This window comes from Lepisma saccharinum, chromosome 1 (assembly GCF_977018435.1).
Source record: "Lepisma saccharinum chromosome 1, izLepSacc3.1, whole genome shotgun sequence".
NCBI classification, from domain to species: Eukaryota; Metazoa; Arthropoda; class Insecta; order Zygentoma; family Lepismatidae; genus Lepisma; species Lepisma saccharinum.
In genome coordinates, this window is record NC_139229.1 from 63,639,547 (window position 1) to 63,754,906 (window position 115,360).

At 37.3% G+C, this 115,360-nt stretch overlaps 1 protein-coding gene across 4 annotated transcripts; it reads right to left on the minus strand.

Moving 5' to 3' along the window:
- Positions 1-1,393: 1,393 nt before the first annotated feature.
- Positions 1,394-98,085, minus strand: gpp (DOT1 like histone lysine methyltransferase grappa). 4 transcript variants are annotated; one of them, XM_083132028.1, is made up of 17 exons: positions 97,847-98,085; positions 84,304-84,344; positions 72,938-73,012; positions 72,677-72,740; positions 65,723-65,863; positions 58,433-58,618; positions 55,775-56,042; positions 54,651-54,757; positions 48,451-48,492; positions 47,813-48,035; positions 38,857-39,072; positions 38,021-38,244; positions 35,444-35,650; positions 32,845-32,937; positions 29,492-31,880; positions 20,292-21,380; positions 1,394-3,656 (listed from the first exon to the last, which is right to left on the minus strand). In XM_083132028.1, exons 1-17 carry the CDS (start codon positions 97,931-97,933, stop codon positions 3,634-3,636), a joined length of 5,475 nt encoding a protein of 1,824 aa, XP_082988154.1. In that variant the 5' UTR covers positions 97,934-98,085; the 3' UTR covers positions 1,394-3,633. The 4 variants fall into 4 exon arrangements, with proteins under 4 accessions (XP_082988154.1, XP_082988152.1, XP_082988153.1 ...); XM_083132026.1 differs by having other exon boundaries at positions 19,848-21,380; XM_083132029.1 differs by lacking the exon at positions 1,394-3,656 and adding an exon at positions 25,626-25,706 and having other exon boundaries at positions 21,246-21,380.
- Positions 98,086-115,360: the final 17,275 nt, after the last annotated feature.

Sequence of the window (115,360 nt, forward strand, 5' to 3'; positions counted from 1 at the left end):
ACACACGTAATCCTCTAACAGGGTTTTCTTCGAAATAAGATTCACGAGGCTAAATAGGATTATCAATCACTACAAAACATGGGATAAACCTGAAATGAGGGGCTAGTATTCACCATAAGAGAAGTGCAGCAGGTAAAACGAAATACATATGTAAGGAAGAGGTGTGTAAGTGTACAGGGTGGGAAATAACCTTTTGCTAGGGGTCTGCAGGAAAAAGTAACAACAATTAAGAAATTATGGTAATACCAAATGTTTACTACGACAATTGTGGTTACAAAAACAAAATTAAAAGTTAGTTCATGACAAACCACCTTGCTTCAAGGCAAATGCTAAAACCAAGACCTTCTTCGGCGAAGTAGCATTGACTACTTCAGCAGTTCTGAATGGCCGGGTGCATCACCGGACCTGAATGCAGTGGAGCACTTTGGGGCTATTCTGAAAGATGCAGTTGAGTCCTTGATGATAGTGGAATGTGGACCGGACCGCTAGTCCCGGCCAACACTCCTTGCACATCTGGAACAAGTCCTCCGTGACATGGAACGGAGTACGGACTGTTTGCGAATCTTCGGAGCTCCTACCCTGATCGTCTTCGTGCTGTGAGAAGCAAACTGTGGACATACTAACTTTTAATTTTGTTTTTGTAACCACAATTGTCGTAGTAAACATTTGGTATTACCATAATTTCTTAATTGTTGTTACTTTTTACTGTGGACCCCTAGCAAAAGGTTATTTCCCACCCTGTAAGTTTCTATACGTGCAAATTGACCTAGACGATTTTACGTCAGGGATCCCAGGTTTGAATACCAGCCTGGTCATTGGTGATATTTTTGAATGATGTTCTGTTTATCATACGTATGTTCACTCATCTTCATTGTCGCGATTGCCCAAAAGTGGCAGAAAAGCGATGCAAAAAACCAGAAAACAAGAACATATCCACTTATCATACCCAGCAAATCCACACACAAACCGCTTTGTTTTGCAGAATGGCCTTTAGGATTAAAGATCGCCCACTTCCTGGTTCACCTAGAGACAATTCAGGTGCCTTATCAAAGCTGTCCTGAAGCACGCAGGATTTCTAACCCACTTTGCCGTGGGGTCTACTATTACCTTTGCCGTTGTTTGTACAAGTGGAAGTCGGTACAGTAGCATTTTACAGGTGTTTCAATACATTAAATTACATACATGTACAGTCACACACACTTATACATTGTAGCAATTCCACTGAAAGTCAATAGGATTGTTAGAACTCGGAAGCGTGTGACTTTATTAGCTTCAGACATATGTTGCATTTAGGTATTGTTATGTAGTTCTATTAGTCCACCATAACTTCCCTATAGCTTTACATATGATATGCAATAAGGCACTTAAAAATAATAATAATAAAAAAGAATAGTTACTTAAGCAATTTACATATTTATTACACTTTACACATGGATACATATGTGTGGCTAGGAATAGTGAAACTTCACAAAAAACTACAAAACATGCAGTACAAAGTCGAACTAAGTACCATATCTTTACTTTTTTCTTTGTTTGTACTGTATTAGTCAAGAATCTATCTCACTTTTGGTATTCGATTAAAACGTTCATCACAATTTGAATCTATAACAATTTTTGGATGTTAGTGTTCTAATTATCTTGTCTTTTCAATGTAAATTGTTAAAAAATCCTGTAGTATCAGCCAATTCAAGCAAGTATTAAGCCATAAAAAATACTGTACTGAGATCGTAACACACACTGCTTCAAATGTATGCAAATGAATGAGGTATATACCCCAGAAGGAAGATGCTGTGGAACACATTATGTGGAACAACAAACTTGTTCCAAACTATAATGGCAACTTATAGCAAGTTTGGCCATACTACAAGAACAAAAATAAAACAAAACAAAGACCAAAAATATATTTACAAAAGTCGCTTCCTCACACACACACATGCACACTTGCATTCAATCATTACAAGTTCAGAACACATCTTGACGACATACGCACACAAAAAAAGAAAAAAAGTTTACCTAACAAATGGCTCAATGCAGTTAAAAATCCAATGTTACATCCCTGAAACTGGTTTCAAAAACTGCTGAACACAAAGCTTGTGGCAGTGGTGCTTTTACTAGGTAAGGGAAGTTTTTACAAAAAAAAAATGGCAGTGAGTAAACAATAGAATTCTTCACAAGACCAGATCTAGACTGAGCATCCAATAACCCAATAAATACATACTACAAGAGTGAAAATATATATATATATGTATATGGCAAAAACTGGATATTTGGTTTTGTGGTACACCAACTACATTTTCTGCTCCACAAGCACAACGTTAACTCCCAGCCCCCCTATTTTCCCAGATTTCTCTGTGAACAAACTAAAAATCCCTTTCTTATCACAGTTTATGAATCAGCTAGTGCACATGGAATAAATCACTGTCATCATATCTTAACACACTAAAAACTATAAATCCACAAAAGGGTCAAGACAAAAAACACAAAGAATATACATCACTAAAAGTTACAAAGAGGTAAAATCAACAAATCTAGCCATCAATCTTGTTACATAACAAAATGAACTTGCAGTTCATTAACTGCATTTTAATATTTTTTTTCCATTTTTTAATATATATATAAACACTACATGTTAGGGAAAATAGCCACTTTGCAGGCATATATTACAGCCCAACACTTGATAATTTTACATGCTACATTTCTTCTAACTTGCTTCATAAATATACACACTCTTGAATTTAATTTAATTGATTTCCTATCACATCTGGTGCCAAATAATACTTTCCATACAAAGTATATTTAAAAATTTATTTTAAAAGAAACTTCACTACACATGCCAATGTATCCTAGCTTACTTTTACACAATTGCCAAACACATTGCTTCCTTTTATATGTATATATATAAACAATTGTTATCTAGAAGCATTTTAGAATTTGACACAAAAATAGATCACATATTTCAATAACACATTCACAGTACCTGAAAGTTCAATAAAAATCAAAAACAGTATTTTTTCTCTTTCTTTACATGAAACTTCTCATTTTACAAGCCCTGTCCTTTTCACCGGCTATTTTACACATTAAAAAAAGAAGTTCCTATACATTTGAATTATGGGGAGAAAAGGTAAACTCTCTTAATTTCTCTGTAGGCGACAGAGTAACAAAAAGTTAACAAAGATCAGCACAAGATTTCAAACATGTTGCATAGCATCTCAACATACACTGAGCAATCTCCAACTTTCACACAGTCTAATTTATAAAATAAATAATCAATATGGCAGTAATGACCAAGATACCAAATATGATTTGTACATCCCAGTCTAATACAACATTGTATAATAATTATATAAAAAGAGGGGAACAACATCTTATATGCAAGTGCAGAGCAACACCACACAACTGCCTTCAGTTTTTTTTTGTTTCATATTTCTGAATCTTCTCACCACTAATGGTTGCATGTTGCCCGGGCAGGCATTTAAAGGACAACATACACACACACACATGCACACGCACACACACACTCATGCATCAGATGTATAAGGATCCTGTTTCTGGCAGTATTTCTCAGAATCCCTGCTATTGGCAGTGATGATAATGATGGGAAGTTCTGGAGCTCTGTTTATTTCCGTTCCCGTCTCAGGCTTGGTGCTGAGGTGGTACTGAAAGGACATTAATAATCATTTGACATTAACAATTACACTACACTTAAAATCCACTCACATTTGTGTACGTTGCAAAAGAACAAGCAAGTAAAACTCTTAGCATTTATATGTGTAACGAACAGGTTTGCCAAAATTTAGTTCAAGTGTCAATAGGAAAGAGCTAAAATAAACAATATTTTTTACCATGAAATTGTACATACTACTTTTATTTGTATTTCCCAGATACAATACTATACCTGCCGCAAAATTAGTTTGGTATTGAGAGCTGAAGGAACACGCGTCACGGTGTTGCCATATCATGCGGTACAGTACGCACTGCAGCCGTCTGACGCTGTGTCGAGGAAAACGTGTTATGAAAAGGAACAACAATGGGCCCGTTCCGAAAGTCGCACGAGTTTAACGCGTTAAACGAGTTATGGTAACTGACCGTTCCATAAGTGCTTCCGTGCGTTTCGTGAGTTTCATTATGCTGTCCCAAAAGTCGCATTCCGTGCGTTTCGTGCAAGAACGAGATTCACCAAACGCACGGGCCAGGATGCTGGTTTGTTCCGTGAAAATCGTCTGCTCCTTGCAGACAAAGCGCGTGCTGATGGATTCAAACTGCACTAGTTCGGAAAATGTATTATAATTTTAACAGATAGCGATATGAAGCAACATGCACAAGATAAGTATGCCTTGACCGTTCTTAGAATGTGATTAAAATGAGTAACAGTGGCCATAATAGAGTTTATTTTTGCCATAAGGACATTCCTTCCGCTGACGCCATGCGGAAACTTTCTCTAAACAAAACGCTGCGCCTGCGCTTTCGCCTAGAGTGTCCCATAAGTCCGTAAAATAACTGGTTTCACCAGATTCACGAGCCCAGTTATTTTCGTTGAATGCGTTCGTTTCGTTAAGACTTTCGGAACGCACCCACTGATGAAAAGTGTTATTGTTTTTCGAGGAAAATGGAATAACAATGATGACAACAATGATGAATGTGTTATTGTTTTTTCTATTCATTTCCATCTCCCTTACAACATGAACGAATTAATGAAACGAGCATTGTTTACAGGTTACCTTTTCAATCCATTCTGTATATACACTTTCAATAATCATTTCTTTCCGAAGTCGCCGTTAGAGTCTGCCCGTCTTTCAATTATACCGCAACTGAAGTGCACAAAGTCCAGTTGGTGGGGCGTCTGACTTTCACGCGTGAGACCCGCGGTGGTTTGTGGAACTTTTTCAAATATCCCGAGCGGTTCCGGGGTCGACTCAGCCCAAGTGAGTACCTGGGGCAAACCTGTGGTAAAGGCGGTTGGTGAACCACATCACCGCATCACCTCCATAAGATGGCCTAGGTCGAGGTCAAGAATGTGTGGGGCTCTACCTCCACGTCTCCATATGCCTCCATACTTTATTTTGGATCCATTATTTTTTTTTTGTATGAGAATCCCAGAGATTTTATGACTGTCCTTAAAGATGTTTCCCCACCTTGAAAAAATGCCGAATCTTTCATCGAAACGCGCAGTTTCCCAACAGTGGGATGATCTTTCGTCCTATAATAAGAGTAAATATGACGAGAATAGCATCTTGCTGAAAAGTATCTAAATTTGTCACGCGTTTACTGATATTCCTATTCTTTCCTGGGGTTTCCAATTGTGAAGCCTCGCATTTATTTATTTATTTATTTCTACCACATTATATTTTTCTTTCCCTATGGTAACAATAGTGTTCTTAGACACGCCGAAAGCAGCAGCAGTCCTGTCCAGAACTTTGTTTACAGAAATGATTCGACCCCCATTGTTTTTCTCTTGTTCAAATTACTTGCGCTCAGAACAAACCATCTCCCGCGTTTGTCCTTTGAGAAGAATTCCTTTTTCTTTCAGTGCATGGCCTCTTTGGTACATTGTCATCTCGAGTATTGCCTCCCGTGCTTGACATTCTTCACACAAGCACACGACACACTCAAGCAGAACACAGAAAATTATGTACAAAAAATAACACACTAAAACAACACGCTATATACAACAAAGAATACTCTAAATTCAATAAACACTAAACAAACGGACTGGTTAAAATATCACAGTAACGCAACGCAACAAACAACACGTCCTCTCCCAACAACATGAAATCTGATCGCAGGAAGAATCGCCCGATAAGCGGCAACACCGAGAAAAACGTTTTCTGTTGCTAGGTAACCAGGGCCTGGGTGAAGCACTGGGAAGATTTTGATTGGCTCGCATGCCAGCAACCCACCCTCCCGCAGTGACGTAGACCCGATTTCAACACGTGGTTCTCAAGTGTCAATACCAAACTAATTTTGCGGCAGGTATAATAGGCCTTACTTGCACTATCACTACTCGGTTCTAATTAATAAACCCCTACACAACAGCAGAACTATTACCTTTTCCATAAGATTAAGTTCTGACTTCACTAATCACTCTACACTCAGTCTCTGGAATGTGTGGAGCAAGGTCGTGCATAACTCAAGAGAAGACGTGAAAGCAAGTTGTCTGAGCAAAGCCAGTGTGTGGCTTCAAACGGCTGGTAGCTGCACTCACTTCCCCTCCCATGACTTCATTCAGTCTCGAGTCACTATTTGTGCACAGACTTGATTTTGTTCACTTGCTCCAGAGATTCCCGAGACAGAGTGTACTGTGAAGGTAATATCCATGTATTAGACAATGTCATCCTTGGAATGTTCCTCTCTCCTGTTTCAATAAAATAACAATTATAAAAATCAAACATGAACAGCGATAGCGAAAAATTAGGCGAGGCCAGGCTGGCATGGTTAGAGCAATGGCACGGTATGCCAGAGACCCGGGTTCGAGTCCTGGTCGAGCCTGCATTTTTTGCTGAAAATTTCTACGTAGTACATCTGTGTGTGCCTAATCTACAATGAACTCCAATGGTTGTAGAGTTGAAATGGTTAAGACTCAAAGTAATCCCTGTGCACAACTTTTAGACATGTTCTTTCTCTACAATGTGGAAATTTTTCACATAAAAATAAGATACCATGATTATATGAAATAGAATGTTACAAGTCTGTTAATTTCTCTGACAACTGTACTTTCAACTGCCAATCAAAAAAAAAATGAGGGGATGTGACATTTAATATAACCCTAAATACCATACAAAAGATGCATATTTGGGTTAAAACAAAGCATTTATCTATTTTTTCTTGTTGGGTGAGGGGTGGTATATGGCCCCACCCCTCTCTTTTCTGCCATGTATTGATTTCTGCTGCATTGCCAAATTAAAGCTCGTGCAGATACAGTCAAAAACAAAAATAGGTCCTTAGAATGGTTTTTCATCCAAAGGTGGAGAAATCTATGATTTTAAACGCAAGTATAAATTTTCAAGGTAAAAGATAACACAGATAACTGCTGAATGACTTGGTGCATGTGTGATGAAAGAATTGTTTGGTAAATAAGCAAAGACGGTGCCATGTGGATCATTCAATGATCACCAATTCCAACATAATGGAAAAATAGGTATCCAGTTCAGAAAAAACTGAAACCACCTATTAGAAAATTTCTCAATATCTTGTTTGCAGAAATAAGATAACTATGATAAAAAAAATACTTACCAGAATGAATAACACTACTTTTAGTGATTGAGATATTTAATAAATTATGTGATCACCAGGAAAGAAAAAAAAACAGAAATTGATTACAAATATAAACATATTTTTTACAACTAATATATATACAGGAATAGGATGAGAAAAGGTGCCAGAAGGGTGGATAAACACAACAATTGAAGGAGACAGTAATCACTTACCACATTAAAGGGAAAAGTTTGATATTTCGTAGCCTCTGCCACATTTTCAACAGAGAAGAAAGCGGTGCACAGAATGACGAAGAGTAGGAGAACAGAATACTAACTGTACCATTGGTACAATGTTGCCAGAGAAAGACAATAGGAAACAAATATAAGGTACTTTTACCAGTGTTTACTGCATAGGGTGGGTGGTTTTGGGGAAGGGAAAAGGTTATTGGTTGGCTAGGTTAAGTCTGAGGGGTATAGTGGCATGCATGCCTGATATATAGGCCCTTTCCCATCGCCTGCGGAAAGATGTGTCTGAGTGGGGGGGGGGGGTAAAAGATGGATTATGGCATATATACAGGGTGTTACTAAAGTTAGTTTCCAACGCTTAGGAGGTGATTCTACAAGTTAAAATAAACACCAAAGTTCATGTGACGAAATGCTGAAAATGGCACCCATTCGAAGTTATTGAAGTGGGAAAATTATGTTTACAAGCAAATAGTGGCACAACGGCCAACCATATGACCACAGCGAAGGGCGTTCCACAAAGAAATGTGGCATGCTCGATTCAAAAAAGCACATGGCAGATATGTCAAGTTCCGGGGTTAAATGCCGTCAGGGATCGTCCTGACACCAGTACGCCAGTGCCCACAACACATCCTATGTTAATGTGTGGGGCATCCTATCCGAAGAGGGGAGGTACCCTTTCAAACTCCAAAAGGTACAAGACCTTTTACCTCAGGACTTCGACCCACGTGTGATGTTTTGCCAATGGTTTTTGCATCACATGGAAACTATCCCAAATTTTGTGAACAGGGTGTTGTGTTCACCAAAATGGGCATGTTCAATAGTAGAAACAGTTACAGTACGTTTGGGATTTTGCAAATCCACATGCAATTCTCGTAGCACACCATCAGCACATGTTTGCGGTTAATGTGTGGTGTGAGATAGTGCATGACCATTTGATTGGGCCGTACATTTTCCCTGTTCGCCTGTGTGGTGGTACATATCATGCATTTCTTCGTGATGTTTTGCCTGAACCATTGGAGGACGTGCCCTTGGCACTGAGGCAAGGACTATGGTTCCAACACGATGGTGCACCACCACATTTCGACCAAAATGTGCGTCACTTCCTCAATGGCTTATTCCACAATCGGTGTATTGGTAGGCGTGGGTCTGTGCCGTGACCAGCAAGATCGCTGGACATCACTCCCCTGGACTTCTTTCTATGGGGAGAGATGAAACTCTTCGTATACAAAACACCTGTCGTGTCAGCAGAGGATCTCGTTGCACGCATTAATGTTGCCGCAGCAACGATAGCTGACACTGCGGGATTGTTTGCTCGAACTAGACAATCGTTGATTCGGAGTTGTCATCTCTGAGTGGAAGTTAATGGCAGACAGTTTGAACATTGTCTGTGATGTGGTTCCCTCGGCACCTCCACTCTGCACACAGTGAACATGTACACACATTTGCAACCTAGCACAGCACCACCATCATCTTTGTTTTTCTACGTAATGCTGACGTCCACTACAGATATTCACCTTCATCTTAGTTGTCAGTCTCCACATATCACTTTCCGTGGATAACACATCTTGCTATACCCTTCCCTAACCCGATTATTTCAACAGACCGATTTGCTTCCTTTGGGGAATCCCTTGCGCATCAACTTCACACATCTGCCATGTTTTTTTTTTTTTTAATAGAGCATGCTGCATTTCTTTGTGGAACGCCCTTCGCCGCAGTCATATGGTTGGCCGTTGTGCCACTATTTGCTTGTAAACATAATTTTCCCACTTCAATAACTCCGAATGGGTGCAGTTTTCAGCATTTCGTCACAAACTTTTGTGTTTATTTTCACTTGTAGAATCACCTCCTAAGTGTTGGAAACAAACTTTAGTAACACCCTGTATATACAAATGATGAAGAAGATGATAAACACAACATGAAAAGAAAAACTTTGATATTTCATGACCCAGGTCACATTTTCATCGGAGAAGAAAGAGGTGCACAGATTCACGAAGTGTAGGAGCACAGAATACTAACTGAAGCTTTGGTACAATGTTGCCAGAGAAGGTTAGAAGATAGGAAACAAAAGTAAGGTACTTTCACCAGTGTTTACTGCATAGGGTGGGTGGTTTTGGGGGTTTTGAGAAAGAGGCGAAAGGGTTATTGGTTGGATAACACTGGTGAAAGTACCTTACTTTTGTTTCCCATCTTCTAACTTTCTCTGGCAACATTGCACCAATGCTTCAGTTAGTATTCTGTGCTCCTACACTTTGTGAATCTGTGCACCTCTTTCTTCTCCAATGAAAATGTGACCTGGGTATATATATATTACACAAAATTATCTTTTAAGTGCGATTATTTCATAAAAATAAAAAAGGAACCCCTGTCTGTATGGTGTTCCTGAACACTCAAACAAGATACAAATGCTCGTGCTGTCACACTACACTTCATTCAATGTTAAGTGATCACTTTCTGAGAGACCATTTAAATACAGTTGAGACCGCTTTATACGTAAATTACTGTAGGTCCTGGCATAATATAATTTAAAAATGTGTTAATTATACAGTTGATGTATAATGCGAGGAAAAGTTACAAGATTGACCAGGAAGTAAAATTCATACGAGAAGTGGGTGTTAATCCACATAAAACTAAAACTGAAATGGCTGCAGATTGAGGCATCGTTTATACCACACTTTGCGATTGGTAAAAGATTTATTAAAATTTGGTAGTAAAACTATAGTGTCTACTGTAGTATTTCAGTGTCAAAGTGTTCACTAATAAAGTGGCAAATGTAATATATTGAAGAATAAAACTTTCACATTCATTAATTTACCACTTTATTTTATGATAGATATAACCTGTATTATGTATATCTTGTTCCTCAAAATAGTTACAATGACAGTAATTTAATAATGATACAACATGGTATCTAAATCTGATTTGTAAGTAATTCTGTTATACATATTATTTTCTCTTCACTCCACACCAACCTATACGCCTTCATGTCATGGTGCAAAGCACAGGGGAACACTTTTACAATAACTGGAATGCAAAATCAGTTAATGCAACAGATTAAATCAAATATATGTCTAACAAATTTTTGAACTTTGATATTTGTCAATATTTCTTACATTAAACCTTTTTCGTGTTATGGGGAAAGAACATTTCTGTTTTCTGTAGGTTGTGGACAGATCATTGCAATCATGAAGTTTCGAAAAGTGCAGTCATCTAAAGTTAAAAAGTTTCACAAAGAAAAGGGAGCAAAAATGCCTTTTTTATCCCATGAATTTTGTTAGTATTATAATTTAACATTAACTTACGAATAACACAACTGATACCATATATTACAAGTTTTAGGACCAGGGTGGCTACTCATTGACCCAGATAAAATAAAAGTAGATAGGTTGTAGAAGTCTTTCCTGGAAGTGATAGAAAAAAAAAAACTTATGTAGAGATTTTGCATACCAAGCAAATTATTTGGAATCAAGAATGCTATAAATCTGCACAAAACCTTTCATTATCTTTCCTGTGGTAATTTACACAATTTTTTCCACCCTATAAATTAATTTCACTGAAAATTCTAGTATAATTCCAATTATACAATCTCTTTTTTTACTCCCTGTTAGTCAGTAACGTATGAATGCTGAATGCTACCATTGAGGTTTAAAAAGATGATAATATCTAGAATTAATCAATTACCTTTGAAAGAGTTAAGTAATAATAAATTGTTCATCAAGGGAAAAGTGAATAGTTAGTCCCCTTCCCTATTCTTGTCTATAAAGTGACTACACCCCTAGATGAAATCTCAAAGAAATAACATTTTATATACTGTAAACCCCAATGAGGTCAAAAAAAGACAAGAAAAAAAAACACATTTGTATTAAACATGGTCATTTTTCATATCTGAAGAAAATTCACAAATTTTTGGACACCTTGGGTACAAGAACCACAGGTATTTTTTTTCTCTTGTGCAACAGTGGTTATGTGAGCATTCATGAAAGTACTTTTACTTTGTCATCTGTTGCGTGTTATTTAACATAACTTTTCTGCCACTTTTGGCTAATCACAATGATGAGGATATATGATGTATGTATATCATATATAATATGATGAAATTTATGAAGGGGAACTCGCAAAAAACACAAATGCCAGGATTCAAACCTGGGATACCTGGTGTTGCATAATGCTTGGCTAATCATTCCACCATGGAGGTTGACTAGATGTTCATTTTATTGCAGAATATTAATATGTGATCACTTTTTAAAATACAGTAGAACATCGTTTATCCGCACACTCAAAAAAGCAAGAACGGCAAAAAAAAAATATATATATATATCAAATCTGTTCCAAAAAAATGTGATTATTTTTCTGCCATAAATAACACAGTATAGGTACAGTACTGTAATTTAGGCACGTACTGTATGTATAAAATAAACCTGTACTGTACATGCTTTTCTTTGTTAAATAAACACATGTTTGATTATCTGCAAAAATCGTTATCCGCATACTCTTCGGTACCAATTAATGCGGATAAACGACGTTCTACTGTATTGCTTAGATTACCTTTGGTGAGTTTACAGAATGAAAATTAAGGTGATAGGAAATTTGTGAGGTAAGATGGTGTGTGTGTGTGTGGGCATGTGCCGAATGGGGAATAGTGATATGTATGAACGAGACCATCAAGGCCAAAATTTCTCCTAGCCACGGTATTATGGACATGACCTTGCTACATGATGCACTAAGTGCAGAGCACACAGTTGGTGACGGAACATGGTTTTCAAGTTTGGGCTACGTGTCTTGTTGAAAATTGAAACTGTGAGGGGTCATAGTGCAAAGAAGTGTTAGCAGATACTAGTAGAGGCATGTGAAGCTGATGCATTTCCATACAGTATGGTAAGGAAGTGGATGAATGGTTTCATGGTAGGGGGAGGGGGGTGAAAATGTGCGAGATGAGCCTAGGCCTGGGCAACCTATCATTACGGATGCACAAGACAACGCTGCTTCTACCTTCCTGCTGGATGATTGGCATTGGACTATTCCCGAGTGAAGCTGGTCATGTAACCGTTTCAAAAGTCCTGAAGCAGCAGCTACACATGTTGTAAATTGTGGTGCCGGGTTCCACCGCCCTATCTGAGATATCAACACATGTGGGCTGCTGATAGCATTACGAAGCTACCACACTAATGACAAAGGGCCATGGAGATTATTTTCAGGGACTGTAAAAGTGATTCTGTGCTGCACCTCTCCTGGCTTATACGTAACCATCGTGATCACTATTAAATTTCCAGTCCACACGTGTGTGTGTGTGGTCTATATATTAATGTAATAATAACAATGAAGAAATTGTTGATTACTACAAAGGAATGTGAAGAACAAATTTAAAATGACACTTAATAATCACTGACAACTCCTCTTACTGAATACCTAAAATATGATGATTTCTCATTTCTATTAATCTTTTCTTCAAAGAATGGCTGATAATTTAGTTTATTTTCACAATGGACTTTGGTACTTACACAAACTCTTGCACACCATTATGAGGCACTTGTTTTTAAAACTGGGCCAAATGATCATCTCTGTTTGAGGGGGCAAAATGCTCAATTTTGTGACCATTATGACTGCTGTAAATTTAAGGTTTTGAGTTAAAATGTTTATGGCTGACAGCCTGACACACATAGTCTGAGTTTGCATTTCAGTAATTGATTAACACCTTTCAATATTTTCATGTCGAAACAGACGAGAGGTACATATGAAAAGCTTTCTCTTCCTGTTATTTCGAGACAATTAGGTATCAGCAGCCGACCTTCTGTGGTAAGACTATATATATAAAGTATGGTGTAATACTGTAAACAAAAACACATTATTGGAATTCTAACCAAATTCTGGACAACACATTTGTCAAGATTATTTTTTAATAACCCTCTACAATGCCACATCCCTACAAGATTTAACCAAACTTCAGTTTCCCTTTAGAAATAATCAGATTAATAGCAGTAGTTGAGAAATGTGGAATAAAGATAATTCCTTCTATAAAGATGTGCACTACAGTGATATAATTGTATACTTTATACTCATAATATAACAAACAAATCTGAAGCAGTTAAATACTATTTTCAGAAATTTTGGATGTAAAACGTTTTTGGTAATTTGACCAATATGTATATATGATTGCCTAATGTGTGCATCAGTTTTAACATTCCTAAAACACAGGTTCCTGTTCATTGCTCTTGAAGTGGTAAAATATTTAAGAACTGATCCATATTTGACACTTGCATACTTATTAGAATATCTGGGGTACAAGTCTCTACGATAATTTAATGCACTATGAGATTGTTTCTGGATCTGGTTATTTACAATGCTTTTCCATGTCTCAAAGTTAATCTTAATGATCATTATGAGTAATGAAAAAGTTGAGTACGTATACAACTATGCTTTACCCACAGTTCAAACCTAGAACTGCTGATGTATAAGATTATTAGAACAACAAATATGATTATAGCAAAAGTAATGCAGTTATTTTGTATCTGGAAAGTAAAAAGTTCTTACACTGAGAATTCCACAGGCATTTAAAATATTTGTAAGCAATGCTGCTTTTCAAACTGAATCGAGTGAAGATTCATGTTCACAAAGGTGTGTTAAACTGGGAGTAAGCCTGAACTACAGAAGTGTGCTTCTACCAGAGATGAGTAAGGAAAGAATGTGAATTTGAGCAAACGGATCTTTGTCCGTTTTGGACCACCAGATTTATAGCATTTTTTCTGCTGGTGTGAGCATAAGGAACCACACAGTGTAATCACAAATGAACACTGCTATGAAAATAATTACATTAATTTTTAGGAGAACTTTTTATGTGCACAGAAATTTCTCTATATTTAATATTTTAAATTCTATTTTTCTGTAATTCTAGCTCTATGCATATGTAGTTGCAGTGTCCAGCATTCAAGGGAAATCAAATTTTATTACAATAGAACCTGAATTACACATTTTCAGGTGCTCAAGATTAATATTTAAAATAATAATAATGTAGGAAAATTGTAAAATCCTAAAACTGTGCACATAAGAATTGATATAATACTTTTCTTGCATATAAACTTGCTTGTTCTCATACAAAATTCAATAAACACTCATTCAGAAATAAAATCACATCTACCTCTCGAAAAAAAAAAAAAAAAAAAAACTATGGGTAGCACTATGAAACAAACCATAACAAAAAATATGATAAATGAACCACCCCTTTCTCCCTATAACAATTATATGGCTCTAACTTTAATTTACGTCTAATAACAAAAAATATGCAAACTAACTTACAGCTTACATACTTCAATGTTGTAAAACTTTATGCAAAAAGCAAAAAAAGCTACTTCTGCCCATGCAAAATAATACGTGTTTAAAAAACTATAAAACTAGACAAAATAATACAAAAAAATATAAACTAATATTTTCTAATATACACAAATGAAATTCTACTCAAAACAACTATGCAAAAAGAAGATAACAATACTTAAGATAACAAAAAAACATAATTTAAAGCTGCAATAAAAACTTCAACTATTGCTACAAAAGACAATTCAATAAACAAACATGTGTTGAACACACACACACTCGTTCCCTCACATGTGAACACCCAGACACCAACGTATTAGGGATGGGCATGATATCTGATCCTAATGGATTTGGATATTGCATTCAATATTGGGATATCATCATCATCCAAAACAAAACAAGGATTGGTACCCCTCATATCTATGATTAGAGCTTTTGATATTGGAGCTATGATTCACATTCAGATAATTTTTGATTCAAATAATTTGGATCTGGATTCAAGCACCCATCCCCACTACACACACTCATGTAAATCATTGGTTTCACTACACATTGCAATGAATTTACACATTAAAAAATGTATAAATTCACATGTTGAAGGATATTTTGAGTTATTATTAATTCTAATGTCACAAAAACCCACTGCCAGGCCTTTCATGTTTTGATATCTGTTGTTATTAAATTAATTATGCAGACATCTCTAAATCGGATTCCACAACCAGTAGCCTTAATTTTTACTGTGCCTTTTTTTTTTTTTTTGATTGCTTGAAAGTTGACCATGTTATTAGATTACTTAGTAAAGCAATAAGCGGAACTTCACATAACATTATTTATAGTCAGGTATGTACACGTTAAGACTGCTTATTACGGGTGCAATAAATGCTTTTCTTCATTAATATTAAAGCTCTTATTGATTTAGCAGCAGAAGTATTATGGTATTAACAACATAACAGGATAAATCTTCTCTCCACTTTACCTATATCAACAGCATATGAAATATTTATTCTGTAGCATCATTACATAATTTACTTTTTTAACCTACACTACATCATTCAAAAAACATGATTGCACTGATTCAACTAATCACTGCCATTTGGAGTTCATCACAAGACCTTGAGTATTTTTTTAAAAAAACATTTTACTTAAAAACCCCATGCATGACTTAATGAAATCAATTTACATTGAGGTAGGACCTGATACATTCTGACACTGTGCCAAATTGGAGGTGATGTGATCAGCACAAACTACCTCTACCTGCCAGGGTTGCTCCCTTATATTGACTAGAGGATGGGTCAGCCCCAGAGCCACTTTATGTAGAAATCCAACCCACACATTTGGCTACTGGGGCTCATAACTGATTTTGATACTACATAGCCCATATAAAATGACTAATTCAAAATGGTTCATTCACCTTAATTATTGTACGTAACCAGGTCACTACAATGGGTTTTGGCTTGAAAAGAACTGCTTATTTACAACTATGCTTTAGAAAAGCTGGGACAGAATTGGAGAGTCAATTGCAAACTATTTTTATTGTGAGCATATTACAGATACACCACTATCATTTGAAATTGGATACATACCATCTTCAAGGAGAAATAGATCAAAATATTATCTGGATGAGGGCAAGTTTGTGAATGGAGTGAACAGAATAATTATAGCTGAATAATGGGTTCCGGTATATGTTGAAATGATAAAACAATTCTGTTCTTAGTTTCTCTCTCTCTCTTTCAATTTCACATAACTAGTTTATGCATGTCAAATGGTAATAATTTAGTGTGCATAAGATTTATGTAAATAGAATTATGTGCTGTTTAAATTATTACCAATTCTCAATTTCATGTATTTCTAAAGGTGATCTCTTGGTGCATTACAACATAATGATTTATGTCCATCAGACAGACTGAGCCTAATCCAGATTTGATCTTATAGTCTGAAATTGAATCAAACACACTACAAAGCCTCCCCGACTACATCTTTCTTATTTAGCATTGCTTATCTGTCTTTTTTTAATTGTGACAATGAAGATGAGTTTGAAATTGATGATGGGACACTCAAAGTAACACTCAAGGACAGGATTTGAACTCGAAGCCTTCCATGAAAAGTTCCAGGACTGAATTTAAAGTCTCTACTCCAAGGTCAATATAAAAAAAAAAAATTGTTCCTCGCACATTTTTTTCTGTGAAGGTGTCATGCCACATTATTGGTCAGAATGTATAATAGAATCTATAATTAAAATGTATTTTTTCAGTTTTTAAAATTATTTTTTTACAGAATTCCATGCTGTTGCACCTTGTAACCACTTCATGTAACATTATTTATGTATAAAAGCAAGTATGTATATTTATACAACAGTTTCAATTGCATGCTTCATTCGAATTGCTTCCCCCCTGAATTCAGGATGATGTGTAATTTTTCCACCCCAAAGATGCAAGCCTCTACATCAGGTGTTACTGGGACTAGCCTAACTCTGGCACTAGTGAGATCATGAATCGTTAACCTAATGCAGCTCTCCCTCTGATTAGTCACATACTTAAATGTTAGGGTATCAAGAAGGCTCTGCAAGTATCATACGATTTACGTGTACTTTAGTTCTTCTTCTAAATGATTAAGATAAATCATAAATAAATCAGTTTTAAAATGTTGTGTAGTGCCTTTGCAGTGTATTCACAGTAATGGACAAAAACAAAATAACATGAACAAATAACAAAAACACACAACATTTAGCATGCAATCCCATGTTATAAGTGCTTGGATCTTTATTTTTGGCTTCTTATTTAAGCCACAGTGCAGACTAATGGTTAATGAATGAACAACCACCCAGGTTTCCATATACGATTTAGAAATTACACTAGTCTGTAATGTTAAGTGGTGAATTTCTATATATTTTCCCTCAGAAATTACTATGAATCTATCATCCACATCTTGACACAATGTTCCACAAGTGCTGCCTTGACAGAAAAGTCAAAATGCAAGAGCAAAGCCAGCCACACAAAAAATAGCAATTCTCTCAGACTCTGGTGGAGCTACAATTTTTCACTCTTTTCAATAAATATTTGTGTCACAAGCTCTTTCAAATAGCTTTTCCCACCAATGAAACTACTTGATAAGAGATTGAGAATAGCCTTTTTAATTCATTAATCTATGATCTATTCATCATGTTGGGATTGTTAAATTGTCGTGTTCATATATGTTAAATTGTCGTGTTCATATATGTAGTTTGTCATGCGACTGTATGAATTAAAATGTGTTGTGCAGTAACAGGAAATTGATAGGTTGTAAATCAAAATGAGACAATTCAAGAGCATTTCCATTCTCCATGCTTTTCATCTACGAAACCAGAATGTTAAGTTTCTGGCCTCCCTGATTTTTTATTATTTTGCAAGAGTGCATAACGATCCTTTCTTAGATAATCTCGAACTGTACCCATTAAAAAAGGCACAACAAAGGGAATGCTGGAAAAAAATTCTATGAATAGCCTTTATTTCAGGCTCTTCTACATGCAAACTGAAATAAAATTATCCATCATTCATAAAATCTGTAATGATTAACAGACATACAAGCTTTAAACAAATTTTTATAAACCGTGTGCAAGAAAGTTGTAATAACCAATGAATTTCTTGACAGGTGGCAGTAGATGTCCGTAACCTGTAAGATATAGAAGAGTGAGGCTCACAGTGTGATTAAGTTCCTGCATTTGAAGGGTTACAGTCACCGGCAAATTCATGATAAAATTAAGGCTGTCTATGGTGACGATTGTCCATCATATAACACTGTTGTGAGGTGGAAGAGGAATTTCCAAAATGGCCACATGTCCCTCGCAGATGAGCCAAGAAGTGGACGACCTTCACTCACGGACAATGCGGCTACAGTGAGAAGTTAGTTGAGGATCTCATCCTGAAAGACAGACGAGTAACTCTCCACATGATGATATATGCAACTGGTCTTAGTTACAGCAGTATGTGGAAAATTACTCGACGAACTCCACATGTCTAAGGGAGTTCTGCAGTCTGTCTTCTTATCAACAATGCACCCGCTCACTCATCTCAAGCTGATGTTGTGGAAAGAAGGCAATACGGCTATGAAATCTTGCCACATCTGCCCTATTCTCACGATCTAGTCACAAGTGACTTCTCATTCTTCCCTGAATTGAAAAATCCACTACGGAGTCAGCCATTTGAAACAAAAATGATGTCACGCAAGAGGTGGAAAACTGGTTTTCGATGCAATCTGAGGACTTCTACAATGGCGGTCTGCAGGTCAAAAAACGCTGGGAGAAATGTGTTCATCTTCATGGTGACTATGTAGAGAAGTCTAAAGGGCCACTTAAAATAGTTTCGGTTTCATTTAGTTGATTGTGATAATTAAAACTTTGCGATACCCCCTCGTATCTGCAATATCCCTAAAATTTATGTGCATAAATAAAACAAATACACTAAGCACACTGTGCTGTTTTAAAACTAAATAATGACTGCTTCATTATCCTCCTATAAAGAACAATCATCCACACCAACACACACCTTTTAAGCTATACATACACTACTGAATTACTAAATAGTGCTATTTTAGAAAAATGCCAAAACCATGTCTGTGATCCCTCATCAAGAACTATTGCTGATAACTTTATCCTGTTATGTTAATACCATAACGCTCAAGTGGAGAGTCTGCCAACATCAAAATGACAGTTACCATGCATACCAGTATATTTGCTAATGTTGCCACTATGATCTTTAAGACATGAAAGCTATTTTTTCAGTTAGTCTTTAAGAACTGCATGAAGGAAAGAGATAATCTTCTCAGCATAATTCAAGCATGTGTTATGCCAGTGTTTATATTAACAAAGCATGGAAATTATTCTACTCTGACAGCTTAGCGACAGTCTACAGTTATAAATTGTGCCTCAGTGATTAGCGATACTGTATACAAGTCATGCATGCTTCAATTTCACACATAGATAGGCCAACTTGTTGAATACAAAGCTTGTTATGGAGAAAGAGGTGGAGTGAATGAGAAACTGCCACCAATCTCGCATGCACCAACATCAGACAACCAGCAAAAATACATTGTAGGTGAAAAGGCAAGTGAGCAAACGTAAGTTCGATTTACCTGCCACAGGTGCAGCTGCCTGTGAGAATTGGTCAGGTTGCTGTATGGCCTGTGGCAATGCGCTGGCCTCTGCACTCTGTTGTCCATACTGCAGCACATTGGATGGGCAACCAATTCCAGACCTTTCCTTCGCTTGACTCCAACGAACTGGTTGGCTTCGCAACATGGGCCTGGCGGTGGATTGATGACCGTAAAAATTGCTTTGCATCCTATGGGGCTGAGGAACAAAGCCCCGCCCGTGAAACTTTGGTGCTTTACCGGAAGGATTTACAAAGGGAGGCGGGATCGTGGTGTTAACTAGGTGAGGCGGAGGAACTGAAAAGTCGGGAAGTGGACATGGAGGCTGTGAGGGTCTGACATGATATGGACGTTTCATGGGAAGCGAGTGGTGACCTCGAGAAGATTGGGGAAACAGGTGGTAGTCTGGACCCTGGTTATTTTTACCTGAATGAGCAGACAGTCCAGGGAAGGGATGATTGGCAGTTGTACCGTCGACATTGCTATGCTGCTTGCCACCTCCTGCTGAGGGTGGATATGGCAGTGAATGAGCTGACATGGACCTTAGTCCCCCTTGCTTTGGCTCAGACGAATACCTGCTGGATCCGTGGGAATATCCAGGTCCATCACAGCCTTCCTTAGTGACATTCCAATCCCAATCCTTTCCTTTTGGCTTGAACTTTCCCTGGTTATACGAAGGGTTTGTAGTGTTATGCCAACTATTCCAATGCTCTTTGTGGAAATACTTTTTCTTAAAATGATGATCACCAATAAAATAGTCCTGCCTTGTTTTGGCATTGTCCTCCACCATGGTGCTTTTTCTTTCACCCCTGTCCGCAGTGTCAGAAGCTTGCTTGTTTGAAACATTTGCACTACTTGAAACGACAGGCGAAGCTGCAGGAAATTCAGGGTCTTGTTTTTCACTTTTACATTCCCAGTGCCATGTGTAGTTGCTCGATTCGCCAGTGTCTCCAACAGGGCTGTACGGACCATCTAAAGGAGCGGGACTGTATGGAGGCGTGTGCGGTCCAGATGGCATCGACGAGGGTCTTTCATTAGAGGGAGAAGGAGTTCGCGGGGGGCCTGTCTGCACGTCTGGATCGAGATCTGGAGACGTTCTAAGCTCACACTTTGGTTCTAAAGTTGGAGGTTCGTCCGAGATGTTGTCAGATACTTTTGCAAGAGGGGGTTTAAATAACTTGGGCATCTTTAAGCATGAACTACCATAATCTTTCTTTTTGAAGTTTTCCTGCTTGTCCAACAATGGAGCACTATCACTGTGTCTCGTCACTGCTGATTTCAATTTGGGAAGCATGGAAGGAACACTGCCAGGGTCTATGCGTTGCGGAGTAAGTTCACGACCAATGCCGCTATCAGGGCTGGTGTTGCAACTCACTGGGTCTCCTCGTGGCGATGTGCCTTCAGTGCTACGCCTACGCTTATCTAATTCTGTTGAAGCAAAAGCTACTAATCGGTCAAACCCGCTACTAATTTTGTCTTGCCATTTGTCAACTTTTTGTGTCTCCTCGGGTGCATCTGTAAAGAGAATAATTTAATTCAAGAAAATGTTGAATATGCACAAGAAAAATATTACAATATCAACAACATAATCATTAACTTAATATATTTGCATATTTCATTATTCACTTGTTTGTGGAAAATGTAAAAATTCTATTGACTTTCACATAAATAAAATCACATCAGTGCTATTCTGTGTACACGTGCAAAAACTTTCAAGATAAGAATTTTTTATGCCTCATTATGATTGCAATTTATTTTAACTTTATAAGCATTAGAGATGGGGCACATTAATCGGCACTCTACGTTGGTATCGGCCAATGTAGGTATATTGGTGTATCGGTTTATAGGTAAAATTACAGATAATTTTACCAATCTGATATATAGATAAATATGTTTTAATTTAGTGCAATATTCTGCCATTTTTTATAATTTTACGGATATAAATACACAATCCCCATGCCCTACTTTTCTTAAAAGTAAACATCTAAATATGCAGCTTCTTTTGCATTGCAGTTATATGGAAACATACATTTATTAAGGAGGTGAATGAAGCATTTAGATTCTTCCAAGGACCATTTGGAATTTTATATCAGATTGGTAGAATATCGGTTATCTGTATCAGTAAATTTTATATCTGTACTTTTGGTATTAGTCCCATCCCTAATAAGGGCTAACATTCATATTTTGCATTCAAATCATTGTGTGATTTAGGTTTGATTGTTTACATGTTTAACTACACTAATTTTTTAAGGGTCAATATATCATTTCATTCAACATTATTGTATAAATCACTTCTCTCACCATCATCACACATTATCTTTCATTTTTGTGATACAAAGTGTAATGTGGGAAACAACAAATCCAAAAAACACTGAATTCAGCTGAATTTTACTTAAACATTTTACTCAGACATTAAAAAACTCTTCTTAATAAAGATTATGTCCCTAAAACCGTTTACATGTGCAGTGGTCAACATGTTAAGAGATGGACATGACATTACAACAAGAGTCCTACAAAAAGCCTAAATGGCAGCCATGGAATATTGCTGTTGCTAAAAAAAAAAGAATACACAAAAATGTGGGTGAAAGAAGAATTTCAGTGCAAGGCAGTAACAAACAGTTGTACCGGAAGAAATCAAAACAATAAAAAGCCTTGCCTAATTTAGTGTACACATTGAATATCATCCTGAATGTACCCTCCCCCAACTGAACTGAATTTTGTGAGTTACACTGAAAACTGAGAATTACATATCATTTTCATGTATAGTAACGATGGTAATTTACTCTGATAAGCTTAGTTTTCATTTTTTCCATGCAATTTCTTTTTCGCGATTGATTTCGATCCATCTGGTGGCGAAATAGATCACGAAAAAAAATTGCACGGAAAAAAATAAAAGTAAGCTTATCAGAGTAAATTACCTATCTCCGCGTAACCACTAAACAGATATCTTTAGATACAATAGTAATGATGATGTATAAATTTTCCTTTGCACTATGTATGTTTAAAATGTTGGGAGTCTCACGGTGCATACCCTGTGTATTTCCACCACCCATGAAATGTACAGCACGTACAGATGGGTTGTAACGATTCCATTGAAAGTCTGTGTGTTCATTACAACCCAGCAGTGTCCATGACTACATGAGTGTAATAGATAAACGAAGATAGTGAGAATTTTGTTTATTAACTAATTGCAGGAAGCATTACTATTGCCTCCATAAATTCTCTGTTAAGCATGTATGTATTGTTCAAATGCACTGTGGAAATGACATGTAAAAAGTAAAAAAAGTTGCACCACAGAATGAGCAGCACAGCACTACTTATGTGTAAACTAATGTTAACAAAAATTTTACTTTCTATTTCTTATCCTCCCCCATGTTCCCTTGACCATTACTCCCCATGTGGTGAATGCATTTCCAATTTCATCATGTAGTTCATCATCATTTATACAATTGAACACTAAAATGACAGACTGTTACAAAAAAAATGCTCAAGAGAGTGAGTGTGTGTGTACATACACCAAGCTGTAGTAACTCAACCAATACTAGCAGACAAAATAGAAAACTACCAATAGTGATAATAGCTTAGAAAAGAGTAACTTTGGTTTATTATGATTCCAAGCAAAACTCTGCATTTCTTCTGTATGTCTAGAAAGAGCCGAGTTCTATGATAACCATAGTCAGGGTAAAAAATACATGGTTATGATCTGGTGCCCGAAAATTTTCACCTGACACCTGAATTTTCAAATCCACCTCTAAAAAGATTTTTTTTAATAGTTCGAGTTCACTTATGGGAATTTTCATTGCCTTTTTTAAATAACAAGTATAGTATATATTATGTATCACATGTATTATTAAATCAGACTAATAAACATGAAATTATAAATTTTTGCACTGTTGCTAGCCAAATTTTAAATTCTGCAGTGGTATTGTAGAATCGGCCTCATAAGAATGCATAGTTATTTCTTTAAAAGGCCACTCTGGAGTAAGAATTAATTACTTTTAAGGCAGAAGGAACAGTTTGTGTCCAGCTAGACGTGCAGACCCTAAACTGCTCCTCCCCCAATGAGCTTATCGTGGGGAAAAGTGAGCTGGGGAAAGAGGTCTGTGTGCTGGATGGCCGTAGGAGGAGGAAACTTAGCATTATGCTTATGGGAGTATTATTTTACTTGTTTTCTTGGGAATATCAAACTTTGGATGGCACAGAAAAACACATGAATGGAAAGAGGACATGTTAAAGATTTGATTGGCAGGTGGAAAAGTAAAAACTTCCATTTCATTAGCAGTAACTTGAAGTTGGAAGTTGTTGAATTTTTTCTCCTCCATAAGGAATACATGGGATTCTGAAAATTTTTATTCATCATATTTTTAAAACATTGCACGGATCTAGTTTAATAATAAACTTAAAAAAACACTTCCACTTGCAACATGACAAGAAATTCATACTCTCTTGTTCACCAGGGATTTTTTTTTTTGGTAGCAGTGCCCATTCTGGCAATATTGAAATAAATGCACAACTGGTGTAAAGCTGTCACTCTTTGTCTTAATTCAATCTTGCATTAATTAATGAATTAAATGTCTTAAGGTCACATTTCAAATCTTTGTTAGATTCATAGCCTTCTTATCCCATTTTTGCACATGAAAAATTGCTGGCTCATGAGAAATGGAGCCGGCAACTGATTTATTTTTAGTTTTGTCTACCCCTGATAGTTAAATCATTGTCCTACTTATATGAAGCCGGCAATCAGCTAAGGTTAACTGCCAATCACAACACTTGTCTTAAAAAAATGTTTTCTGCAACTGTGATTAAAATGTAGCCCTCATTATGCAGTGAATGATTTTGGGGAGGTATACCAGTTACTAAATACAACTTGCTGCAAGGATTTATGGGTCATATTTTACATGAGTGTGGTAGACTTTTCTTGCTACTCACTGACAACTAGCATATAGTCACTGTAAAAAGACCTCACAGAGCTTACAAAGCATCCAGAAGAAATGTAAACCTTTGTTTAGAAGTTCTAAATAAACCAACATGATAATAGTTCAAGATTAGAGGTCCAATAAACACTACTACAAGCTAATAAAAGATAAAATATAAAGATTACCATCAAATATATATTTAAAAAACTAGTGAAAATAGTCAAATATATACCTAGCTTATCATCTTTAGTTTAATCATTCAAATATGATATTTGCCAATTACATTTATTCTATTATAGGTAGAAATTAACACAGACAATTCCAAATTCTGTAGAGGCTATATGCACTTTTCTTCAAAATTTTGAAGATACAAAAAATTAAACTCATTGAGTCTCGCACAGTTATAAAATTCCAGTATTATTTATACACACACATTGGTTTTATACTATTTCTTGTAGTGAAGATATATGAGTAGTACATTAAAATAAAATATATTACTTAAGCAGGGCCTATCACTAATTATAAAATATTAGTCGAACATAGTTGACGTGTCATTTATGTAAAAACCAACTTCAAATTTCATTTTAAATAGTATTTAAGAATCATGCATTAAAACCAAACTATTACTGATATTTTAGAAATGCTTCAATTTATGTTGTTTTAAAAAAATGATTTACTGAAATATTTCATTTCAATGTTTAATTCTACGTGGGAGGGTCAGGAATAAGAGAACATAATAAAGTGAGAAAACCATGGCCATTGTAAACCTATGAACCCAATACATCAGAAGAATATAAAACGCGTCAGTCCCGATAACTTTGCAAAATGTCAACAAGCTACTTACCTAGAGTTAGTATGCCCATTTAAAAGTGAATACTACACTAGTTTAATAAGTGCACCACATGACGTGTCATTATGTTTCTGCCTACGGATGCAAAGCAGGAGAATTACAATCACATACAAAGCACAAACAGAAATGAAAAAAAAATTATGCACTCTTTGAACTAAAGCATGTTACAGCTTAAGTCATACAATACTTTCCTTTAGAGAAAAACTCATGCTTTACTAAATAAAAGTGTGAAAATAAAAAAGCAATGCAACAGAGAATGTTTCACTTGTAACAAACAAGCATAATGTAAAAATAACTAAAAAATAGTGTAATATAAGCTTATTTCTAAAAGAACTACATGCTAAATAAACATCTTTTGCGACTACACTGAACACAACTGTCTGCAAAGGCAGCTACGGAAACAGAGTAAGGCAATGCGATCACCAAATTCACCCATGCAAACGGAAATTAAATAACTACACACAAGAAGGAATCTAAAATAAAAAATGCATATGTAAAAGGAAAGCACTACAAAACCTGATCCCACTTCTTGAGATTGGAGCTTGTTCTGTCTTCCGAAGCACACTGACAATTGTTACTCATACGAAAGTAAATAACTAAATATTAATTACTACCACTGGACAATCATACTTAAATGATTCCACTGATATAATCCAAGTGCCTCCTTTATTAAAATATTAAAAACTCATTTCTGTGTACACTCATGACAGGGTGCCTATAAAACATACAAAAGTAAACACATAAGATCATGGCTTTTCTAGCCGTTTCATTCTTGCTACAGGTAACGAAAAGGGAGAAACACTAATACCCATGAACACTAATTTTGCAACATAAAAGAAATCTGAAATTATAAGGACAACCACTGCCACTACAATACCTAACCCAATTTTCAAAATCGGAAAAACTGAATACTACAAACTACTGTAAATTCACATGGACCTAACAGTCTTTTAAATGAAAAGCTTTGAAAATAGATGTGATGATTCTTGAAATGAAACATCCCTGGGGAACAAAAATGACTGCAACAAATCTAGTGAAAAATTGTGCTAAAAACATAATTCTAAAGACTAAAAACATTTTCTAAATAAAACAGTAGAAATTCTATACAGATACAGTGGAACCTTGATTATACATTCCTGGATTTTACATTTTCCCCGCATCTTCAATTAATAAAATTTTCACGGAATTTAAGTTCTCACATTTTTACGCTACAAACTTAAAATCGAAGTTCCACTGCACTAACAAAAGTACAACAGGAGCAATCTACTTACATAAACAATACAAAGCATGCACTATTGAGAATAACTATTGTGCAATACATAAACTATAGCAGGTAATTATTTTAACAACACATGTGCCTACAGTTGGTGTTCTGGAAGTAAGTGCATTCGTGCATCTTAGCATCCTCAATTATAATAATTCCAAATTACTATTTGTTCTCTTTCCAAAAGTAAAGGTAAACGTAGGCCAGTAAAAGTGTGTCAGGTCAGTGTTTGCGTATAATCAGTGTGCAAATTAATTTCATCTTTTTGTTGTACCAGCTAGTGTTTATTGGAACATTTGCAATGCTTGTTAGCTTCATATTTCACAAGCTATTGTTGAACTACACTTTCTAGAACATTAAATTTATGTAAACAAGGGATGTAATAGTTCCGCCAGTACCTAAAAAGGACTATTACATTTCTTATGAACACACAAAGTATAGTATGCCCACAATTATAACATAATGGTGAAAGAGGTCTAGGAATTTCTTTAAATGCATAGTGTACCTTACTCAATATGAGAAGATGGCAACAGGGTTATCATATGGAGGAAGATCTTTAGAACTACAATCATATTTTCGAAAGCACGTTCGGAGGATCATTTTGTGGTGAATTTTGGTGGATCGTTACATTGCAGTCATCATGTACATATGTACTGTTTACATGCATAGAAAATATAGAATTGGCAACAATTTAGGTGACATCTTACTTCCGTACTTCAACTGATACCTGTCCACATGTCTTCCCAATAAGGAGTACAAAAAGAAATTACATTAAAACCATAAAATGGTAAGAATACCTCCCCATGAAAGGATTCCTCTTCATTTTGACTACACAAATTCTTTGACTTTTCCAGATATTCCAGGCATTTTTAAAATAAATTTCCGGACCATTCAGCAGTGCTTTAACATACCAAGAACAGAGTTAAGTATAAACTAGTGATAGGACAGATTAGATGGTACTCGTATCGGTATCGGGCAATATAGGCAGATTGGTGTGTCGGTATAATGGTAAAATTACAGATCCGAAAAATCTGTAAGTATTACACAATTTAGTGCACTATTGTAACATTCCGCACTTTTTTTTGTCTAAATATACATCTTCCTTTGTATTGTATGGTTCATCTGATAACATACATTTATTAAGGTCGTCAATGAACCATTTCGAATTTTATATTGGAACGTTAGAATATCAGTTATTGGTAACAGCAAATTTTATGTATCAGTAAATTTTATATCGTTACTTTATCGGTATAAGTCAAAATTTCATATCAGTCCACCCTAGTACAAATGCATATGCTATTCATGGGAATCAGCTTTATTTAACGTTGTTCAAAATAAATGAAGAATAAACTATTAAAAACAATTTTATATAGAATCTCTTATGAAGAAGTTGGTTCAAGGTCAGGTTTTTGGCCATATTTTGAAATTCGCCTGACATTTTCACACATGTTTTTCCCAGAAATTTCTAGGATTTCCAGGTCAACGGGAACCCAGGAATTTAGATATTTACGTACTTTTACAAAATCATTAATGTTCACACAGATCAGATCTACAAAATTATCAGCAATTTTACCAATACACTGATAAACCTATATCGGTCAATTCCAGTAGCATAGTAATTGATCTGTCCTGACCCTGTTTTATAATATAAACTTTATAGCACATTTTATCTAACCATTATACAATGCTCTTCTTGTAGATGTGGTTTTCCTCTACTCCTAATGAAGTCACTAAAATAGTATAAATCAGTTGATGCAAAGATAAAAATGTCATGTGAAAGGTAAGATGTATCTCCCAAAATTTTGCCAATTCAATTTATAATTTTGTAAACTTTAAATCAGTCATAATTACATGACAAAAAACTAATGTATATTAAATTACTTAAACTTACATCTTGGTACTGCAAAATATATATTCAAATATTTACAATTGTACATGACTCACAAACATCCTTACTCTAACCGATACTTTTCCCTTGCAACATTCAAATAGAATTCACTGTACTTTTTAATGTTCAAGATCATGCAAGTAGTACATGTAAGAACCACACTTTAAAACATTAAGTTTCCTTAAGCTATAGTTACTAGTCAAATATTAAATATAAAGTCTTCGTAACATGATAAACTAAACAGTTCCCAATGCATATTTGTTATTTACCTATCAGATTTCAAACCAGTTAAATTCTAATTGAAAATTTCTTATTCAGGAATGTACTGCATGACTTATCACAAAAGTACAAATTCTGAGAAACAACATAAATAATACTAAAAGTTCTGTACCTGTGTTGCTTAGTTTAACTTGGTCACTGCCATCAATGTCTAAGGTGCCTTTCAAATCAGCAAGTTTTAAGTATGTTAAACTAGCAACACAGTTACAGAACCTCTCGTGCAATTTAGCAGTGTTCTCTGCACATCATGAACACAAATAACACTAAAAAAAAACAAATTTAATGCACAGATTAATATAGACACAATAAAATAAGAAAGCAATTGCTGTCACACCTAACCAAATTTGCAGTTTAACTGGAGTCAAAGAAAACTCAAGTACTGGAAAGTTCAGATATTTGCACACAATTAAGGAAGCAGAATATACTCACCATCATCGATAGTTATTGGACTGGCGCTCTTCTGTAGTCCCTCTTCCGTTGCTGGTGCGGCAGGTGAAGACTTCCCAGAATTGTTCTCTGGCGATGAAATTGCACTGATTGCTAAAGGTTGGCTTGCATTCGTCACGACAGCGGAGATAGAAACATTTTCTTCGCTGGAGTTTTCAGTTCCGGGAGGACCACTTGTGTGTTGCTTCTTCAGCAACTTCACTGGACTGTGAATCACAGGTGATGACCTTTTACGATTCACCTTCATATTATTGCACGTATCTTCAATCTCTGGTGTCTTCATTCTATTTCTGTCATCCACATTTTTCTGCAAATCGTTTTGCAGAATCACTTGCTTCGATTCTGCTGATTCCACTTGCATGGCATTTGATCTAACTTGTTCTGCACGTTTTTGATCCGAATGTTTCTCTTCACCTAATTTGGTGTCCATGTTATTGTTCTTGCTTTGCTTCTTGAAATCTCCATAAACCGTACACGAGGGCAACTTTAACTTATCACTCTCTTCCTTGAGTTTTATTTCTCCCTGACCATGTCTTTCTGTATTTGAGGTCTCTCTCTCGTGACTGCCCATTATTCTTGCGTGTAAAGTGGCAGCCAGTCCTTCAACTGGGACAAAGGATGTATTTTCGTTTAATCGTGCACACGAGGCTCTGTTTATACTTGGGTCCTGTTTACTATCATGCGAGAGGGGTGATGGTTTTGTATCATGAAAATATGCTTCGGTGTATGGCTTGATATCCGCACGAGGTAACTGGACAGGAGAGTACCTTTCGATGCGAGTACTTGATGTGCAATGAGTCGACATAACAGTTGTGTGAATGTGTGTGTTCAAAGTGGGTCTTGTACTGTTCTGGGAGAATGAGTAACTTCCATCGTACTTATCCTGTTGTGCAGGTTGCAAAACTGTAGTCCGCGTGCTGTAAGGCAGCTGAGCAGGCAAGGAGGAGTTTCCTGTTGTACTACACGGTTGATTGAACGTCACATGTGCTATTGACATGTTGATGCTTGTTTGCGGTGGCACCTGGATAGCGGGAGATTTAGGACGGTGTGGGTATGCAAGTCCTTCCAAAGTCTGAGGACTAATTGTTGCTAAAGAAGTAGGCGTTTGGTTGACACCTTCTGCACTACTTGGTCGCGAAATAGGTGAATAAACAGTGCGAAGAGTAGGACTCTGACTGCATCTCTTCAGCGAATCGTCATCCTTTTTCAGAGTATCCTCAACAATCTTAGATATTTTTGCATTCATTCTTGGTGTGGGTACCATATCAGGTTTCAAATTTGTGGTACTCATGTCCACTGCAGCATTAATTATACTTTGGTTGGATATTTCCAGAGTTCTCTCAATCTCTCCGGTTACGAGGTCGCCTATGGTGCGTGTGCAATTTGTACCCCTCTCCTGAGCAAGCTTCTCCTGTGACAAATGTCTCCTCAGAGCCAGCTTTGCTGGTGACACTTGAGTGTAATCTGGTTGAACCTGACTTTTGTGTAACTGACGTTCTTTTTCAGACTCCCTCTTGTACATAATGTCACTTTTCTTGTCAATGGATATGCTTCTTGATTTCAAATCCAATGCTGAAGTGTTAAATGCATTTGGCTGATAGTAGCTTGAACTATTGCTACTTGAGGTTGAAACAGAGATAGAAGGAAGGTTGGACTGTTGTTGTGCGACTGCCTGCCTCCTGCTTTGGTCTTCGTTTAAAACACTTGTAATAATGCTCTTCAGTCTGTCCTCAAAATTAGCAACGCGTGGTGGTTCCTGAGCTCTATTGCTAGTAAAACTTGAAACTTTTGACTGTTTCACGGGCTTCACTGAAGCAGGATTCATTCCGCAGTTAATTTTTAGTGGTTCCGGATTACACTTTTGAATTCGCTGCACAGTCTCTACTGTCTTTGGAGGGTACTGAAATTGTCTGTAATCACGGACTACCTTGCTGCTTTCTTGATTCGCAGGGGCATTCTCTACAATGTAATGTGTCTGAACGTTATATTTTGGAGCTTCCCTTATCTTACCAGCCTCTATCTGTCTTCCAGTTTCCAAAATTTTCTGTGCCAAGATTTCAGGATTGTTTTCTTCAATCTTCCCAATATCAGGTACATCAGGCCACTCTTGTGATCTCGATCTGCTTTCACGTGATTTTCTAATTTTGGGATGTGGCTGAGGTCCTTTTTCCATGTTGTTGTATGCAGCTTTAAATTTATTATAAAAGGTGTTGCCATTTAGAATTTGTGGTTTTTCGGATGCTTTTTCCAGTGCAGTCACTTCCGATTCTAAACGAGACACTTGATTTTGCAATTTCTTTTGATGTGAAAGGGTTGACGATATTTCCTTCAATATATATTCCTGTGTTAGAGCAGTGACATCAATATTATTCTGCAAATAGAGAATAAAGAATGCCTAGTGTTAGAACATATTATAAATTACAAATGAGGAAAAAAATGATTATGGTACATCAATTAGTAAAGAACTTATAAGTGTGTGCATGGCACAAGTTATGTCTTATGGAAATACTGCTGATGCAATAAATCACCATTTCCATCAATGTCAGGATTCTCTGAGCCACCTCCAACCTGGTGTAAAGTTAGAAACTGCTGGAATACAGTGCTTATCAAACTACCTCCTCTTAATTTACGATCAGTATGCGTTACAAATGTGCTCACATCTTATGGCAGAATAAGATAATGGGAAATTTTATAAATTTACACACTACAGAATGTTCTTGAACTTAACATATTTGCAACTAGAGTAGCATAATTGGCTGATAATAATATCAACATACATAAAAAAATGTTAATATCATTGAAAAGTTTGAATAGCATGTATTGTAGGTTCATTTTAAGCAACTCTTCTGTAGCAAAATAAAATTAACTTCAATTATGATGAATTAATAAATGAGAAACTGAAAGGCTCATATAGAATACAGTGGACCCCAATTTTACATTTTCCCACACTATACATTCAATCTTCATGGTTCTAGTAGAGCAAAATGTTATAAAAATATCTTGGATTTATAATTTACCATATTGTAAGTTTTTAACCTGGTCCAATGAAAAACTCAGGTTTCACTGTATTTAGTTTTTACATTTCGCTAGGATTATTTATATGCTGATGAAATGCCAAATTAATGGTTACAAATAAGATCAGCTACAGTTACAGCACTGAAGAAGTGATTGGCAAACATTAATTCTACGGAACTCTAAATAGTTCAAATCCAAAAGTGTGGTTACATAAAATAGTGGTTACATAAAATAGCAGTACAATGGCATAAAATAATAGCTACTACATTGTACATTTATAAAAATTATTAAATTACAAGTTCCAGTGTACTAACACTCACCTTGTTCACTCCATTTGCTAAACCATATTTTTCTAAGACTTCCTGCTGTTTCTGAGATACTACTTTAGCTTGGGCTTGTTCCAATGACGTAACCTAAAGAGAAAAAGAAACCATTAACATCAAATGATTTTACTTTTTTGGAGGATAAATTAGCTTCAATGAAAATAAAGGAAACAGATTAACTACAAATTAAATCTTACATACAATGGTTCCAACTTGTGTGATAAAATGGCTGCTAATCAGACAAGCTATTTCTAACAGGAGTACATGAATGTTCACTGTTTCGTAAATATGAACTCCCATTTTTTTTGTACAAAGTGTGTGCAATTTTGTACAATTCCATACATGCTAAAATAAAGAACCATTTCTTCTCTCCATTTTTGTTATTAGCAGACTCAGGATAAAATTACATTGAATCACATCTCATTAACATTTACAACAAATATTGCAGAAAGTTTTGTTCAGTCTTCCATTTAATTTCATTACTGTCTGATTGGATCAACTTGCAAGAATTGAAGATTTGATTTTCCCCTTCTAACTTAGATGCTTCTCAGGCCTCCCCGATGGCTTAATGGTAACGTCGTCGAATTGTAATCAAGGGTCCTGGGTTCGATACCCGGTGGAGGTACATGGCACAGTGTTTTCAATCCCACTTTAAACTGTAGGTTCTGTGTCTGTCTGTATAAATGGGCCTAAAACAACAATTCATCAGATGCTTCTCAACTTTTACTGCTACAATTATGCAACATTACCATCATTTTGCATAAAAATGAAATTATGCTTTTTTCAGAGGGTCGCCAGACACTTCTTGAATCTATTTTAAGAAAATTAAACCATGCCAATTTGATTTTCTGAGTGTGCTGTATACAAGAAAGGTTCAAAAGTACTGAGAAGGATACAACATGAGGCACTTACAGATTCATGCTAATATGAATATATTGTTCATAATAGTTCTATAAGTGCTAGAATGTATGCAATACTATGTAATAACTTTGTAACATGTCAAAAAAAAATTGTGAATTTTTGTTGAATATAAAATATTGTAATAGTATAGCTACTTAACTGTACTCATTCAGGGTTTAGCAGGTACAATTTGTTACATAAAAGTAATGTTAGTTTGAATTTGCAACAAATATTGCACTTTTGGAAGTTTCTTATTTGAGACATTTTACCATACTTTTCTACATTTCATAAAGATGTAAATAGTCTTGGCTCTATTTATGACTGCAGGCAAAACAACAAAAACATGTCACATACGAAATTAGTGAACAATTTTGGAAACTGCACTGTCCCCCAAATGCAGCCACTGTCCAGTTTCCTTAGTTTTGCATCTACTTGCCAAAAGTTGTAACTTGACAATTTTATAGGTGCAAAAACAAAAAAATCTAGTCATATTTTGTGAAGTGCCGCCGCTAATTTCAAACATGGATAAAATCATGTAATTTACAACAGAGGTATTCTGGATCCCAAATGTCATTACTGGGATCAGAAAAAATGTCCATCTTAAGTCTTAAAATATTTCCTTAACATTTAGGATTACAAGCAAGACAGGAAATCTTGATTGGTCTCTCATTAAAAGTGTTCAATTCTTGAAATTTTTCTGAGTTATGAAAAAACATCTCATATTAAAAGTGTTCAATTCTTGAATTTTTTCTGAATTATGAAAAAAGCGTCTAATATTACAAAAAATTCCACATTTCTTTAGGAAATTGACCAGGGTTGCTACGATTTTTTTATTATGAAATTCCCTCACATTTCCAGGTTTTCCAGTTTATCATCATGATTTTCCTTTTGAACCTTGTGATTTTCAATTTAATATATAATCAGTTCATAGGAATCAGCATATAGGAATTCTATAGGAAATGCCAACAAGACTAAGAGCTATAAAATAATAGACAATAACCTCATCTTCACCAACCTTTCCGATAATTATGATCATATTGTCAATGTACTTTTAGTTATCAATCAGATATCTGGACTGCAAGTTTTACTTTGATATTCTTTCTAATATCTAGTGTTATAAAAGTGAAAATTTATTACAGAAACCATAATTTTGCACAAGACTGAGAATTATAAGAACGAAAGAAACAAGTTTCTAAATTGAATTTTTTTGGGGAGTGGAATCACAAGAACTGAATCCAGAAGTGGAAGTGAACTGCTTGTTCATTTTCCAACTGTTTATCTTGCAGACTCCAAAATATACGTAAATCCCAGACGATCTGCAAAATTCCCTGTTTTCTAGGTTTTCCAGATGCAACCCTGTTAATACTTCCATCCTAAATGTTATTTTCTAAACTTATATTCTGCCTGAACAAAAGAATTCCCATCACCTACAGCCATTATCTTCTGACACTGATTAACAGCCCAGCCTTTGTAACAAGATATGAATACAGGTGTACATGCCAGTAGAGTACAGTGTACATTGTAACAAATAACGGATGCTCTTAAACATAAAAAACATATTTTTTCAACTCCCTACATCAAGTTATTATACTCTCTCTATATACCAGAATAATTCAAGAGAATGAACTGGAATGTCTACTCCTTTGCAATGAACTTATCTGGCAATTACATAGAAATTCCCTTTCCAGCTACATACCTGACTTTGCAGACTTGAAGCTTGGGCCTGAAGTTCCTTGTGTCTTATAACAATTTCCTTTGCTTTTGCCAGAAGATCGCCTGGAGTAGAGGCATTGATTCCTAGTTCCGACATCCTCGTTTTCAACAGAGCAACACTGTCATCTATTAGAACTTTGATCTGCTTCTCTAACTGCACAATCCTGTTCACAAGTTTCGCGTTTCTCTCCTGTTGGTAAAGGAAATACACATATATTAACATCATGTGCTCACATAAGAAAAACTGACAAAACTTTATTACAGCAGCTACAGGTCATATGGAATTAAATGTACAGGAATCATTTACTGTACTGGATAAGAGATCTGAACCTCACATGTACGACACTTCCCAGATGGCAATAAATACTGGAAAACCCTCTACTACTCTAGAGTGGTCAGAAAAAAAATCAGTATGCACAAGATATGGATATCGTCATATCTCATCAGCCACCTAAGAACTTTTTGAAGAAGAGAAGACTGTGGTATAATGAAATTATGAGAAGACACCAGGTCTAAGGATTTCTTTCTATATTTTGTTTGTTTACATACGAATAAATGTTATTAACCACTAGCCACATGTAAAACTGCATAAAGATTCCATATCACAATCATAATTCCACTAGCATGTGGCAATAAGAAATATCTATAATGATCCAACCTTATGTGTGATCCTATTCATTATTGATTGCCACTTAGAGCTGTAAATAATTATCATTCTTTTTTCTTACCCAATCTTGGAGAAAAACCATATCTGTACCAGCCTTCCGCCAAAATAGCAGACGACAGCATGAGTTTGTGCCAGAAAAAAACAACCACATTGTCAAATAGCCTACCAGCATTGCCAAAGCTTGCTCCACCTCTGTTGAAAGGGTCATTGGCCTTAGTATGTTACAGTTTATTCACTGCGGCCACACAAAAGCTTCCTTGATTGTGCACCAGTGTCCACCTAACTCAGCACGATCTTGCAGGAAACTCGCCAGTACAGTTATGACTTTTGCTTTGTAGAATATACTTCTTGTACAATGGGATGTATAACTGTTATCAAGCAAATTGTCCACTGCCATGTTTATTCTTTATGTTTTACACAGTGAGAACTATAAAAACTGAAACAAAATGCCAAACAAGCAGTCGAGAACCTCTACACCAACATACGTGAAAATCTACTCCTTAAAAACACACAGGATGCAAGAGAAAAATTAATGAAAATAGTCTTGTACAATTTGTCAACAATATGAAACCTATATTCGTAGTTTCTCTAAGTTACACAGAATAATATGCAAGAGGTTTTCAAGTAGCAGTTATACTGAAGTAAAGTACAATGGAACCCCATTGTTTATATTTTCCTGCATTAATACACTTAATTTTCACAGTTCCAATAAAATAGAAACTTGAAATTTCTTCTCAAATTCTACATTCTTTCCACATTTAAAATTGCATTTTTTTTAAACCTCTGCCATTAAACATACAATTGACAACAGTGTGTAATTGCTACTGAAGGGCCATGGAACTATTAACTGTAAAGCTTTTACTCTTCATTAGAGGCATGCATATTTTGTTTTTGACGAAAACACGAAATGTGAAATAACACATTGTAATGTTAATTTTTCATGTTTCTGAAAGGTGTGAGGTGCATTTTCTTACCCTGTTTTGCCACGAAATAATGTGAAATGAACTGCAAAATGCGAAATAGACTCTTAAACAGGAAATTTAGAGTTTATTTACCGACGTGACACTGAGTGTTATGCAATTCACGTAAAATTGATTAATTCTGCTATAAATATTTGAGAAGCAAAAGTGGACCCCTTTATACAGGAATCAACAACTTAATATTCTGGTAACAACATAAATGTGCTATTAAAAGGGATATGTTTATTTTGTGTAGTAAGAGCAGTTTTTAAATCAAATTTGGGATTATATTCACATTTTTAAAACTAAATTTTAATTTTATATACTGCTTCTGCACCACTCCAATAGCGAAATTTTATTTTATTTACCGCTTTTGAACCCAAAATTGACTGTTTTTGTACAAAAATTTTGCTTTTTTTATTTATCAAAAATATGTGCCTCTACTGTTAATATAATAACAGCTTTTAATTATAATTAAGATACATGTAAGTATATTAATAATATCTACAAGGAAACTCAAACACATGTTAATTAAATCTCATGTACTTCAAGGATTTGTGTATTAGTGCTTGAATTTAGATCATAATTGTGTCAATTTTGATTCATGTCACAGAATATAAAAGGGATTTAATTTCCAAATTTATGCAATTAGTCTTCTGAGCTAGCAGATGACAGTGCTGTTCCTTGCATTGCACTGCTATTCTCTGTATGGAGGCTTGATCAACAGCAGTAAAAATAGTAATAACAAAAAAAAGGTTATATGCAAGTACTATAGTTTCTATAGTGGAAGAGGATTGTGGGAATATTAAAAAAATATATTCTGCACATGGTAACAGCCCATTCTGATGACAACACTGTACATTATCAATACATAACTACTTTCCTTAGATTGAAACCAATGGTATGCTGGCATAAACATGTCACAAATGCTTACCCTTTCTTTTTCAATCTGTTGTTCCACATCTTCTCGATACTGTGAGGATTTCATGACATCCATCATCTGCTGAAACTGTGATCGGAACATGTCTAAGAGAACTTGGAGAGCATAAGGAGTGTCTCCGGGACGGATTTCCAATTCAGTGTGGCCTGCGCCAGTACTTAGACAGGTTAATTGCTGATCAACACAACCAGGTGCAGGGGGAAGCTTTTTGCCAACAGCTGAAAAAAACAATAAAACACTTTCTTTGTAAATGCAATCTATCAAGCTAGGAAAAAATAGAACGTAACTTCACCCCACAAAGTATCATTATGATCACATTCAAGTTTTACACAGAATTAGTGTAACAAATCCTTATAATATTTAAGAATATACTTTACAGCTCTCAAACCATGTTTAACTCTTTTCAGTACTATGTCTAATACAGATCCAGTTATGGAAAATTATCTTCTATTATTCTCGTGAAGGAAGGAAAATGGCCGATGCTATCCCCAGTACATTGCAATGTTCCTTGGGGTGTGTAGGTAGCCACACATCCCAATCTCTCTCATAACGGAGGTGATGTAATCAGCACTACACTCCAGTTGCCTTATCTTCAAGGGTGTTTAGAGACTGGGTGAGAACCCGAGCCACATTAGGCATTCAACAGATCACCCATCCCAAATATCAAAATGAACAATAAATTAAAAGTGAACATGTGAGAAATAACATTTTTATCTCTTTAAACATGGAATAAATAATTAATTAAAACATTAACATTTCTTCAAAAATACTCAATTTACACTATCAATATTTGCCATATAATAAAACTAAATGTAAAATCTGTGCGTTACCTTGTGGTGAAGTGCTGAGTAAAGTTTGTGTGTGCAGCAAATCCAAGCCATTTATCTTGATGGCCTTCTTTGGCTTCTTACGAGTGACTCTGCCCCTATTTCTCTTTGCTGGCCTTGTCGACACGCGTGGGGGCACTATCACCTGTTGTTTACTAGGTCTGGCCAACTTTCTGCGCAGTTTCTTCTTTGCCTGGCGAGGGGGAGCTTTACTTTTACCTGGTAAAGATATTGACAGTTCATCCATTAAAAAGAGGGAAATTAATTCACACATTACATCCTGATTGCGACATTACTAGGGGCATGCATATTTCGTTTTTGACGAAAAAACAAAATTTGAAAAAACACATTGTAGTGTTAATTTTTCATGTTTTTGAAAGGTGTGAGATGCATTTTGTGACCATGTTTTGTCACGAAATAATGCGAAATGAACTGTAAAAAGTGAAATTAACTCTTAAACACGAAATTTACCGTTTATATACTGACGCGACACCTTCCGAGGTCTGAATTATCCTGAGAGTTATGCAATTCCCAGAAAATTGATTAATTGTGCTGTTAATATTGGAAAGCAAAAATGGACTCCTTTACACAGAAATAAACTTAATACTCTGATAAATACATAAATGTGCTATTAGAAGTGAAATGTTAATTCTGTGGAATAAGTGTAGTTTTTAAATCAAATTTAGGATTATATTCACAATTTTAAAACCAAAATGTATTTTTATATACCACCTTTCATCCAATTTTTCACCGCTATAACACCAATATTTTATTTTATTTACCGCTTTTGAACCCGAAATTGACTCAGTTTTTGTACCGAAATTTTGCTTTTTTATTTACCAAAAATATGTGCCTCTAGACATTACATGTCTAAACTTTCATATAAACTAACTGAATCAAAGTTCATAACAATAAAGTTGATATAGAATATACTCTTAGCAGATCATGATCTATGAAGCATTGTATGATTCATTCTAGTTTTCTCTTGGAAAAATACAAATGTACATAACAAAATGCTGCGAAAACAAATCATTAATTACAAAAACTACATCTCTATTTTTATTGCTACTAATTCTGCAACGAGTGGGACTACATGGCCAATCCAAAAAGTTAACTACATAAAATAGAGGAGGTGGGGTTCAAAATAGGTCTTTCAGAGTTTCTTCTTATGGTGGTTGAATGCAAAGTCATAAAATGTTTCAACTCATTATATTACTGTTTTGACGGTCCTTGAATTTTATGATCAATACTCATGTCTCAAGAAGTTGCCATGATGGTGTTTATCATGAAGAAAAATTCTGACAATGTGAGACGGCCATTTGTTACAGGGTTAGATGTTCAAAGTCAAATGGTGATCACAAAATTAGATTGTTATTTGGTGCATTCTTAAAAAAGAAAAGAAGAGAGGACTCCTGTAGCGTTGCAATCAGATCTTTTAGTTGAGTATTAAGCTAGATAAAGCTTGTTCAGAATATTATTAATATTCGACTCCCCATGTATTTCCTTTGGAAAATATAAATGCTCACTTTTATACTTTCAGTTTTCACTCATCAGCAGTGCTAGAAGTGAAGGGGGAAGGGGTATGCAGGGGGATGGTATCCCCAAGGCGAGCAAAATTTTCAAAAAGCATCCCCCAGCTGCCTCATTGTCACCATGTTTGACATAGGAGGATAACCCTCCAGCTAACTCCCAAGGTTCGACCAAACATCACCTCAGCTAACATTTTCCACTTCAAGTGCTGCTCATCACGGAAATGCTTTGACATATTTGTAAGAGCCAGTTTCACTCCAACCTTTCCTTTTATCCATTCACATGATTTATGCAGTTACATGAAGTAACATGTCCCTAGATTACTTTAAAAAGTAGTACTTTCATAACTGAACCCATGAAAAATTTCAGCTATACAGAGGAATCCCAATACATATTATGTTCCCAGATTTTTCATCTTCCTGCATTTTACATTGAATTTTCATGATTGCAATAGAACGAAATGTTCTAAAACTTTTCAAATTTTCCCTTTTTTTCTGAATTTTACATTTTTTCATCCTGGTTACCTGAAAAATGTAAAATCTAGGTTCAATCGTTCCACCTCGGTTGACTCCTTGTGCTTCCTAATGGAAACTGTGCCTCCCGTCCCTAAAGAAAAATACTTGTTGCAGTGGCGGAAGGTAGGCACTCTGAGAATTCCTGTGTGTGCATTTTATGTTTAATTTCTACAACCATTTTGCACCACTTTGTACATGTAGGTGCAAAATTCACATATTCGAAGCAAGAAAGACAGCACTTTCTTGTACATAATAACTTTTTGTTCCTTCAAGCTCTTCCAAGTACTTTCTTGTAAGAAAGATTTCAGACCAAAGCGATAGGTGACAGCGGGGCTTCAAATCGCAACAAGCGATGCAGGCCTCTTAAGCAAGCATTCACCATGCATGCGTAAACAGACCGGGCTGACATGATGGATGCAGTTGAGAAAATTGTCCAGTTCGAGCGACACACCCAGAAGGATTACTGGGAGTTCACCTCCAAGAGACATGTGTTGCTTGTCACCTGCTGTGTGACTTCACTTTGAAATCTGTCTTAGACACCATCAGAGATAACTTAAGTTTCCTCCATGAAGCAAAAAGAGCCAAATGCAAGACAGATCAGTGAACACTTGTGACTCATGGAAGCTCGAATATTACACGTGCCCTCATTTTGTACTATTTTAAGTATTCTAAGGACATACCACTTAATAGACTTGCACAAAGCACATGAACGGAAAGGATATGTCGAAGAAAATAATGTTAAGAGCAGAATTGGGGCAAAAACCAGATACATCCAATTACAAACATTACTTATTTTAAAAAAAAATAATAAATAACTCTTGATTCCTTTCCTTAAATTACACATGCAACATACTCAATTTTATTAGTACTAGTTGTGTACATAATATATATATTTAACAATATATAAATGGTCTGCGAGATTCCAATATATACAAAACTTCTAATTCAATTTAATTAAACAGTATATTTAAAACATTTAATTTGAGGTCCGTATTTACACTTGCCATTTCACATATTCAGACTCCAAATACATCTACAAAGACAAGTCACAAATCATGTGGGATATATATTCTAATATGAGAAAATTGTTAATTGTGTAAGAATTTCAAACTTCAAAGCTACCTAATCATCTTCAAGATATCTTATCTTGCAACAATAATCTTCCATCTGTCAGATTGCTCTACAAAGGACACTAACAAAGTAAATGGATCAAGAGAATTTTGTTTTATTTTTCACACAGCATTCTTTTCCTTCCTCGATAAAAAAATTAAAACTGAACTGTGAAAAACTCGATTCAGGGCATTTATGTATAATAATAATTCAATAGGATTTGTATGAATAAAAGCTGTAATTTTTCAAGTCTACGGAGAAAAATTCAAGCAGAATTCGTGCATAATTCCCAGAACCAATAATTCATGCAGAATTCCCAGTGAGTAACCACCCTGTGTAACATTTAATCTCAAGATGACAGTGAAAGAGAGTTCTAAATTTGACTCAAATATTCTTAGTGTCAGTTTCTTAGATTCTTTCAACATATTAATAACTCAAGACAGAGAATATATTTGAAAAAGTAGTTTTATTTTCCTGAAGTTTACGGTTATTACAAGCATAAGAAAACAGTTTTTTCTTTGTGACGTTTCAGGAGAACACACGCTCCTTTCATCAGACATTTATTTTCATTTTGACTAAAGATACAGCTATACCAATGGTTATAATTTTTTTAAACAAAAGAATCCGTTATATAATGGATGTTGTCAATGTTACATTGTTGTAATATAAACTACAGGAAAATAATTCTACAATGCAAGCAATGCGTACATACAAAAAAAACTAGAAAAAGTAGTTTACTGTAATTTTTTTGAGCTTCTTTAACTTTTTAAAAAGAATATCTTATGTATGTAAAATAAATTCTGAAGTATAGTGGAACCACGAGCAAAACAACCTTGCACAGCCCCGCGACTCCTGTGCACAGTACTCCCGCGACTAGGGGTGGGGGAGAGTGGACCATGCTTCCTTGTGTCTCGAGGTGGAGGGAAGAAGGGAATGCTGCACGGGGACTTTTCGTCCCAAGGTTTTTTTCCTTGTGGTCGATCTATAACACCTGTGATACTTATAATTTAGCAGTGGATCAATTAAAAAAAATTCACAATATATGGATTCTTTTGCAATGTTACATGATGTGAATCTGCTACAATTTTGCTAAAAAATTGTCATAAATCCACTGAAACGTTATGGTGCCAAATTTATGGAAATTTTGCTCTTTCATATCTGGAATAATATCAGGGAAGAACAATCACATTAAAATTAACGGTTTACTGGCTATCAAGAACATGCTGTCCTGTACTTGATTTGCAATATTGTTGCTTTTAGCTTTGGAACTGACATTTCATCTCACTGTACTACTGGCTCTCGATAAAGATATACAGGGTGTTTCAAAAATACTTTTACAAGTATTGTTTGAGGGCTGGTTCTTCAAACCAAAACAAGAAAAAAAAGTTCATATAAACATATGTCCAAAAATCCTTAGTTTCTCAGTTATTAATGAAAGTTTACGTTCAATGCATTTCAAGATACAATCCACCAACTTAAGTTTGTAACCAATAATAAAATTAATTTTGTTAGATATAATCAAATGATGTTATCGATAGAAGTCTGCTGATGTACTCATTGTATCCTAGATGGCGATGTGTTGCCAAGGAGACTTGTTTTCATTTGCCATTTGTGTACATTCGTTGGTAATCTGTTTTTCTTGTGTTGCAGGTCAGTTAAACATGGCAGGATATCCATATCGTGAGCAGGCAGATATGATTTTTATGTACAGTCGCGCGAATGGTAATGGACACGAGGCTGCACAGTTGTATCAGATGGAGTTAATAATAATAATAATAATCCGTTGCGCAACAGCCCATGAAGGGCCTAGGCATACCTACCGACTGCCGATCTCCCTCCCACGCTTTCCTTCGTCACCTCTAAGCGTGGAGATCTTCAACCAGTATTGGAATAGTCGGGGGGTCAGCCCGACGTATCCCCAGCCGTTATAGTAGGTCTTCTCAACCGGATTACGCTCACTCACTCGGAGCTCCCCAATTTCCTCACGATGGTGGGTTGCCACCGGCCCTATACGCAGGCCGAATAAATTCCGACCAGAGCCGGATTCGAACCTACGCCATCCCACAGCGAACGATCTCAAGACGAGTGAACGCCTTAACCCGCTCGACTACGGAGGAGGACTCAGATGGAGTTTCCAGACCGAAATCAGCCAAGTCATTTAACATTTGCTGCTGTTTATTGTCGTGTTGCTGAGACAGGATCCGTAGCACCACAAACGATGGATATAGGAAGACCAAGAGTTGCTCATATGCCTGACCAGGAAGAACACATTTTACAGGTTGTTGCAGAAGATCCGGGTATCAGCACAAGATAAGTGGCCCGAGTATGTGGTGCATCTCCTACCACCGCATGGAGGATACTACATGACCAGCGCATGTATCCGTATCATCTTCAACATGTGCAGGGTCTTTCGCCTGCCGATTACCCACCATGGGCAAACTTTTGCCAGTGGTTTGTTGCACAAACTGCCAATCAGTTCTTTGTCTCGTCTGTCTTGTTTACAGATGTGGCAACATTTGGACGAGACGCAATAAAAAATTTTCACAACCAACATTTGTGGGCATTTGAAAATCCTCATGGTACCAATTCAGGCTAGACACCAGCATCAGTTTAAGATTAATGTGTGGGCTGGAATTGTAGGTGACTGTCTAGTAGGTCCATATGTTCTCCCAGCACGTCTTACAGGCGCTGTCTCCAGGGACTTTATTCAGAACACTCTTCCAGCCTTGCTGCAGGATGTGCCCTTGCAAATAAAAAGAAGCATGTGGTTTATGCATGATGGGGCTCCAGCACATTTCAGTCGCATTGTTTGAGATGCACTAGCTGATATCTACCATGACAGATGGATAGGTAGGATAGGGATAGTTCCATTGCCTGCACGTTCTCCCGACCTCAATCCTTGATTTTTATCTGTGGGGGCATCTAAAAAAAATTGTTTATGCAGCAGACATTCCTAATGTACACACACTTCAACGTGTCATGGAAGCCTGCATTACCATTCGACACCGTGTGGGAGTATGTGAAAGCGTGCACCAGTCCATGATCTGACGCGTGCATGTGTGTGTGGAAGCAAGAGGAGGACATTTTGAACATTTATTATGAGTTTGTAAGTTGATGACAGTTTCAACACTTGCACTTGCTAATAAGGCGACAATGTCTAACAGATGTGTCATTATGTTCTTTCATTAATAACCGAGAAACTAAGGATTTTCGGACATATGTTTATATGAACTTTTTTTTCTTGTTTTGGTTTGAGGAATAGAGGCCAGCATAGTCTGCATTTTACCTACCCACTGCCCGCTTGCCCGTGAGGACGGGTATACCTGCTAGCCTGCCCACGGCAACGAGTCGACTTGCGTCTTTACCCGGGTTCTTCGTCTTCCAGGCGCTCTGCGCTTACAAGGTAACTGGGCATTCAACAAGACCCGGGCGCCTGCAAAACCTGCTGGAAGGAAACAGCCCTCCGGCAGCGTGTCGCTCCAGGTGTTTCATCACCACGTGGACAGCTTCAGCCAGTGTTGCCTACTTACGTAGCTCGTAAATCCTACGAGGTCCTAGGAGGAGCTCTCTCCTCCAAGGAGAATTTATATACTTAGCGATTTCAGTTCAGCGTAAGCAGTTTTTATCTTATTGCCAGGAAATGCACGCAGTATTACAGCTTCATTTATTTAAATGAATGATCGAGCAAACAAAAATCTCCTCACTGAAAACTAATTGCTTTTCATTGCATGGTGCCTTAACCAGGCACGCAGTGGCGCAACCAGAGGGGGTAGGGTGCATTGCTCACAACCTTGGACGGAAATTAAGTCTAGTGGAAGAGTCAGGGTGGGGGTCAAACATTAAAGTACAAGAAAAAACAGACTAGCAGAATTTAAGAGTAGCAGGGCTAAAGGGTACTCAAGATGGAATTAATTTTCATATTTTTCTTGCATTTTCCTTCCAGACGGCCAAGGGCACCTGCAGAGGGGGAATGGAGGGGTAATTGCAACCCCTTGATTTCAAATTTTATGAAAGTAGAAATATATTATAAAATATTATGCAGTCTCATCAAGTTCAATGCTGTAGCAAAGTGGTAGCGGGAGTCGGCCCTGAGCGCCGAACGATCTAAGTGAGAAAAGTTTTAAAACAGAGAATGCTATGGCGGCCCGTGATATTATTTGCTATTAATGTTGCTTTGTTACGAGTTGGATGAATTGATTATGTAATACGTCGCTCCATGTGAAAAGAAAATATTGTAGATGGAAATTTTACATGCCATATGTCTGTACATTCGGAATGCATTTATCATGCACTTTCTTTCTTTCAAAAACAGTTTGTGTGCTTGTTTTCCATTATTAGCTAATGTGAAATTGACGTGTTGAAAAAAAAATATTTCTAATCCTCTGTTTCAACACAAATGCGCGTGAGAACAGACTTCTACCCCCTTTTTGCGTGATTTATGAGGATTATAATGTCTTTCATGCTACTTTATTACTATTATTGTGATTGTTCTTGTTGGCACGTTTATCCAAGTACTTGGCCCTACCCCGCAAACGAGGGTAACGGCAATGGCCCTGGCTGGCTACGGCCCTGGTGTTCGCAGTAGAACAGTGTGTTGTTCGACTCGCGACCTCAGCGTCGAACGTGACATGTTTCAGTCCTGTCCTATATCACTATATATACGTATATTGGTTGTTTACGACATATACTTATGGATCCTGTGCCACGGAAAACCTATTTCAATGTGTGTGTGGGGGTTACGAAGCCTCGAGTTCCCTTTTTTAAGTAGTGAAAATCTATTGCAGTTGGCAACACTGCAGAACGGTGTGGGCCCGGTGCAGTTTCTACTCGAAGCAACTACGTCATGTAGAGGGAGGGGTCTGCAGTTGATGGAAAGAACGAACTGAGACCTACTAGGTATCGTAAGACTGCGGGTACCCGCCGGGTCTACAATGCCTGCCAGGAACGATCTGTGCAGGTGGGCATACAAGCTGCTCAAGCGAGGGTGTTGCGCAGGTTGCATGGCATTTCAGGAGCGATGTCTCGCGAACGGGTCTGCTCCAGGTCTTGTGCAGGCCTTTATTGAGGAACCAGCCCTCAAAGTTTGTAAAAGTATTTTTCAAATACCTTGTATTATGTTCAGTATGTTGAGCATATTAAAAAAATCAGCGATTCAATAAACAAAACATATTGTTAATATTAATTAGTAACACGAATGTATTTTGCAATGATTTAAACTCAGCTTACTAATTGACAGTAATTTTAAACTACAGAAATCGTTAGCGGAAATCTCAACCTCAAAAAATTCTACATTTCATGTTCTAGATTTTACATTGTAATTGTTCTTTCATTCGTAATTTAAAAAAAATAACATAAAATTTATATTTCACAGTGTTTTTGTCATTTTCATTCATTTTTTTCTTGTATGTACGCATTGCTTGCATTGTAGAATGATTTCTCTTGTAGTCTACGGTTATTGCAAGCATAAAAACACAGTTTTTTGTTGTGACGTTTCAGGAGAACACATGTTTCCTTTATCAGACATTTATTTTTAGTTTTTAGTTCTTTTTATTCAAACTAACACTAAATGTCTGATAAAGACAGCGAGTGTTCTCTTGAAACATCAAAACAGAAAACTGTGTTTTTATGCTTGTAACAACCATAGACTACAAGAGAAATAATTCATTTTCATTCAGTTGATGCACATGTTTTATTCAAATACAAATAGATTTGATGTACGTATATCATTCCAGGGTTCCCTGTTGTTATAAATAAAAAAGAAAGTGTTTTCTTGAACAGGATGAAGATATCTACAACAGACTTACCATTGCTGGTGTTAGTTTCCTCTTCACTCTGGCTCTCCTTGCTGCTCTTCCCCTTATTACTACACCAGTCGCTCCATGCTCTTCGGGTGGTGGGCCCAATGACAGCACTACTGTCATCACTATCCCGAATGTCTCGGGAGTCATTTGAGCTCGAATCGGTGTTCAATTGTTTGGTCAAATCCCGGCGTGCCCGATTAACACGCGGTGGCGTATTTTCGTCATCCTGAAACAAATTGCTCATGTTACAGCAAAAGACACCTCCCTATGCTGAACAAAGTATGACTTTGTTAACTCCAATCAGCTCAAGCAGATTCCAACTATAATGTTAGTGCTACCTTGGCCAATGCAGTGAGCAAATAATACCCTTGTTAGGGAGATGATTGTTACGTACCAGATTAAGATTTGTAATTGATATGCTAATTACTAGTACAGAACTATACAATTTTTTATTGCGAGCTGCTGAACTCATTTTTGTTTGATTTTTGCTTTCATTTTTTTTAAAAATACTGTGCCAAAGTACCACAAGGATAAAAATAAAGTAATAATTATTCATAGCTGAGTAATGTATGTTCTACGGTAAAAAAAATTAAAGGAAAATGAAAAGGCAAACAACCTCTCCTCCCATGTCCGCCACTTACCCTGTTTTTAGGATTCTTTAATCTTTGGAAATAGCGCTCCAACTGAAATAAAAGAGAAGCCTCGCATGATGACAGTCTCTAACAACTAAAGTTAATGTCCTACTTTCAAAGCATGCAACTTCACTACTACAACGTTACTCTCATAAGTACATGAATCAGTGAAATTACGTTTCACAAAGTATGCTTTTAAATATTCAGATCTCCTATTTTGTTTATAAGAAATGCTCTATCTTTTTACAATGTATAGTCTTTTCAGATACACAACTCACATGTTCAGATATATCACAAATAAACCCGTTTAAAAATAACTGTAGCCCTTTTCTGGCCAAGTATTTCTACACTATTGTTGAAACTCTGAAAGCAGCATGATCATTAACATGCACAGTCCATCTACACACATAACAGGAAAAAAAAAAGAGGCCAGCACAAGCAAAGGAAAAGTTTCATGCATCAAATGCCTATATGCTTTTCTTATTACCCAATCACACATGTTGCTCATAACTTTCGATACTGATCAGTACAGTACACTGCTACCAGTAGCAAAATTTAAAGACTGACAGTATGTCTTTACTTCTACTGGTTTTCCCACGTCTTATGGCAATGAACACAAAATGACCCATCATGAAATTACACACGATTTGGATGGTAAATTTGTGGTGTACATGAGCGTATTCACACACACATATGCACCTGGGCAATTTATTCTCATTACCACTGTAATAATATATATTATGAATTTTGACCTTCCTGCTCCAACTGTATGTTGTCCTGTCTCCCAGGTGATGCAGATAATAAGTTCAGGTTGAATTATTATCCATAAACTAACTTGTGAAAATTTTTGTAATCACATAGTTTCAAGTTGTTACCACACATTTTCAAAATTCATATTTTTTTATGAAAATGATTATTTGCTCACAATAAAATTCTACAAACATTCAACAAAGCCTTAGGAAAGGAACACATTTTTATCAAGAAATTCTGCAACGTGAAGAATTTGACTCTTTAAACAATGTTCAATTCAGTGAAGGTTGGATTCCGTAAATAAAACTGCTGCAGAATTGTACAAAATTAAAAACGTAAGACATTACGGAGGGTACAGAAAATTTTGTCAAGGCAGAACAAGAAATGTTATAGTATGTAGTCTCTTTCAAAACATTTCATCCTGCTGAATAATAACTTTTTTCTTTTTACGGTTTCTACTTTAGATGACCAAGGAAAAAGATTTTCAGCTGCCAGTACAACAGAAAATGTTGTCTCGTTCTTTATAGGAATTTGCAATCTGTTCATCAAGAAGTGGTGAAGCATGTACCACCACCCTAAAAGTGGTATTGTGAGATAGCTTAAGTTTTGAACCCAGCATAAGGAATTGATATACATAATTTCTACCTTTATATTGATGACAAGATGAAAAAATTGTAAAGTTGCACATCATTTTTTGATCTATCAGAGCAATGAACTTATGAGCATATTTGCTGGTATAAAAATACATCGCTAGTGGCCGATATATCCCATAGCACAAGCCACTCTAGCGCATATATGAGTGCACAATATATAAGTGTGACAGAAAATAATTCTTGTCAGGCATGGTAAGCACATGCTTCTTCAGAAATAACATCTCAAGTTCAAAAATGTTACTGCAAGCTTTATGAAACAGGAATCCTTGGTATGTTTTTGTTTTTAGACAACTCTACACAGTTTGGTGTCTGTATACAGTAATCAAATAAAATGCATGCTACTTTCAGGCAACTTTATGCTTTTCTCATTCCAACATAATGATATAAAAATGCAGACATACAACTATAGTACTAGTGGAATTCAAGCATTTACAGGATCGACGAAATGTTTTAGCATACCAATTTAGAATTCTAAATATTCTGCGCATGCATGTACATAAAAGAATTGGCTCCTTTAAACATGAAAATATTTCCTCACCCTCTGCCCAGCGAGAATCAAACCTGAGACACACTTTAATATGAGAGAGAGCCTTAATCCAACCTTTCTTCATCGCAGCAAGTAAAATTATTGCATGGCCTTACTAGATGTTCAAATTTTCAGGAGACAGTACAAGGCTCACTTGGCACATCATTCATTTTTGAATGTTCCTAACTAAAAAGTTTCATTTCTGATAGAAGTGGAAATTTTTCAACGCCAAGAAATACGAATAAGCAGTGAGGCAATCTCTTTTTTGCATGGTGGAAAAGAAGGGTTTGAATTTCATGCCATAAATAGTTCACCCATTGCAAGAAAACTTAATTTTCCATTACTTCCGAGTATTTGTACAAGTTGTCAACCTAGGTTGAAATAGTTAAGTGGGATCAGAACCACTGTGGTACATGTTCCAACCAGGGTGGCTACAGAAAAGCAGAAATGAAATTCCCTGACTTTTCCAGGTTTTACAGGATAAATTTTATATTTTTCCCTGACAATTATGAACTAAATCCATGTTTTTGTAAATAGAAATAATAAAGTCATACAGATCAAATTTAATATTATATTCAGGGAAATTGACTTCATTTCTCTATGATTTGAATTCAAACGGCAAAATAGCGAATTTGGAAAATTATTACAAATCACAAGCAATTCCCAGATTATTCGATGCAGACATCGGAACACATAGTGTCTAATACCCCTAAAATCCCATAAACCTGATTCTCGGAAATGTTCTGAAAGTGAAACAATGGAATTGTACAAAACAAAGTGTCACATTTCCTTACATTATCAATGGAACTTATCATTCAGTCAGATTGACAGGATATTCAAGTACTGTGTAACTGGCAACACATAGTTATACCATTATTGCTGGCGATATTATTAAACATTTAAGGCAAAAAATGTATAGATGGGAATCTACTGCATTGTACAGGTGCCTGATATAGCTAATCAAATCTTAAAACAAGAACACGCTGTTGGTAACAGCTTCTGAAAGTTTATATACGAGGGGTACCGAGAAAATAAGTTCTGATGGCGTCTGTACACGGAGTTAGTGGTCAGAGCAGGAAGTTTCCAAGTTATTGTTTTACTATTCAGTGTTATTTTTCTCAAAATTCTGAATTTCATTTTAGTGCATTTTCTGGGAAATATACCTAAGATTTATACCTTCAAGGTGTTTTGAAACTAGTGTTTTAAATTGTATGTCTCATGGTCTACCTGTTCATGAGAGCTTGATAGGTTTGAACTGATATTTGAGGAAGTTACTTTCCATTATTTCCTGGTGGACAAATATGGATGTTACGGCTCCCGTGTGGCGGTTGATGAGCATTCGATTTCCTGTCAAAACATCGCCACTTTGCCCTGTGATGCAAAGCGTTCCGATAGCAGTTAAAAAATCGTGGGAAACACAGGGTTTCATGTAGCTGTCAGAATAATTTTATGCATAACATGTATTATAGTTTTCTCTTATTTAAAATGTTGGAAAGTGTGCACGTTCTACATACACAAATGTGGCATATTTTTTTAAGCCTGATAAACACAAGAATGTTGAATTCGTAGTATTTTTAGTTGTTTATCACCATTTTTTTTAAATACTTGGAAAATGCAACAATTCACATTTAAGGCCAAATTCACATTATTTCGCTATTTCGGATGGGTGAAAAATGTGTCCAGATATTACTGCAGATTAACAAACACAAGTTTGCAGCAATTAACATTTTTCAGTGTTATCGCGTTTGCAAAAAATCAAAGTCTCTACTAATCGGAACTTACCTTGTGGATGTCCCTTGCATAAATCAGTAAAATAAAAGTGAAAATTTAGCAGGGATGGTAGAGAAACGTCGGTTATTGAAGAAAGTGCTAACACTTTTAGAATTGAAGGATTCGAGTAATTACTATATTAAAATATTTACCTATTTATTATTATTATTTTATTTCATAACATTGGGCATTAACTTCACTCAGTGGTAGATTAACAATTATCTCTCATGAGTTTAAATGGACAGGGCAAGGAGGGAGGTGAATTACAATGTGAGTGTAGCAGAAAACTGAGGTTGAGAGCATGCACTTGTCAGATTTTTATAATGTTTACGAATGCAGATATCTGTTCACTTTGTTGCAATATATCAATAGATATATCCCGATTTGTTGGATTCTTCTTGACATCGAGTAACAGTTCAATGTCAATGTAAGCCTATGTTAACTTGTGCAAAACCAGTATTATGTCTGGGGTGTGAAAGAAAACCTTTGTACGCATTGCTACATTAAACCTTAAAACCCCAAAGCTTTCTTGCATACAGAAATGACCAAGGTGGATCCACAGGATTCTAATGTGTAGAGATCGAATTTTCTTTATTTATGTAACGTTCGATTATTAAGTGAGCCAGAAGAGTAATAAAATTCTAGTGGCATATTTGCAGTCTAAGGTTCCATTTATGAATGCAATTTTTGTTGAATGTTGTATCAGACAAACGTCATACATGACAAAAAAAATGTCATACTGGGGCATCGGGTTAATAAGAGTGCATAGCATGCAATTTTTGTGGGATGTCGCAGATGACAAATTTATTTATTTATTTATCAGAAGATTCCAAATACGGAATGAACTAACAACCGAAAACAACAAGAAAAATAATAACGAACTAATATTACATGTGATAAAGTTACATATATTTTTACTCAACAGCCTTCTAAAACTTGCCTGATGTTTAAAAAATTCTATTTGGTTTGTTAAATTATTGAATTGGCTGGGCAGTCTGTGGAACAGGGAACAAATGTCGACTGCTATGTCCTACAAAAATTGCATGAATAAAAAGTTTGTTCAATGAACTGTGGTACCAAACCCGAGAAACTCTGATGTACAGTCACGGTCACTTCTGGATTGTAACTATTCCATTGAAAGTCAATGAAATCGTTACTACCAAAAACTGTCTGTGACTGTACAAAGTTCTGTTTATGAATGCGATTTTTGTCAATGTCAAAGTCTGAAGACATTAAACAAAAATGAATTCCATGAGATTTTTGTCGCATCTTGTAGTGAGACATTTTGTCGAAGTTCGACATTAGTCGAAAGGTGATATAGGGGGGAAAAAAACTGCATGCATTAATGACATTCGACAAATTATAGTGTTGCATAGCGTCCTTATTTGTCTCCATGTCCAACAAAATGCCGTACTACAACGTCCGAACAACTATCGGACGGCACCATAGTGTTGGTACACACACCCCTCCCCCATTTCTTGACAGCTCTTGACCCCTTACTACTCCCATACAGAAGAGAAAAAATACATAATTCAATGCACTTTCCACCTAATATTTACAGGCTTATGAATGTTTTCTGCCACTCCGGAAATTTCTCTCCCCACCTCTCATCACTGGTTTCTGGCACCATTGTTGTGTTGTGCATAATAGGGGCCTAAAAGTTGAGACCCAAAGTTAGCAACAAGATTTCCTGTTTTTCCATGCAGTACTTCATAACGACATATTTAATAGAAAATGCCTGACTCATTTACTCCATCGCCGCCCCAAAAAAAAAAAAAAAAAAAAAAAAAAAGACAAAATTCCCTGACTTTTCCCAGTTTTCCAGGTCTGTCGCCACCCTGATCAACTAGAAATGGAACCAGGAATCCTTGGTTACAAAGTAACAGCATTAACCACTACATTACAGGTAAGCACGAGTACTAAATGTAGTAAGGCAATATGTTTTGATTCATTAAATGCACTATGATGACTCTCCTACCTAAGGAAATTTACAGAAACATGCATTTTCAATGCCAGATTTCTCAAAATGCAAAGATTGCTTTTTTTAAAAAAAACAATTGCTTCTTACTTTTTTTTAATATTCCTTGCAAGAAATTTTTTTTCGAACACTGTCCTTTTCTCATAATTTACCCACTGAAACAATTTTACCAAATTCATATACTGCAGATAGGGTTCAAAGCTATTTGCTACTTTTTGAGAATTAAGCTGCTGATCATACAAAAACACACCATCATGATCATTACAATTCACGTGCTTAAATTGTTTAATTATTAAAAACAAAATGATAATTAACACGATTCAAAACCAGCATCTAATTTACTTGTGCGACTATTATGTACAATATTGTTAAAACAAGACTCTCAACACTCCATACTTTTTTGGGGTGCAAAATTTGAAGCAGTGAATGAGGAACAATTTGTTGGCTGAAAAAGCACTCCACTCAGAGGGAGACGTGCAAGCATATAATCTTGGCCATGAAAAGGACTAACTTTCCAAAAATGTTCACATACCTTGGTTCGGTCAATTATATGGAGATAATAAGAAACAGGCTTCCCAGTCCACGACACTGACCCACGGAGAGGAGACATCTCGGACACATGCATAATTGTTCCAATATCTGGAAAGAATAAAACAAGATAAAAACACTAAACTTATTCTGAAAAGTACAATTTAATGGTAATTTTTAAAAATCTATAAAATTTTGTTTGCTTGTGCAATTAACAACATCCAAAAATTTATGATTTGTTTTGATGGATATGAAAAAATTTTCACTGTAAAAGTATGTGCAGGCTAGCTAATTTTTCTTGATCCCCCACCTACACTGATATTTCGATATTATAAGAATCAAATTTGTTTATAATAGTTATACATGTTAATATACAAGTTTTAACATTGCAACTACACATCTTGTTTTGATGGAAAAAATTAAAAATTCCATGATGCTGTAATCAGTCTCGTGCAAAATGTGACCATTTACCTCATATATGTTCAGTCTTAATGCATGTGTATAATACATTATGTTTAATCAGTTCCTGAAACCTTTAATAAGAACATTTGTTTACACATCGCACAAAACACTCAATGGATTATTTAATGTTCAATAAAATAATAACACGTACTACACACAGTTGTTTCATTTTTTGAGGTTACTTTGATTTGTACCTGAATTTTGTTTGTTTGCATTTCTGTCTGGTTAGGTTAATTGTCATAATGAACATGAGAGATCCACACCAGCAATTGAACTCTGAATTTTTGGTGGCAGGTTTGAGACTCAAGCATGTCGGCAGCTAATATTAGTTTGTCTGGTTTTAAATGTAATTCTTGCTAACAGACAGTAGCATGCTATTTCAATTCTTCAAAATGTACAGTCACGCACACTTCTGGGTTGTAATGATGCCACTGAAAGCCAATGGTATCATCAACCCACAAACGTCCAGTCTAAGACCGTACAAGGATTGGAAACTGGGCAATCAATGAAGTTTCTCTCAGTAGTGATTAACTCGCAGCATTTTTTAATTCAACCAACATCAGTCCAATCTCCTACAACACTTTCAGTTCTCTATCTAGTCTTTCTCTATAATTTTTCATCTGAGTATATATTCAACTATGTCAATAAAAGTATATAAATACTTACCACTAAGATTTCTGTCAGTTATCCTGAAGTTCAATGGGCAAAAAGACTTCGAAGACACAATTCGAGCTCCATCTCTAAGGTCTGCAAAACGTTCCTTTAGCATGTGATCGACCGTTGGGCCAAACGCAAAATTATTGACGAACACAATTGTAGCAGCAGTGATTTTCTCCCTATGTTCATCCGTTAAGAAATCTCCCTTAATTAATTTATAAGCTCCATACTTTTTTCCATACCATTTCATCCATTTCTTGAAATGCAGGTTCATACTCTGAAGAAAAGAAAGAAAGATAAAGGTTATTGTCCTGTGTAAGTCCACTGTCATAATGGGTGGTGTGAAATGAGCATTTACTCATTTCTTTAGCACATACTCATTTGGTATAAATAGAAAAGGGAGAACCAACCAGCCCTTCCTTCAGTGAGTACATGCTCCTGTAGTAAGCATACAATCACACTTTGATAAAAAATAGCGTGCGCTCAGAAATTGCCATGGAAATTATGCACATGGTATAAAATTAACATTCCTCAACTTAGAGCACTCTGGAGGCTGTTCGAAGCAATCCTTTGCAGTGAAACATGATATAGATGCTATGATTCATGGGTATGAAATGTTGAGGATAAGAATTAGTGCAAGTTTTCACCACCAGGTGGAAATAAAAGTCTGGTGCATTGTAGACAACATTCTGCTGGTGAATCAAATGGGAGCAGTCAACGCAAGAAAAGCAGTAGACTTCGATCGCCATGCCTTTAAAGAAGTACAAGGCATTGTCTTCATGCAAGATGGAGCATCCCAGCATGTTGGTTGACAAGTGAAGTAGTTTTCCAGATGCTTGGCCATGCATTCACTAGACTTGAACCCATGTGATTTCTGACTGAGCGTATTCCTGTGTGTATTAGGAACATGTACGGGATCTATCAGAGCTGCAAGCCAGCATAACATGGCATGTCACTACCATTTTCTGGGAAATACTTCATGTGACAATTGTCACACATCTAAGGGTCATTATGTATATTGAACTAGTGTACTGTCATCAAATGAACAAAGTTTTGCAATTTCCGAATTCTGGTTGTCATTATTTCAGTGCCACATTTCCACATAGAGGCAAAAATTTGCACCAAGTTCTTTTCGTAGACTCTATACCACATTTCATAGCAATCCATTGCTTTGAACAGGCTCCAGAGGGCTCTAAGTAAGGGAACTTCAATTCAACCACCTGGAATGTGTATATACACGCACACAGGTCTTAAGAAAAAACTTCATTCACACAGCTATGAGAACTTTCTACGTTGGAAACTCAGAAATGGATTTATTCACATGGAAATTGAGTGTACACTCACATCTTGAGAAACAACTCTGCTACGTTTGCATCACATGCTCATTTTCATTAATATAACTCGCTAATAGTCTCAAAAACATTTAAATAACTAAAGCCTGGACTTTTAGGTGTTTAGAATATTCAAATATGGTGTATCGCATCATACATATGGCAAGCAAGACTGTAGCTAAACCACCCCAATATACAAAAACTGAAATTTTGCACGTATTCCTTCCATTTCGCTCTATCTGGTTGTCTGTAGATTTCATTAATTACTGCTTCATGCATAAACAGGGCAGTAGAGAATTTGATGAACTCTTGTCTCCTACATTAACCTTACCCCAAAAACTTGATACAATACTTCTTTCTAAGATTTAACATGAAAACTTATGCAATAAATGTGGACCTATTTTGGACTTTTCTCACACCTAAATGGTCCAGACCCCATTAACTACTCAACTCCCTGGTGCAACAGTCCTTTGAGGGCAAGCAACTATCTTTGACCAGTACATCAAGATCTGTAACTGTTGTCATCTAGTGGAACCCTATCAGTAGCCTCCATCTTCCAAACAACATACACTACAGAATTTGGTACTGGCTCTTGGACCAAGAAGTCAGTCATATATATATTTAACAGGGCAGCTTTCAACTCATTTTGTAAAACCAAAATTCTCGGACTTTTCCAGGTTTTCCTGGTCCTTTCAAATTACATTCCACACCACTGTATAATGATTAACATACTTCAACAAGCAAATCATGTTTGTTCCATATTAATGAAAATCAATTTAAATAAAAGAACATTTCTTGTATGAAAAACACTTGAGAATAAAATCAAAATATGACTTCCCGTTTCAAATAGTAGCAGGCAATTTTTTCATGATATTCAGGTGGATGAGAACCATCCAACCTTAGGGGGAGATGAAAGAGGATTCCCCCTACCAAATTTTTAACAAAGCACCCCCCCCCCCGTTAACCTGAAGGCTAGACCAATTATCCCCCTTCCCCTAACTACAATTTTCCACTTCAGGCACTGCTGATATTACTCATATCTTCATTTATAAGACCAGGTAAAGTCTACAAAATTATAAGCAACTCCCGTATTTATAAACATTATACACTGTCCCAGGAATCTGTGGAGCAAAGCCACGAATAACAGTAGAGAAGAGGAGAAAGCGAGTGGGCTGAGGAAAGCGGTGTATGCTGCTGCAAAATGGCTGGTAGATGAATTCACTTCCCCTCTCACGAGTTTATTGGTCAGTCTCAATTCACTGTGCAGAGACTTGTTTTCGTTTGTTCGCTTTCTGCAGAGATTCCCGGGACAGAGTAACTGTTCTTCAGCACCTACCTCAGCATACTTAGAAGGAACATCAGCTTTCTCCACACCCACACATATCTTGCATGACGTTGCAGCTGCCATTTGCAGAACTACCTGTCCTACCCCTGAGCCTAGGTCAACAAACACATCGTCTTCTGTGATTTCAATTTGATCTATCATCTGACAGACTAGATCATATGACGTCTCACCATACACCTGAAAATAAATCAACGTACTTCAGTACAATGAATTTATTACAAAAAATATATAGCCATGAACAGGAAGGCAAAGGTCCACAATTTTAATTGCAAATATATCTATTAACTTTTTTTTTTACGAGTATCTCTCCAAAAATCCAATTTACAGAACGGTCTACACTATTCACAGTTCAAGTAACAAAATTGAATGTCTTGAAAGCTATAGATACATATAACAGGAGCCACTATGTAGTAAAACTCCACGTAGATTTAAGAATGATCAACCAGCAGAACTTGTGCTAACAAAATATCGCATTCAGGTAAATTTCCATATGTTCTTTTTCATCAATAGAACAAATGAATATCTGAAACATGTTCTAATCTTCATTAAGCTGTAGTGGACAAACATAAAACAGAAGCTGAGTTACGGAGGGAAATTTCTGAAAATAAAATCTGATTGAAATGTAACTTGAATTCTAAAAGATGAAGAAAGAAAATGGAAATAGGTTAGTAGTAAAAGTAAGCAAAATCATAAAAATTTTGCAGAAGTTTCCTGGTGATGCAATGTCATCGAAGAATATTTACATGAATCAGGGAATGATTTACACCATAGTGATCGATTTACGTTACACTATGAATTCCACTTTGACAGACGACACTTCGATTCACAAGTCAACATGAGCAATGGTTGAACTGCCCTACATGCACTTATGCATGGTGAACGTTGGGTTTGAATTTACAAAGTAGGATGACTTCTAGGAAGATTTAAATCTTCCTACAAGCCATTCCTGTGGTGATTGCAGGATAACTGGAACAACTTTATTGTCTCCACACTACGATCAGATATTGGTTGAAGACTAAACAAGTGACACTGGTAAGAACGGATAGGTATGAACCTGAACTTCCAATATTAAGACAAAAGAAAGAATGGAATCACAATGTCAAACACACAATACATGGACATATAAAATGAGATAATGTATTTTTTTCAGAAATCATACAATTGTGATTTTTTTGTATTTTGGGGCTGGATCCAAGCATAAACTTCATACTTTATAGTTTGTTTATCTGCAGGTGTATAATTGAAATAGATAAGTTTAAAATTTCCATAAAATTATAAAGAGATATCAATAAACAGTGTTGGATAAGTTAGTCAAATTATCCATTATCGATTCTGAGGTTCAATGCATTGGATGTTCTTGAGTCATCACACTAAAGAACATTATTCCAACATGTTTCAAAAACATTATGTGGTCAATGTTTTAAATAAGTTTATGGTAACTAGCCAAATCAAAATAATTTCATGAGGATTGCAAAGTTCATTATAGCATTCCAAATCACACACTGTAAGCCTTGTGACTTTCTTCCTTTTTTTTTTCCATGTGAATCTCTCTGACTAGGAAGCAGGTTCAGTTAAATAAAACCACCTGCTACTGACCGCAAGCAGTTTGTACTTTAGTCCAAGTTATCAAGCTGGCTCCAATGCTCCATTGCATTCGTCCTCGTAATGTTAAAAAGATGCAGATTCCCACCACTTTTAATGTTCGTTGCTGCATGCACCTTCAGAGCAAAGCCAGTAGTCAACAGGGCATCTGATTGACTTGGGAGTGATCCAGGTTTCATTCCTGAGTTGCTCATATCAATAATTTTTCCATAGATATCCCAGTGGACAATGCTGGGGAGGGAGTTAAAGGCATCAAAGCATGGCTGTGATCACACCACCTCCAAGATCAAGAATGTGTGGAACCACATCTACATGTGCCTTCAAGGCAATATACAGGGTGTCTGATAAGTCAATACCTATTTTTAAGTTGGTAATACATATGTAGAAACCATTGTATAATGATGACTATGACAGGGAATGAAAACTAATTCTGTACCATTTAAGTAACAGGTAACTGAACATGCCCCCAACACTTAGCACAGAAGAGCGAGCAAGAATTGCTGCAAGGTACAAGTAATTGAAATCAATAGAGGATTATCTTCTTTTCATCCGACCATGATTTCTGCAAATTCCATGCGGTGATCACAGTCCTAAGGAAAGATTTGCTGGACATAATGAGGCTTCCTGGAACTGAAATTTAATTTCTTTTTTAAAACAGTCTCAATGGTATAGTGTGTTAGTCCACTCTCTCTGCTGGCCTGACGAATGGGCTCTTTACAGCTTCTTTGAAACATTCGATCGTAATATTGAGGGTCAACCAGTGTGTCGCACATCCAATACACAACCTGTTCTCATCAATTTACTGTGACACTTTTTGATGAATTTGGGGTTCAGCGTTGCATTTCGACCATTCTCAACTATCCACCAATGCTGGACTTGAACTACCGATTTCCATTCCTCGTACCTTGCAGCAATTTTTGCTTGTTCTTCTGTGCTAAGCGTTGGTTGCATGTTCAGTTACCTGCAACATAAATGGTACAGAACTAGTTTTCATTCCCTGTGATAGTTACCATTATAGAATGGTTTCTACATTATGTATTACCAACTTAAAAATAGGTATTGACTTGTCAGACACCCTGTATAATGCACATGGAACATTTGCTTTCCTCTGGGGTTCTTTAACAATTTTAGTCACACACTTTCTTTTTCGTATTCTTATTCTTTCCGTATCTTTTTTTAAATGTGCCACAGCAAAATAACCTCAATTTCAATAACAGAAGAGAGTTCAGGTTCCAACCCAACAAGTTCACAAATGGATGCAAATCGTGACAGTCTGCATCTGCTAGTATTTGTTTCCATTTGTGCATTTTTTTCTGGAAACAATCAATGATGCTCTCATATAACATGATTATAATACATACATATGGTAGAGTTAAATTACGTATTCTTCTTCCGTTATCCATGGTGCATACACTGTTGAATCTTCCACAATGTATGCACATTTGTTGGTCATTTTGAGAGGTCATCTAAAAGATTAAAACAAATGTGAATCTTCAAGGGGAGGAAAAAAACTACACCATGAACTGCCCTGAGTGAGAAATAAAGCATGTAGGCGATTAGCATTATCCTGATCTTCAATTTTCCTTTACGTAGTCTCTTCTCCACATAAATGTTTCTTTTTAGAAGGAAGCTAGAAAACAAAAAGACTTCTGGACTCTGTAGCTTTCATTATTTACATTTGCTGCCAGAATTGACAGATTTTCTACACTTCAAATCGATGAACCCAGTTAAGTGTCCAATACAGCATTCGTTCATTTTCATATCAATTATATTACAGGAGTAGAAACTGATTTGTCCTTTTTTTTTGTGCACAGCCAGTGGCAAATACAATAGTACGCAAATTGTTCATCACTAAGCTCATTCATTGTCCTCATTTCAAAAATCATGAATAAGCAGAGGACAACGTTCACTACAGCACAAGTAAATTCCCTAAAAACGCACAGAATGAAGGAGAAAACCAAGAAAGATAACAATGGACAATTTGCCTACTGTTACCTTTGCAGGTGATTGTACATCATGTATGTTACAAAGATTTTGCACTCATTCTTACACTGAGCACTAACCACTACTCAATGATATTAAGACTTTAACTGGCAGGTTGAATTTTGCCTTATCTTGTGCGAGGTCGGAGCTATTTTGTGTGTGCAATTATTATGCACACAGTCTATATGACAACACTACAGAGTTGGTTTCAAAAACTTAACTCCCACACCATCTGCACGGCCTTTCCAAGAGGCCAGGAAAACCCACACACGCATTTGTTTTCAAAGGAACTGCGTATAAGAACAAGTTGTGTATCAATCTGAAACACATGGTCTGCAACAGGAGACACCCTGTGTATCAATTTGATACAAATGGCAGTTAAAGTGTTAATTTTCTATTAAATTTTCCAAATTGAAGAGTGCTGTATATATGGACACACACAAATCAGTACTGTTTCTCTTATCTTCACAATATTTTTTTTAAAATCGTGACGCATTATGTTCATGCATTTTTGTCATTATGTATAATACATCAAATCTTCATGGTCTCAATAAAGGACTGTATTACATTTTTTTTTTACAGATTTTACGTTTTCCTACATTTTAAGTAGGTCTGAGCCGATACCACTTTCAACCGATACCGATCCGATACTCTCACCAATTCCCACCGATACTTGAAAATTGTAATAATTTAAAGCTGTTCAAAATATTGATCAATATTCTACTCTAATTGTATGCATACATTTACCAAGAATTTTGATTTAAAATATTCAAGAATTAAAATACATGTTACGCAATCACAAAATTTAGTTTTTACCACAAAATTGGTGCAAAATAAAAAGTAAATTTTCATAATTTCCAGGATAATTAACTCTGAGAAAGTGTCGTGCAGAATTTTTCTGGACACCATAAAAGACAAAAATGCCGGGATGTATCGGCTGGTATCAGTAAATAAATTGCAACCAATACTTTCTGATATATCGGCATCGGCTCAGCTCTAATTGTAAGTTTTCCCCCTGAAAAACATAAAATCAGGTTTATAGTGTAAAGTGTTAAATTACCCCATATAAAAAATGTAAGAGTATGTAGTTAAAATAAGTAAAACAAATTTAATTTTATGACACTAAGAAACAATTTTTCCTTTCGTAATTACTTAATTAGCCATGATGGTGCAAATAATTAAATCTATAGACTATGTAGTAGATTGAAGTAGACAAATATATAGATTGAACAGTATACTGTTAAAAATAAACCAGACGATTTCTCATTAGCAATTATCCATGGAGGTATGACAAAGTCAGAATTCAAGAAATCAAAACAGCATTGACATTATAAGTAGAAAACAGGAATATGTTTTCGAAAATTGAAAGAAAAATCTGAACAGAAACACCACAAATGGTACGAAACTGCTACTGAAAACAATACTATTTCATTAATTCCCAGGTTTGGTATCATCCAAGTTAGTATCTCCACTGTGGTAAAATTATGATCAATTCATGTTTATGATACTTGCACCACTATTTTATGTTATATTGTACAGGCAACTAGTTTTTGGCTAACAGCTGTGCTCACTACATAGTACAGTTAATCCTCACTCCAAATTTAATCACACACACACAAAATGTGTGATGGGTCCTAAAGATTATGTATGTAGTAGCCACATGTGTAAACTGAGTATATAGGCCTATATTTACTAGCAAGATTCCAAGATGGATATGTGTCTGCATTATTTTAAAATTTAATTACAGAAAATGCACAAAATGTTAAACCTGGTGTACTTACATAATGTAAGTAAATCATCCTGTGGAAAAGAAATACTGCAGTATTAGTGGACATGAAACTGTCCAGCATCAGAAATGTCTCTTTCAACAGTGTAACGCAGCTGGGGCATTCCAGCATAATGTTTGAGACATTCACACATTGAATGTAAGGTTCTAAGCATTCATAATAAACTGATTTCATAGAATTATGAAGTACCTAGTGAAGTATGCTAACAAATACAAACAAAATATGGAAAAGGCAGATTGCATGGAAATGTGTTGTGTGATGCTTTGAAAATAGAGAAAGTATGACTAAATTTGTCTGTAAAACATATCAACTGCAGATGCTAATAATTGTTGCTAATAATCAATGAATTAAAAAGCAATATTACTTTCAGAATGATCATTTTGTCATTTACATAGAGTAGTACCACTTTCTGTGGAATTTCTCTGCTCTGTATACCATCACAATCGCAGAATTAGCATCAAGACAATAAAATTAAACAAAGAAAAGTTCATAAATCGAACTACTTATATATCTTGTACAGCATGTTTCCATTCTGAAACAAATATCTGAAACTTTATACCTCATGACACAACACACTGACAATTCGCGATTAAAATTACCACCTGAGCGCTAGTGTCGCTTCCAATATGGCCGCTCTAAGTAGGATACATCTTTGTTTACATTCAGCAGTAGTACAAAAGAGCAGCGTGTTGTCATGACTGGTATGGTAGAAAATGTTTAAATTACGCATTATTTTTAAATATTGCGAATGCGATGTGAATTCCAGGTACTCTAACAAACGTGAAACTGTACTGAGAACGAAGCATTTAATTATGATAGGCAAAAATAACACGGAAAATGCAGACGAAACTATGTATACACACTGGTTGTCCAAAGCAGTGCTGTATCATCTGCACGTCATTTAACTGGGGTTCTCGGAAATTATTTGAAAATAAAGGAATTGAAATTGACCTGTACTTGAAAAGCTGGGACAGGAGAAAATTGCGAACATATCGTTGCAGTTCTTTCTCGAAAGAGAAAGGCTGGTTTAATAATAATATTCACGATTTCATGACCAGGCTATACTCACTGAAAAAATACATCGTACTGAATGAAACAGTAACATTAGCATGTCCACTTTTTTTCTGGTTACATTTGACATTAATTCATTCTCAAACTATTTTCATCTTTCCTCTTAATCGACTTGCACCTGTTCCAAATTTCACACATACGTAACACCGGTAATACATGGACGCATTGGGTAAGATGCTTCATGATTTTTTGAAAAAAAAAAAAAAAAAAAAAGCTTTATTTATAAAGTACAATTTAAAACTTTACTTTCATGGAAATATATATTTATCTCTCGAAAAATAAAGTAAGCAGACTCGTGCATTCTTCGTAATTTCCTTGCCGAATTACAGTGTTATATCCCCCATACCAATCTTCAATTACGTTTTCCCTGATTTATTAACAAATTTCATTTTGTTGATTCCACGGGGTGGAAACACATGAAAACTTTTAATTTGTTCTGACCCATAAAACTATTTAGAGCAAAAAAAAAAAACCTGAACGGTAGACCTCACTCTCTCGCATATTCACCATGCTCTAAACGACTTCAACACAACGTATCCTACTTAGAGTACTTCCTGAAAATCCCGGCAGATGGCATATCGGTTAATTTTAATCGCGAATTGCTCACAATATTCCTAACATCCTGGAGGGGGGTGTATAGAAAGCATATTATGGACACAGACATAACAGTTAACCCTCACCCCAATTTTAATATTCATTTCACATTAAAAAGCACAAGCAACCTGAGAACCATGAAGTTTGACCCACGCTTCACCTTCTTTGGATCAGAAGTTTACATAATTATATTTCACTACAGGACAGCAAACAATAGAATTCATATTAATGAAGCTTAACTTACCTCAGGTGAGAAGGGTTCATACTGATTTAATTTTTCAGGATCCGTCACAGCCTGATTATATACTTGCTGCAGTATATGCCTCAACAATCCTCGAGTTGGATGCTTGTTTAATCTTTGGGCTGGTCGTGCTGTACCCTTTTCCTGGAAATAATAATAATAATTCAATGGGTTAAATATGTATGAACACATGCAAACGAAAAAAAATCATACAAGTTACAAAACGTTACAAATAAGGTTCAGCCGGTACTCATGGATTCACATTGCTTAATACTGATATCAAAAAATATTGTTCAAATTTTTCAATCTCAAATACCTGCCACAACTTTTCAAGAGTACAACTATTTCATGGGGTCTGCAAAATGCGTTATTCTATCACGAGGTTCTAAATAGCCTGGAAATTATGCAAATGTCAATACTTACATTTACTTTGTATCAGCACTGTGTGGGAAAAATTGTAGCTATTTTAATACTTACAGGGTGGTCACTCTAGGATCATGATACAATTCAAGTATAATCACTGGTTTTTAAGGCAAACTTTCCAAAAATTCAAGGCTACACGCAGACGTTTCTCTATTTCAGTCTTAAGTATTACCGCCTCTCACCACCCACACAAATGGTCTGTGTGATTCCAATGTATCCAAAAATTACATTGCAGTTCAATTAAATGGTATATGTATTTAAGGTACGGAATTTACATTTGAAAGTTATAAATGTTGTGGGATATAGTAATCTACGAAAAATTGTTAATTGTATAAGAATTTCGAATTCAAATTTACCTAACCATCTTCAAGATATCTTATCTTGCATTAATCTTCCGTCAGTCAGATAGATTGTTCTGCAAAAGACACTAACAAAAGTAAACGGAATGAGAGAATTCTGTTTAATTTTCCACGCAGCTTTCCTTTCCTTCCTCGATAAAATATAAAAGGTAAACTGAAAAACTTGCCTCGGGGCTTTAATAAATATGTATAATTCAATGGGATTTGGATTAATAAAAGTTGCAATTTTTCATGTCTACGGAGAAAAATTCAAGCAGATTTCATGCATAATTCCTGGAGTCAATAATTCAAGCATATACCCGCCGCAAAATGACTTTGGACCTCATAACAAAAGCACAAAAAATACAGAAAATTCATGTGAAAAGCTAATATTAAGCTATTAGATACAGCAAAAAATGCATACATTAATTAGTACAGGGTCATGTTGCCTTTACTTTTGAGAACCATTTGCATGTGCTTGGGCATGGAATCACTAAGACTTCGGAAGTAATTTAAGTGCATGTCAATGCACCACATTTTCTTCAGTTCTTTTGGAGGGTCTGTAGGTTCTGAATCTTCTTTCCCAGGAATTGCTTCAATTTTCAATTGGGTTGAGATCGGGGCTATTCCCAGGCCACTCTAACATCTTTATCTGTTGTTCCTCAAGCCATTTCCTTACCTCCTTAGCTGTGTGACAAGGAACATTATCATGCATGAAAAGATCACACTCATGGATCTGAAGCATATCCACTAAATGGTCCTTAAGGACGTTGATATATAAGTCTGTGTTCATAGTCATGTTTTGCAGTAAGAAATATAAACCTGCCCTACCCTTTCACCTGATAAACACCCCCACACCATTACAGACTGGGAGTGCCTAATGGTCGGAACCGTATACTTTGGGTCATATTGATCTGAAGATGATGGACGTCGAACCTTAGCAACTCCCATTCGGAACAGTTGGAATGAGCTTTCATCGGAAAACATGACTTTCCTCCACTGTGCAGGTGTCCTGGGTGCATATTTCTTTGCAAAAGCAAGACTATCTTTCTTCATGCGGGCGGTGAGTAGTGGCTTCTTAACAGCAGTACGACACGGCAAATCCAAGTCTTTCGGTAAATGGTGCTGGATCGTGAGAACACTTAAAGTTTTCCAGCAGACTCGGGTGCATTTCTTTAAGTTCTGATGCTGTCACTAGTGTCTTTTTTTTTTTATTTCTCTCATTAGGAGAGTGTCTGTAGAGTTGGTTGTTTTTCTTTGCCTCCCACCACCGAATTTGTGCTTTGGAATGACAGTCGGAGGCAGTCCTCTGGCGGCTGCCAGTACCTTCATTATGGTTGATTTTGCACGACCTGTTTGTTTACATATTGTCTTTATCGGGACGTTTTCACTTCACCATGCAATAACGCTGGCTTTTTCCACACTACTACAGTACTTTCCGGCATATCACAAATACACCTGTACAGTAGTCAAATATCCAACACAAATACAGTAGGAAAATATCCAACACGAAAACACAGCAATTTATCACACACACTACAGCAGAAAGTCACCCTTCCTGTGTCAACTAACAATACGAAATTAAATGAATTTGCTTATCAGCAGTAATACATTGTTGCCAGATAAGTTCATGCAGAAACAATTCCCTGTTAGAAACAAAACAACACTAGATACAAGGCTACAAAGTGATAGACCGCTTACTACGGCAGATTTCACATGAGGTTCGAAGTCATTTTGCGGCGGGTGTAATTCCAGTCCTGGAATTCAAGGAATTCCCGGTGAGTAGCCACCCTGTACTTAGATTAAAATATCCTAATTATCCTGTACAGGAAGCTACGAAAATTTTAAAGTAAGCATGGATTGATATTAATTTTGGCTAATACCAATAAAGTAATGATATAAATTTGAACAAGTGTTCTCAGGTTACCAGCCAGGTTAAGTCACCATTAGCACCCAACGTTTCTAGTGCATACATTGCTATCATCATAAGGGAATCATTAGGTGCCGAAACTATATCTAAACATCAGTCAAGAAACTGAACACTGAATACAAAACAGAATAATGTACATTCCATAAAAAATATTGTGATAACAAATTTGTAATTTTACACCTACAAGGGAGAAACGTTTGCAGTTATTAGAACATGTTCTGCTGCACTTGCAATTGATAATACCATACTTCACCACATAATCATCACACCTTGTTTTTTCAGCACAAAAATTGCTTTATAACCATCTTTCATTGCGTAATTGTTGCATCAGCACATCAGATAACGAAATCCATGATAGCGGCGCAGAATATTCGGATACAGAAAATTAAATTTTCTATGTCCATAGTTGACTTAGTAATGAATAATTTTTAAATAGTGGTAAAAAAAAAAAAGCTTCACATAATGGTCATACCCCACTTTTTGCACTTTTTCCGTCTCTTTCTCCTCACACCGATGATGCTATGAAGTTAGCGAAAATTTTGAATTTTTCTACTGTCCGGTGATTGTTTCCTTTTACCTTCTTTGAATTTTACTTAGCCCTTTTGGCCCTCCTTGCTTTTATCCATTATATATATATATATGCATAACATCTGCAACAATTATCTGGTGAAATATGGTTATGTCCCAAAATGCATGCACTGTACACACAAAACCTACATTCAAATGCATTTTTAGCAAAATACATTGCAAAATTGGTAAGTGATATACTATGTTCATTCATGTGTAAGCTGGACACTGGCAGTTCCTGTATTTTCTTATATTGTAATGAGCACAGCATATTTATAAATGTATATATAAACAGTAAGAATTCAGGGCTGTAGTAAGATACGCATTATGCTTCTCATGATTCTTTAAATTGATATTACCTCGTTGTTTGTTGAGTAATCCCATGCCAAACTATCACAGCCCACAACATGACCCTTCCAACTCTTTAAATTTGGCGAGTTTGTTGGCCCTGTGGAGATACATACTCCTGCCAAATTTTAGCTCTCCTTGACATATACCCTTATATTGAAGAGAGTGGTTCGCTGCAAAAGAAGATGGTACTTTTTGGCAAGAAATGCTTTTCAAAGGTGATATTGCATTGGTCTAGATGGCACATTCTCACTAAATTTGCAAATTGTAGAAACAATAATGAACTCCAGATTTTTCATACCATAAGTAAACACAGGTACAGACACTTTTAACACTAATGATGTTATAAAAAAATTAACCAACATTTACTAACAATTTCCTTTCATGATTATTAACCTCTAAACATGACTTGTTTCGAGTAACATTCTTGCGAAAAGGCACATTTTCTTGTAAACAGTTAACTGTGTATGTATGGAAAATTGGAACAGTAAAAATTCATATGTTGAATAGTGCTGGAAACTGAAAACCTGCAAGTTATGAATAATGTAAATTACTCTTAAAATTAAAGAAGGAAGACACATCATGCACAGTATCTCTGACACTAACTCTCCGTGAGATGTAACCGCTCTTTGAGAGCCAAAAGATTTTCTTCATTGCGTGGTCAGCTCTTGTTTTTCTGGCTTTTGAGGTATACCGAAACCTGATACTTCCTTTTAATCCTACATTAGTCACGCTGTGTATCTTGTGAGATACATGTGACTAATTTTTTTTACTTTTTCAGAAACGATTAGGTGTGCAGTTCTAAGCTTCTCAGTAGATGCTTCCCTCTTTATCTGAATACAAATGACCACAGGATCTGCCTGGTGAGCCTTTCTGTCTGGGCTTAGTACGTTATGTGTATCTGCGAGATACAGTGTGACCGATTTCGTTCTCCTTCGGGTTAATGGTAGCACAGTCTGCTTGTAGAATTTACAGTTAGGATTAAAAAAGAAGTTGAATTCATTCGTTCCACACTCTGCAGCAGTGATAGTGAATGCAATGAATATATCACCAGCCATTAGGGTCCCTCGACGACTGTGATAATGCAAAGGTGAGATAATGATTTGGAGACTGAACTGGAATGTGATTGTAATTGTGATGAACGGCAGTGATGCATATAAATAAATTTGTTGTAAGGTGACAATAAATTGCATATGTAGTGCTAAAGCAATGTTTTCAAGGTGGTTAAGAATCAGTGTGAATCATTAGGCTATGGGAGCCCTTCTCCCACAAGATTGTGGAATTTATGCAGGAGTGTCTATTCTAGCTGGTTTGGCTGTGAGCAGTTCCATGGCTCAAGGGGTTTATCAAAAATTTTCAATCTATGAGCAAAATTTTATGGGAAGTTAAGGTAAATTCAGTGACAAAATAAGCATGAATTAGGCCACTGAAAAATTTCATGGGCTATAATGATAAATTTTGGATGTGTGGACAGAGTATTACTTTCAGTCACGAGGGTATTTGGTGTGTTATTTGAAAAAAGTGATTACCCTGTATCATTATCATCTTCCATTTTGGGCAGGTTCTACTTCTTTTTAGGTCGTTCCCTAATTAATCTCATCATACTGCGCCTGTGGCGACTCCATAAAAATTCTACAAGAGGAGAAAGGGGCAGATGGGGGGTGATATGTGATGATAATTGTATCTTTACATGTTGGCCAACTTATTTTTTTCAAAAAGGGCGGACACAGGGGAATCAGCTGCCCCCTCCCTGAGTCGCCACTGTGCACGGGCCATATCGAAAGTTTAACGTTCCCGGGACCGCTTGGACCAAAAGCGAGAACGCTCGCTGTGCGACGAAAACAAGAACCAGAAAAACAAAACGAAAATCTATGATTTCGTTCTCCTTACAAGCGATCCTAATGGCAGAATTCAACACCTCGTCTACTAACGATATAACTCATGCGACGGCAGACGAGTTCAGAAAGCAGAGCTGAAAGGGATAAGGGAGTCCCTCCCCGAGGCAAGATTGCAATAGCTCCCTGCGAATGTGCCAGTCCACATGAAAGGAGATCGATATTGCACGCTCACTCGCAAAGTAACACTTCCTCACCGCCGCCGACTCACCCCCTCCCACTTCCCCCCGCCCAGCCATATTGCCACGGCATTAAAAAAAGTTAAACGATAACAAAAGCCTGCGACACGAATTAGTAACTTACAGTGCCTCAACAAGCTACACGTGCACTATCTCTTACAAAGGGTTATGTAAACACGGCATCTTCTCTGCTCGTTGGCCTAATTCCAAATGCTGAACAATAACAATGGTTTTATTTTTAGCGCCGTTGAGCGAGATTTAGAAACATTTCGCCACACGCTAAGTATTCGCAGAATTAAAACATTGCCGTAAGGAACCAAAGGGAAGCAGAGGGTGGGGGGAAAGCGATGCAGATAATCGAAATACACGTGCCTGCAGAGGCCCCCTTAGCATATCAGCTGTGGTCACCCCTAGCAACCCTCCTCCGCCTACACCGCGGGAGCATCGACACGAGGTTGGCCTCGCAAGAGCCAGAATCAATACCTGTCAGGAACAGGGCGAGTTAAAGCGGAACAACCAGCTGATTCTCCCATGACACAATTCAACATACCACCTGCACAGAACTTTCAGCTGAATTTTAACGTGTACGTTTTGATAAGGGTGCATCGTGCTGTTGTTCTGAACGATTGATTATTAAGTACGTTTCGCTGTTTCCCGTTCTTGATATCACTTAAATTTACTTCCTACATCGCCTTGCTAGGCAGTTGCAGTATCCCTCACTGTTCTCATACTATTTGGGCGAGCATGATTTGGTAACTGCTAATTCAACACATACTCGGACATTCTGAATACCTTTCCACATTAGACAATCCTATACTTTTCTACAAAACCCAAGGTGTGTTTTCGTTTTCATTTGAGGGAAATTTCTGAAGTGAGCTTACAGGTTGCTAAAAATTGTTTTTTTCTTCAAATCATGTACGTACTTCCTGTTTCCACTGAGCAATAGTGGAAACGGCAGGTGGCATTTAAATTCCCCTTATATGTGTAATGAGTTGCGCTTCAAATATCAAGATTCCATGTCAAATACAAACAACGAATGAAGACGCACGAGGACTAATTATGATAGTAATAAAAACATCGCAAAAATGGAACAGCATACACGAACGGCCCACTGCGATAGGGAAAAAAAGTCACACCAGTGATTTGTCGTTGGCCTAACGCTTTATGATTGTTATTACTGTATTACTGGAGCGTTACAAATATTGTCCACTCAAAATACACAATGCTACTAAATCATTAGGAGAGTAAATTATAAACATGGAAAATTGTGTACTTACCAACTGAAGTATGCTATCAATTGCCCGGTTGTACTTATCACACAATGATTTCATACTCTCGTAACTGAAATAAGAAAATGTAGATATCTTTACTATTAAGCTAGCTAATATGAGTCACGAGAAAATTTATTTTTCATTCATTTTATATAGGCTACACAATGCACATTCTTGATACAGTAGTTACTCTGAAAGCCTACTCTAAACATAATAATATAAAAGAATAACATATTTACTAATGTAAAATTGTTTTCTTATTCTTACCTTCGCGTGTCATAATCACTCAGAATATTATTCTCCATTGCTAGCTTCAATTCGGGAAAATCTTCGCACACCCATCTGCAAGAGAATATAAATATATTTATTAATTTCTTGTTTGAGTTTTGTTTAAAGTCCCTATCACACGGAACTGGATTTCTAGTAGGAATGCCCTAGTTGGCGCTGAACTGACTCTCTAGGTAGAAAACATGGCCGCCTGGCTGACTGGTTTTGAGGAATAGGTACTGCTACTGGCTTTCCTAAACTAGATACTGTGGAACAGCCAATCAGAGCAAAGTTTGGGCATGTGAAGATAATCTGTGACTTTGCAAAAAGGAGTTTTTTTGTCTGTGCTTTCGGAGTGTTGGCTGTTTTTGTTAGCAATGAGATGATGACATGCAGTGCATTCGTGTTCAGTTCATTAATATTTAGGTATTTATGCAAACCGATGAGATGTGTACGTGACAAATAAAATTAGCCGAAAATGAAAATCCTTATTATTACAAGTGTATTAAATTAATGTTTGATTTTTTTTTTAATTTGTTAATGAATTCTGCGAATCTCATGTATGAATACTGATATGCATGCCCGAGTTTTTTTTACGAGTCAATCTCTAGTCCATACTTTTCTTTTTTTAATTTTTGATAAAAGAACAACATTCTTCAAATTGCTCGTTTATCTTTAAGCCGGCTTTACACGAAAGCATTTCCTTTTAACATTTTGGTAGCATAAATGCTATGAATTACACCATCTATGCTGAGTGCACGGTGTTTGTTTACAATTGAAACAACTAATATATTGTTCCATACGTGTACAGTAAGTTATAAAGTGTGTATTTCAACAGTGCCATTGTTTTATACCTAATAACGTTTTATACGAGCCGTTATTCCTCTCGGTTCAATAGTTATCGGCTTTTATAAATGTGAAGAGATACATTGTTTACATCTCACGCAGCCGCCATTACATTTTCACTCGTCTATCGACAAGTACGATAAGTATCGTGTGAGGCGAAAACTAGCAAATGGGTAGCTAGTCCAGCGCCAACCAGGGCATTCCTACTGGAAATCCAGTTCCGTGTGATTCAGGCTTAAGTCCACTTTTATGCTGATAGATAGACTAATTAGAACTAGATATACAGTTTGAAGTGGGATCCGAACCATTGTGACTCCACCGGGTATCGAATCCGAGACCCCTTGATTACATGGCCACTATGTTATCGGGGAGGCCACATAAATATATTAATATATAGACGGTCTACATATAAATCCAAATTACCGTATTCTACAATTAAATCAAAATTACCGTATTTTACAATCAGGTTCATAATTCATAAACACACAGCATTCTCTGTTGTCATGAGTGCCTAAAGGTACACCCAACGGCGAAAGAAACAGTAAGCGAATTGTCCACCACCATTTGCATTCGGTCTGAATTACACGATATAACAACGAATTGAAATAATGACTTCAATAAGCAAAGAACAATGCCTGCTTCGAACCAACATAGTTTCTTTCCTTAAAACAAAACAGGATGTAGAACAAAAAAGTAATGAAAATAGCGGTGGACAATTTGCATACCATTATCTTTGCCGTTGACTGTACAGTTGTTGGTGCCATACTCTTGATAATTTTAAGCCTCTTTTCTGCCACTTCTGGCTAATCCCAACGATGATATGGATGAAGGGATAATTACAAACGTGTATGAATAATTTTTTTAAGTCCACTTAATGCACAGACAGGTTAATGGAAATGGGCCTACAGTAAAATGGGGTCCGAAACACTATGTACCTCCATCTCATAAACACGTACGAACATAAACCTCACAGACCTTTATACTGGCTGTGAAGTCAAACTACTCCAGAGCCTCGTTAGTCTGGAAAATGCAGAACAGGATGTACTACGTAAGAGAAGTTGACATTGGGCGTATTTAAAAATTACATCCCTTCCTGCCCTTGAGTAGGAGAGCATCTTCATCTTTCCAAACACATAAGTGATACCTGCTGGAAAAAAAATTGTAGAAACAATGCCCCCCCCCCAAAATACTCCCAACACTCACTTTCAAAATTTTCTGTGCAAAGATCATATTGTTAGTGTGATAGCAAAATATGCTTATGGATTAGATTGGATCAAGTGGTCCCGGGTTCGACCTCTGGTGGAGACGCATTGCACCTTCGTTCGGATCCCATTATAACTGTAGGTCCAATACCGATTAGCCTATCTAAGCTTAAGGTCATAAAGCGTTTTTGTTAAAAGTTTGACTTTTAAGTTGGAATGCAGTAGCGAAGAGTAGACCAAGAACTTGGAGAAACCCTGGTCAGTCTAGAATAACTTAGTTCCATTGTGTGGTAAGAAAATTACATCATTTCTTAGGTTTTTGTATTTCTTTTAGTCTATTTTCCGCACGGCTATGTTCAGTTTGGTATGCATTACGAAAAAATGTTATTTTTTTTTTATTTTGGGGGAAGAAGTGCCTTTAAAAGCAATTTCTTCAAGTAAACCATAGGTTCCTCTCTTATGTTGGTAACTGTGACAGTCGTGCCTCAGCGATAACGTAACGGTACTACTCTGCCCATGGCTACGACTGAGTGCGTGACGACCCGCAATGGCCGTTTCTTCGGGTGTTGCCACATTTCCAATTCTTGCAGAAAAACTGAATTCCATCAATCTCAACGACGAAGCACCATCTTTAATTCTATTAGTTCGTTTGCCATAATGCCGGACCAAAATTATAGAGTTCCTCAAATAACATTCGTCTAAAGGTCGCGGCTAACGTATCAAAACTGAAGAGAGAACAAGGTGTAAATTTCCACTCAATACTTTCATAATAGCTTGTTTCATTTCCCTAAGTTGGATCAACACATGTGGATGAGGCTTCAGAATGAACAATGCTGGTCTTCTGAAACGTGGTAATGGATGATGGTAAATAAAGTATGTATTCTTTGAGGGACATGGTCTCTAAATCAGACTTTCTCTGTGGTCAGCGCGTCGAGTCCCATGGCCGTCGTTAGCTTCCTTTCTAAACTGCTACCAATTCTCTTCAAGTAACTCCCCAAAGCCCCCTCAGCATAATTAATATGAATCACAACGAAGATCGAACAAAGGACGGTTTGCACAATGGGCAAGAGCGTTAACAATTCGGGTATGCGAAAATACCCTAAAAATGAATCTCGTATAATGTATCTTCAGTGGCGAAGGGGTACATTGTACTTCCAAATTTTTTGGACGGGATACAGTACCCTCTAAATCCTTTGATCCTAACTGTACTCCTTATATAACTCATGATGCCGCCGGTCCAAGATACTGGTTTTTAGTAACTAAATGCAAAAAAGTTTCCTTTGACTACATATCCCAATCCAAAGTAATCAAAAACACACTGGTATATTGTGGTACAAATTACCTCACTTGATCTGTGCTCTTGGAAAACTTTCTAAGTAAAAACTATTTAAAACCTGTTAAAAATATCTGCGAAATAGCCATAAGAATTTATTAAGTTAAATATTGATTTGTGAATATTGATTATTTGGCAATACAAGAGTAGGCAAATTTTATTTTAAAAAGTGAGAACTATGTGGCCTGTTCTAAAATGGAATGGTCATGTTTTATGTATACATGTTGCGCTCTGAACAACCCAAAACCAAAAACGTTCCTACACCAATGTATATTTTCACCATGCCATCGAATATAGCGCCCTCGATTTCTTTACTCAAATCACTAAGATGCAGCCTCTGTCTTTCGTCGCACAGCATCAGGTTACTTCGCGGCATTATTACATTCTATTCGAATGTCTCGTTTCTTTTCGTAAGCACACTCGATAAAAGTGCATATCTACTGTATCAGTGCGACAATTTAGCATTTAAATCATATGTAATTTAATTTTAATTGTATGCCACAAAATTAAACAACGAATTATTATTTTTATTGAGTTGAGGCATTTTCTCCGACGCTGCCTGAGCTTACCCGATAGTGCAGTGTCCAACGTTGTCGCTTTGTAATCGGGGGATCTCGGGTTCGTTTCTCGGCACATTACACAAAGGTTCAGACCCGGTCTTAATTGCAGGCACAGTCCCGATTAGCCTGCGAGAGCATAAAGGGGACTTAAAAAAGAAGCTTCCTGCGATACTGAAACAACCTTTATTTTCCTACTCTCAACACCCTATTCGATAGGATGTCTAAATCGCAAGAACGCATGTTCATAACACAAACTGCATGTTTGGAGTCAAGCGCCCTCGCTAGTCCCAGTGCAAAACGTAGATTGCCTTATACAACACGTGATATCATACGTTAGAGACTAATCTTTTGTCTTCAAGGTCGTTTTAATGCACGCGGATACAAGAGGGTTAATGGCCTTCATCCTGAATCCGTCTCTTTCAACATCAAGTGCTTGCAGTTTTCCCTGCGCTAGAATTGACCTTGCGAGTTTGAACAAGCCGTGCTACTGCTGTTCAGATGTTTTCTTTATTATTGTTATTTTGGGTAGAAATGTTTTCAGTGGTTGTTTCGGAATTCTTAAAATCTATCCGGGACAAATAAATGCATGTGTATCAAAACTGGGAACTTGTCCTTCAAGCATTGCGGATGTAATTGTGTGAATTCCACCTTAGGATGACCGCAATTTTTAAATCGACGTGTCTACCGACACAATTTTTAGTTGGTTCTCGCACTAGAGAAAAAAACCGCATACGTTATAAACTTATAACACGCTGTCAAATGTCAATACAAACTTCCAATGTTCCAAACTAGAGAGTGAACCTTATACACCGGTCAGGAATTCCAGAAAACAGCGGCGATGGGGGTAGATGCGCAGACCTCGCGTCACCCACTGAAAAGCTGCCCCCAGTTTGTTGCGGCTACTGTTCATGGAAATTATTCCTGCTAACCATCCATATATGTTACGGTTTGTGGGGAACCTACAATACGAACGTATATCACGTAATACGTCAAAATTATTACTGCTTAAAGATTAGTTATTGCCCAAAACAAATCATCACGTGTATAAAGTAAGGATGGCCATATCAGAGTCCCGAAATGTTCCGATTTTCAGTTCCGGATCCAGATACTTTCGGAACAAAGGAACCCGGGTCCGAATATTTGATGGTATTCCTAAGATAATGGTATGTTAAGTTAGTAATATAACCCGTGGTGTAATAAGCCGTAACCTACAGACTGCCAGCCTCAATCCCACAAGAGCTGGGAGATCATCCAACCGGTTACGGAGTGACGTGTGGTCAGCACGACGAACCACCACTCGTTGTTGTATGTTTTCTAAGACAGGGTTACGCTACTCATTCGTAGCTCCTCAACTTCCTCACGGTGGTGGGTGGCCACCGGGCCCATGCACAGGCCGAAATCTCAGGAAAAGTTGTTACGCTTCGCCAGCCGGAGCCCAAAGCTTGCGCCTTGGACCGTCCGGTCACGGTGCAGGACGTTACGATAGGTTGCAGTCTACATTATACGTGTTACAAATGCTGCGACAATTGTTTTTGTAACCTACAGCATTAAAGTATTACAATTATAGGCTGCAAGCAATAAATTACAAATCGTCACACAATCGTCTCGGTAGTCGAGAGCCACGATCTCGCTACCGACGGTACCAGGTTCGAGTCCTGGTGTCATCTGATCTCCATTAATCCTCATCGTTGCGATTACCCAGCGATGGAACAAAAACAACAAGAAAAATACAAATCTTCCCTTTCACTAGCTCCTACCCATTACATGCATTACAGTTATCCGAAGACAATCGCGATACTAAATCTTATCTGAAATAGTTGTCATTAGATAGGATAGATATTCCCGTCCGCTTCTCTTTTCAAATTAGGTTGCTTACCTCAATTACGACTACCGTGATTCTCTTTGAAACAAGAACATATCTTATCGTAAGTATTTTGTTTTCTTAATACTAATGATTTGGTTGTTTTGCTTAGAAATACGAGGGTCGTTCAAGGAAAAAGTTCCCTTGTGAAAAACGTGCCCTGGCCATAAGGAGTAGCGAGTCATGGCGGAACAACGTGTTTTGGTGGTGTGGAGTAAAGAAGAGATTCGTTCTGTGATCCGGTATGAGTGGGTAAATGGTCTTGCTCCTATCGACATCCACAGGAAGATGGTTGTTGTTTATGGAGACTCTGTAATGTAAAAATTAGGATACGTGAAGGTTTCATCGCGTTGGGTCCCACGACAACTCTCTGCAGAACATCTCACGACGCGTATGACATGTTGCCTGGATTCTCTGACCCGGTACCACAATGAAGGGAGAAGGGAACAACTTTATCTGCCGTATTGTGACTCAGGATGAGAGCTTCGTTCATCACTACACTCCAGAATTCAAACGGACGTCGATGGTATGGGAACAGTCGTGAAAAGTGTTCTTCGTTCCCTGGACCACGAATTTTTTTGCAGATGGCTTTCAAAACCTTGTGCAACGATGGGACAAAAGCTTGTTGAAAAGTGAGAAAGGACCATACTACTTGATGCAACTTGATTTTTGTCTGTAACTTAAGAAATACATTCTTTGCAACATAGGGAAACTTTTTCCTTGAACGGCCCTCGTATTTTCATCTTTCAAAATAAGATTATACTAATTACTTTGCCAATTAGGAAAATAGCGTTTGGGCCGCATTAATCAGCATTTGTATAGTGACGAGCAAAAGTTCGTTTAAGTTTTGTGACCTCATGTTCTACACTTAGAAACTTTCATCCAAACTCAATCAACTGGGCATCTGCCACAGGCGCCGACGATGGCAGAAAATGGGGGCGGTGCCTGTTGAAAAATGAATGGGACCTTGGAGATGATAATTTCATCTTATATTGTACACTCCTGTGGACATGAAAGTACCAAAGAATCAATGTAGTACTAGATCTAAAAAAATGGATTTTTTTACTTTGCTTTTCCGTCACTTTTGGTTAACCGCGAAGATGAGGGTGAGTGATAATAGGATGAAATTGATAAATGGACACTCGCTAAGAACACCCATTCCAGGATTCGTCGTAGTGCGCTGTGCTAACCACTCAGCCAAGGATATACAAGATAATGAGCCATACCAATAGCAATGAGCATCCACAATATTTATTATCATGTATGTCATTTTGAATGAATGACATGATTGAGAACATGCTAATATAGGGAACACTACTCACTCTGCGAGTACCTCCAGGAATGAGAAAGTGTTCTTATATCAACATATGCACTTACAATCATGAGCGATATTGAGGGTGGTGTTTGAAGGGGTGAGGGGGGGTCCCAATTTTTTACTCTTTGGGGGTAATCTGAGACACTGGGAATGTGTTTCATTGGCTACTCGTTTTATATTAATATGATTAGGTGTTTATGCACTTTATGAACAGTAAGGCTAATTGGGACTGGAACCACTATGTGCCTCCACCGGATATCGAACCCAGAACCCCTAGAAGGCGACGACGCTACCATTGCGCCATCGGGAAGGCCCTTATATTAATACGAACCAATAAATGATGCCTGTGATTTAAGTAGGATGACAGTATTCCATTTTTGAGTTGTTGCTCTCGCTTGCTTTTTCCAGGACTCTAGTATTACTCTAACCAGCTTTTTGATTAAGCTAGCAGCGTGAACTTCTACCCTGAAGATGAGTGTGGCGTTAGCTCTAGAAAGCTTGGAATCTCTTTCACAACTCACCTGGTCGATAGCCCGAGAGAATCATTTCTACTACCTTTATTTACGGTTTACGCCTTCAATTTGCGTTCTTTCCTTAACGGGATTAGGCCGAAACGAAAACTCCCATTTTCACGTGTATAACTTCACACTCGGCGACCTGTGCCAATAATGTTCACATTCTACCCAGAGAAGTGGTGGCATGTAGCTGTCAATAAGCTGCCTGGCAGTTACCGCCTACCAAGGTCGTGCACTGGCGCGTATGTTCCATGCCGCACGATCGGCCAAAGAGAACACGTACATTTTATGAACCTTGTAGAGTCTGGTCATTTTCGGAACAGCTACAGCTGTTGAGAGTCTAGCCAGAGGGGGATTACGAACACCGTGAAGTACGAGAAAGGAGTTAGTGATAAGTGTTGGTTGAGATTACATCAATGAACAGTCAGAGACGTTGCGGAAATAATCTCACCGTAGCACTGTGACGGAAAATGCACCTCGCCCCTCTCCTTCCAAAGAAGGTACATCTCGAATAAAAATTAATTTCCATTGACTTGTAATAAACCTCATATGTTTAATACGAAAATATAAAAGGTAATTTCAAAATCAACCCTTACCCTCACGGTCATCTGTTCGTAACAAATGAATATACAAATATTAAAAGTGTATTTAAAAAGCACTGGAAATTGGAGGGGGTTCTTTAGATAATCATCATCGTCATGATTTGCCTAAAGGGGAATGAGAAGAAAAGTACAATAAATGCCCGTTAAAAAAATAATGTAAGGTTACTTTTTAAAATATTTGAACGTCAGAGATCTAATAGAATTATAGTATTTAGTATTCTTCTGTTTACTGCATTTTCTTGCCTAATCGCGACGATAAACGTGAATGGTGAAATGTATTAAAGGGCACTCTTCAAGGAACACCTATGCTTAGGTTTGGTTTGGTTTCGAACCAGGAACATTCGGTGAGGAAATCGAGTAATTGGATTATTTTTTAAAACCATTAATCGGGACTGCACCTGCAGTTTAAAGTGGCATCCGAACCGCTATGTGCCTCCACCAAGTATCGAACCTGGTGCAGAAATCGAGAATTGCCTATTGACCAAGGAGACAGTTGAAGATTTATACAATTTCTGGCGTATGATCCCCTTCCCACTCCTTTATCCGCGTTATAATTCTAGGCGCTGTAGTTATAACCATGGTTGTATTTGTAGGGGTATGAAGATGAATTCAAATATGGTACTAGTTATAAATAATAATAAAAAAAAATCAACGTTGAGTGGTGCCGGGTCAATAACAAAGCTAACTCCTCCTATACAGGGGATCAAACCTGTATCACTTGCAAAAAGGAAGCTAGCCTAGTGCGAAAAACTGGTTCGAATTCCGTGTGTCCATCAATTTCATATCGATCATTCTCATCGTCGCGATTAGCCGAAAGTGGAAGAGAAGCGATGGAAAATAATCTAATTCAATCAAACTTGGTTCGCAAATTCGTTTATATGTATATATTGATAGGTCGGTCATTTTCCCTGTTGAATCTTTCCGATAAGGCGCGTCTTATCTCTTTTTATTGCTTTGCTCTAGTTTCGGACAGCAAAAATACCATGGAAGCGAGCATTTCGTGCGACCATTCGCAATCGTCGAACGTTTCCAAAGGGTTAACAGAAGAGTATTTCTCGAGACTCATGTCTGGTCACGCTCAAATACCTGTCTCCGACATGGCCTTGCTGGGCTCATATTCGAAACGTGCTCTCGCGGGACGGGGTTGTTCAGTGTTCAAGACAAACAAACGACCGAAGGACGCCACGCAAATGCCAAAGAAAGCAACGCTTCGCGTCTCATCCCATACCAAGATTTTTTGGTTCAGCTCGTGTCGGTACGGTCTTGCGGACAGCGGCCTCAACGCGTCGGCGCATTCCGCAATTACGTCACTACGTAAGATTCACCACACTCGATGTTGCCAAGTCTTGTACACAACGGCTCGTGCCAAAACACCCACATACGCGCAGTACAAAAATACTGAAAAAGTGCCTTGATTTTAAATGCTCGTGGAAGTATGTGTGATGAGAGAAAAACTACTGAGAATGGACAGCATTTTCCATGAGCACTTGAACGTGGTCAATACCTCTTAATCATGCACAATAACTCAGTTGTTTTAAATTTAGATCCATTACAATCTTCAAGTCAGCGTCATGGTTTTCCGCTCTCGTAAAGGTAAATTTAGACACATTGCACAGATCGTAAGAAAGTGCCAGGGGGGGGGGGGGAATCTGAATCATGTAAAAGTGAAGATTTTAGGTAGGCTTTTTCATGTCATGGATGAAGAGTTTACACTCGCAAACAAGTCATTTTACATTTGCTAGTAACCACTACACAATATATAGCTGTTCAAGCTAATGCAGAAATACAGTGAAAGACCAGTACACTTCATACAGTCAGGCAATGATTACTTATAATTGTACAGTTGGATCCATGAGTATTACCGTGCAAATTGTCCATGACTATTTTAATTAATTTTTCTCACACATCCTGTGTGTTTTTAAGCGATGATTTTTTATGTGTGCTGGTGCAGAAGTTGTCAACAGCTCGTTTTGAGTTTTCTTTTAATTCTTGAAGCTATTATTGGGTCAAATAAAGTGCACGAACATAGTGACGGACAATTTTCACGGTAATACTCATGGATCCCACTGTACAAGAGCAAAGAATCATCTTTTTTTTTTAACACACATCAATGTGTCCCAATTTTTTTAGGAATGGCATCTTTAGCACCTTATAATAATGTGTACTTATTGTCTTTCTTTGGCATACAACAGAAATCAGAACCTCTCAACAACTAAATGTTTTCTATATTTTCCATTAACAGCTTAATATTGAACATTACTAAAATTGGCTGGTGTTCCTCATGCCTTCCTAAATACTGTAGTCAGTATGTGACAGGGGGTTAAAAGTTCAATATCTATATTGTGTAACATTTATATTCATTTGGATCCCACTACATAAATGGTACACCTCTCTCTTAAGCATTTATAGATGAAGTGCATTTTGAAACCAAGTTTCCATGATTAGTTGAGCTACTGCATTTGATACTATTAAACTTTCAAAGTCCAATAACGTCACTAATAATAACACTAGCTCGATACATCTTTAACACACGAGGCAAAAATTAATAAAGTCATTATCAATGAAAACTTTCCATTTATGTTGAATTGTATTAGTGTTATTTTATGCCATTTGTCACTTTGGCTAAAATTATGTGAGTTGTACAAATGATATGTACATTGGCGGATTTCATCCTGTGCACTAAATGTTAGAAAAAAAATTAAAATGCAATAACATGATATTTTGCCTAAAATACTAGTAGACTTAATATTCAAAATCTAATACTTTTACAGCAACAGATTTACACCAACACAACACAATGAACAAGAAGGCAACTTTGTATATGACTGATTATTATAAATATCATGGGTGGATTAGCACTTAAGCTGTTTGCCCCATTCGCCCAACATGCAAAGGGGGAAGCCTTGTAACAGCGAAAGTCATTGCAGATTAGCTATTAAAATGGCAATTTGTTAATCTGGGCATTTGACTATCATGCGGGAGATCCAGGTTGAATTCCCTGGGTGGGTGGGTGATCTGAAGTGGGAATTTTTCTGACTGACCATACATGAACTCTGGACCCAAAACCTGGGATAAATGAACATTGTCACTGAATCAATACAGACAATAGCAATCAAACTTGTGTACACTTACCTTATAGTCTCAACTATCTCTATCGCCCCATCATGTTTATCCTACAAAGGAAAGAAAAATGTAAGTAAACAAATAAATTTAAAGAGCAAATTTTTCAAATATAAATTTATGTATCAATTTTAAATCAATATGAAAAATACATGTATACCAGATGCACAGTGTCAAGACAGAATTACATCAAATATGCTACCAATAAACCTCCAATTTTGTGCATAATCTATATGTGTAAACTGTATAGACAAAATGTCTGTGCAAGTACATCTATTTTGCTAAAATGAAGCCACATGACCTGAAAGTTAGATGTGGTTTCAGCAGCACCCCCCCCCCCCATCTCAGTACTAGCACAGTCCCATTCCTTAAAAATGCAGGATACAAGAAAGAAAGACAAAAGCAATGATGAACAATTTGTCAATGATGAACAATTTGTCTGGCAATATATTGCATCACACTGCACTATCACTTTCAACACAAGTCACCTTGGTGGCCAACTGCGTTCATGATTCTACCACTAATGTAATGATTCCATGTTGGAGTTCTGGTGAGCCAGAGGCGCAACCACGAATTTTTGTCTGGGGTGTGAGGCAAGTGCCAGGATAAACGTACAAATAATAATAATACTAATTTTAATAATAATAATGTTAATAAAAATAATGTTATAACATTATTATTATTGATTTGCTTTACTTTACTTAACTTCTTGTACCACTTTTGCCTAATTTGGGAAGATGGGGATGAGTGATGGCATAATGAAAATGATGAATGGATACTCGCAAACATCTATGTCAAAGCCAGGATTCGAACCCAGGACCAACATTATTATTACTATTAGTAATGTTTTATAAATGCATTCCAAATATAGTTCTACAATAACATAACTTTCATGCACAATATATGTTTGACATATATGCAACATGGAGTGACGTGGACACTAAATTGTGTACGTATTCAAAGTTTCTTTAATAAATATTATATACAGCATATATTATTTAAATACATTACACAACCAATTCATCCATCTCACAATAAACCAACAGCAAAAATGACAAATTGTCTCTCAAATGTCTTTCCTGAAAACAATTGTTCATGCATTTAAAAGAAAATCAAATTAAGACAAGTGTTATTTCTCTGTCTGGTGATTTACAATGCAGTACAGCGAACATAAATTGCGAGGGAAACTAGCAAGAAAATTTTGGGATACAATTTTTTTCCAGGCTTAAATCAATATTGATTTCATAGGGCGCAAACAATTTCACGGAACGCCAATGCATTCTCTCTTTTACAACTTTTGTGCCTCCCCCATGGTGTAGTGGTCACCTTGTAATCAAGGGGTCCCGGGTTCAATACCAGGTGGAGGCACATAGTGGTTCGGAACCCACTTTAAGCTATAGGCCCAGTCTCAATTAAACTTTCTGTGCATAAAGTAGACTACAAAGAAAACACAAATCAGTCAACCAATTTTACAACTATTTTTCATTTAGATCATTAGGCACCCAGGGACGTCTCCCACCGTCCCCTAGCTACAGTTCTAAACTTGAGAAGACTAAGAAAAGCAGGCATTGAGAACTTAGCGAGCAAGAAAATTTTACGAAAAGTATCTTTATTTGCATGAAATTTGAAGCTCTGGGTGGTAATTGGCCCCTGCATGTACACTTTGCCCTCAATGTCCCCCCTAAAACTCATTTCTGACCAAGCTTGGGGGGGGGCATGCCCCCCATGTGGTTGCTCCACTGGTGTGAGCATTTGTGTTCTTAAGTCTCATTTATCAAAAATTCCCGGCTGTTAGCCCAAACAAAAGATTTGAAGTTTAGCGGTTTTTTCACTGAACTGCAGTCCAGACACTTTTCACAGTAATTTCTTTTTACATCGCTTGCCTTTCACTTTTGACCAATTGCAGCAAAAAGGATGGTGCTTAGATGAGTTCTGTGAAGGAACACTTACGAAGTAATATCCATGCCCAGGCAAGGGTTTGAACCCATGACCTGTGCTGAAAACTAGGTATAGGTAGGGATGTGAAGTTTTAGTTTTATTTTTCCCTAAATTTCGGTTATTTTTTTTTACTGCAATTCGGTGTTATTTTTTGCAGTTTAAGCAAAATTCCATGTTACAAATTAAAATCGGTGTTATTTTTACTTGTGTTTTTGTTGTTTCTTCCATGCATAATATTTGCACATTGAGTCATTCCATGTGAAATCACCCAATTTTAAATCAATTGGTTGCTTGTCCATTTTGTTATTTTTTTTATATTTTCACCATAGGTGGTCTTGCTATTGACCTGCTCAAAAAGAATTTTTTTAAAAAAAAATCTTCCGCCATCTTGGATTTTTGCTCATTTTTCATCACTGCGGGAAGCAAAAATGAGTGTTTACAAGGGTTTTGAAAAAAGGTTGCTGTGTGATTTCTATTACAGATGGAATGTTCTAGTTTTCACTGCCTGAAAGTAGAGAACCTGGCCTTTCAGAAAATTATATATATATATAATTTTAATAATATATAATAATACCGGTGGCTCAGTCGGTAACGCGTCTGACTACCATGCTAAAGGTCCCGGGTTCGATCCCCGGCCGGTTCAAATCCGGGAACTTTTCTAACGGTGGAAGCGGCCCCGGCGCCTACCCAGCGTCGAATAACATGGGTACCTGGGGGAAACCCTGGGGGGTAAAGGCGGTCAGGGGCGTGATGCTGATCACATCACCCCCACTCACGACCGGATCAAGAAAGTGTGGGGCGTTACCCCCACACCCCCTATACGCCTTCATGGCGTGGTGCTATGCACAGGGGAACACTTTACCTTCTTTTTATATATATATATATATATATATATATATATGTAAGGTAAGAATTAAGTAACTGGGACTTTCATGGTTTCAATATAACCATCGTAACGGGAAATTTTGCCAATTTTAAAGGTCTGTAAAATCAAAAGGGCTTGAAACCACAGGATGGAATTATTTTTGCAAGAACTATGAGTGGAAGGCTTTTCAGCCATGGTGAAACAAATCCGGGATTGTAAGCCCTTCTGTCAGATTTTTAGTTCCAAAATCCGAAAATTTCCAAAATTTTAAAATGAGCTGATTTCCATTATTTTATAAGGGTAAACAGAAATTAAAATAGATAAACTAGTTAGTTACTAGTTGATATATTTCAATACTTAGTGTGCTTTTGTTAATAAAAATCAAATCAAATCAAAATCACTTTTTGGATTGAGAAGACAAATGTTAGTAAACAAACAAGAGTACTATTATGTCAGTAAGTATATACAAGTTGCATGCACATGTTTCTTAAAGGTTTATGAATATCCAATACTATCAAACCTTACTCAATACATTCACTCTGGTACATAACAATTGTATGCGAAATATAACATAAGCTACCTGTAAAATATGACAAGCATTTAAATGCTTGAGAATATACGTATTCAAGTTCTTCCTCTATTTTTTGTATCCCAGTTACATATACCACTATGATATAGCCTACACAGTTTGAAATTCAATATATTACATCACAATGACATTTACAATTCCATATATCACTACACATAATACAACATTACATCAATATATATATACACACTATCTACACATGGACATCAAAGTTACAGGGGATCTTGTCTGTCTCTCAATCCATGGAGCCATGAAAAAAAGAAAAAATATCTGACTGGTGCATGGTCCCGAAAACACTGATTGGCACGGAGATGATTGATCAACGGACTATTTCTTCTCATGTGCTTGTAACTTTAGTGACAGTTCTGTGTTTTTCTGTTGAGTAAAATGTTGTATGTTCTCCCAGTAACAGTGGTGGTCACATGGTGTCAGAACATCAATTATATTGTTCAACTTCACCCAAGCAACATCATTCATTTCTTTGTAAAGTAAAGCTCGTTGATGGTCCACCAGGATTGAAGAACATCACTTTAACATCATTGTTTTCTTTTAACATTTCAATTACTTTACCTACATACCACCTGTTATTGTAAATGCAAACGACATTGTCATTTTCAATTATTTCATTAAAATGAAATATTCGTGGTGAGTCATCAATTCTGAACTCTACATGATTAATTTGAAATGATGCAGATAATCTACTGATGAGAAGAGTTGAAGAGTCCTTGGGTATGTAGCAGTGGTGATCTTTTGTTCCTTCAAGTCTATGAGCTTCATTGAAGCGGTCATTCAGAAACCCTTGCTCATTTTTTGTCACTTTCAGTCACCATGATGAAGTTTATTCTTTAATATTTTCCACACAAAACTCATACATGTCCTTTGGTGTAAGAATATGGCCCTCAGTTGGTCGCTGCAGACTTGCCTTTGCCACAAGTCTTTTTACCGTCCCACCAATCCCATCACAAGGACCCTTGCCATGGCTTGTGGCAAAAAAATGCCACTCAGCAGCCACACTGAAGTCCTGTTTATGCTTACATAAGTTAGAAAAATTCTTTCTGTTCTTATATTGGGCTCCTGAGCCATCTGAGAAATAATAAATTTTCTTTAGATTTGGGATGAATGTTTGAACAAATGGAATCAGCTGCTTTTGGAAAGTGTAAACAGCAGTTGTGTTGTGTACAATGCAGTCACTTATAATACAAAGACGTTTGATGCATAGATCATCTGAAGAATTAGTCTTAAAGTAGACACAAAAGGGGTGGACAGTAGCTTGAGCATTAATCCAGTGGTAACTCATGATTTCATCTTGTACAACAAATGTGAAGTTTTCAGAGAAATCACCAATCACTACATATTCATATTCAAGTACATACATCAGCCTTCTGATTGATGGATCCACAGATAGATAGTCAGTCGAGCATGCAAATGTGTATGTTCGATACCACAGATAGATAGTCAGTCGAGCATGCAAATGTGTATGTTCGATAAGTGGATGCAATTGATGGTCACATCAAAGAAGACATTTTAGGAGTAATGGAGCTCCCAAACGCTACTTCTGCTGGTCACTTCACAGCCATAACTGATTTATTTAGATTGGGCAATAGGTTCAAATAAATACAGAAACAAGTATTACATTGTAGGCTTGGGTACTGATGGTGTAGCAAATATGGTCGGGCACAAATCAGGATTGGGTGTGCAAATGAAGATATTTGTAAAATTATAAATATTCACTGCCTTGCACACCGTTTGCAGTTAGCTGTGTTGGAGTTAAATATCTTAGAGCATTTGATTTCGTGATTAGGAATATTTTTCAGTTTTATCATGGCTCTGCTAAAGACTTCACCTCTTGAGAGAAACAGCAGAAGTTATAGGAGAAGAAATTCTAAAACTGAGTGATATCCACACTATTAGGTGGTTAGCCAGCACAGAAAGTTCTGTAAGAGATCTCTTGCAATCATGGAAAGCTGTTGTGACCCATGGAAAAGAAAATGATAGTACTAAACCTAAGGGTTTGCTGAAAAGTTTGAAGCAATTTAAATTTGTTAAGCTTCTGTACTTCCTTTTGGATTTTTACAGGAAACTGAACCCTTTAAGCGTGGCACTACAAAATAAGAGTCTTTTGATTTCATCTCTGAAAATAAGAATTGAACACGGTATTTCAGTTTTGGCTGACCTGGAATCTAATGTTGGACCAAGTGAACAAGATTTCTTGGACCATGTATCCATTTCAAGAAAAATTAGGGATGTGCAGCTCACATTCAAAATAGAGAGTAAGAGTTTGACTGTTAGAGGAAACTTAATTAACAATGCGAAGGTGTACATCACAGAAAGATTGCAATCTATATCAACAGATGTGATTGCATCTCTGCATGTTTTCGACACCTTGGGTTGGCCTCCCAAAGAAAATATTCTTCAGTTTGGGATAGAATAAATAAAGAAGCTCTACATGTACTTGAACCCGAGCCTTTATAATGAGAAAATGGATATTCTGTTAGCAGAGTGGACAGAATACAAACTTCTGTTTCCTTCTCTGAATTTGAATCAGATGCTGGAGAAGATTCACAGTGAGGAGTGTTCAGCAAGATTCCCCAATTTGCTCCAGATTTTGACATTTTGTGCTGTTTACCAGTGAGCACAGCTTCATGTGAGAGAGGTTTCAGCTGTCACAACAAACTCAAGACTATTTACAGGAACTCTCTAAAGACTGAGACACTGGATGATTTGCTCAGAGTTTCCGTAAATGAACCCCCCCCCCGTCAGTGTTTGACCCAGCAGTTGTGATTGATAAGTGGTACTTTAGTGCAGAATGACAGCGCTACATAAACATTAATTCCTAAGGTATGTTCTTTTTAATAATTGCTCATATTTTTATTATTTATCAATATAAAATAGAAGATTTTAGTCCGGCGACTGTCTTCAAACTTGAAATTTCATGCCCTGAACTAGTAACTAACTAGTTTATCTATTTTAATTTCTGTTTACCCTTATAAAATGACTAGATTATAAAATAATGGAAATCAGCTCATTTTAAGCCTATTTATTATTATGTTTTCACGATGTCATTTGTAGAGATATTTGACAGCCTGTAACATGAACATCGGTGTGAACCCCAAAATGAAATTCACAGGTTTTACTAAGTACTAGAAGGAGTATCCATGGCCAAAATTTCTAATTTTTGGCAGGTCTCCCTTTAGAGATATTTGACCTTGAAATTCACAAATTTTGGAAATTTTCGGATTTCGGAACTAAAAATCGGACAGAAGGGCTTACAACCCCGGATTTGTTTCACCATGGCTGAAAAGCCTTCCACTCATAGTTCTTGCAAAAATAATTCCATCCTGTGGTTTCAAGCCCTTTTGATTTTACAGACCTTTAAAATTGGCAAAATTTCCCGTTACGATGGTTATATTGAAACCCATTAAAGTCCCAGTTACTTAATTCTTACCTTACATATATATATACATTTTCTGAAAGGCCAGAATCTCTACTTTCAGGCAGTGAAAACTAGAACATTCCATCTGTAATACAAATCACACAGCAACCTTTTTTCAAAACCCTTGTAAACACTCATTTTTGCTTCCCGCAGTGATGAAAAATGAGCAGAAATCCAAGATGGCGGAAGATTAAAAAAAAAAAATCTTTTTGAGCAGGTCACTAGCAAGACCACCTATGGTGAAAATATAAAAAAATAACAAAATGGTCAAGCAACCACCTCTGAGTGATTTGACATGGAACAACTCCATTGCTATAGTTTATATAGGACCTTTAGCATGGTAGTCAGATGCGTTACCGACTGAGCCACCGTGGGCACACCTGGTCTTCAGAAAATAAGCACATATTACATGAAGTCTCCCTTCACTCTATAAAAGTTGGGGTGTGGTGTGCAATTTCAAAACCACGAATTGTGTGTTAATTGAAATGTATATGCAGACATTATCCACCTTTGTGAGAAATTACCTAATTTCGTGCATTTGGGAAAATATTTTATCTCAACGGCCACAAAATATGAAATTTTTACTGAAGTATGTCACCCAAATCTTTGAACACAATCATATTTCCAACTTTTCACTCTCACGGAATAAAATCTTCAAAAATTGTTGTTCTTAAATTCACATTTCAGTTTACAACAACCATGCCATGCACAGACGGTGTGTAGTAAATGCTCACAGTATTCACTCACAACACTTCCTGTGCAAGACTCACTTCTAAACAGAAAGATACGGAGTTTTTTCTCCATTTACTCCGATGGAATGATTGCTTTAACAAATGATTCCACAATTGGAAGTGCGATATACTCCTTGTCTTCTTTCCTTCTTTTAGGCTTCTCGAAGCCTTCGACTGCAGAAAGATGCCAGTTTGCTTCACTCGATTAATTTTCTTCTCAGGCCTCCAGATGACGTAGTGGTAAAATCACAACCTTGAAATCAAGCAGCCCCAGGTTCGATATCCAGTGGAGGTACCATGGTGGTTCGAATCCCACTTTAAAATGTAGGTCCAGTCCCGATTAGCCTTAAAGGCTGGTTTACATTGGTCGAGTAAGCGAGAGAGTTACTGGCTTGTCTGCTCGACTCGACCATTATGTGGCGAGTAGCAGTTTACACCAAAGAGAATGGGTTTACACACTTTCTATAGTGGCTGCAGCTGTTTGTTGCTCTTTTGACACTATGTCTCTTTTGACACTATGAACACGTCGACGTAGTTGGAGATTCAAAAAAAAAAAGCTCTGAAACAGTTCACACACCTTTCTTTCACGAGAAATGAATACAATAATGCATGAGAACCAAGTCTAGAAAGAAAAATAACTTACTTGAATTTTCTATTTTCAATTGTTCTTCGTTGCACGTAGAACGTAAATTCTTTATTTTCAATTTTACTTCTCCTATGTCTACAAACTTTATGTTGTCAGACTTGGATCACCTCCTATTCATGGTTGATTTTTTAAAAAAAGTACAATTACATGTAATGTGCAAAATCACAACACTCCACCACCGTACAGACTCCATACTCTGCTCAGGAAGTGTTTACATTGGTGGTAATAGTCTGTCAAGTCGCTGTTTTCCACGGACAGCCACTCTACTGTCCTGACTACTGGAGCCAGTATTCGCTCCAGTACTCTTCCCAGTTGTTTACACGAGGAGAGTAGCTCGCTTTGCTCTACTCACTCCAGCTACTCTCCAGTCTACTCTACCAATGTAAACCAGGTTTTATGTGCATAAACTGGACGTAAGACAATAATTCAAAACAAACAAACTATTCTTCTACATGTGTTTCTCACTTCCATTGCGCTTACTCAAGAAATCTTTCCGCTCCCGTGTTATCTTGCAATTCAATGATTACAAAATAATAAATTTATGTCTTAAGCATAAAGTCTTTCAGAAGCAAACTAATGTATGTACTGCTGGCTTTGGCAAAGGAAATGCACAAACCATGAAGCCTCAGGAATTCTGACTGACTGAAATTTATCTAACAATGCCAAAAAATCCCTCTTACACCTCAAAATACCCTTTTTGTACATACATGCACCTACACCCCACACCACCTACCCCACAATACAACAGGTGTTTCTCCCTGAAAAGTTTCCTGTTTCTCTGAAACTTTCCTTCAAAGAAAATCCCCACAGCGAATTCTATTTCAAGACGAGGTCAAAGCATTGTCAGTCATTTCTACGCCAAAGTGCAATAAATGAAGCGTGACAAACTCTCTTGAATCGAACTTTCACTAGCTAGACTAGAAATGGCAGATCTCGTAGAGCTTCAGGTAGTTCTTTTTAACATAAGAACTATTATGCCTAGTTTGTCCACTTTATATTGCATATTTTGTGGAGTTTTTCACGTTAAAGGTTAAAGTGCAAAATTCGGTGTTATTCTAAAAAATAGCATAATTCGTGATTCCGAAACACCAGAAACTTGTCTCCTTAACCTACCTAAATACATTTTAAACATTTTATTTTGCTTTCCTCAACTTTTCAGTGTTATCGTTAAAACGAAAACTTCATGTCCCTAGGTATAGGTTGTGCTAACAAATGGCAACAACCGTCTCATGCATGACATTTTTGACACAAACATGGCTAGTACTGTGGCATAGAAATAGTACACTACAGGGTGTCCCAGAAATAGGTGTCATAACTTCAGGAGAGTGTTCCTTACATGTAAACAATGAAAAAAAAAAGTTTATATGAACATAGGTCCGGAAATGTTTGGTTTCAGAGTTATAGGCTGTCACAACACGTGCTTACTGGAATTTGTCTATCTTCCACCGATGGTTTCCTGTATCACAACTAGGTATTTGATGGGTGGTACATGCTGAGTGGGCATTGTTGAGACCATATACACCAATCAGGAACGAGCAGATATGCACTTCTGTATGGTTTGGCAGATGGCAATGCTATAGAGGCCCGTCATTTGTACCACCAAAGGTACACACACCAAAGATGCCCAGATAGATAAACATTTGCGAGTATCCATCGCCACCTGTGTGAATTTGGCAATTTTGCACCTCATGTTGTTGAAAGAGGATGACCTCGATCTAAGACTCCTGTGCAAGGAGATTCTGGATATTGTGACCAACTCCTGGATCAGCACACAAAGGTTAGCAATGCAAGTGGATATTCCTCATTCCACTATCTGGAGAGTATTTCGAGAACAACATTTGTATCCCTACCATCTGCAACTGGAAAAAGGCATTATCACCAGCATATTACCCTGCATGTGTCGTGTCCTGCCAATGGTTTTTGCAGCAATGTGCTACAACTCCTATTTTCCTGCCTTAGTGATCTTCACAGATGAAGCACAGTTCACACAAGATGGAATCGTGAACTTCCACAATCAGCATGTATGGGCAGAGGAAAATCCACATGCACGAATTCCATCACATCACCAAGTGCGGTTCTCCCTAAACATCTGGGCTTGCATTTTTGGTGACATGTTATTCGGACCCCATGTACATAGACTTATGGGACAGGTGTACAGACTTTCTGGCAAGCAACCTGTCTGTTATCTTGGAAGATGTTCCACTGAACATATGTCAACAAACTCACTACATGCATGATGGTGTTCCCGCACACTTTAGTCATGTTGACCGCAGGTACCTGAATCGAAGGTACCCTGGTCAGTGGATCGGTAGAGGTGGACCAATTGCTTGGCCTCCACGCTCACCAGATTTAAGCCCCTTGGATTTCTACTTGTGGGGACATTTGAAACCACTGGTGCATTCGTCTGCACTGGCAGATGTGAATACTCTCCGCAATCACATTGTAGCAGGTTGTGAGACAGTATGGAACATGCCAGGCATTTGACAGCGTATTCGAGTGGCCATGCGACGTCGATGTGTGGCCTGTATTGAGGCTGGAAGTAGCCACTTTGAACATCTTCTCTAGGGTACTGTGAAGAATTAAGTGCCATAGACTAAATGCGGAACCCACAATAGGCATAGGTAGGTACTTTAGTATTATACGGACTACCTTATTTTAGACCATCTGTCTTCTGGGAAAGCAAAAGAAACACTTATGGGACTTTATTTTAATGCTAAGAGAACCAAACCTGACCTGCCTAACCTAACAACGAAATCATACATTGAACAAAGTCCCATAAGTGTTTGACAGAAAGTGGCCACTACACAATGATTAACTGTGATGTAGGCATCTCCTCAATTGTTTTCCATGGGTAGTGTTGCCATCTTATGTTACAATTTTCTGATATGATTCTAATGTCTTGTGGTGAAGTATTCATGATTCATATGCTGTTCCCTAATCATCTTTCTGTTTGTACATACAATGTCATGAAAAAACTGACTGCAGAACTGGACATGTTTAAGTCCACTTTATATGATCAGATAGGCTAACTGGGACTGAACCAATTTGTTTAAACTGCGATCTGTACCTCTGCTGGGAAACTGTCATATCTTGGAAATTGAGGAGTTTTGCAAGTGTAAAATTTAATTATGCCTAATTTAGGCAATGTAGGTTTGTTGGCCTTCACATATATCTATTTATATTACCACCTTAATGTCTTCCTCTTTCATCATTACACTATACATCACTATAATTTGATTCGAGCTCCCAAATTCCTCCGGCATACCATGCAGATAATTATATAGCCAAACTTACATCTTTTGATGCTATCATGTGCTCATAAGCAAGTTTAAAGTGTTGAAACTGCACTTCCTATTCATGAGAATGAAATTTATCCAGCATTGTTCAAAATACATAAACAAATTATGTTATAAAAAACTTTTTTTATGGTGTAATACTTTTCATTAAGATGCTGAAGATGCTGGTTCAAAAAAAAAAAAAAGTATTTGATTTTCATTCCCAAATACTGACATTAACAAAACACACTGATTTTTCCTAACTTTTCCAGGTTTTTAGATGCATTCTCAAATTCCATGACTTTTTTGCTCACAGACTGATTTCTGTTTTTCCAGGTCAGTGGGAATCCTGTACCAACAAACTCTTAAGAAGTTTTGAAAATTTGGCTTACAAAAGCAGCTTGTTTCACACTGACTTCAGAGCCATGCAAGAGAAGATTAAGTCTTTAGAGTGAATTTTTAAAACATGGTGCAAAAGAAGAGACTATATAAAAAAAACTAGCAAAATCTCATTTTAACAAATCTGGAAGCTTTAGGAAAGAAGGTATAGTAACCTTTAAGTTCAATGTGCATTATATATCATCCATTTATTGCAGCATTCTTAATTTTATATAAATAATTGAAAAGATCTCATGAGATCTACCAAAACTGAGGTCCTGGTATAACCACACTGTGTTGTATGAATTTTCTCAACCTTGGAGAAGCAACAATAGCATGTTTAAGCTGTGTAACTAATTATTGTGGAGATACTTGTTTCGAAGCTGTTGGGGACATCTTTGTGTGTTAAAGAAATGTTGTATACTTGTGTCAAAAAGGAGAAAATGATGAGTAAATACAACCACTACAAACTGACCTTGACAGACATTGTGCAGTTTACATATACAAACACAAAAGTGTACTCTTCTGCACTCTCTCAAAAATCACGAATTTAAGTAATTTGATACACACACAAAAAAAAGTGACAAAATACTGAAAAGGACAGCTGACCGCATGGAATTTTGTTCTAACATGACTTTCAACATCACCATTGTTCAACTGAGCTTGCTGAGACAAACCAATATCCCAGTCTAGTTGGCTGCACTTTTTGCCACTCGGTGCAGTGCAGGTGTATCCAGTGTCAGAGTGGTGCAAGGAAATTAGGTTCAACCAACTAGACTGAAAGTGGTGTTCAAGTTCAGAATATTCAACAAATGCCTGTCTGCTGCTTTAAACGGTCATGGGGCTAGTATATTATGCAAAAATGGAACTGGAAGTTAAATTTATATGCACTTTGTGTGATAAAGTGGAGGTACATATGAAGAGGCAGCATGAAAACTAAAGGAACAGGAAGGGGGTTTGAAAAAATATACAGATTTTGCCACCAAATCTCATCAAGCATGCAATCAACATTCCACTTAAGTGCAAGGTGTCTCATTTACTCCATATCAACCACAACACTTATAATAAAGTGTAATCATTTCTGTATGTGGTTTCGCTGTTTCTTTTTACATGGCAATGTATTTTTAAAAAATAATAAAAAAGGCTATATGATTTGCTCTTAAAAGTAGCTCATATGAATGATACCCTTTAACTTCTATTGGGTATAATTTGGGGAAAAGGTGCTACATCTATGATCAATGTGAAATATAATATTTGATAAGGCAAAAAAAAGAAACCCCTGCAAATTTAACGAAAAAATGCATCTTAGCATGAAGATTGAAACCAGAGCAGAGGTTTTGCACTTTTAAATCATTATTCAAAAATTTTCTATGACTTCATAAGAAAAGTCTCAGCAACGTATCGTTGCAATTTTTCGACATTTTTACAACCGTCTTCACCGTTTGGATGCTGGGAGAAACATGCGTTCGTTATTGATGTAGTTGATGCACCAGTTCACTTCACACAGCATCAATTAAGTATATCTCTGTATACACTTCAAATTTCTTCCGCGTGAAATGATAAGAACACTGTATTTTAAATCTTACGACCCTATTGAATACAACAAAAGACCCTGCAAGTGTTACAAAATCACTCAACCAACGGTAAACGCTGGTGAACAAGTGGAAATAAATACCTAAAACTTGAAACATGTCACTTACCGAACCCGATCCGGAGGTGAGTGGCCATTGATAAATCGCGGGTTCAGCACCAGCAGGGCTATGAAGTCGCAACTCTAGTCCCATCATTTTCCTTGCCGATATGTTCGCTATATAATACACAATAGTCCACTAATAACTCCCACGAAACGTTAGTCACTTCAACGTAACATCTTTAACGACTACATACCCCTCCTGGCTGCACGCCATGATGGGGTTGTCGTAACATGGCTGTCCCTCACTTGCGCTTGCGCACATTCGTTGATCTGCTATTGGTGTCTCAGGGAATGGGGGTCGTATACAAAAACGAAGCGTGATTCCATAGTTAGCACAAGCGTGACAACAAATATTTATTTTAAAATCTATTTCTACGCACCAATACATCCAGATGTAGCGCATTCGACATGCCTACGTCGTTGGTTATTCTTTCTAAATTTTCAAGTTAATGATGAAGTACCACATGCGTTTGTAATTACGTAAAATATAATTATTGATACAAGGCAGGTAAGGGAGAAGACACGTGCGCAAGCTGAAAACCTGTCCAGCACCCAGCAGTTATAGAATTGGAGATTATCATAAAACTCAAAGGTCGCCTGTTCGAGTCTAGAAATTGCAAAGGCGGAGGGGCTGATGGGGCTACAGCCCCTAAATGTATAAGCGAAAAAATAAAATTTGTGGACGTTACAAGTAAAAATTGCATGTATTTTTTAAAACGTGCATGAAAAATCAGAGTGGTATGAATTTATTTTACTTCGCTTTTCTGTCACCTTTGGTAAATAGCGAAGATGAAGATGAGTGATGGTATTATGAAATTAATGAACAGACATTCACAAAGAATACCCATGTCCAGTCCGAGATTCGAACCAGGGACGGATAGCGTCGTAGCGTGCTGTGCTAACCACTCCCGCACGGAGGCCGGCAATCAAAGTGTCCGCACTACATGGCAAAATGTTATTCTAAATTATTCAATTTGCCGACCTCCTTGGAGGAGTGGTTAACTCAGCGGCCTACGACGCCATGGGTCTCGGGTTCAAATCCCGGACTGGGTACTGGTATTCCTTGCGCGTGTCCCTTCATCAAATATTACTCAACTTCATCTTTGCAACTAGCCATAAGTGGCAGAAAATCGAAGTAAAATAACCAAAATCAATTATTACGTTCCTAGATTAGGCTGTCTGTGCATAAAGTGGACTTCAAACCAAACCAAATGATTTTTTTATGTACGTTCTATTATTTATTTATTGGTAGTTTTACGTCGTTTTCCGGTAGCAGATCACGACGATGATATGAGGATCGGCTTAGCTCAAAATGTTGAACGTAAGTTAATCAATGGACTTCGAAGAACATATATGCGTTTAGATTGTATAGTGACGATGCCAGAGAGGACAAGGAGCAGACCCCAGTGGTGTGTCAAGTGGGGAATGGTAATGAACCCCCAGGCTTTTTCAAATTGTCAAATACTGAAAAGGGTGGCAAAAAAAAAGGACTAAATGTTTAGAGAAGACATGCCTGGTTTTTCGAAAATTCTGGGCAGAACGCCTCAGCCAGATCCTTAGGTTACATTTCTAAAAAACTGACAACTGAAAAAACTAAAGAAAAGCGTGCAGCAGTGGCGTACGCAAGGGGGGGGGTTACCGGGTTTAAACCCCCCCCTTGAGCTCTTGAAATATTATGGAAAATGCTGTAGAAAAAATTAAAAATGGCTAATTTATCACAGTCAAAGATCTGCGACAGTAATAATAATAATAATAATAATAATAATAATAATTTGGATTATTATTCCCATGCAGCATGAAGAAAAACACAACATTCCAAACACAATCTAAGCGGCCGCAAAGTTCAATTTTGCAATTTTCTTTTGCAAAAAGTCGCGCAGTGACTCTTGCGAGAATTGTGAAAATTCCTTGCTTCGTCCTTATTGCAAACGTTCTTCCCGGTACTGATTTCACATCCCCTTGTGAACTCTCAAGTGATGCTGAGTCTACATCCACATCATTAAATAATGTCGAAGAAGTCTTTTGTGAATCACCTAGAAGGGATAAATGTGTTGGAATGTCTATAAACTTACTTTACAACGAAAACATAGACTCAGTGGAATTTAGCAACATGTATTCTCGCGCTTCATCATCACCCTGGGTGACTTCCATAGGTAAAGGTAATGTAAATTCCCCCGTGTGCACCGTGCCATGAAGTCACACATAGTGGTGTGGTGGGCCCCAAAGATTCTTGATCTCGAACTATTTTGCAGGTGATGTGATCAGCACCATGCTCCGGCAGCCTTCATCCCCCAAGGTTGCTCTCAGATACCCATAGGCTGTGTGCGGAGACAAGGCTGGATAAATTCCAACCAATTCCGGGAATCGAACCCGGATATCCCACGAAGTTGTCAGACTAGACCAGCGCGGCTCCTTGAATGAGTTTCATATTTCGATTATTTCAATAAATTTAATATATTTGCTTGTTTTTATGGATTTTCTTCACACTTAAAATGTCTCACTTATCATATACAAATAACCGTTGACTAGACAATTATTTTGAAACAAAAGAATTGTAATTTTGTTCTACTTCTTTCATAAATAGCAGCTGCATTAGTAGTAATTAAACTAATTAATTAATTATAAGAATTATTAATTAATTTATTATTAATTAATTAAAGTATAATAAAACAATGGTAATGTGAATTTGTAGAAAGTTTTCGAGATAACACCCCCCTTGATGAAATCCTGCGTACGCTACTGGCGTGCAGTATGGAAGTCCAGGTAAAACCGTGAAATAATTTAGAAAATATACGTGCTAAAACATTTAAATTTGACTTGACGCTTCAAGTAATAGCAACGGTGGAGGCACATAGTGGTTCGGCTCCCACTTTAAACACCAAATCAACCAACCAACCCAAATCAAGTAATAGCGATTTTTTTTTTTTACTTACTATGCATGGGAACTGGTAGGCTTTAGAGGAGTAAATATGTTAACATTTTATTAAGTTTAAATTTTAATTTAAACACGGTGATGCCAGTGCTTTGCATAACGGCATTTCTTCTCCATCTTCATTTTATTATTTTATAGGCATTTGATTCGTGAGTGTGGGCTCCATACCCAGCCCCTTCCACGCCATTGAATAAAAGGAGTATAACGACGTATGAACGGAGGAGGGACGAGGGAGGGCGGAAAGAAAGAGAGTAACAGAGGGAAAATTAAGATATAGAGAAACTGAGAAAGAAAGAAAAAGCTAGAAAGAAGGAAAGAGATAAAAAAAAGACAGAAATACAGATAATATGGACATATAGACAGATAAAGATATAAGGGGATAAAAACGAAGAAAGCAGAAGGAAATTGTCAAACAGGTGAAGAAAGAGAGAATATAGAAAGAAAGAATACGACGAGGAGAAATAGAAAAGAGAGTAGATAGAGAAACATGAAGAAAGAGAGAGAAAGAAATGTGGAAAGTAGGAAATCTTGTTCTGTGTGGATTAACAGTACTGTCTCGTTCGCTCAGGCAAACAACGCGCGCAATTGAAGTGTGGGACATTTCAACCGGAGTAGCAAGGCACCTGAATTGAGTTTCTGCCAGGTAAGGAGAATCGTAGCAGGTGTGTTCCTCCAGCTCAGACCCACTACAAAGGAACAGATGTGCGTCTTGAACGAAGACCCCGTTTCTAAGCAACGAAGATGGCGCGGAAATCGGACTACCCCCTCCCCTTCCTTCTTTTTCTTCTTTAGTCGCCTGTAAGCCATCTGTCAGATCGAGTACCGCCATTTCGTGATATGTTGTTTGCACGTATGAATCCAATTGAATGGGTGTAATAAGAAAGTTACCACTTTTTTTCTGCATCGTGTTCTTGTGCACATTAAAATGCATTTTGTGTTCTTGTTATTTTATGTCGCTTTTCTGCCACTTTTTGACTAATCGCGACGATGAAGATGAGTGATGATGAGATACAATCGATTAAAAGAACACCCATGCTCAGGCCGGTATTCGAACGCGGGACCTCTGTCTGGCGTCGTAGCGCGATGTGCTAACCACTCCACCACGAAGTGGTATTGGTGGCATTTGAGAATGCGAACCCACAGCTCACGCAAAGTTTATTGCGAATGATTCATATCTTGTTCAGATAAGTCATGTCTGAAGAAGTTGCATGGTAAAGTTCCATTTCGTACCAAAATTTGGAACGAGACCCAGTGTCTTGGTGGTAAGTTAAGTCTCGGTCTCGTCTCGATTTTACAAGCCTCTCTATGTCTCTAGACAAGAACCGGATCCTTCGAGCATTGACGAGACGAGGACGAGAGAAGCCTCTGTCAATCCGAGACGAGACGGAGACTTAATATCCACGACTCTCAGTTACGATATATAAATAATATATTAAACAAATTCACTTTACTATGCAACTCTTTTAGATTAAAAGTAAAATGTAAAATATAAGAATATCATATGCGTGGAAAAACGTTTTTGAATAGCCCGCAGTGGCATTGCCAAATAATCTTAGCTCACAGCACAGCAAATAATCTTCCTGAGAAATTTTCAGGGTCATTTGAAGAACAAGAATCACCCACATGCAAAGAGATGAGAAGAGAGAAAGAGAAATTATGAGACAGAAAGTGATTAAAGAGTGAGAGAGAGAGAGAAAAAAGAAATAATGGGGCAGGAAATGATAAAAACAGAGAAGAAAATAAAAAAGAAGAAAGACAAACAGTGGAAGAAGAGTGGAGAAGAATATAGAAACAGAGACGGAAGAGACACGGAAACGGAGAAAGAAAAATGGAAAAGGAAGAAATAGAGAATTAGCAGAACCCACCCAAATATAATTCTTTGGTGCTGCCAAGAGGCTAGGCTCATTCTTTGATACAACATTTGCAAAATATGGTTAAGTGTTTCAGCATGCAATTAGTAGATCAGAAAAACCTCAGTTCTCGAATTGGATATACGTTGCTAAAGGGTGCCTCGATTTGGCCTTGGGGTGGAATTAGGCATGCTCAAGATTTTACCGCCCTAAGCGATAACGGTAAAGTTCTAGAATGCAACACGAACTGCATTCTCAAGTGCGTTACAAGGAAATAATCACTGAATGGACGTGGTTTCCCAGAAAAATTGACTATCAGTTTAAGAATCATTTTCTTCAGAAAGATGAGTAACGCCTACGTCACTGTCTTGCTTTTACGTGTCAGACGGAATCTTTTGGGTTAGGTCATACTGAAATAAAGAAGACAAAAACTATACAGATAAAACGATAATTTTGTTGACTTTATTTTAAACCCTTTGGGCGTCAGTTCTTTAATTCTTATCTACGTTCCTTTCCAATCAAGAAGTAGAAGTTATACGTCTTGGAAACGTGGTTGCCCAGGTATTGAATTTGGAACTAATCGAGTTCCTCATGCAACTTCGTATGACGCATCTCGCGCCATCTTCACAGACGTGACGTAACTACTGAATTCGGAGTTATCGGCATGTCGATGCACTTTACAAAACAGCGCGCGAACTTAGTCTGGAACTTATCGTGTCATTAATCCACGATATGTATTATTGAATTCTGGGTAACTTGCCTTCCCCTCCTCTTCCCTTGTTCTCTTTTAATTGTATTGCTGTTCTTGTCTTCATACATTAGCACCCACAGGGGGCATGAGACACTTGCCCCCCCTTGAGATTTCTGTAAAGAGTTAATGTAATTTGAATGATGGAATTGTAGATATATTTTATAACAAAAAGTATTGTTTTCTGTGACTACAGGCCGTGTTCCACCAAATATTATTATTATTATTTGAAATACTGTTACATTTAAGCTTTGTCTATATTACAGGGATTATCTAACTATAAAAAACCGCTTTTTGTCCTACAGGAATTAGGTATATATTAATATTAATATTAAGTATACAATTATGCAAATTGTATATAGTAGATATACAGAATATGGAAATTACAAATGTATGTAATTTTTTAAAAAAAACATAAGTATTAGTAGTAGTAATATTAATGTAATAATAATAATATAAAAAGTTTCTGTGAGTGCCCCTCCCCTGCCTTCATACCTTATTCTCTTCTTTACTGTTTTAGTATCTGTTTTTATTTGCCCTGTTTGGTATCCAGCAGGGGCGGCTTAAGGGCCGAGAGGCTCCCGGGGCACCGTCCTCGTGGGACGTCACCCTTGATAGTGTCAAAATCTTATTTCTGATTATAAACGCGGCTATTCGTTTGTTTGTCTTCATTTTAAGTTCACTCTATACACAGAAAGGCTAATCGGGACTCGACTTAAGTTTAAAATGGGATCCGAACTACTATGTGCCTCCATTGGGTACTTGGCTATTTGCTTTGAAAAAAGTTGGATATTTTGTTTACAAGAATTAATTATTGCAAAATCATGTAGCAATTTAAGCTAATTGGGCCTCCCCGATGGAGCAGTGGTAGCGTCCTTGCCTTGGGGTCCCGGGTTCGATACCCGGTGGAGGCACAAGTGGTTCGGATCCCACTTTAAACTGTAGGTCCAGTCCCGATTAGCCTTACTGTGCATAAAATGGACTTAAAACACCAAATCAATCAATCAATTTAAGCTAATTGATTACCGTTAGTTTGATGTCATTATCTAGGTATTAAATAAACATACCTGCAATAAACTTGTTTTTTAAGAGTATCACTTAAAGTATTTTAAAAAAAAATACTATTATTTTTCGTCATTAAAGGCGTAAATATGGTCATTTTTTTTTTATTGGAGATAGGTGGGAAAGCAGAGGAGCGCCAAAAAAAATCATCTCGCCCGGGTGAAATTTTTATCTTGAACGCTCCTGCCCTCTAGTTCTTGGCAGTGGTTTAGTCGTGCCAGGGCGTCGAACCAGGGCGCACCCTGCCGCATTTCTCTCACTTTTGCAGTGGCGTATTCTCCCATGTTACCTGGGAAACCAACCTTCTTCATGCATAGAAATTGCCCGAAAATTTGAAGTTGTCGGACCTCTGTTTTTGTTGTATTTGCATGCCTGCATTGGTGTTTTTCTTTTCACTACACTTTTGCCTAATCGCGAAAATGAAGATGGCTTGGGCATGGATGTTCTGTGTGAGTGTTCCTTCATTAATTCCAACACTCATCCTCATCTTCGTGATTAGCTAGAGCAGAAAAGCAAAGCAAAATAAGGCAAAAAGGTAAAGTTCCCCGTGCATATAGCGCCGTGCTATGAAGGTGCATTTAGGAGATCTCGGCCATTTTGGAGATGATGTTATCAGCACCACGCTCCGTCCGCTTTTACCCCCTCCCAAGGGTTACCCCCAAGTACCCATTGATTTGAGGCTGGGTGAGCCCCAGAGCCGCTATATGCGGTGTAAGGGCCGGAAAAATTCCGATATTACATCACCTACCCGGAAATTCGTCCTCCTTCGTGGCCGTGTGGTCTAAGGCGCTGTGCATTGGGCTCCGACTGCGGGACAGCATGGGTTCGAGTCCGCCTGAGTTCAGTCTCTATGTTCTCGGCCTGTGTATAGGACCGGTGGCAACCCACCTTCGTGAGAAAAATTTTGGGATCTACGAGTGAATAGCGTAACCCGGTCTCGGAAATCTATAAAGGCTGGGGGTTCGACGTGCTGACCTCACGTCACCCCATTACCGGTTAAAGATCTCCACACCTCTAGGTAGGATTGTGGGAGGGAGTCTGGCAGTCGTGAGATAGGCCAAGGCCCTTCAAGGGCTGTCGAGCCACGGGTTATTATTACCCTGGGAATCGAACCCGGGTCTCCCGCGTGAAAGTTAGACGGAAGCAAAAATTACACTGGCCAACACTGATATTGGTACAGACAAGCTGTATGCTGAACAATACTACAGACAAGCTGTATGCCGAACAATACTACAGAACTACAGACCACAAGATTAACGGTAATGCGAAAGCAAAAAGCGGCTATCAAGTCAGGATTAAAAGTTATGTGTGAATATATTATAATAAGCTACTCATATAGCATTTACACATGTACAGTTGGACGATTTGTCGTTGATTCACTGAAACCCTTTTGAAAGACTTGTTTCACCCCTATTTTTATTTCAACATTTACTTCTAAGTATGGGGCAACCCCTGAGGTGTCAAAGGTAAAAAAAGAAGGTAACAGATGACGCATGCTTGAGTGAACGCAGTACTACTTTCAACTGTCCCTTAGTTTAGAGTTGGAACAGAATGCAGCAACATTACAAACAGCGATATTCTTCTGTTCAGAACAGTGGACGTGGTTCAGTGAAAGTGGATCGTGTGCACGAAAAAATGGCGGCGATTAGGGGGTGAGGAGGAGCACTTGACCCCCACTTTTCGCCACTTTTGCCCCCACACTATGCTAAACCTTATCTACAAAATGAAATATACTGTCTTTGCCATTCCCAGTTTTGGAACCCAATCGCCGCCACTGGCACGAAACATTAACTATGAAGAAAACAAAACGTGGGTGTAAGAACAATCCAGATACTTTTTGTTATGTATGTGGTGAATTCACTACGAAAAAACAAAGACGGTCTATTTCTAGACTGCTGAAGAGGGTATAGAGTTTATATTTCCAATGTCCACTGGGAGACCAAGATAAATGTTGGGCACCTCACATTACGTGTTCAAGGTGTAATACTAAACTTAAGCAGTGGTTGAAGGGTGAAAAGGAACACTTACCATTTGGCATAGCCTACCAATGATTTGGCATGAGCCAAAAAAACCACGTGGGTGATTGCTACTTTTGTTTGACTCATGTTACCGGTTTTTCTTCCAAGAATGAGAATAGAATCGAGTACCCAAATATTACTTCGGCAATTAGACCTGTGTTTCATGGAGAAGATTTACCCATACCCATTGCTCCATCTACATGGGCAGACATTCGTGATACCGACGATATACCAAGCAACTCTGAGGAAGTGCAGCATGAATCAAGTGAAAACCATTACAAAGTAGATGGAACGGAACCCATCAATGTCAAGTGATTATTGCTGGTTTCTTCAGCGTGAAGGGTCCATATATCCCACAGGAGAACGTATTTATCAAAGAGACTTCAGCCTGCATCATCATCATCTACCACTTAAAGGACGAAATATTATATTATTTGTTCTTAATGTGAATGTTATATTTTAACTGTTTTTTTTTAAGAATGTACATGCTGTATATGTACGAGCTCACTGTATATAGGTTAGTGTATTACATTGTGCTTCATGTTTCCATTACAATTGTGAGCTGTATATGTAAGAGCTCACTCTAGGTTTGTATAAAATATTACGCTAAATGATGACATTAGTAACATCTATAACCACTATAACTTAACATTGGAGGGTGATGGGGAAAAACTGCTTACAGTTTCGTAATCAGCAGGTTTAAATTAATAAAGGCCACCATGTTTGTTCTCTGTACCTGAAAAAAAATATTTCTTTTGTTCGTCAATCAAATCAAATCAATCTTACAGCAACGGGCCCGCCGGCCCTACAAAAATTTCCGACGACGCTCATACATACACTCCACAATTCTGAATAAACCCTTTGCCAGGTCTAAAGTTGTTTGTAGAGTGGGTTGCGTAAATATTTCCAGGCACATTGCTCATCGTCAGGTTCATTAACTTTGAATCACGCAATGCAGGATTCAACAGTTGAAACAAAACACCAACCGCTGCAAAACATCAGCATAACTACAATTCACAAAAACACTTATGATGTAAGAATGAAAATATTGATGAACGATTTGCCTGGTAATATTTACGCGTCCTCCTGTACAAACAGAGTGCATCACAGACACTTGCAAGCGTTACGCCCAGAGATGCAGGAAATCCGTAACTCCTTCGGGAACTATTTTAACGGTTCTCATTTCAAGACCAAGCGCCCTCCTTGGCAATGCGGCAATCGGCCTATCAAAACACGAATCGTCCAAGGAGAAGATCCGGGACTGGTCCGTGGCCGGAACTGGCTCAACTGGATTTTGAATGTTAATTGGTTCCGGGCATGCGTTCGTATGACATGAAGGGCATCCCCCGTTCAAGGGATTTAGTAACAATTCGTTTGCAAATCCTTTTCCTTCAAATGGGCGGATGTAATTTATTTGCTGTAAAATGAACCGCGTTCAAGGCAAGGAAACCAAGCATGCACCTATCTCCTGATTTCTTATGGGCTGAATTGATAAACTTTCAGAATGAAGTGCTTCTCACTGGAAGTAGCAAATCTGGGTAAAAGAGAACTCTTAGCATTGTCTTGTGATTGGAGCTTCCGCATTTCGAACCTGGAACACCTGGATAACAAGGTGAGTGCGTTGCCACTACACCATCGGGGAGGGTTTAGAGTTCGCTGATTCACCTGCGGGGTTGTCAGACACTTTCTCTTAAGTGGACTAATTTTTAGGTGGGGGGGGGGGTCTGCCTAGGTTGCCATCTTCTCATTGTTCTCTCTTTCTTTCTCACGCCTAACTTTCCCATTCTGTCTTTCTCTTTAATTTCCTGTTCTTCTCTCTCCTTGTCTGCCTCTTCTATCCTTCCGTATTTCTTATTTCTCTGTCTGTCTACCGGTTCCTGTCTATTTTTCTTTCTTCCACAGTGTCTTTCTTTCCTCCTATGTTACTCTCTATCTATTCTTTTCCTGTGTTTCGTCTCTAATTCTTTCTATGTTTCCCCCTTTTCTCTCCCTATGTTTCTGTGCGATTGTGCCGATTCGGTGGCCGAGTCCACTTTGGATGTTTGGGGAGGAGCAGGAGGATTTCCCCCACCAACAATCTTGGCCTCAAAAATTCCTTCACCAAAAATTTCCGGATGGGGAGAGTTTTAAAAAACAACAAAAGCAATTACGTTCGACACAAAATAAACGTATAGTACTTTACTAAAGATAATATCGAAAACACACAAAGTGTGTGATCTCTCAAGAGATCATTAACAGATCTACACCAATAACTATATACGCACAATAAAAGTAAAACAAGAATGCAAGACAAAAATAACTATGAAATATAATTGATCTATATTAACATTAAACAAAAACTAAATAAAAACTTATACATATTAAAACCACTTCAACTAATTCCTAATTTATAGACATCTTTAACCAGTTAGTGAGGGAATTCGTTTGCTACTTTATAAATATCTGATACATATAAAGTAACAAATTAATTTATTTACATGTATTTAATAATAATAATAATAATAAATGTATTTTTACTTATGTAGTAATGTATTTTTACTATTAATAACATTTAAAATATGTTATAATTGATTGTGTGTGTGTGAGTGAGTTTGTAGATTAAAATCTTGGCTCCCCGAACCAGTCTTCAATGATTTCGAACCCAGGGGACGCCCACAAAAAAGACTTGCCCAGGCCGAGATTCGAACCAGTGATCCCTAGCGTCGACGGTTCCAAAAAAATTGAGAGGGAAGCATGGGGCAAGTGACATTTTCATACACCAACATATTATTTGAAAAAATCACATTTGGGCTAAAATATATTTTTTTAAATATAGCTTTTGTTGTTTGCTGGACGTCGTTCCTTGCCTCCCTTTGGCGCCTTCGAACCTTAAAGCCGGTATTGCCGTCACTGAACACCACCCTCAAAAAGCTCTAATAATAACAATAACAATGAAAAAAATTGAGAATTATTTGGGTACTAAAATGAACATGCACTTGGTTCTCCCTTTGCTGTTACTTTGATAATGTGTTTCAAGTCCTCTGTAATCCATAAGCTTGGGATCATGAGCATTGTATACACATATGTAGAGAAACTCGAATTTCGCTTATGTAGGCGGGCTCTATCAGGAAGTCCTTGCTGATAAGAAGACTACGTCTACCGTTCCATGGGTCAGCGTAATTTGGTATCTGTGTGTAAAATCGTCTTACATCATGTTTGTAAACACGTTACGCTCGCGTTATCTTCTGCGAAAGCCCAAGCCGTAGTGTTCTTGCTTACTGGAAAAACATGTCGCTCTGTATCCCGCATCACAAAGTGAAGATCATTAAACGAGGGTGGTCCAATATTTGTGAGTAGAGTCCATGGGCATCGGGGGGTTCGTCGACCCCTCTGGAATTTGGCATCGTTCATTTGAAGTTACAAGAAAGCAAAACGCTTGTTACTTTTATTGTTAATGACATAAATATTGTTAGTTTAGTATTCTAATAGAATTACAAAAGTAAAAACTACGTTAGATCTAAAACATTGAGTGTAAAGTACATTAAACAGAGGGTATTTTTTCCCCATATTCTACCATTTAATTTAAAGAATAAATGGTTCTGCAGGTTTGAAAATTCTAACAATTAGTTTCATGTGAGGGCTCAAACAACAATCTTTATGACTAATATTTCCCCCCTAATTTCTAAAGCTTACAACAAAATAGAATAACTATCCATTTCAGTATACTGTGAAATGTAAAATAATTGGAAAATAGTTGTACTGGATATTTACTCATCTGGTGGATCGAGAAGAAATGTCCTCCCAATTATGTAATAATGCAAATAATTTGGAATAAAACTGGTTGATATTTGTTGGATTATAGTAGTTATTTACATAAAGATATATCTATGATAATTACTGTCAGTGTGTGTGCGTGTGTGTAAGTTTAACATACATGCCAATTGAAGATAAACTCTAAGACTCAGATTGACCTCGCCGTCCTTGCTGGAAAGATAAGATTTTGCGGATGTGGAATATTAAGGAATGTCAATTACTTCGATTATAAATTATCTTCATTCTTTGGTCGCTGTAAGAGTGAAGCCAATACAAGCGAATACACGTGTGACGTGGGTTGTGAGAAAACCCACCCACCAGTTATTCAGGTGGTACTTGTTCAGGAATATAGTGCCTTAGATAAAGCCTCATCGCTTGGCGTAGGTACTATAGCGAGGTTGTAGGACAGAGGTTTATCAAGAATCTTCCATATTGAAGGTTGGGGGTGTACCAGGCCCGTAGCCAGGCAGGAGGCAGGGAGGAACTACCGTCAGTCCCCCCCCCCCCCCGGCACTGAGGTCAGCCCCTTGACACTAGGTAAAACTATTTTGTGTAATTTGTTTGCAGTAAAGAGTGAAAATGTAGACAGCAGATATTATTTTGCTCACAACTTTGATGAAGGATAAATTCAGGGAGCATGAACAGCATCTATTACATTCGTTCATCTTATTTATAAGAAGAAGTCTAAGTGGGGGCATGTTTTTAGCAGAGTCTCTTCTCTAGACTTCGGAAACTTCCTGCACAAGGGAGCTTCTTTATCGGTACCTTCGTTGCCCCTGTTGCAACTTCCCATTTACACAGAAATCTGCAACTTTTATGTCAGTATGGAAATTCCCTCCTCATCTGCGTCAAAGGTTAACAGCTTCCAAGTTTTGGGAACGAAGGGGAGTTTTATTGTTTCGGCCGGGGAGTGGAATGTATATGCTATGCTAGGCACTATGATTGAATATTGCCCATCTTTTCTTGGGTGATATAAATATCTGCATCATCAAACGTAGTATGGAGTGTGTAGTAAAGGATGATATCAGTATCAGACAATTAACACTTCAAGCGATATTTTAAAAGATATAGAGAAAATGTAGTATTTGTGTGATATTTCTAAACTTTATGTAACTTAATGACCGCCCTCCCCCACATATAATTTACCTTCATTTAATACTGTTAAACTTTTGAAAAATGAACTTGATGTACAACCCCCCCCCCGATAACCCGTGAGCCCCGCCCCCCTGGAGATAAATTCTGGCTACGGGCCTGGGGTGTACGTTCGTATTTAGGAGGGTGTAAGGGTAAATTTAGACCCAATATGACCATATGGGCATTCCCGATGACGTAGTGATAATGTCTTCGCTTTGGAATCAAGCGGTCCAGGGCTCGATACCCGGTGGAGGCTAGTAGTGGTTCGGATCTCGAAATGGAAGCTCAGTCCCTATTGACCTCTCTCTGGAATTAAAACAAGAATACTCAAACTCAAAATGACCATAAATTGGCCCTTTGTGAAAAATAGGGGGCTGTTGAGGAAATTGGTGGGAGATATTAAGGGGTGTTGTGTGTGTATGTGTGAATAAATCACTGTATACAGGAACTAGTAAAGAAAAAGAGAACTTAAAAAAAAGTCACGTGGTTTTGTCAACATTAACTTCACTCATACAATGGATGCAGGATAGTGGCTTGATAGCTCGTTACTCATCTTATCGGGTGAATGATTATATTCAATATTAGTTGTACCCAAACTTGCTTAGCGTAACAAGCCCACAGCACGAACTTTCAAAATTTGTGGAACAATATATTGTGTTTGTACTTTTGGGGTAGCTTTTCTGCTACTTTTGAGTTTGACTAGTAGCAACAACAAGGAGGATGAAATTATGATACCATGAAATCAATGTAGGGACACTCACTAGAGAACAACTGTGTCCAGGCGGCTAGGACTCGAACCTAAACCTTCGATAACTTTATTTCTTTTGGTTATTTTACATTGCTTTTCTATCTCAAGGTTTAATCGCGAAATTCGGATGATCTAATGAAGTGGATGTTCCCTGAGGTTTGTTGAAGTTCATCTTACGCTTAGATAGGCTAACTAGGACTGGACGTGCCGTTTAAAGTGGGATACGAATCACTGTTCCCCCGTCGAAAATCGAATCTGAGACTCCAAAATGCATGATGGGATAGACACAATGGCACAATATACTCATGGTAATGGTAGATTGTCTGGAGGGGGAGTCAAAAATACATTTTTGAATTCCCCTTACATTTTGTTCAATTCGAATCTTATCCTACAAAGTGTTATTGTTATTATCAAGTGTTGCCTTGTAATCAATAGATCTCTGGTTCGGTACTCGGTGGAGGCACATAGTGGTTCGGATCCCACTTTAAACTGTAGGTCAAGTCCCGATTAGCCTTACTGTGCACAATGTGGGCTTGAAACACCAACTCAATCAATCAATCAATGATCCTAAGCGTGTGTGTGATATACATGTATAAGGGCAGTTCCCCAGTTTGAGCTCGTAAATACATTGTTGGGAAGCACTAATGAAATTTTTGTATGTACAGCTCGCGTTTGCTTCTGAATGTACCTAAACCCAACACTTCAACATAGGAGTGCAGTATATTTTCCTTAACTTTGCCAGGCCTACGTGCCATTCTGCTTTGCTCTGACCTCAGTGACGTCAGCCCACTGTATGGTTTGAAACTTTGACAATTGAAAGCCAAGCGTGGGAAGAGTTTTAGACCATTGGCAAGTTTTATGACGGGAGGGGTTATAAAAGAGGGTTGTAAAAATCCCTCGGACTCGGAGCAAGACCTTCAGCCCACTTTGTTTTTTTGTCCTGTCAAAATGAGGTGGAGTGTCCTCTGACCGATTGTTTGGTGACCCAACCTGTCACAGGAAAGAGTCTTGGTATTTGTCGATGTCCTCTCTTTTGCTTATGATTCGTTATGCCTTTGGGGAAGGCTAGGTCTTTGCATTCACAAGCTTATCAACACAGGCGGTAGGGGGCAGCGAGAACGTACCAGAGTTGTTGACACCTTTTTCTGTGGTAATAAGGCCCAGAACAGATGTTCATGTAGCCAAAACATGCGTAATATGTATATAGATTAAGTCACTGAAATATGTAAGTATATAAAAATACATAATGATGCTTTCGTAATCTTTGTTCGATTGCTTTATTTCAGTGCTACTTTCTAGATTTGAGAGGATTTCTCGGAAATTTCATAACTATTTCTAGACTCCAGTGGCGGATCCAGAAGTGAAGAGCTGGGAGGGGCGAATTTAAGTCGGGTACCTTACCTCACAGAGAATCAATTCTAACATACATTTGCACTGGAATAGATGGTTAGTGAGTTTGAGTTTTGTTTTTTAAGTCCACTTTTTGCACATACAGACTAATCGAGACTGGACTTTAAGCTAAAGTGGAATCTGTATTCTGTAAAAGAAAAAAAAAAGTTTTAGGGAATGTTGCTAAAAATCTCGGATGGGTGTGTTAAGATAATGTTGGGAGTGTGTGCACAATATTCTCTTGAATAACTAAAAGGAATGAATCGAACCTCCACAGAAGTTCTTCCAGGGAGGGACAAGCAAGGTATTTTTTTCTAATTGGGGAGAAGCGAGGCACATATTCCCCCATAATATCGTTGTCCCCCACCAAGCGTGCAGAGGATTTTTGAAAGTGGAGTGTTACGTATATTTTTTTTACTACTCAGTCCTCATTTTGCCATCTTTTCCTGCATTTGACGTTCATTTTTTAAGGAATACTGGGCCAAAGGGGAGTTATGACCCACCGCCCCCCTTGGGCACGCCGCTGGCTCTCACTAAAGACACCGCTTCAGTATGAAGTTGTCATGGTCCTGCAACGACCTCTCGATAAGTAACGTATATCACTGTGATTGACATGAAATTATACAATTTTTGGTTGACTTTCATTTTCCAATGTACGTAGCCCCTCTTGCCCCCCTCCCTCATTTCCGGGCGTCCATGATTAAAGGGTTTAGAAAGAAAACCAAAACATCTTAACAGATTCCTCCCTCTTTAAAAAAAATGTAGCAATACGAGCAAGAAGCAAGCGAATTGCATTTTGCTGATGTCAGAGACAGAACCAAAGTGGACGCTTGGCTTCTCTGGAACCTTGCCCCAGGCCAGAAGCTTTGCCTGGAAGTTCAAGGGCGACCAACGGAAAAGGGAAGAGCATGGACCATTTTCATCTGGTTTGCATATCCTTTTTAGGGCAGTGCAGAATGCAGCGTTCGTATTTATCCATGGACGCAGTGGCGTGCTCAGAATTGTTAAAAGGCTGTGTTATGTCTTATTTTGCAGTAGTCTGCCCCATATTTTGCCATATTTTCCATCATTTAAAGTTATTTCTTTGGAGATGCTGAACCAAGCCCCCACCCACCCCCTTGGGCACGCCACAGCATGGCGTAGCTTTGGGAGGGGGCGAATCGATCCTGGGGCTTAACTTTGGGGGAAGAGGTAGAATCAAGAAGTTTTCTATCCCATAAAAATAGTGTCTACTAAAACTATCTTGATAAATAATTAAATTTGCAAAATTATAAAAATTATCATTACTTTGCTTCTGACTACCATTAACATAAACTTTAATAAACCTACAAATTGTGGGGGCAAGTGCCTCCCCTTGCCCCCATCAAGTTGCGCCTGTGTATTTATGGATGGATCCCGGCTGCTGCCTTGTTTCTCCACTCAGGTTTAACTTTCCAGCCCACCACTTCAACCCCTCAATGCACTTCTCTAGTCGTTCCATGACGGCCCCTCTTGCATAAGCAGTGGCGTGCCCAGGATATTTTTTAAGTAGTAAGTCAAATAATTTGCAGGTGATGGCCCCTTTGCTGGTGGAAGCCAAGGCTGTAGCTACCCCAAGCCCCCATAAACCTGAGTTTGTTTCTCGAACAGCGTCCGATACTCCGTCCTTACCCTCCTACAAATACCGCACTGGCAGTGGACATTGAAAAAAAATATATAATATTTTCTTATTGTTGTTAAGGTAATAAAATAGGGTCTGTCAAAAGAGTTTTATATTTATGCAACTATACAATTTAAATACAAATATAGCGATACTTCGCTGATTTATTAATGTACTGTAAAATAACTAAACATTCTGCGGGTGAGTTC

Coding starts and splice junctions, on each gene's coding strand:
- gpp (XM_083132026.1), bottom strand. CDS start 97,933: ATGATGGGACTAGAGTTGCGACTTCATAGCCCTGCTGGTGCTGAACCC. Junction 65,864..72,676: donor TTGATAGCATACTTCAGTTG/GTAAGTACACAA, acceptor TATTATTTCCAG/GAAAAGGGTACAGCACGACC. Junction 56,043..58,432: donor TTCCTTCTAAGTATGCTGAG/GTAGGTGCTGAA, acceptor TCTTTTCTTCAG/AGTATGAACCTGCATTTCAA.